This window comes from Phragmites australis, chromosome 4, assembly GCF_958298935.1.
Source record: "Phragmites australis chromosome 4, lpPhrAust1.1, whole genome shotgun sequence".
Classification (NCBI taxonomy): Eukaryota; Viridiplantae; Streptophyta; class Magnoliopsida; order Poales; family Poaceae; genus Phragmites; species Phragmites australis.
In genome coordinates this window covers 4539027-4680471 of record NC_084924.1, presented here as the reverse complement: position 1 = coordinate 4680471, position 141445 = coordinate 4539027, and the positions used below count along the sequence as shown (strand labels likewise).

General features: G+C 43.8%; 14 protein-coding genes and 1 pseudogene across 22 annotated transcripts; 6 read left to right on the top strand and 9 right to left on the bottom strand.

Moving 5' to 3' along the window:
- Positions 1 to 10867: 10867 nt before the first annotated feature.
- On the bottom strand, positions 10868 to 12418 carry LOC133915348 (protein PHLOEM PROTEIN 2-LIKE A10-like). The gene has a single exon (XM_062358479.1). It carries the CDS (start codon positions 12241 to 12243, stop codon positions 11125 to 11127), a length of 1119 nt encoding a protein of 372 aa, XP_062214463.1. The 5' UTR covers positions 12244 to 12418; the 3' UTR covers positions 10868 to 11124.
- Positions 12419 to 13778: 1360 nt separating this feature from the next.
- LOC133915347 (uncharacterized) lies at positions 13779 to 14566 on the bottom strand. Its single transcript, XM_062358477.1, has one exon. The coding sequence runs from the start codon at positions 14325 to 14327 to the stop codon at positions 13869 to 13871; it is 459 nt and encodes a 152-aa protein (XP_062214461.1). The 5' UTR covers positions 14328 to 14566; the 3' UTR covers positions 13779 to 13868.
- A 12982-nt stretch (positions 14567 to 27548) lies between these two features.
- Positions 27549 to 28409, top strand: LOC133915346 (probable calcium-binding protein CML41). The gene has a single exon (XM_062358476.1). It carries the CDS (start codon positions 27621 to 27623, stop codon positions 28176 to 28178), a length of 558 nt encoding a protein of 185 aa, XP_062214460.1. The 5' UTR covers positions 27549 to 27620; the 3' UTR covers positions 28179 to 28409.
- A 117-nt stretch (positions 28410 to 28526) lies between these two features.
- LOC133915344 (BTB/POZ domain-containing protein At3g50780-like) lies at positions 28527 to 32440 on the bottom strand. 8 transcript variants are annotated; one of them, XM_062358469.1, is made up of 5 exons: positions 32161 to 32440; positions 31841 to 32019; positions 31694 to 31741; positions 30716 to 31406; positions 28527 to 29810 (listed from the first exon to the last, which is right to left on the bottom strand). In XM_062358469.1, the coding sequence occupies exons 4-5, from the start codon at positions 31340 to 31342 to the stop codon at positions 28863 to 28865; spliced, it is 1575 nt and encodes a 524-aa protein (XP_062214453.1). In that variant the 5' UTR covers positions 31343 to 31406; positions 31694 to 31741; positions 31841 to 32019; positions 32161 to 32440; the 3' UTR covers positions 28527 to 28862. The 8 variants fall into 8 exon arrangements, with proteins under 8 accessions (XP_062214453.1, XP_062214458.1, XP_062214456.1 ...); XM_062358474.1 differs by lacking the exon at positions 31694 to 31741 and having other exon boundaries at positions 31958 to 32019; XM_062358472.1 differs by lacking the exon at positions 31694 to 31741 and having other exon boundaries at positions 31958 to 32015.
- Positions 32441 to 41389: 8949 nt separating this feature from the next.
- On the top strand, positions 41390 to 43576 carry LOC133915343 (small ribosomal subunit protein uS9c-like). Its single transcript, XM_062358466.1, has 2 exons — positions 41390 to 41833; positions 43143 to 43576. Exons 1-2 carry the CDS (start codon positions 41459 to 41461, stop codon positions 43428 to 43430), a joined length of 663 nt encoding a protein of 220 aa, XP_062214450.1. The 5' UTR covers positions 41390 to 41458; the 3' UTR covers positions 43431 to 43576.
- Positions 43577 to 65179: 21603 nt separating this feature from the next.
- On the top strand, positions 65180 to 69475 carry LOC133915342 (uncharacterized). Its single transcript, XM_062358465.1, has 12 exons — positions 65180 to 65577; positions 65696 to 65822; positions 65915 to 65984; positions 66101 to 66184; positions 66535 to 66651; positions 66732 to 67178; positions 67417 to 67823; positions 67922 to 68021; positions 68111 to 68170; positions 68251 to 68337; positions 68452 to 68589; positions 68939 to 69475. Exons 2-12 carry the CDS (start codon positions 65731 to 65733, stop codon positions 69260 to 69262), a joined length of 1926 nt encoding a protein of 641 aa, XP_062214449.1. The 5' UTR covers positions 65180 to 65577; positions 65696 to 65730; the 3' UTR covers positions 69263 to 69475.
- A 1883-nt stretch (positions 69476 to 71358) lies between these two features.
- On the bottom strand, positions 71359 to 72585 carry LOC133914102 (uncharacterized). Its single transcript, XM_062357258.1, has one exon. It carries the CDS (start codon positions 72494 to 72496, stop codon positions 71954 to 71956), a length of 543 nt encoding a protein of 180 aa, XP_062213242.1. The 5' UTR covers positions 72497 to 72585; the 3' UTR covers positions 71359 to 71953.
- Positions 72586 to 78031: 5446 nt separating this feature from the next.
- Positions 78032 to 79544, bottom strand: LOC133914101 (CASP-like protein 5C1). 2 transcript variants are annotated; one of them, XM_062357257.1, is made up of 3 exons: positions 78991 to 79497; positions 78695 to 78827; positions 78032 to 78584 (listed from the first exon to the last, which is right to left on the bottom strand). In XM_062357257.1, exons 1-3 carry the CDS (start codon positions 79125 to 79127, stop codon positions 78390 to 78392), a joined length of 465 nt encoding a protein of 154 aa, XP_062213241.1. In that variant the 5' UTR covers positions 79128 to 79497; the 3' UTR covers positions 78032 to 78389. The 2 variants fall into 2 exon arrangements, with proteins under 2 accessions (XP_062213241.1, XP_062213240.1); XM_062357256.1 differs by having other exon boundaries at positions 78442 to 78827; positions 78991 to 79544.
- Positions 79545 to 80665: 1121 nt separating this feature from the next.
- LOC133915341 (cold-regulated 413 plasma membrane protein 1-like) lies at positions 80666 to 83200 on the bottom strand. The gene is made up of 4 exons (XM_062358464.1): positions 82863 to 83200; positions 81957 to 82064; positions 81463 to 81533; positions 80666 to 81252 (listed from the first exon to the last, which is right to left on the bottom strand). Exons 1-4 carry the CDS (start codon positions 83063 to 83065, stop codon positions 80999 to 81001), a joined length of 636 nt encoding a protein of 211 aa, XP_062214448.1. The 5' UTR covers positions 83066 to 83200; the 3' UTR covers positions 80666 to 80998.
- A 13661-nt stretch (positions 83201 to 96861) lies between these two features.
- LOC133915340 (uncharacterized) lies at positions 96862 to 98041 on the top strand. The gene has a single exon (XM_062358462.1). It carries the CDS (start codon positions 96993 to 96995, stop codon positions 97908 to 97910), a length of 918 nt encoding a protein of 305 aa, XP_062214446.1. The 5' UTR covers positions 96862 to 96992; the 3' UTR covers positions 97911 to 98041.
- Positions 98042 to 98197: 156 nt separating this feature from the next.
- LOC133915339 (BTB/POZ domain-containing protein At5g66560-like) lies at positions 98198 to 100813 on the bottom strand. The gene is made up of 4 exons (XM_062358461.1): positions 100537 to 100813; positions 100372 to 100442; positions 98857 to 100176; positions 98198 to 98761 (listed from the first exon to the last, which is right to left on the bottom strand). Exons 1-4 carry the CDS (start codon positions 100607 to 100609, stop codon positions 98228 to 98230), a joined length of 1998 nt encoding a protein of 665 aa, XP_062214445.1. The 5' UTR covers positions 100610 to 100813; the 3' UTR covers positions 98198 to 98227.
- A 9403-nt stretch (positions 100814 to 110216) lies between these two features.
- LOC133914031 (thioredoxin-like protein HCF164, chloroplastic) lies at positions 110217 to 115026 on the top strand. Its single transcript, XM_062357191.1, has 5 exons — positions 110217 to 110387; positions 110792 to 111010; positions 111507 to 111610; positions 113675 to 114020; positions 114899 to 115026. The coding sequence occupies exons 1-4, from the start codon at positions 110217 to 110219 to the stop codon at positions 113955 to 113957; spliced, it is 777 nt and encodes a 258-aa protein (XP_062213175.1). The 3' UTR covers positions 113958 to 114020; positions 114899 to 115026.
- A 1732-nt stretch (positions 115027 to 116758) lies between these two features.
- LOC133915336 (allene oxide synthase 1, chloroplastic-like) lies at positions 116759 to 118958 on the top strand. Its single transcript, XM_062358459.1, has one exon. It carries the CDS (start codon positions 117106 to 117108, stop codon positions 118630 to 118632), a length of 1527 nt encoding a protein of 508 aa, XP_062214443.1. The 5' UTR covers positions 116759 to 117105; the 3' UTR covers positions 118633 to 118958.
- Positions 118959 to 121745: 2787 nt separating this feature from the next.
- On the bottom strand, positions 121746 to 128921 carry LOC133915338 (uncharacterized; annotated as a pseudogene).
- Positions 128922 to 129077: 156 nt separating this feature from the next.
- LOC133915337 (uncharacterized) lies at positions 129078 to 129587 on the bottom strand. Its single transcript, XM_062358460.1, has one exon. The coding sequence runs from the start codon at positions 129481 to 129483 to the stop codon at positions 129253 to 129255; it is 231 nt and encodes a 76-aa protein (XP_062214444.1). The 5' UTR covers positions 129484 to 129587; the 3' UTR covers positions 129078 to 129252.
- Between the last annotated feature and the right edge of the window lie 11858 nt (positions 129588 to 141445).

Sequence of the window (141445 nt, the reverse complement as noted above, 5' to 3'; positions counted from 1 at the left end):
TCATCCTGATTTCTTTTTATCAAGGATTAGGATACAAAGATCACGCTTCTTAGAGGAAAATGTCAAAAAGAGTTTTATCCTCTTCCTTCTGCATCACCACCATCAAACCAAGCGTTTGGAATAAGCAAGTTGTCCTTTGGTAGGTGGCATAGTCACGTAGGTCATCCTGCATTGCCTATTGTTGAGAAGGTCATTACAAACTATAGTCTTCCTTGTTCGAATGAGTCCAATAAAGAGTATGTGTGTGATGCTTGCCAACAAGTAAAAAGTCATCAATTGCCATATCCAAGATCCTCCAGTATATCCAGTCATCCCTTAGAACTTGTGTTCTCTGATGTTTGGGGTCCCGCACTTGATTCTATAGGGAGATACAAATATTATGCGAGTTTTATTGATAATTTCAGCAAGTTCACATGGATTTACCTTCTAAAGTTTAAATCTGAGGTTTTTCAGAAATTCCATGAGTTTTAGAGTTTGGCTGAGAGACTCTTTAACAGAAAGATTATTTACATGCAAACGGATTGGAGTAGCGAATATGAAAAAATTCATCCTTTCTTCACTAAAATCAGCATATCACATCAAGTTTCATGTCTGTATGCCCATCAACAGAATGGGTCAGCAGAAAGAAAACATAGGCACATTGTAGATTTTGACATGTCTCTTCTTGCTCGTGCATCTATGCCGCTTAAATTCTGGGATGAAGCCTTTCTTGCTGCTACTTTTCTAATCAATCACACACCCAGCAAAGTTCTCAATTTTTCTACACCCTTAGAGTGGTTGTTTAATATCAAACCCAACTACTCGTCCTTGCGAGTTTTTGGGTGTGCTTGTTGGCCTAACCTCCATCCTTACAATACTCGCAAGCTTCAATTCCGCTCCAAAGAGTGTACCTTTCTTGGATATAGCAACCTTCATAAAGGATTCAAATGTCTTTATATGGACACCGGAAGAAATTATATCTCAAGAGATGTTGTTTTTGATGAGAATGTTTTCCCTTCTCCAAGTTACATCCTAATGATGGTGCACGGTTGCAATCCGAGATTCATCTTCTTCCTTCTGTTCTTCTAAATCCAAGTGCGACTAGTTTTGGGGGTGAATTTGTAGATGGTCAAAAGACTAATAGTCTTGAGCCAAATGCTTTTGTCGAGAATGATTTCAGTTTACAGGAAGAAGATGTGGGTACCCACAGTGGAAATCCTCCTGGTGAGGAACATCAAGGTGTACGCGGAGAATTCAGTTCTATGTGCAGAGAGTCCAGTGCACGCGGAGAGTCTGGTGCTACGCGCGGAGACTCCGGTACTGATGATCCTGATGTGGGTGTCAGTGAACTGGTCGATGCCACCAGAAGCCTGGTGTGTGGAGGTGATAACGTGTAGACATCGCTTGAACCATTGAGCACTACGCAAGCCCAGATCCGCCGACATCAACTAGGGAGAGATCGCCTACAGATTCTGCACTAGGAGATCGGCCATGAACGCGACTTCAAGGTGGAATGTGTAAACCAAAGGTATATACAGATGGCACTATTTGTTATGGATATTTTGCATCTATTTGTGAACCTAACAGTTTTGAAGAAGCCTTTAGTGATAAAAATTGGAAGCATGCTATGGATGTTGAATATGATGCTTTGATTAAGAATAAAACATGACACTTAGTTCAGAAATGTGATAGATTGTAAATGGGTGTATAAAATCAAACACAAGTCTGATGGGAGTCTAGACAGATACAAAGCTCGTTTAGTAGCTAAAGGGTTTAAACAAAGATATGATAGATTATGAAGATATCTTTAGTCCAGTTGTTAAATTAGCCAACATCAGAATTATTTTATCCATTGCAATATCAAGAGGGTGGTGTCTGCGGCAATTAGATGTACAAAATGCTTTTCTTCATGGATATTTATAAGAAGAGGTTTATATGCGTCAACCACCCGGTTATGAAGATAAAACCATGCCGAATTCTGTGTGCAAACTCGATAAAGCTTTATATGGATTAAAGTAGGCTCCAAGAGCATGGTATTCACGCTTGAGTACAAAATTATATGATTTGGGGTTTAACTCTTCAAAGGCAGATACTTCTTTGTTTTACTTTAATAAGAGTGATGTGATTATATTTGTACTGGTATATGTTGATGACATTATAGTTGCAAGTTCAATACAAGCTGCTACATAGGCGCTATTGCGAAATCTAGAGCAAGATTTTGCACTCAAAGATCTGGGAGAACTTCATTATTTCTTAGGGATAGAGGTGAATAAGGTACGTGATGGTGTTATTCTCACTCAAGATAAATATGCTTCGGATTTATTAAAAAGAGTGGGTATGTCAGTCTGTTAGCACTCCATTATCAACAAGTGAGAAATTGTCAGCCTTTGAGGGAGATCCTTTGGGTGAAAATGATGCTACACAATATAGAAGCATTGTTGGTGCTCTTCAATATTTGACTCTTACTAGGCCTGATATTGCTTTTCCGGTTAATAAGGTGTGTCATTTTTTGCATGCAGCTTCAGTAGCACATTGGGTGGCAATTAAAAGGATTTTATGATATTTGAAACAATCTACTAAGATTAGGCTTAAGATCAGCAGATCAAAGTCTTTGCTTGTCAATGCATTCTCAGATGCAGATTGAGCTGGATGTTTAGATGACAGAAGATCCGTAGGTAGTTTTGCTATCTTTCTAGGGTCTAATCTTATATCATAGAGTGCACGTAAACAAGCAATAGTATCAAGGTCAAGTACTGAAACTGAATACAAAGCCATTGCCAATGCTACTACTGAGATAATGTGGATTCAAGCTCTGCTACAAGAGTTGGGTATTCAATGTCCAAGAACAACAAAATTATGGTGTGACAACATAGGAGCTAAGTATCTTTCTACTAATCCCGTGTTTCATACTCGTACTAAACACGTTGAAGTTGATTATCATTTTATTCAGGAACAAGTGTGGAGAAGGTTATTGGAGATTGGTTTTGTTCCTTCTGAAGATCAAATTGCAGATGGGTTCACCAAGCCACTTCCCATAAGAAAGCTAGAGAATTTTAAACACGGTCTTAACCTAGCACGGTTATGATTGAGGAGGGCTATTAGAGGTATAGTTAGGGTTGTTTCCATTGTCAAGAAAACTCATGCATATCTCCTTGTTTTAGGAAATCTTGTCTATAATGTAGCTTGTCGGTCAAGGAGATAATCTTCTCTGTAATCCACCATTGGGGATTTTCCAGTGCTGTATAAACACATAGGCACGCACGAAAATGGTAAGTTGCTTCCACCATATCTTCCGCACCTCTGATTTGTTTCAAAATCCTATGAAGGAAGTGATTCTATAAAGTAAATAAATTGAGGGAAGCTATTTTTTCAGCTCTCAGCATCTAGTTCATTTCAGGAATCACTCCCACAGAATTATCCAGGGAGTTGTAAACTATAAACTGCTGTTTAATAGAGCTCCCACTGATTTCACTCTGAGGGTTAGTCTATGAGCTCTACCAAACATACGCTATATACTGTTTAGATGGTTTTATGATCTTTTTGAAACAGTAACATGCTTAGTTCAAACCTAGTTTGCTAATTAACATAGATCGTCTTTCAGACATGTCACCATTTATAACTTGCCTTGCCTGCTTCCCAGCGCCTGCATGCGCCACTGCCTCTACATGCCTTCACTATTGTGTGCACCGCTGCGCACCACAGCAGCCCTGGCCACTCGCACCGGCACTACCTACTAGCGCACGCCATCGCTGGCTCGTCACCCGCCTGGCCGCGTACACCCTGTCCTCGCCGAATCGTCGAGCGGTCGGGGAATTAGGGATTCGACGATTGGGGATTCACCATTTAGGCATTCACAAGTGGCGATTCACGACATTATATATATATATATAAGTTTGGTTAGTCTGAATATATATATATATATATATATATATGGATCTTCGGTTTTTTAAGGTAAATCTAAAAACTGCACGTGCACGCTTTAGTTTTATAACCTGCACATCTATTTTGCTCCTGAAAGTATACATAATTACTTGTGAGTTTGAATCAATTTGTTTTTTAAAATTTTGATTGCAACAAAATTTCTCTCATTTTTTATTGAAAATATGCAGCAACTAGATTGATATTGTCTTAAAATTGTTCTAGTTTGTTCACAAAATTTGTTGAACATCTGATCTAAATTGCCTTAACATGATTCTTAAATTGCTCATGTATCCATTCTAATTTACTTACAATTTTTCATAAAGTTTCTTACATAACTGCATTTAAAAGCAAACAAATAGATGGATTTTTATCAAATATTTTCTCTGTTTTTTGCCGCATATTAAAATAGGCCACATATAAGTGTTGTAAGTCCAGATGAAAAAAATTCAAAAATAAATAAAATGCTCATGTTCACATATTTTTTTATAAAAATAAGTGTACTCATAAGTCTAAAACATGCTCATGTAGTTTTTAGACTTGTCGTTTTTCTAATCATCACTGCATGCATTACATGTAATGCATCTTGCTATGCAAATGTGGGACAATTTTCTTTATCTAAAATGGATGCGTGCATGTAAGGCCATGTAACCAAAATCGAGCTATATATTCCTAATAATATATATACAGTATTATCCACACTTTTGATTGGCCTATGCCCATCTAAAACAAAGAAAGGTATAAGCCTAGAGAGTTTCCCTCTTTCTTTACGTTGAACTGTTTCAAGTGAAATTTCTGTCAAAAATCTAAAATTAGACAACATATCTAAGTGTATTTACCGAAATAGATAATATGTAGTTGTATTTATTAATTTAGCATCCGTATTCAGCACACAGTGTAAAAAAGCTATTTTTATATACGGTGTGCCGAATACAGGTAATAGTGTCGTATTCAGCACATCGTGTGCCGAAAAATATTTTTTCAGTACACGGTTATGTCGCGTCTGCTTTTTCGATACACGGTCATGTTGGTACGAAAAAGTATTTTTGGGCACACGGTGTGCCGAATACAGCACTGTTGTCCGTATTCGGCACACCGTGTGCTAAAAATGGTTTTTCGGTATATGGTATAAAAAATTCATTTTCGATATACTGTACGTCAAATATAGATGCTAAATTAATAAATACGACTACATATTATCTATTTTAATAAATATGTTCATATATGTTGTCTAATTTTAGATTTTTGCCGGAATTTCTTCGTTCCAACCAGACGCTATTGCCTTCTCTAGTAGCGTGGGATCAGCTACGGTATACGGCATGCTGCCAATGCCAACGCAACAAGCAAAAAAAACACCAAAGGAAAAAAACCACCAGAAATTCTTTTCATACGATTGTGCCGTAGAAAGTTCCTCCATTAGCTGCAAATTAAACTGCCGTCGATTCAGTATAAATCAAAAGTGAACATGCGACCAAGTGAGAACATGCTGTCGGCAGTACACTACGCAATATATCGCGCCATATAAATAACATAAAGTATTTGTGCAATGTACCTCAAGGATCAGCACGCCCGCATTCAAAAAAAGCTAGTATACTACTGTAGAGCCGTCCATGCACACCACGACAACATGATCTCTACAACTATATATACGTACAGCGATCATGAGGCCCATGACGACATCTACTACGGGGCCATTTAGCTAGTGCGCATCAGAAGTTCAGAACAATATACAAATCAACCACATACGCTGCAGTCTAGCTAGTGCTTGCATGAGATCGGAAAAACAAGGCATTCTTTCCAATCCATCGAATGAATGGAAACCCTTTTGCTTTCGATCGCCAACGTTTTCTCAGTCCCCAGCTCGATCATTTTGGTCTTCACCTGACCTGTCGGCGAAACCACCCTGGACAGATGGCTCAATGCGGGCGCACAGATCACAACTGTTTCAGTGATGGTCGAGTCGAAGCTCGCCACATGGACGTACGACGGATCAGGGACCCGAAGGGGTTGGTTAAGCGTACTGATTGAAAGGAATAATGGAGACAGCATATCTAGAAAGAACTAATAATGAACTAATTTAAGTGCGTAATTCTTACAAAAAGATGCAAATTATGTGATTCGAGCAATGGCTGCAGGTGCGCTTTGGAATTATTATGGGTCTTTAACGTCTGGCTTTGAGCATAAACGGGCTGTCTTTCGATCACTTTTAGTTAGTCAAGAATCCAGATGTGATGGCTGTCACCTTGATCGTACCATGGAGTGACAAGCAGATGTGCACATTCTTTTCCCTCTGCGTATCTCACCTGTAGAAAATTACATGAGTGCATATAATTGGAAAAAAATGCAAATACCCCATACAAGCAAAATAGTTGCATTTATCATCCACAAGTCTAATCCCGGTGAAAAATATTCTAACTTGATGTCATATCAACATGTATGCGCAAAGTCATTCTTTTTTTTTCTTCGGTAGACCGAAATGCTAGTTGCTCCACTGAGAAAGTGCTTCTAATTCAAACAAACCAACAGCCAAAGCAGCCTGCTGAAAGTGCTTCTAATCAATGTTCATAACCAATTTTTCACACGACATTAATCTTATCTGGTACAATTTTTATTGCACCATTTTGTGTTCGCAAACACAAAGAGTTGACCCTGCCACTATCCTCAGTCACCAGACTCCAGGAAGCAGCATACACAACTATTTAATTTCTGGATAAGAATTCCAGCGCGAAACAAAGAAGTCCAGACCAAATTCCACATTCCACACCCTCTTTTCCAAACAAATTCCATCAGTTAACAGGAAAGCCCTCTCTCGCACAAAGGCACGGCTGGATGGAACATGGATCGTGGATGGAAGCTTACACATGGGGTGTTCCCTCCCCTCGGACGCAAAGAGAGCTTTGGACAAGGAGCAGAAAAGATGAGTTTTTTTAACATGCAACGTCGGATAGGTGGGCCGCGGCTTGATTCGAACCATCGGCAAAAGCAAAGATTTGAGAGCGGATCTCGTGCGCGCGGCTTTAGTTCTTAGGTTTTTTGCTTTCTCTCTCGTCACCTAGCCTACCTTTTCCTCGGCCTCTCACGGATGGATCAGCCGATCGGGCGAGCGCGATAAGTAAGCGCGCGAGTGCTCGTCTGCGAAAGGTGGCGCGCGGAGGTTGCCGACGTGCAGTGGCAGATGGCCATGTGGCGGAGGCGGATTTGCCGGCCGCTGCGGCGGGAGTCTATCCGTGCTCGTTGTGGGGCGGCCAAGCGGATCACGGCAATGCATCGTGCCGGATCACCGGGTGTCACGATCGAGGAAGCAGCACGGGTGCTCGCGGGGGGCGCCTCTTTTACTCCGGCGACGACGTGTGTCTGCTCTCTGCACCGTGTCCTCCTCGGGCTGGCCGCTCGTTGGGACGAAGTTTCTCAAAGATGGCACTGGTGCGCAACAGCGATTAGAGGATGAGTGAGCGAGGCAGCTTTGATCGGAGCAAGAGCCCTGGTGTCTAGTGCTGGACAACAGGATGGCACAGGCTTTTTTTACATGTCTTTCTACCACGCGGTCTTTTGGAGATTAGGGTCGAACTCTCGCTGACTTCCTCGCCAAAGGAGTTTTGCCACTGGGCCAAGCCCGTCCATAGCACAGTCTTTTAAAGGGGAGTTGATCTCAGGTTTATTACAAAAGCTTTACCGAGTCACGCGTAACCAGAACACACTTGCATACTCGGGCTGCCACTTTTCCAGAACAGACACGGTCAGAAGCTCAACCTCGCAGAACACCCGGCAACCCAGCGCTCTCCATGCGTGTTCTATCTTGGAAAACATATGCCTGAAAACTGGATTTTCTATCGTGTTCTTCTTGCGGTAAGAAGAGGCCTGACGTTTGTGAGGACCGGGGCAATTGCTTTCTGGGAGGCCCATGCACACCCTGAAAGTATCTTGAAATGGATGGCTTAGAATTAAGCATGGCCCGTGAGCTGGTCCAAGGCTTCTTTACCTTGCCCCCACCTGAACCACCGAATCGGTTTGGCCCATCTCCACAGATATAATGGAGCCCGCCGGATGGTCTCGGCACCTTTTATCTTCGGTGAAGCCTGACCACCTGTAATTTTTACATTTTGACTCTTTTAAAAATATATTTACAAACAAACCTCTAAATAAATAATTTATGAAAATAAATAATTTTGTACCGCGATATGACATTTGACAATATGGTTAAATAGTATGATGTTGTGACAATTGTTAGCTACTGCATGACATTTTTGCAAGTATAACACAGAAGATTATACATGATAACTACTATTACATTAATTATCATAACGACACGCTATTTAGCATCTGCATGAATAGCCATGAGGCTGCAAAGAGGGTCTATTTTAAACATGGTTTCTCAAGGGTTCTTATGTAGAAAATGTTTTTAAATTGAACAAATTTCTAAAAATTCCACGCCTGACCACCGTCCTTTCGGCTACAAGGTCTGCTTCCTTCTCATGTTTTCTGCACCCACATTACGTATCGTGTCCCGTCTCCTATACTGTTGTACATTACGCCACCTGCGTACAATATCCATGCGCTTCGGTTTGTGCGCGAGCGGGCGAGTGAACAGTAAGCCGACAAGGGAGTCTGTCCCAAACCGAAAAAGAATCACCACCAACCCATCCTCCCTGAATTATGATAATCTAAAGACTCCTCCTCCTCTGAAGATGTTACAAACAGCTTGGAGAACCAAAAGCTGGTTGAAAATCACCGATGATGACTCCACCAGATGATGACTCCACCAGTAAACTATTTTTTATAGACGTCTCCTCACTGCACGATCTACTTTAAAAACCTTTTAGATACGAAATGAAAATCAAACTTTTAGACTCCCCCCCCCCCCCATAAAATTTTACCACTAAATTACAAATCCATCTGCCCCCACCAGTAAACCTAACCACCAACTCATACAAAAATTATAAAAGACCTAACCAACCTACCAAATCTATAACTCCTACTAGACACATATCTTCATCAAGCGCCAATCCCCAGTTCCCCCTCCCCCCCCCCCCCCCCCCCCCCCCCACTCTAGCACCCCGAGAGGCGGCCGGAGGCAAGAGACCGGGGGAATCGACATCCGATGAAAATCACCGTTACGGTCACCTCTCTGGTACTGTAGACGGCGAAGAGTCGAGAGGAAGCGGTGCGCGGGGGCAACTGACAGCCGAGCTGCCGTGCGTGGACAGTGGAGGCGAGGTACGGAGATGGGCCGGCGCGGGTTCCAGTCCAGGAGAATCCGTCGGTTGCTTCCTTCCGCTTCCGCGTGCAGTTGCCGTGGGCGGACCCAGATCTCGAGCTGCAGCAGACGGGCCAGCAAAAACACTGGATGGCTTGACCAGCTACGCTACTGTTTGAGCCCGACGAGCCAAAGCTGGGCGAGGCGCACCACAGCCTCTACATTTTTCAGAGTTTGGAGCGGAGCAAACTCTTGACCAGGGAATTCTGGAAATGAAATGGAACGCAAAATTGACATAGTTCACTTTACGTTAAAATACTGTTAACAATCGATACGTCGAAGCGAATCACAACTTCACATGAAGAAATTACTCTGAAATGATGTGTTATCAGCAGTCAGCCAGGCGCGGCAAAGACACAGCTCTGTAGCAATTTGGTCTGGACTTGCACTTGCTTTGCTCCGTAAGTTCAAATCTTGCTCAGCATAAACATTGCGCAAGAAACGTTCTTGTATTCTTGACCCCTAAAATATGTTTTGAAGACATCCGATTACAACTTGAAGCAATACTCCCGCCTTTTACAAAAGTGATAAGATTAAACATGGTGAAAGCAAAGCTGACGAGTACTTAACCGTCACATACTGCAACCGTCTGATCACAGAGGCAACATAAAAATCCCAGATTTTGCGGAGGAAACAGGAAATATCAATGACCAGGGATAACTTTGCTATACACTTGGGCAGCTCGGAGAAGATGTACAAAGAGGCCTGAGCTAACTTTACTGAATTATACAGAAACGGAATACATTTTGTTTCTTTCAAAGGGAACAGTTTATACAAGAAAGTAAGATGCCCTAAACAATGAAACAGGCACATGATCCAACATCAGGAAGCGAAAATCCATATGAACACAACATATGTTGGATTAAGCAAGGTCAGCATTCACAAACCAAAAGGAAGTCTCAGGATTAGAGCTCAAGCTAAGATGGATGAACTCAGCTCCAATAAATTACTCTAATCTTTGCAACACACTTGCAGAACAACACGAGAAAGTCACCAAAGTACAGATTGTAAGATCACATCATACATATGATATAGTGCTTTAGGAATGATTATGATTTATAATGTCTAAAAAATCCCAGCTTTTGCAGAGAGAACAGGAAAGATCCATGACCAGGTGTAAACATGCTATACAATATACACTAAAAAGGGCTGTCTCGGAGAAGATATACAAAGAGGCTTCAGCCAACATTGTTGAATTACACAAAGTACATTTTTATTTTGTTTCGTGGCCTTATGAATACCTATAGAGTTGTAACAGACATGAATCTACACCAGGTTGTGAAAATCCGTATTAATAAGAAGAGATAATAGTAACATATGTTTAGCTCAAGTGACAATAAGATGGAGGAACCCAGCTCCAATAAATTACTCCAATCTCTGGAATACACATGTATAACAACACCAACCAAGTCACCACAGCAGAGTCTAGATTGGAATGTCGCGTCATATATATGATGATTTAGGTATGGCTGATTTGTGAATGTCTCAAAATCAAGATCAAGATGAATAGCAGGTTACCATCCCATTGATCAGCAATGCATGACACTACTGAATAAACCAAAATTTGAGACGTTGCATGATTCAATAATGCTGTGAGAGAGGTAAGCTCTGCTTCACATCAGACAACAAGAGATACAAAAGCACACAGTTTGGTTGAGCAACCGGAAATCCATGATACCAGTGATGTTGCACTGATAAAAAGGAAGTCTTAAAGCATACATCACAACTAAATATCAATTAACCCCGCAAATATGGTCGCCAACAGGTAGTACAACAGGTCAACCATTCTCTCACTACAGCTGTGCAGAACAATCTCAAACATACGATACAGCAGAACCTTGCAACACAACTTATCTTCTTTCCATTCTTTTTCATATTTGGATTTACAATTTCAGTATTATTACCTAGAGTTTAATACAAACAATGTGCTAAATTATGCAAACCAAACAATCCCCAAACTGTCATGCACACCCTCAAGCTGTTACCAAGAGCCTAGTCCCATTTAACACATGCAAACACAATGTAATACATATCGTGGCGATAACCATAGACTTATCGCTCATATACCTTACAACGCGCAGCCCACTGTCAACCACGGTGCCCCCGCCCTTCCTTGCCCCATCTTGCAACTTCCAAAGAATAAATTCCAAAAATGACCTCACTGTCTCAAATGTTACCCTCCCAGTGACATCAAGCACGAACTTCCTGTTGCTAGGAACTTCCAGCGTGCTCGACACTGTCTCCACCCACCCTTCCCCAACTCCAACATTGCTATTGCCACTGCCACTGCCACTGCTATACAATTTATCATTGGTACTGGACATGACATGGTGAGTGGTCTTCACCAAAGTCTCGACAGCCCCATTGCACACCGAAACAAGCAATCCCTTGACCTTAGCATCGTGTTTCGGATTGGTGAGCCCTTCGAAGAGCTGCTCGTAGGTGTTGATGTGGATGGTCTTGTCAATGAACTCCCTCACGGCGGTGCCCACGAAGACCTCAACCCAGTTGCTAATCGCCTTCCGGCACCTCCCAGTCGCAACCACGTTGACCCACATCGTGGAGGAGGCCTCCCCCGGAGGCGACGGAACGGAGTAGAAGGCGAGCACGAGATGGCGGGCGAAGCTCCCGGCGACGGCGGACGCAAGGCGCTCGCCGGAGTCGGAGAAGAGCTTGTCCACCAGGCGATCGGAGAGGGCCACGCTACCGCCGGATCCGGGGCCGGAGTTTGAGGATCCTACGCCGCGGAGTATCCCCGCGGTGACGGCCTCGGATAGGGCGGAGACGGTGGCGGAGACCTCGGGGGAGGCGGCGAGCTTGGCGAGCTGCGTGACGCTGCGGGGGAGCTCGTCCGAGTCGGACCGGACGAAATCGGCGAGGTCGGAGGCCACCAGCGCCGCGGCGTCCGCGGACGAGGCGGCGGCGTCGGCGAAGGCCGCGACCGCGGCGGCCAGGCGGACGAGGCGGCGGCGGCGGGCGGCGACCGCGGGGTGGTGGTAGATCTTGTACGCGCCGATGACCGTCGCTGCGCCGGCCGCCACGAGGAGGAGCCAGCGGCGGCGGCGGCGGGAGAAGGCGACGAGGCGGTCCATCCGCGGCGGTCTCGTCTCACCGGGGATAGGGTTAGTTGATTGGTCGGATCGGATGGGGGGCGGGCCGGGTTACTTTTTTGTGGGGGCGCGCAGCTGCACCGCAGATAATGGTGATGGGGCCCGCGGCTGTTGTGCTTCGTCGCCTCGTCGGGTGTGAACTGTGAAGCCCGGGCGGATAAGTCCAGGACTCCACGTAGTGGGTGTGTGTGTCACGTTTTCTAGGCCACGTCTTTTATCCGTGTTTAAACTGGATCCAAATACAGCGGATGCGAATCTTTTTAATCCAAGAGCTTGACTTGGTTAATCGGATAGGATAATTATCCTGCCGCACGCACGTTACAAGAAAAAAGTGGCACTTATTTAGCCCGATACACCCCGATAAGCAGCTATCCTTGTCTAGCAGTTACATTGCCACTATGATAGCACCTAACTTTACAAATATTTATACTTTTATAAAATAGATGAGCTATGATAAATTCAAATAATTTTTATCATATGTCTTACACAATCAAATAATTCAAAATCAAAATTAATCACCTATCTCATATACTCTCTTATAATATAGAAAGTCATAATCAATTAACCGATTAATAATCAACATATTTCTTACGTGCTGTCCTTGATCTTCTTTTTTTTATTACATTATATTCTTTTTTCTTCTATCACTCTATTTTACGTGGATTCGATTATACTACATATAAATATCTCTTTGTTATTATATATTCTTTTATTTTTTTAATTGTTATATACTGAATTGATTTTACATGTGTAAAACACTCGTACAATTATAGTAAAATCAAATGAATTGAAATTCCGGCTGAGCTCTTGGATTTGCAATGGGACGGGTAAGGCGCACTAGGACGGGTAAGACGGCTGCCATATGCTCTCCTATTGTTCGCCGAAGATTAACCAGGACCTTAAAGTGTGACTCCACGATCATATCTGGGTTATCCAATCAACAATTAGTCATACTTTATCTCTGCATGCATAAGCTTCTGCCATCAACGTGTTGGGGAGGGGAGCGATAGATACCATCGGAGCGATAGCGCCTGGAACCAGCAGTGCCCCGTTCGGCATCTATACATGAAATGCTCCACCATGCCTCGTCGCGTTTCTTCACTCGTCTACTCTGAGTACCTTCTTCGAGGTCGTTAGGTCTTTCCGCCGGGACCTTCACACGCGTCGGCCGCCCGGGCGTGCCAAACTCCATGCTTATGCGATCCCATGACTCATTGTTCAGTTGCTGCCGCCGCCGCCGCCGCCGCCTCCGTCGGAGAGGAACAGCAATGCGGCTTCAAGGAGTGGTGCCGGTGCGAACCAGCCTCGTCCCGGTTGCATCGAGTGGGGCTGCTGAAACCTCACTAGTTCGATGTTCCGATTTTTAGATTTTTTTTTTCTCACGCCAGATTGAATCGCCAAGATCTGTCTTTTTAAGTGGGATTTGGCAGCGGTCGACCTGTCCAATGTATTTGAGAGCAAAATATGCAAAAAAAAAAAAAAGAGAGAGAGAGAGAGAGATCGAGTTGAGACGCTAGTGCATGAATTGCGAATATATTCAACTTTTTTTAGTATTGACACGATCACACACACTGGCACAGACGGCCTGGCCGCAACCAGCAGCTCGATCAGCCATACGCCGCCACGTTCAGGTGACCGCGGGCCCTCAGCCCCGCGGCCCCGCCGACGCAGCTCTGGCTCCTCGGGTACAGCGCGCCGGCGCCATCGCCGAACTCGCACGGCGCGTCCTCGTCGATCCGCGCCATGGAAAGCGCGGCCATGCTCTGGCTCCTGGCCACGGCCTGCAGCTCCCGCTCCCGCTCCCGCTGGTCGACGCGCTTCTGCGACGCGGCGCGCACGAGGTCGCGGAGGTCGTCCCCTGAGCCGCCGCCCGCGCTCCAGTCGGAGCCGGCGACGCTGTGGCTCCTGGACAGCGACGCCGGCACGAACACCGGGTACCCGAACGCCGCTTCGGCGGGCACGTAGCGCGCGCACCCCGTCAGCCCCCGCACGTACAGGTCCCGCGCCCGGCCCAGCGCCCGCGCCGGCGCCCTCCACAGCCACCGCAGCTTGCTCCCTCGGCTCATCCCCTCGAAACACTCGTGAAAGAACAGCAAAAGATAGCGGCCCGACTAACACTGATGGCAAATGATTGCTTGGAGAATCGAGCTTTCTTGCAAAGAAAATGATGGAGCGGTTTGGAGTATTTGCGCTTCTGGTGCGCGCCTCCTTTATATTGTTAGTGGAATCGGGGCATCGGGGACCCGCCGCCCGCGCGCACCGCGGTTGGGTAGCTGGTCAGGGAGAAAACTGAAGACGTCGGCGCTGGAAACTGCGGGTTTCGGCAAAGCTGTGTGCTCCTGCCGCACACCGGCCTCATGTCATGTGTTCCCGTTGCCACTTCGGCGCTGCCGCTATCGTCTCGGCGTTGGTGTTTTCTGGCCTTCTAGATGGAGTCAGACTGTGCCGTGGCGCGTGCAGTGGAGTGCACTCCATCGTGCTGACTCTGAAATGACTCGATTTCCCCCTTCATGTTTTTGACGTGTACGTGGCTGGAGATACGAAATTGCTGTTCTGTGCGCGCTGGCTCGCTCCGTAGCACGCGCGCTGCACTTCCACCTGTCCCCCGGTAGGCTCCACTCACGTGGGTTTTGGCTTCGCACGCCCACTGCACGCCTCGCGCCGGTGTGTGAGTGGAGAAAGTGAGTCTTTTTTTTTTCTTTTTAAATAGATATAAGTTTCGTTAAAAAAGTTACCGATAAAAGTTTGTTTAAAAAAGTTATTGATAATAAATTTGTTAGAAAAGTGGTTCGATATAAATTTTTCAAAAAAAATATTTGTTATAAGTTTTGTTACAAAACTTGTTGATATAAATTACTGATATAATTTTTGTAATAAATGTTATTGATATAAGTTTGTTAAAGAGTTATTTAATATAAGTCATTAATAAAATTAAGGTTTGCTAAATAAGTTATTAGGAGATTAAAAAGTGCACGACACCTGAGAAAATCTTGATCAGCGTGTGAGGGCTTAGGAGTCCACTCGCGCACGATCCTTATCTGAGCGAGAATCCGCGCACACGTGCTAGCCACATTCCCGCCTTGGGCCACTCCACATAGCACCGGTCCATAGACCATAGCTGCACCGAGCCATCTGGGCCCCGCCCTTACGCCTTTTGAGCCAACCACCAGCCACTGCTCAGTTGGACCCGAGCTTGCCTCTAGTGCACACTGACAATCGGCTGGGCCTCCGCCCGCCTGGGCCACAGCCGTGCCATGGTCTCTCGCCTCGGGCTTGTCTGACTTCTCAGTAACTTTTTCTAGGTAAATTTTTCTCAAAATTTTTTATCGGTAATTTTTTCTCGATAATGTTTTTAAAAAAATTTCTCGGTAACTTTTTCTTGATAATAGTTTGCCAAAACATTTCTATCAAATTTTTTAGCTTAAAGTTTTCAGCTGTCGACATACCTTTCTTGGTAACTTTTTGTGCCAAAAATTTCATAACTAATGGATTTTTTGAAAAAAAAAATTCTCGGTGTGACGAACTGGAAGCTTACTTGAGTCAGAAAAACGAAATCAGCCTAAAGGAATCGGGGCGCGCGCGAATTGTAGCAGGCTCCCTGGAGATAGCTACGATTTCACGTAATAATAAGTAGCTGGGAATTTCAACAGTTGATGTGCACATGCTCAGTTGGCAATGGGTCCAGCCGTATTTTGCAATACATTTTCCTTTTCAGTCGTGCATATACGATGCAGCTGGTCGTGCGCCGACTTGAAGTAAAAGGAATTAATTATTTCTGGCAAGAATAAGAAGATATTGAAACATGTGTTCATGGTAGCAGCGATTCCGCTAGACCAAAAGCAATGGTAGCGCTGATAATTCCTGTTCCAAGTTTAGCCGACAATATACAAAGAGGAATCTGATGAACCCTATTTTCAAAAGAACAAAACAACGTCGGATCGGATAAGCACCGCTCATCTGGGGTAGCAGGATGGAGACTGGGAGAGAAACATTGATCGATAATGCAATTCAAGCCCGGAGCGCGTGCGCGATTCTCTGAAAGCATTTGGAGCGACGTCGATGGCTCCGAAGTTCCAGTTTCCAAAGCGCAAGCTAGCGGCTGCGAAAAAGCACTTGAGCGAGTACAGCTGAAACAGCGGCCAAAGAGGCGAAGGGAGCTGCCACCGTTCCGACGTCCACGCCGCCGTGTTTCGCTTCGAGAAGATCCACCGCGCCACGGAGAACCGACGTGGAAGAGGCATCTGCCAAGGTAAACTTGGATACGATAATCCCAATCTATCACGACCAAACTTCGAGAGGATCCGTATCCTCTGACTTTTCTGCTATAGGTATTCGATGAACAAATCTTCTACTTTAGATCTTCTGCCTACCTTAAAATTGGTTTGACAAATTGGTTTGATCACAAACTAAATATCATCCTTTTGACCCTAATTTAACACGAATCCAACTTTAATCATGACTAATATTTGATAAGGCTCTCTAAGTCTGAAACCAAACAGGCCTTAATTCTTCTTGAGGCCGGAGCCTACTAAACACTGAGCACAACCTGCCTGGCCTTTTTAATCATCTCCTCCACCTGCAGTGTTTATGCTTGCTTCTTTACATGCTTTTCCAGTACTGCATGCAGGAATCCAAACATTTTGTAAGCTACAACAATTGGAGATGCTGTAGCTTTATCATTGAAAACCATATCATTATTTCTGGTCTTCCACAGCGACCAGCGGCAACCTGAGCAAACCATTTTTCTTAGCTCCCGGCACGCCCATGCAGAGGACCAGATAATCATCACAACTCATTGCCCAGTTCAACGCCTCTTTCACAGCACTCCACAAAAACACAGCCATACGGCATGTAAACATGATGCGGTTAGCATCTTAATTCTATCCCACCACACAATTTACCATGTACCCCATCTGACCAGTTCCTTTTCACCAATTGGACTTCAGATTGAATCTTATCACGGAATAAGAAAAACGATTGTGGCCATAAGGATTTTGCTTGAAGTCGAGCTAGATTCACAAATTAAGTGAAACCTCATCGTAAAAAAAGTAAAAATAAAATAAAGAAAAGGTGAAACCAAGCATGCATAATGGCAGCCTCCTTTTCTATATTTGTTTCTTTACCGTACGTTCCTTTCAATTTCTTTCCTTGCCATACCTTTGGTATTTATACCAATTTCAAGGGTACCTTTCCTTGACGTATTCACCCTGCTTCGCTCATAGTCCTTAAACATTTCCAACTCCCGTAATATTTTGAAAAAAAAATCTTTATTTGCCATTGGAAGATAATGTAATTTTCTATTTATCATCCTATGAAATGAATTTTCTTATTATCATTGTTTCTAATTTTATTCGTTTCTCGCCTCTGTCATCCATTTGAGTCGTAGAAAAGACACATTTGTCCTTGGGGAGGGGATGATAGTCTCGGACACATATGTTAAACACATTATTTCCTGCCACACATTAAACAACTTGCTTTTTCGCATGGTACAAAAATATAAAACTTGCAACCAAGAAATATATTCATAGGTGACAATTATATACATAAACCGTATTTAATATACCATATTTTTTTAGTTGGAAAGTATTGTGATTATTAAACTAAATCGTATTAAAAATAGTCACGATACTAATATATCCATTGCAGACCAGTCACCTTGTTCTACTACTTTGGTATTCACCATACCTAATCATAATCACAGTGTAAACATGCAGCTCCCCTAATGATATGCAAACAATATGACTTTAGAAATTCATGTCTTGTGATCTACTCATCCAAATTCAACATTCAAAAACCCTATAAAAGCATAAAGAACTTGTCTACAACTCTCTAGCATATCATATTCTAAGATTCAGTTTTGTCTATAACTTTCTAGTACATTATATTCTAAGATTCGGCATCTAAAGAGGCCTAAACTTTGATTAGCTACTGGCGGCCGCACCCGAGGCTGCCGTCCTCCTCTCCAAGAGTAAATGTGTCTTTTTTATGAATCAAATAGACAATAATGGCGAGAAAGGAATGAAACTTAGAAGCAGTAGCAAATAAGTAAGTTCATTTCATAGGATGGTAAATCAGAAATTACCTTATCTTTTGATGGGAAATAAGAATTTTTCTCAAATATTTCAAACTGGTGCATGGATTTTTCCTTAGCGTCCCTATTAATTCTTACCCACTCTAGGAACAACTTCTCCATTTATAAACGGTTCTCATGAACACAAGATACATGGTATCCAAAAGACATAGAGATAAGCTCGGATGTTTATGTCACGTTCCCCGTCGCTCGAGCTCGCCGGTGGGCAACATGAGGCTAGAATCTCAATCTGGAGAGGCAGGGACAAGATGAGAGCACGGGAGGAGCCGTGAGAGAGAAGAGGATTTATGAGTTCGTTAGATTGTGGAAGATTTTGTTCGACTAGCTCAATTACAGCTCACGGCTTATATGTCCGTCGCAGCCCACACACCACCTCTAAAGGCCGGACTGATCTCCCGCCTGGTCTTGGTGCCATTCACACCCGAGCGAAGACGGACGCCGGGTCGTGACAATCCCCGCCCCTTAGAGTGTAGCTTGACCCCAAGATGGAGCGGCAATAAACGGCGACACATGTCTTGCTCATCTTCCTAGGTGGCCATCTCAGCAGGAAGCCCGCTCCACTAAGTGAGAACGCGGCGAGCCGTAAAAGCCGTGCGAGGCACCAGAGAGAGCTCCAGGATGTGCACGGGGACAATAATCCGAAAGGGGTCAGTAGAAACTATAGAGAGGTCAGTGCTCACCTCAGTATGTGGTGGCACATGGTGCTTCAGTTGCAATACATGGATCACCGGGTTGATTTGACTGTGCGCATGAAGATCAAGTTTGTATGCAATGGCACCCACGAGCTGAAGAACAATATATGGACCATAAAAATGGAAGGACATCTTGTGATTGCCACGGGAAGCAACAGACGACTGCACAAATGGTTGAAGCTTGAGATAAACCTTGTCGCCCTCCTGAAATTAAGGATATGTGCATTTAGCATCACGTGGTTTTTCATCATTTGCTACACCTGCAACAACTGCTGCTGAATCAACCGAGAGAGAAGGTTGCACTCTTCTAGCCAAGATTCCAAATCTGGAACTGCATAATCTTCTAGGCTGGTGACACCGAAATGATGCAAATGGTGTACGCCCCAACGCATAGTGGTACGAAGTACTGTACCAATACTCCACCAACGGCAACCACTTACTCCAATTGCGTGGATAGGAATGGACAATACAACGCCAAAATGTTTCAAGACACTGATTCAATTGCTCTGTCTGCCCATCGATCTGGGGATGGTAAGAGGATCTCATGAGCACATGTGTGTTAGTGAGCCGAAAGAGTTCCTGCCATAGCTTGCTAGTGAACACCTTATCACGGTATGAAATGATAGCTTGTGGGAGGCCAGGCAGCTTGTAGATGTTGTCCATGTAGAATTGAGAAATGTAAGGTCGTATATGGGTGAGAAATATGGATGAAATGCTCGTATTTGTAAACTTGTCAATGACGACCAAAATGACTGTAAACGAGCCAGAATTGGGCAATCCTTCAATAAAATCCAAACTGACCGTGTGCCAAGCTTGGGAGGGCACTGGAAGTGGTTGGAGAAGACCATGCAACTAGACATGTTCAACCTTGGCCTGCTAGCAGACTGAACATGGCTGAACATATTGTCGGACAGAGGCTTTGAGCGTCGGCCAAACCAACAACGATTTGATGAGGTGGTAGGTGGTACGAAAAAATAAATGGCCACCAATACTACTATTGTGAAGTGCCTGGAGAATATGTTGTTGTGCTAAGTTGTTATGCCCCACCCAAACTCGCCCTTTAAACCAGAGCAGTCCATCAGACAGTGAGAAACCCTTATCGTTGGAGCCTGAGATGGCAAGTTTAGTAAGCAATCGTTGGCACTCAACGCCCTCACTATATCCAGAAAATCAACTTCTCAATCCAGGTAGGAGTGCTAGAAGAGATAGGAAATACCGACAGGTGGATTGGATGACAGGACAGAGCATCAAAAACCACGTTAGTGATGCCTTGTTTATACTGAATGCGAAAGTTCAGATCCATGAGCTTCAACATGGCCTTCGGCTGCAGGCTGGTAGAAGCACGCTGCTTAGTAAGAAAAAGCAAGCTGCAGTGATCGGTTTTAATGGTGAACTCCTTGGAGTGAAGATACAGTCACCATTTATCGACAGCCAACAGAACCGCCATGCACTCCTTCTCAAATGTGGACAGAGCACGATCCTTAGCACAGAACGATTGACTAAGGAAAGAAACTGGGCGACCATCTATGTCAAAACTGCCCCGATGCCTAAATCACTGGCATCGGTTTCACTCACAAAGGATTTGTTGAAATCGTGAACAGCCAAAACTGGAGCCTGAAGCAATGCTTGTTTGAGCAGGTGAATGGCTTCGTCAGCGTCAGGAGTCCATTGAAAGGGTATATTATTTTTTCAACAAATGACTCAGTGGTCTACTAATCATGCTATGATGACGAATAAAGTGGTGATAATAGTCGGTAAGCCCCAGAAAAATGTGAGGATGTTTGATAGAAGAGGGAGTGGGCCAATCAGCCACTACTGCAAACCTTGGAGGGATCGGTGGCTACCTCGTGAGCAAAAATGCAGTGTCCTAGATATTCAATAGACGAGCGTGCGAAAGCACACTTAGACGACTTGGGCAGAAATTCATGCTTGCACAGAATGACAAATACTTGGCGCAAGTGAGCAATATGCTCAGAAAATGACTTAATGTGTATGAGGATGTCATCCATGAACACCAATACGAGCCGCCGAAGGAGAGGAGCAAATATGTGATGCATAATACCTTGAAACGTAGCTGGTGCATTTATTAACCCAAACGGCATGACCACAAACTCATAGAGACCATTGTGAGTGCAGAATGCCATCTTGAACTCGTCACCTGATGCAATTCGTATTCAAATGAAAACCTAAACTGAAGTACAGTTTGGTGAAGATCAATGCACCGGCAAGCTCATCTAGTAATTCATCGACTATGTGCATAAGATGCTTATTCTTCATCGTGATAGCATTAAGATGATGATAATCCACGCAGAAACGCCATGAGCCATCCTTTTTCTTAACGAGAAGCACTGACGACGCAAATGGGCTTAAGCTCGATCTGATTACGCCTTGATGAAGCATGGTCTAACGTTGTCGTTCGATCTTCGATTTCTGGTGATGCGCATAGTGATAGAGCCGCATATTAAATAGCTATGCCCCAGGCAGTAGAGGAATTTGATGATCGAAGGGCCACTGGGGTGGAAGGGAAGACGGGCTCTGAAATAAATCTGTGAACCCACTGATTAGTGACTATAGATGATCCAACAACTCTGCAATCATAGTGTCAGACACTGAGCAGACCACGCCACATGGAATATGCTCAACGTAGTGTGCTAGGGCGTTGCATCGTATCAATCCCTCAAGCTTTGAGGCACTGATTGTCGGGCAGTTGGTAGAATCATCACGAATTCCCTGCAGAGTAACACGATGACCCTTGTGCGTGAAGCACGTACGCTTCAATTTAAAGTGGATCCACATGAGGTTGTTATCTTCTAGCCAATCAGCCCCCAGAATCATGTTGAAGCATTGCAGAGGTAGGACTTTGATGTCCTGCGAGAAACAATGGCCCTGGATAAATCACAACAGTTGTGGAATCATCCGATTGCAGGTCATAAGGCCTCCGTCAATTGCAGAAAACTTTTCTGCAAGAATTGAACGATTAGATAAGCCAAGACGTCCAGCCAAACTTTCACTGACAAATGTGCCAACACTGCCCAAATAAACCAACACTAGAACCTCTTGTTTGCCAATATAACTGCGAAATTGCATGGTTTTCCTTGGTCGCCTGGCAGGTACAGCATGATCATCCAATGCCAAAACCACTTCCGAAGGACCATCATTCTCGACACTCAGAGGCTCAGACTGAATATCATAAATCTGTAGAATATCCTAAATCTCCTCCATGACATGCAATGGCACCTGATCTGAGCACTTATGCACCTTGCTCCACTTTTCACTGCAGGTATAACAAAGACCATTTTCCCAACAATAAGATTTTAGCGATTCAAGCGTCTCGTTAGCAGACTTATCAGGAGGCTGTCTCTCGTCCTTCGGAGTAGAAGATTTGATGCGCTCACTAGTAGAGAAAACCTGGCTACCAATGCCATAAAACTCCTTGTTGACATTCTTCTTCTTATGGGATTCTAGCTCCTCTTGCAACAAAGACAATGATGCAGCAGTATTGACATCCTTGGGATGATGAATAGTAATAGCAGAGCAAATATCTTCCTTCAAACCGCCCAGAGAACGAGTAACGAATACATGTCATCATAGGTGGTGTTGTATAGAAGAATGTTGTGAGACAATTGTTCAAATTTCTCATAATACTACGACACCGAACCTATCTAACGCAAACCATCCAACTGACGTAGACTCGATTGATATTGATCCTTGTCGAATCATGCACAAACCTTCTAACACATCTCCTCCCAATCGGTGACACAACCTCTATGCTCTAATGTTTGAAGCCACGACACTGCAGCTCCAGTGAAATTCAGTGCAGCAAATCGGGTTTTTAAATTGTCACTAACCACAAACACCTCAAAATACATTTCACACCTATCATGCCATAGGCGAGGATTCACGCCATCAAATTTCGGAAACTCCAACTTGGGAGCAGGTCCAGAACGCCCACTTGCCCCCATTCGATCATCAGAAAACCCTAGCAAATGAGGACTTGCGGAATTGGACACACATGTGACCAAGAATGGTTTCGGGGTCACAAGGATCTCGGAACCATCATCCCAATCCATCGGTTTGATGTGGTGCCCACTGGGCCACTCCGAGGTCAACGCAGATGAGTGTAACAGCCCAAATTCTTAAAATCAAGAAAATAAAAAACTTTTCCAAAGAAAATAAAGGGGATTTGCAAAACTAAATAAAATTCCTAAGTGTGTATGTGTGCTTTTTATGCACGTATATATGCATAAATACATATATACATTGAGGGCTATTTTCTTATAAAAGAATATATATATTTGATTGTTTGATGATTGTTGATTGACTGTTTATGCGAGCCAATATAAGGTATAACGAGAAGAGTATATGTTGTACAAGTATATGTAGATGTGTATACTAGTATATGTGTGAGAGAATAGAAATAGAAAAGGAAAAAGGGAAAGCTTTTAGAGTAAAAGGGTTGAAACCCTCTAATCTAGCCAACCAGTTCAACCCATCTCTCCCTCTCCTCTCCTATTTTTCTCTGGGCCGCAGCCCAACCTGTTAGCCGATCGCATCGTAGCCCAGCTTCTCTCGCCCCCCTCTCTTCCGCTGACCACCCGGGCCCGCTCGTTGGCGTCGTCCCTCACCTCCAGCCAAGCCTCGTACACCCTCGAAACTGAGTCGGCCACCACGCAAGACAGCCCAAGTCCGAACGGAATATAGTGGAGAAGCTTCCGAAGGATCGACTAAGAGATAAACCCCAAGTCCCGCAAAAGTGTCGCTCCCTATCTTCAACCGAATCACGTTTAAACAAGGAGTCCGAGCCAAGCTTGCAGCACCGCCACTGTGACCGAGTCAACTCGATGCGCCACTACGCGAATCCAGCCCGAGCCCGAGTTGTCGTCGCACTAGCATGATCCCCCAATCGAGCCACCCCTAAAAATAGAGGTTGGGGCATCCTATTTTTCCCGCACCCCAACATAAACCCTAGCTGACCGCCGCTGCTGCCATTGCTGAGCTCCAATCGAGCTCATCGATCTCGCTGCCAAGGTCACGCCAATGTCCAGGTGCTCGTCCACACCTTCACCGTGACCTCCTAAGTGTGCCACGCTATCGACTTTGCCTCCTAATCGCCGAAGTAGCACCGACGATGAGTCCTGAGCTCCGCTGTTGTTATACACCGTCGCCAGCTCATCTCACCATTTCTCTGACATCACCGAAGCTTTAGGTAGGATCTCCACCCTCTTGTGATGCTTGTTCGAGGAATTTGATCAACCCACATTCAAAGGCAAGTGTTCTTGATCATTTTGACCCCATTGTAGGACAATGTAGCTTTTATTTTTCTAGATGCATGCTTGTTTAATATGGAATCCCATGGTTAGAGTTTTACTAAATTTTGTTTGACATTCCTTGTCGTTGTTGATGAGTTATGGGAAATAAAGGGTAGATGTGCTAGTGCTGTTATGGTAGGGGTAAAGATTAATCTACACTAATGTTTATACAATAAGAATTTGGGTATGGTAATCTTGTAGTAACATGGTATAGGGATCTCAACTGGATGGTTAGTTTGTGGTGGAGCTGCACAACAGGTCTGTGGTTGTTCCTGTGGGGGATCATAAGGACCGGTTTGTGAAGCCTGTTACCTGGCATAACAGCGCAAACACGAGGCTTATATGGGTACGGCCTAGCCAAATAATTAGTTATTCTACATATTCTGTACACACCAGTGGATGGTTAAGTGGCACAAGAGTGGGCTTCTGTAGTGGATGAAATCCCTGTTAGCGGCGAAACCTTAGTGGGTGCATATAGATTTAGAGGCGCTTTGTAAAACAAAACGGGAATCACGACTCGTGGGTAAAGTATGCAAACTCTGCAGAGTGTAAAACTGATCGATCAGTCGTGCTCACAGTTAAGAGCAGGCTTGAACTTCTTCATAATTAGTGGAGATCTTGAATGGTTAGTTTTGGGTAGTCAAGTGGTGGGACCTCGATGAGTCGGTAACTGAATATAGGATGTCTAGTGAGTCTGTTAGTCGGATGAAATCCGATGAGTTATCTCCTTTGATGTTAGAGTCATAACCTAGTAAATAGGTTGCTATGTCTTTTAAGTCCTAGATTAGTTTGGCATAGTTATAGTCAGCCCGAGTCAAGCTTTTCATTGTCTTAAAGCCTGCATGTCATATTTTTTCACACCTGCTGATTACTCTATGTACTCACGCTTACCTTCTTCTAACTTCTTGATGCTGCTCAGAAGGTGAAGTTTTTAAAGACCTTCTGGATGATGGAGCTGAGTTTTAGGCGAAGGAAGACGTCGACCTGAAGGCCATGTCATAGGCTGACGCTCCCTCGGACAACGCCTGTAGATGGATGAAAGTCCTGTTACCGCTGGAAGCTATCTTAGTATTTTCTTTTAGACCTTTAGTATTTTCTTTTTAGACCCTTAGTATTTTCTTTTAAACTTGTGGGTCCTTTTGTAACAAATATTATCATTATTTAATAACATAGTTATGTTATCACTGATGATATCACTGCATGTATAGAAATTTGATCCTACATACATGTGGAATACATCTGATTTGTTATCTTGAAAACCGGATGTGACACATAAATATTGAAATTGCTTTACTGTTACAGAATTATGGTTTGCTTTCTGTGGCACTAGATATGGGCATTGCAAGATGGAAGTACAGTGGTTGTTGGAGGGAAGACAAATCGAGCCAAGCTTGAATTTTCTGAAGAGATGAACCGGTTACTTGATAAAGTACCAGAGCTGATCAGTGCCAATGAGAATGTAGTAGAAAGCAAATCGACTGCCACGTGAAAATATTTCTTTTGGTCAAGATTGCTGAATATGCAGATGCTCGGTTCAGGTGAACGGAAGTTCGAATTCACATAACAGAGCGCATTCGTGAATAGAAAATCAGACTATCTTTTCAGTAGAAAATAGTTCATGCTGCATTTGGACTCTTTGTACAACGTCGAATCAGAAGTTCACTACAGAAACTTTAGGCTGGTAAAGCCTTCAGTTGTTCTTGCAATGAAACTAAACTAATGTAACTATAAGAGTCAATAAAGCTTCTTTTATATAAAAAAGAAACTAAATTGATAGCTTCTTGTATCACTATACTTTAGAACAAAGTGATAAATTGTGACCTTGGTTCTGTAACTGAATTTTTGGGGAGCATGTTTCAAGGAAATCATACAAAGTCATTCAAAATCACAATAGATGCTTGCTTTTTATTGAGATCTGTGTGGGGGCAAATTCCTCCTTTGGAAGGATATAGATGCCATTCCATTCATGTCATTATTATTGTGGTCGGTGTGGTGAACTTGGGGTTTCAACTGCTTGTCAGTCTGTAGGTCCATCAAATTGGTATATTAACAACATTTTTTTCACAATGGTCAAAATAAGGATGAACATAAACTATCGAGAAAGATGCTTCTGTTGGTCATCTTCGATGCCCGAACCCAATGATGAGTTTCAGGTGGATCACTTATCAATAAATGTGCATCTACCGCCATGTGGTGATGCCACACAAGCATGTGCCATGGGCAATCCCTAAGTTCTAGTAGTTGATAACTTCCGTGAGAGATACATGGAAGCTCTGCAATTAAAAACTGTTTGCTCGTTCTTGAGTGGTATCAAAATTTCAGATTTCCTTTGCTCCCCATAATAAAGTGGTAAGATGTCTCTTGAAATCTCAGTATCTCGACAGGAAATCTGAACTTGATATTTGAAGAAAGCAAGATCAAGAACAATCGTATTCTGGGAAAAAAGAGATCAAGAACAAATCATTAGGGCTCAATGATCTCAAATGCTAGTAGTTTCAGATTCCTTCTCCCACTGAAAGTGTAAGGACATGTCCTGTCTAGCTGCATCACTTGTCTTGTCATCAGCCTCTGAAGGCCTGCAAATCAAACACTGAATTTTTCAGTGGAGTCTGACCCATCACTCGTCAGGTCAAGGGCCTCCCATACTGTCACGGATTCCGAGATATCGTTGTTCGGTGGGCGGCGGCGCGCGGATCGTGAGCATGTGATCACGTTGTCTGATGGGAGTTAGATAATGCCAAGCTGACAGTATCTGAGGTGAGGGGTTAGACATCTAAAATTATATTCTCTTTAATTTATTTTTTTTTAATTTTTTTCTCGTTCTCATTCTCTTTATTTTTTCTCATTTTCGATAACTTTCTTTCGAACGAAATCGTGAAGAGAAAGAAGAGATAATCCCGTTCTGAAAGGAATAGATTGAGAATTTCTTTAGGATTAGAAATGTAAAAGAAAACCGTTGAAATACTGAAGGGAAAAAAATTCTATCGTGAAGAGAATCCAGACACAAAAAAAACTTTGGAGATGATCTTAAGTAGTTGCGACGCAGGCCCAACCAACTTCTCATTGTGACCGGTCAAACCCCACACAAAGATTCATGGCATTGGCAGCTTCTTCTTCTTCGCATCACAGCAGCTGAGCTGAGCACCTATAAAAGGAGGTCGCTGCACTTGGCTCTTGCATAGCTGCACTGCACCAGCGAAGTGAAACAAGTGTACAGGTCTATAACTTCCTGGTTCTTGCAAGAGTTGTGAGCTGCGAGAAGCAGCAATGGCGAAGCGACTGTCGCGCAAACGGAGCTTCAGGCTCGGCCTGCCGTTCTTCTGCGGGCAGTCCGACGCGGCGAGCCCCGGCGCAGCCGTCACGCGGTCCTCCTCGTCGTCGTTTGGCAGGGGGTCCGGGTCCGGGTCCGGGTCCGGGTCCAGCTCCAGCAGAAGGCAGTGCGAGCTGCAGAGGATCTTCCAGCACTTCGACCGGGACAACGACGGCAAGATCTCCGGCGCCGAGCTGCGCGCGTTCTTCGTGTCCATGGGCGACGACATGCCGTCGTGGGGACCGGGAGACGGCGACGGGTACATGCTGGACTTCGCCGGGTTCGTGGCGCTGATGGAGCGGGAGGGCGGCCAGGAGGAGGACCTGCGGAGGGCGTTCGAGGTGTTCAACGCCGTGGAGTCCGCCGGCAGGATCACGGCCAGGGGGCTGCAGAGGGTGCTCGCCCAGCTCGGCGACCAGCGGTCCGTCGCCGACTGCGAGGCCATGATACGGGCCTACGACGTCGACGGCGACGGCGGCCTCGACTTCCACGAGTTCCAGAGGATGATGAGCTAGCTGGTGAGAGCTTGCTCAGAGCCCTTGCTAATTGAAGGGTTGTTCATAAGTCTGCATCCAGATGAGACAATGCAGGTTGTTACAAGGCAAGAAAGCTCTCCACTTTGGATGGTCTCCTGATGCGTCTGAGAGGTTCTGCTTGCCCGAAGCAATTTGCTATCTCATCTTGTGTTGTTTGGTGTGTCACGCCAGTGTATCATTAAAGTTTCAATTGATCTCCGCTTTTCTTTAGTGCTTCCCTTCGTTCGGAATTATGATTTTTCGGAAACTTCACCTGCAGAAGGTACAAAAAAGGACGTGATTGACTCGCACTACGTAGGCATATTTCACTGTGATGTAGCGTTTGAATTCAAAATTCAAATAGGTCTTGGTTTCTTAAGTGGAAATGAAGCAGAAGAATAACATCATACTGACACAACAAAGAAGCTGCATCGTAGCTTAACGTTTGGAGTATGTCAATAGGTAAGCATTTCAAGCAACATTCAAACATGGAAATCATTCTCCCCGGAATTTACAAAGACACATCTCAGCAAAATCTTTACAATTGCATCAAGCATTGAGTTTCTGCACATTAGTACATTGGTCGTAATGTTGCACAACGTTGTAAGAAATTACCACTCTATTATCTGAGAAATATACTAGATTAGATAACACGGCTATTTTCTTGCGCAACCAAATGAGATCTCAACTCCGACCCGATTGCGATCTACTCCCTTGTTGCTCAGCATAAGGCCTTATGAAAGTCCTCCTCCACCACACCTCAAAGGCCTTCTGGAGATTGGGGCAGCTGTCCCCAACCTTCAAGAAGCTCCCGAGCCACGAGAGCAGTATCATCTGCTGATCCTCCAGCGGGAGCGTCAAGATAGTCCGCCCGATCCCTTCCTCCACCACTTTACGGTCAAACGACCTGCAACCGTGCTGCAACCAGTTATAATCATCCATGAGAGGCTGCAACCAGACATCCAAGAGAAGTCGCCGTGTGTCCTTTGCAGGAAGCATCTCTCCTTTCCCAATTGCTACGAAGAGCCTCGCCGTGACGCAGCTGACAAGGTGGCGCGACTTGACTGGTAACTTGGAGTGCAACCCAGCCAGCTCACGTTGGTTAGCCCACATGACTGCTAACGCATCAGCAGCATTCCTGTCAGATAAAATCTCAGCTAACCAAAGGAGATTGTCTGCTTCTAGAGCAATTTGTCGGAAAACCGGCTCTTTAATACCCAGAGATTGCTCGGCAAAATCACTGTCAGATGCTTGTTGAAACAAGGCCAACAAGGACTCCAGGCAGTTCTGGCATGATCTGTAGAGAGTTTCAGCACATAAGTCAGAAGATCCACTGGTACGGCTAGTGCTATTCTCCTTCAGAAGTTTCAGCACCAAGGACTTCATCTCACGCCGCCCTCTGTCCTCGTTGCTTTTCAAAACTAATTCAATGATGTGTGAGAATGTGTCATTTGGTGGGATCGTTAAATCAGAAGCTACCCTCTTCAGTACAGGGCTAACGCCGTAATTATCACTCTGCAGATTCCGAACAGATGAGACCACATTCTCCTCTTCTTCCCCAACCCAAGGGACCGCTTCCAAGTAATCTAAGCATGACATGACGCATGTTCGGAAACCTAATGATTCTGCAACCTGCACAGCATAAAAACTAAATTACGAAGGGAACAATAGAACATAAGTAGAAGAAATGGAGCATTTGTTCTGAATCAGATTGGTTGGTCCTAATTAAGGTACCACGTTAGCAAGGTATGGCCAAGGTCCATGTAGTCATGGGCCTGATTGGTGCATTCCTGCCATTTGCTCCATAAAGCGATAACATAATACATGACAGCCTGCCTAGCTTGAGATTGTCTCAACCCCCAACAACTGGTATGTGCAAGATATATAGGACGATGCAGTCTTTGTCAGCTTCTATATATTAAGTGACATGTTGTAGTATTATGGGTATAGTAGACAATATCCCTTTGATGTAACAGCATGATCCGGACAAGCAGGTACCACTCAGTTGCACCGAACAATGGCTTCTTTTTTATATTTAAGGACAATTAATTTATTACTGGTGGTCGCTCATAGTCATGCTGCTGTAAGGCAAATACTGCCTCCAGTAAAAATAAAAATGACCTTTTGACTTATAAATGTCAATATTTAATGCTACTTTGATCACTAAATTCCGAGGTGACACTTTTCTTTCACAGGAGGGATTATTTTCCTTGGGTAGATTTTCCAATTTAACATTAACTTTGATTTAAGTAGATTGTACATAAGAGAAGCTGCTAGATAGTAATTTTTTGGAATTTAGGAAAGGTTATCTAAAAACTAATATCGTAAGTATAGTTCAATTATTTTTCATTTAAAAATAGTATAGTTCAATTATCAACATTCTTTTCTCATAAAAGAGCAATACTTGGCATTTTTCCTGTTTTTGTATTTACATTTCTATACTAGCTTGCTGACCTAAAAAGGGCAGATCTACAAACTATACCAATATTTAGTCAGCAGTAAGTTAAAAACAGAATTAAAAATTTACAAGAGCAAACCTTCAAGATTCGAAGAACACGTGGAACACTTTGCTTGATCAGCCTCTGCTTGACATCACTGCAGTACATCAACCCAACAGTCTCAACATAAATCTCCACATCCTCACAATCAGGCACCTCTATACTCGACACTGGGGATTGCCTCGAGAGCTTATCAGCAAAGAAGGTACTATTTTCAGCTAGGATGTTCTTGTGGACACTCATCTTTACCGCAACCCCATCCTTGCCATACAGCACAACCTTCAAGTCACTCATCTCAAGCTGGCCAAATCCAACAGATATCTTATGTTGCTTTGGTGGCCTTTCATTCACTGCCTTTGGTGGATTAGTTGTGGCATTGTCTGCTGATAAGCACCTTTGTTCCTCCAAAATGATTTTAGACTTTGTCGGGGTCGAATGTGTTCTTCTCTCTGATGAGATTGTTGGTGCCCTCTGAATCGACGAGGCCTTTGACGCAGGAGGGGAGGCACCCCCTTTGGGTTTTGCCTGCTGGTTTTGGTTCTTCACCGTCTTCTGGAGCACGGCCTGGGACGGGCAGCACCAGAATCCTTCTGGGATTACAGCAATGGGGACATTCCTGATATTTGTTGTTCGGGCGTCGAGATTTCCAACCTTCAACTCTGTCATGCTGCCTTAGGAAGCTTATGATCAGCTCTGATACTAGCTACAATAGCAGCACTTGTTCATAGACCTGAGCAGTAATGCACAAGAGTTAACTTGATGAAACTGAAGTTGCAATTAGGAATCAAGAAAGCCACATCGAGAATATATTGCTCACAAAGCAACTAAGGAAAGATCAAGTTTACATTATCTTCTGGCTGTGAGCAGTGAGCAAAACCCCTAGAATATGCCATTCGTAATTTTCACATAATGATGTTTTTCCCCATTTAACAAAGTAGTAAGAATTTCAGAGCCATCTTTGAAATCAAGAAAATTGCTAAACGTAGCAGAAAGTACTAAGCAAATTCAGAACTAAACCTATCTTGGGATCAAACGCGAGCAACTAGACCAAAAGTCCCAGTTCCTCTGCAACAAAAAAAAAACCATCTAAAAATTCGGTAACTAACGGGTCAAAGAACACAAGCAGGGCTAAAAGGGAGAGACAACCAAGAAGGTCACACATACCAATCTAAAACAATCCTCGCCTCGCTCTTCAGGATCCAAAACCAGAACAAAATTGCCTCAAAATTTCAGGCCGACACGAGAATTGCGAAAATCACCAAGAGGCCAGAGCCCAAATACCTCCCCTCCCCCGCCACAGCCCAGCGGCAGCCGTAATAAGGACGAGCCCCTGCAGAATCTACCTAGCCAGGCATGAGTGACAGGAACCTCACATCATTTCTTTCCCCAAAGCCAGAGAAAAAAGAAGGGAAAGACAGAGGCAGGAAAAAGCAATGGAAGGAAAAGAGAACAAAGGGAGAGCAACATCTTCTTTTGAGCTTTACCAGATGAGTGGTGTCCCCCTTTAACCATCTATGATGCCACACCTGCCATCATGGTCCTCCCTACCTCTCTCTGAATTTCTTCTAGGATTCCATTCCTTTTTCTACGTGTCCCTCTTCTATCTTCTCTACCCTTTTATCCCTGTGTGCTCTCTGCTCCTTGTGTTTGCAGCTGTACCAGCTCAAGGCAGTACTGCCACTGTAGTGGCTGCTTTGTGTGCTTCAGAGTCTTCAGACACCTCACTCGATAGTATTCTAACCAGGCAGGCATGACATGAGATTCTGCTAGTATCTTGCAGTTTTACACCTCTGTCTCCATCGGTTCTTGGGAGGAGCTCTCTTCTACCTAACGCATAGCGCGGGGCCCACGGTCAGTGTCACATTTCGCCTGTCTCGTCCGATTAGGCCTGCGATTTAACTGCACTCCTCGATGTTTACCGCTCTCGGGTACTGCCATTGTTTTGTTTTTACCAGCCTCGGCAGTACTGTTACTACTGCTGCTGCTTTCCTCGCTGGAAGGGTAATCTATCTTGGCATTTGGTCTGCGTGGTTTGCCCCTAAAGCCCTTTGATCACGTGCATGCTTCGATGTGCAGTTTGCCAGTACTAGCAATGGTGGATTATGCACTTGGGTTTTACTGAATGTTACTAGTAAGTGAAATGAGTTCTACTGCAACCCACATGCACGTTTCTCAACTGAGAATGCAGGCCAGATGTACATGGAGATATACTTAGTATCTGGATTAAAAAAATTAATAAAAATTTTATTAACTCTCATATTACATCAAACTGATATAATCGAATAATATAATACACACATCCCAAAATAACAAAAATAGAAAAAGAAACTAGGTACATAAGAAAACAAATTAGATAAAGAGCACCTAACCACTAGTTCCAATCGCATACACAGCCGTTATCCTCTCTCGAGACTCCGGTTGCTAAGCACATATCAAATATGAAACTAGTGTGTACATATATAGGTAACCTATAAAAAGATGAAAAAATTCTTTTATAAAAAATAACATTATTTTTACATAGCCATAACGATCGACATAGAGCTACCGCTCCAACCAAAATATAAGCTTTTGTTTACTTAAGGCCGTGGAGCTAATTTCCCATTATGTGGGATATATTATGGGCGGATAAAGATTTAAAGCTACTTGAATGATAAATCATGTGGAACGGACAAATTGGCATTCAAAGAAGAGTTGACTAATTATCTCATTTATGTGACAAAAGATGCACTTATGACTGGCTTGTCATTTTCTCTTTATTAAATTATCTTTAGTCAGGAGAATTCCTTGCCGTGGGTATCAAAGGAAATTTTGATTTTAGTTTCCATAATTATTTATTTATGTTTGGCATGTTAAAATGCTTAGGGCGCGATACAAGGAATGCACTGAGAATTTACCATTTTGGTTCAGATTCTAGTTAAATTAATCCCACTCATGTGATAAATTGATGTAATATAGCCTCAGCAGAGGCCATTCGATGCAATCAACTTTGAGCCAATAAGATTCCACCATAATGACACATTCATCTGTGATGTTTGCAAAACTTGGGCTACAGTTTTGTGCTTGTGATGCGCTATATTATACAGACTGAGGTATTAGTCCCGAAATGGTGAAAATCCTAGCCATATATCCTATCATAATCTGATTTTTGAGCTATTTGTTATAACGAATGCTCCGAAGCGGAACAAATATCACTCCACGATCATCATCATAGCCTAGAAGTGTGAATCTCCTGATTTTTATTGGACATATGATAGTGTTTTAGACCTCAAATATTTATTTCTTAATAAATCTTGCCATATGCTAGGTTGCACTAGGGATACCCCAAGCCCTAGGACAGTGATAGATCCGGGGGCATCCTACTTAGATGACTTAGTGACAATTTTGATATCCTGAATATCTTCGATGGGATTTTTTTTATCAAATTCCATCTTTAAAATAAGACAGATAAATTCATATGGAATTGAGTCTCATAGCAGTTTATGGACATGTAAAGCAAGATTCGTAAGAGCATCTCCAAGAGTCTCTTAATTCTAATCTTAATAGTTAAATTTAGAAAATCTCATCCCAAGTCCTAGCTTTAACAACTTTCTATTCTTACCCCCAATATTTACCAACCCCTAAAATCCTCCATCTCGCTAGCTAAATATGGAGAACGCCCCCTCGCTCTCAAAATCAGCCAACCGCCCCAGGCCCACCCGCTCGCCCCGCCCGCCGGGAGCTCGGCTCCGGCTCCCTGTGCTCTAGCTCTGCCTACTCCAGCCGTCGCCTACTATGCCGTCATCACGCGCAAGTAGTACTTTTGTTATCAATGCAATCGCACCGTCCTCCTTGCGATGGCCGCCATCATCGCTGGGGCCTGGGGAGCTCTCCTGCCCCGACTGCCACGATGACTTCCTGGAGGAGGTGGTCGTTCACGAGCGATGCTGCATGGAGCATCTCAAGCGTGGCCACGCGCAGCACGTTGAGGAGCTCACAGGCGGAGACGCAAAGCACCAGGGACGCGCGCTTGGCGACGCCCGGGAGGACGGCGTGGCGCATGGCGGAGTGGATGCTCTCTGGCGGGCGCATGGGCATCGTGGCGTCGAGCTCGGACTCCACCTCGACGATCAGGGAGGTCTAATAGCGGCGCAAGTCAAAGGAAGAGGACACCACAAGCATGGCGAAGGAGGGCAGGACGAGGAGCAAGCGGTGGGATTTGGAGCCATTGGAGGGGACTTCGAGAGGGGGAGGGAGAGGAAGAGGGAGAAGAGAGCCATAGCGATGGAGGATTTGGGAGGATTGAATTTCGAATGTGGTTCTGCAACAGACTCATCACGCTCTACCTCACATGTGGCGAGCGCATGGCCGGCAAGTTCACCAAGGCGATGGCTTTGTTTCGGGAGAGATAGCGGGCGGGGGTACGCCCAGACGACGCAACGTTCGTGGCTATCCTAGGTGCATGCCATCGACGAGAACCCAACTGAGCGCACAGTGCAATATGACAGCTAGGGTTCACTTGTCGATGATACAAGAGAGGAAAGAGGCTCTGGTTTGTTGAAATATAGAGAATAGGGTATTAAGAGTCTGCTAGAGAGAAAAAAAATTAGGGAATGAATTTTATTAAGAAGACTCACTATATAAAGATATAGGATGTGAATTTTAAAGAGTCTCTTAAAGATGTTTTAGTCTTTTGAAATATAAAAATAGAGTATTGAGAGTCTGCTAAAGAGAAAAAAGATTTAGACAGTGAATTTTATTAGTAAGATTCTCTTTATAAAGATATAAGGAGTGGATTTTAAAGAATGTATTAAAGGTGCTTTAACATCGATGGAAACCGGGAGACTACTAAGGACAGACACGCCCGTTCAAACAATCTATCACTGTCCTAGGGCTCAGGGGTGTCCCTAGTGCAATCTGCAAAGCACTACGAAAGTTAAGGGCGTTTTGAGTAAAGGCCACCCTTCTTGCTAATTAAGTACACTTGGAGTGTGACTGCTCCAGAAGTAAAGAGCTGGAAAATACGGGGGGCAATGTTGTCATCACAAGGCAGGGTTTGAATCTAATCTGCCTTGAGAACTGTGGGGACGTAATCCTAGTACGTTGCGTATGGGGCAGCAGGAGGAGGACAGGACATTGGCACGGCAAGGGTCAGCAGGAAATCCAAAAAAATGCTGGCGATTGGTGAACGGTGCTGAGCACGGAGCAGACAGCCACGCGACGCTACTGTACTGGTAGTAGTAGTACTAGTTGTGTGGGGAACATCCTATAAAAAAAAAGTTGCGCTTAGAACTGTAGATACCAAACAAAACCCAAATGCCCATATCGCTAATGGCACTGGCTGCTTTCGCTGCATCTGCAGAATCAGTAGCGTTTGGCGTTTGCTCTCGCATCCTCGAGCATATTTGCATGGAATTCAAGGTGATTTGGTTTGCAAGCATGTCCAAATTAACTGTTTGTTTAGGGGAGCTCTAGCTCCATAAATTTTCGGAGATATAGATATATGAATTTTTAAAGCTAGGTATCTATAGCTGTAAAATTTTATTAAATTGAAATTGAAGATACATCGAGAATCTGAATGAGACAACTTTTTTCTTTTAAACTAAAGATAGATACTTAAAAAATTATATTAGCCTATAAACTCCAAATCTCGTCATACCAAATAGAACCCAATTCTTACTAAATTTGAGGAGTTCAAGTCAGGTGAGAACATGAGTACGGTTGGCACGTCAAGAGGTGGTGTTTGGTAACAAGGAAAAGAAAACTGTTTACGCAAGAAAAAACAAGGAAAAGAAAACTGTTTACGCAAGAAAAAACAAGGAAAAGAAAACTGTTTACGCAAGAAAAAACAAGGAAAAGAAAACTGTCACATGCTCCAACCGATGCGTTTGTGTTTGACCATAATTTTGCGCACCTCGGTTCAAAATCAAGCACGGCATCCTCGCGCAGTGGCCGGCTTCTTCGCGGCATCGCAAAGCCAAAACTATTTTGCATGAATCGGCGTGCGGCCATGGCTTATTGTGAAGCATCACCGCCGATTCTCTCATTTTTTGCTTTTCCTTTCGTAATTGAACGGCAGAAGATGCTGCCTGAATCGTTGCTTTCTGTTCAACCCTTTTGACCCCTTTGACCCCTTTGATCGTATTTACGGCCAAGGATCATGAGAACGGAATCTAGGCACACTGACCGCCATTGTTCTTCGATTTGAACTTTTGGTTTCAAGTTTTAAACCCGGTTCCAGCCCAACTGGCTACTTGGGCTTTGGTTGGCGCCATTATTAATTTGCCTTTCGCTTTCGCTTTTCAAAAAACCCATCAATTGATTAAGTGGAAAGATTGCTTTCCACTTAATTAATAGCTGGAAAGGAGAAAAATAAGAGGTTAGCTATGGGTGGAAGATTGCTGATGTGTTTCAACCTTTAGCCCCTTTTGGTTCACATGAATTTCACAGGAAAATGTAGGGTTCTGGTTCTTATAGGATTTGGCACCGTAGAGTCATTTGGTTCGCAAGAAAGTTGGAGGAAGAATTTCTTTGCAACTGATTTTATAGGAAAAACATGGGAAAGAAAACATCCACTCCAACCTCGTTTTTCCGTACCTCACGTAGGATAGGTAAATCATGAGCCAAATCATAGAGATCACATATGGACGAATTGGAAGCACAAGCACTGTAGCATGCGGTTATTCGTTCATGTTCATCTCTAAAATTCCTATGTTTTTCGGTGGCTCATCCAAACAGCTACTTCAACAAAATCCATATGTTTTCCATTCCTATGTTTTGCACATGTATTTATATCATATTCTTGTGTATTTTTCTATTCATGCGGTTTTGCAATCCTGTGTTTCAAAGGAGCTCTTATTTTATATCTAGACTAGATAAAAAAAAAAAGAAATCAGGAGAGGAAAACCAGATAATCTTAGAAGTGTTTGATTTAAGAAATGAGTAGATAAACCTAACACACATGTTTCATTCCAAGAAGGGAATGAGTTGCCTATTGCGCTTGGTCTACTACGCCTTGTAATTTCGGTCCATTTGTGGTCATTCTTCTATTGAAATTGACTCACAAAGCTTTTGCGTGTTTGAAAAAAAAAATGAAATGAGCTGCTGTATCACCACCTTGTCCAGTATAACCCTGTGTAGTGTAGGGCAAACATAAGGCCCTCACACTATTGTAGCATGAGTTTGTCTACTGGAAGAAAAAAAAGCACACCCAGTTTGTTGCTTGCTGATCAAAATTGTTCACTCTGTCCCGTTTTGGTTGGAGCTATCACACCCGGAGCAGGGTGGCTACTGGGCACTGGCTGGCCTGCCGCGAGGGACCCGGCCTGGCGCGTACGAGCGACCAGGGCGCCGGTGCGGGTCCGTGGGCACACGCATGATTTCGCCGCGCGCCCGTGTGCTCCTGTCCTTCGTCACCGCATGCCGCTCTCTTTGGAATCTCGGGTCTCTCGCGAGTAGAACTGGGATTTTTTTTCGGCCGGCCCAAGGATGACACACTCAGTTCAAGCACAGCACGGCACGATTCATGGGCCGTGCCGGCCTTGATACGAGGCGCGATAGATGGTCTGGCCCGGCACAAAAAGATAAACCATGTCTAGACCAGCCTGATAAAAAATGGCCCGAGACACAAGGCCACATGATGGTCGTATGTGTACAGACTGCAAACCATTGAAAGGTCAAGGACATACAGAGCGTAAGCTTTCAAGCACACAAGGAGTCAGAGACCAGAGACAAACGAACGAAGCTGAAGCTGACATGCATCTGGCCATGCACGCGCACGCCGGCTGCTGCTGCTGCTGCTAGCCGAGCACGAGGAAACTATGCAGACACTATCCGCTCCATTTTATGAATTATATTCCTTTTACCCCTGTGCTCACAGTCCAGTTTGGATTGGACTTCTCCTGGCACTTGCACCAGAGCTGTCGGTGGCTCGGTGCCATCACTCGTCACCGTTTGGTTTGCTGATACACTACGCCAAACGCCCAAACGCACTGCCCCAAGAGAATCCAAGAGTAATGGTTCTCAGCCTCTCACGGAGCACTAGCGTGAGGCAGATTTCTTCTTCCCAAAATCAAATGGCTGGCCTACCTATCGCGGTATCGCCTGCTCGCCGCCAGTTCCCTAAGCAACGTCGGCGTCCACCTCCGCATGAGCTCGAACCACCTCCGCCTCGCCACCTCTTTCCCTTCCCCAGTAGCCGCCACCTTCGCCACCACCACTACCCGCTGCAGAAGCCATGCCTCGAGAGCCTGGACAAGCAGCTCGAGCGCCACCTCAGACCTCGTGGGTTTCTGCTTGTTTGGATCCCGTTTAATACGCCTGTGAAAAATCCTGCTGCAACTCGCTTTTCCCATTTCTTCCAGTTTTGGTCTGTGCTACCGCTACCTACTTGATTTTTGGCCTCGAGTGTTTTCCAGTTGGACGTTTGGCTCTGTATTTTAGTGTTCTTACGTCTACCGGTTCAATTTTTGCTCCTCAAGGATCTTGCTTCACGCGTTATTTTCTGTGCGTTGGTTGCTCGAATCTATTATTCGTTTGTATGCTTCTGTAATAAGCATGGCTATCGACTTGCTTTGAACCGTTTTCCTCGCCTAGTGGTGAGTACTGGCGCCAAGGAGACGAGATCTCTGGCACGTACGTCTCGCTTCGTTCATCTTTCCGTCCCATCGCGTGTGCGGCTCCTGTTTGTGCTTTGATGAGCGATGAAGACGATGACCACGCGCAACTGCTCGATGGTTCTTACGTCGATCCGTGTCTTGGCTCCGTGCTAATCCGGCACGATGAGGCCCGTCGTGCCGTTTCTAGGCCTAGCTGAAGGCGACTTGTGCCAGCGCACGACACGAACAGCTCCTAGTGCCGTCCTGCGACGGCCTAAAGTCACAGCTCTACTCGCGAGCACAGTTGCATGCGCAGCACCACACACACGTGACACAACGCTTACTTGTTCCTCCCTTGGCGGTGGCTCGTCACGCGTGTAAAAACAATGGAAAGGTACCTTGGCGACAGACGCGCTACCTAGCTCCTCCCACAAGTCCACAATCAGATCTACGACAAAAACAACCTAATATCATGGGCTAGTCTGCTAGCGATCCATGTATTTCAATTGTTAGACTAAAAAAGGTTACATAGAATGTTATATATGACAAATCATAAAAAATTAAAATTTAACCGGTATGATTCGTACTCGGTGGACACAAGATGGATCACCTTTGACACAAGCATGTAAAATGTGGCCTTTTGTGTCAAACGTAATGGATTATCCGTTAATATTGAGCATGCATCTCATCTCAAAGTTTAACCCATCGATCCTGACAAGAGCGTGCCATTTTTTCTCTCCGACCGACACAGGGAAGTGTACCTTAGGAACTTGCTGAATGGTTCTGTGCATACAATTAAATAGCGAATATTCAATACATCATTACGAATCCATTGTCGTTAGTCCGGTTAGGATACTGGCTTTCACCCAGGCGACCCGGTTCAAATCCCGGCAATGGAACACATTTTTTTCATCTTTTATGATCGGGGCCGTTCCCGGTCTTGCTTCTTCTGCCAAAGAGCCCACTGGTTCCACGGCCCCAACTTAAGGCCTGCAAAAAATCGAAGTGCCAAATGCCCAATTGTAACTGGAGCGTGTAGGTGTCTTCCCTGCGTTTCCTCATTTTCACAAGAACTTTTTCCCTGCTTGTCCTTTTTGCGTCAGAAATAAGATACTATCGTACATTGCTTACCATCGCCCAGCATCTCTGGTTTATTCAGCCTGGGGAGGCAATTGTGTTCATAAAGAATAAAAGGAGTAAATAAACTCAGCATTCCTGACAACCCGAGTGTGGATAATTCACTTTTTATCAAACAATTTTAAGTTTCTACTAGGCCATTGCTTACTGGTGCTGGCAAATACTAGACTTTGTATGTTCTCATCAGAGATTTATCACGAGCCGTAGTAAAACACTAGATAATTACTCCTCCAGTTGTAAATACACTTTGTTTTAGAAAAAGTTTAGTCAAACTTTTAAAACTTTAACTTAAAAATAGCTTTCAAAATATTTAATTTGAAAACTTTAAAATTTTATGTGTAGATTTATTTTGAAAAAACTTTCATAATATCATAAATTCAATGAATTTTATAAATATATTTTAATAAAAAATAGTGGTTAAAATTATGCATTAGAGATTATATCTTATCTAAAATAATATATATTTATGACCAGAATAAGTATCATTTGTCTTGCCATTCAGACGGCATAGTTGCACTTGGCAGTGTGTTATTCTTCTTTTTTTTTTGAGACGGCTTGGCAGTGTGTTCACAGATAAAGATTGGAGTTTACCTTTGAGTTCTTTTGAATCTCTCAAAGCTAGAAACCACGTATATGTTGCACACACGTAATATTAATAATATTATAATGGTAATAAAGAATTTATGGAAAAAATAATATTACACTAAATTGATATAGCTTTCCAAATTAGTGTGTATATTAATTGAGGTTTTCAAATTAGCTGCTAATTAATTTGATGAGCAGAAAAGGAAAGAAACGGGAAAGAAAGAAAAAGAGACTAGAATCATTTTATCATGTAAGATATATAGTGTATATATTTGTATCTATTCTGACTGTTTAATTATTTTATAGGAGTATAGATGTAACGAGAGGATATGATCCTTAATCAATCGTGAAGCTTGATTTCTGATCTAACGCCGGAAACTGGCCGACAGTGTTGGTTACTGGCTCAGCGTTAGTTTATCCCCCTCGCCGTGGCCCTCCCTATCCACAGGCCACGGCGCCCGCTCGCCCCATCAGCCCACGCCGAAGCATGGCGCTCTTCGTCTCCTCCCTCGCCGCCGCCTTCTCCCACCTCTGCCTCCCCCCCACCTCCACCTCCAAGCCCCACCCGTCCCCTCTCCTCCGCCTCCACTCCACCTCCACCTCCGGCCGCGCCGCTCGCCTCGCGCTCCGCGCCTCCGCGGCCGAGCCGGAACTGCCCGCGGAGGAGGTGGTAGCCGTGGAGGAGGAGGCGGAGGAGGATGCGCTGTCGGGGTTGGCGCTGCGGAAGTACGTGAAGCAGCGGCTGCCGGGGGGATTCGCGGCGCAGCGGATCACTGCCACGGGCCGTCGCAAGACGGCCATCGCCCGCGTCGTGCTCCAGGAGGGCACCGGCAGGGTCTTCATTAACTTCCGGGACGCCAAGGTGCTCATCCCACCGACTCAATCCGAGAAATGCACTCGCTGATTTAACTATTGTCGCACCATTTTGTTGTTTGGTCCGCGTCGCAATCTGTAGCATCATCCCTGCAAATGGTTAACACCGTTGAATTTCAGGAGATTGGCTAATGAGCAGTTCCGTTGTTTAGCCTAGACTGTGCCGCAGAAATGATTGTTACTAGTTTCTGTCAATGAGCCTTGTTGCTTATGGAGTATGGTGCCATTTTGTACTACTTCTAGTAGTACTAACTAAAACTGAAGCTTGGATGCCAGGTGCTAGCAATCTGAAAGAAATGTGAAATAAGAAGTATAAACGTGGCCGATAACCTCAAATGGCAAGCAGGAGAGGAATTGTTGCAAAATGTTTTTGGTTAGAACGAGATAAGTGGCTAGTGCATTTGTAGTCTAACTTCCTCTACAAGGAGGATTACCTCGCAAGGTTAATATACTTAGCAACTTGATTTTCAATCTGTCTTACAAGCATCTATGTGGCTCCGTACATTGTATTGATTGTCTTTGTTGGTTTGGTTAGATTCAAAGGCAACTGTTTTTCAGCCTGCTGGTCATTACTCGATCGGAATCTGATTTCTAGTTTGTCAGTGCTTAGGACGTTGGCATTATTCTTCGTTGAAAATGTTGGAATGCCATTGTTCATTTGCTTGGGGTTAAAATCTGAGTCCATCATGGCATGAATACAACGTCTGTGCGAACTCAGTACTGTTAATCTGATCCTTTCCATGAATGGATTGAGAAATGCCCAGTACTGAATTCCGTCAGTTTCATACAGTTGCCACCTTCCAGTCATAATATTGGGGCCGTTTGGCACGGATCCAGATCCTGGATTTTTTGGAGCTGGTTATATTCAGCTTCAAGAAATCTAGGATCTGGAACCATGGGTGGATTGAGAGTATTTGGTTGAATCATCTGATTTTTATTTTGGACAAAAAATAAATATTTAAACCACTTTATTTTATTATACAAACTCCAGATCCAGCGTGGATTTCGGATTTAGAGCTGTGCCAAACGGAGCCATTATCTGCAATAACTTGGATAAGATGATCTAAATTATGGTGTCATTTATATAACTTTGTAAATGCCTCAAGGCTTAAAGACCATTGAAACAGCCACGAGGTTCATTTCCAGCCACTTTCTCACTGGGCGGATTCATACAACATACCTATTTAGTGTGAACTGAAAGCACAACTTCATTCAACTCAACTGTTGTAGTTGAAAATGTTTGTGCGGATCACATTTATTTGATTAACTGTACTTAGTGAAATTTTCAAAATATGCAGGAGTATTTGCAGGGAAATCCAATGTGGATGGAGTACTGCAAGGTCCCCTTGGCGACTCTAGGGTTCGAGAAAAACTACGACGTCTTTGTCAAAGTTCACGGGGGTGGTCTCTCAGGCCAGGCCCAGGCGATTTGCCTCGGCGTCGCCCGTGCATTGGTGAAGATCAGCAATGCCAACAGAGTTCCTCTGAGGTCAGAAGGTTTGCTGACGAGAGACACCCGTATCGTTGAAAGGAAGAAGGCTGGTCTTAAGAAGGCACGCAAGCGCCCCCAGTTCTCGAAGCGTTGAGGAGGATGCTTACTTCTTGTTACAGTTGTTTCAATGCCATCTTTCTCCACTGAGAACGCCTTTTTGTGTCATTTCCTGTGCAAATTCTGTAATGGACGCCACATATCTGTAGTATTCTCTTCCTAAAAGTAAATTTCTTGAAATCAGTCTCCAACTTTGGTGAGTTTGGTCAGGTATAAATTTAGCACAAATTTATCAAATTTGGAAAGGTGGTTTTGGGAGTCAAGCCCTTAGGATTTAGTACAAATTTGAACTAAACCCTAAAATTTCCTAGAGCATTCCTCCTCTTCCAAACATGCCCTAAATTGCACTTGACATCACGTAAGTCAACTCGAGTTGCACAAAACATCAGGTCCAAGCAATCTTCAGGGTGATATGGTGTCCTTTGGTTCAATTTTTTTTCTCTGGAAAACTGAAGTACGGTATCTGTTGGATCGTGACCCACTCGTGATATTAATCACTGGGGGTATATGCTAATTCTGATGTTGTTGCGATATAAACTAGTGCAAACCGGTTGGTCCGAAGCAAACCCCGACCGAGCCGAATCGAACACGAAAATTCCGCTAGGCCATGTGAGCTTATCAAGAGGAATGGACAGGCACCGCGCGTGCGTGGACGTGCGGAGTTGCATTTCGCGAGCCCAACCCAAGGCCTAGCCCACCACCAAAGCCGAGTCAACCCTTCCGTCCCCAGCTCCGGCCATGTCGTCGTCGCTGATCCATGGCTTCTCCATCTCCGTATCCGACGACGAGGAGGCCACGGCACCGGGAAAGTGCGCGTGCGCGTCCGCCGCAAACGCCCCCGCGCTCCCGTCTCCGCGTTCGCCCGCCGCCGCAACCTCCTCTTCCGCGCCGCGCGGCTGGGCGCGCCGCTCCTCCTCGCCGTCTCCCTCGGTCCCTCCTCCTCTATGAGTCCTACCGCCTTACCCCTTCCCGCTCCTCCTCGCCGCATCCGCCGGCCGCTGGCGACCTCAGCCGTCTTTCCCGCGCTGCGCGCGCTGCTGATGGCGCCAGGAATTACACCCACGACGGGTCCTTAAACACCTGGTTCTTGTGGGTAGCACCGCGTCTTAGTTTATTCCTTTATTATTAGGATACGGATGTGCCGACCTGCTTATCTCCATTGTAGTTTTATATTGAGATATTCTCTTTGGTTTTAGTACGCATGAGACTGTGATTTGTTATTCCTGGTTCTTACTGCATAGTATCCGCTTGCTATCTGTAATTATCTTTAGTTACTATTTTTTATTTTTCTTAACATATTTTTTTAAAGATTCTGTTTTAATTTCACATACTTCACAATATTTAAAGTCATCTATTATTTTTCTCTCCTCTAAGAGCTTGTTCTTCAAAATTCTCCTCGATGTGAGCAAGATTTCTCTTCATATCAGCTTCATCTCCACCTCACTTATTTCTTTTATCTCTGTATACCACAGTAATAAGAGCTAGTTACTATCTACAACTACTAAAGTTACCCTTAATATAATACTGGTACCTTGAAGATCTCAACATAAATAATAGGAAGTAGATCATAAACATTTGCCTCAATGGCTAGGGTAGTTCAACTTAGTCACATATAGATGTGAGCAATGGTTTTGGAGTGATGGTATCAGACATATGTAAGCTAAGAAATTAAGTTGAAATATGTTTTGATTTGTATGCGATGAGAGATATATAAGAATTTAATTTAGTTTGATGATTTATGGGATTGTATTAGCATGTCTATATATTGTATTTATGATCATTACTAATCAAAATTGCAGAGAAAAATGGAGTTATCATTTTTGTCTGAGTCCAGGAAAAATATACTCACTTGATGGTCTGGTGTGTAGGGAGTTGACCACACCGGATGGTTCAATGTTCAAAAAAGTTCACGCCAGAGCATTTTAGTTCAGAGGCAAAAACTGATGTGTTCACCGAATGATCCGATGTTCAAGCAAAATACACATCGAACTATTTTCCAAGAGTTGTGCAAAATAAAGTGCCTGGAGCTCTACTGCACACAGGATGGTCCAATGTTTGCAGATATTTACACCGGATGTTGCAAAATAGGATGTATGGAGCTGTTGCACTCACTAGATGATATGGTGATGGGCTTTGTACACACTAGAGGTTTCATTGGAATGTTTTCTAGCAGATTTTCAGTAGAGGAAATATTGCACGCATCGAATGGTCCGGTGATTAATGACTGTTTACACCGGAATATCCAGTGTTCATATTTTTTCTGAGATGAGCACTACAACTGAGGATTTTGATTTTAACTAATCTATAATAGAGTTGGAGATACGTGTTTTGCCTGTCATATGCAGGTGATGAATGCAACTTAACAGTTGACAGCAAGATGATTGGGGCTAAGCGACGTGTTTGGTGTTGGACAATCAAGGAGGCTGAGTGGAGTCAAGATTGGAAGCGGGAGAGACTTGTCGGCAGTCTAGATCGTAAGACAGAATACAAGTATTGATATTGTGAGGCTTGCTCAAGGTGTAAGAAAGTGGTGGTGAGTTACGCTTTGAGAAGCGTGCAAGGTGGTTTCGCGGTTTGATTTCAAAATCGTGAGAAGGAGGAGTGCACATGGCATCATCACAAAGCTTGCGTCGAGATGAAGCTAAATCAAAAAGGTGCCATGGCCGTCCGATGGACAAGGAAAAAGATGAACGCAAATACTTTCTGTGTTATGTAGGAGTGTATTGTAAGAGATGGATATTTTGGGACCAATCTAGAAGGATATTTTGGGAACAATCTAGAAAATTTAGGGAGTCAAGGAACCTAGGCTATAAAGAGAGAGGGGGCTAGTTGAGCCCTTTGAGCCAGCCATTTGAGTAGTGTGTTAGGGTTTTAGAGAAGAGAAAGAGGAAAGCTTAGCCTTTATGTTAGGTGATAATTTTTTTAAGCAAAAATACTGTATAATCCATCAAAAATAGAGCATTCATCTGCTCCTAATAAAGTTGTTGGGTTTCTACTGTGCTTGTGTTTATCTTCTTCTAGTTTTCCTTTATTAGCACCTTTGCTTTGTTTGCAAGTTCTTAGGTGTTTATGGTGATTTTGTTTTTGTCTTTGAGCTGAAATTTTTCATCTTATTAAAGTTGTTCTTCTTGTTACTAGAGGGATGAAAATCACATATAAGTTGGTTTTTGTCGGTGTATCAGGAACCAGGGATCCCTGAGTACCGAGGCCAGGCCAGCCGTCCGCCACGTGTCACCATCCCGCGAGGTCCCTCCTGCGAGATGAGGAAAATCTAAGTTCCGGGAGAAAGTGCTCGGGGCCACAGCCTCTGGTCCCCGAGCACCCCAGTTCCCCGATGACCCGCAGAGTCCAAGTACCGGGAAGAAAGTGCTCGGAGAGGTTCCCGGTCGCCCCCGAGCACCCCAGTCCCTCGATGATCAGAAGAGCTAAGTTCCGGGAGAGAGCGCTCGGGGGGCTGCGTGCGGCAGCCCTCGAGCCCTCGGTTCCCCAAGGGTCAGTGCAAAAGTGCTCGGAAGAGAGTGCCCGGGGTTGCACGTGGCAGCCCCCGAGCACTTGATTCCCCGAAGGTCAGTGCAAAAGCGCTCGGGAGAGAGTGCTCGGGGCTGCACGTGGCAGCCCCCGAGCACTCGGTTCCCCGAAGGTTCGTGCAAAAGCGCTCAGGAGAGAGTGCTCGGGGCTGCACGTGGCAGCCCCCAAGCACCCGGTTCCCTGAAGGTTCGTGCGAAAGTGCCTGGGAGAGAGTGCACGGGGAGGTGAACAGTACCCCCCGAGCACTCGGTGCCCCGACGACCCAGAAGGGCCCCCGAGTAGCCCGTCGACGAGGTGTCAACCAGTCAGAGGTCCGAGGCCGCATTTAATGGGCGTGCGCGGACTGACATCCTGATATCCCCAACTGCTCCCGCCGCAGTGTCAATCCCTGCCATGCTTTGGCAGAGAGGCGTGGGGCCATTAATTGCACGGGTCCCGTCCCGTATCATCCGGTGTATCTCGGGATAACGTTGCCAGGATCAAGGTGTTCCGCCTGCTACCCTGCCGTGACAGAGGAACAAGACAGGGTGGGCGCACCGTGTGCCTCTGTGGCTGCTCGGTGGGCTCTCTCAACGACGCCCGGCGCCAGGGCGTCCACAGTGACGAGTGACCGGACGCGCGCCGCGTTTTTCCACCGCCCCTGTCACTTCGCCCAGAGGAAATGATGATGCCTTTCTCAGTCGTGGCGTCTGGGAACTTGTGCCCCTTCTTTCCCGTTCGGGGTATGTCGTGGCCGGCGAGTGCATAAAAGGATGGACGCACCGGAGGAGAAAGAAGGACGAAGTTAATAGAAGAAGAGAGTCAACCAAACCAACAGACAAAGTCATCACAAGCAAGCCTGAGCAGAGCTCCGGTCGAAGAACAAGGAGCCTCAAGCTCTTAGCTAGACAATACACTCTTGTAACCAGATATATTCCTTGAGGGATCCCCCTTAGGGAAAATTATTGCATCCATACAGGAGTAGGGTATTACGCCCCTGTGCGGTCCGAACCTGTCTAAACTCTGGTGCATTTACTTCCCTTTGCACTAGGTCGATCATCCCCACCACCGGCCGTTGCAATTATTTCCACGTCCATTTATTTCTCCGACGAACTTATTGAAGATCATCCCCCCGGCCGAATCTCTAAAAAGGGGTCTCTCGGGATCCCTGCGACAGGAGTTAATCCTCCGACAGTTTTAAACCATCATCCTCTAAATCCATCAACTTAGAGATTTTCTTCATCAAGTTGCAAGATTTAGGGAGCGATGATACTTGATTGGTTTCACATGAAAACTAGTGTTTAGATCCATCTAGTGGAGCCATGGTCTTTTCATGATCAATATGATTTTCTCTTGCTTTTCTAGGTTTATTGCTTCTGCTCTTTGTTTTGAGGTGTGTTAGGTGAGAAAATAAGAAAAAGGCATCTAAGAATTTGGTGAGCCGTCAATTCACCCCTCTCTAGTTATCGTTCTTAGTCTTACAATTGATATCAGAGCTGAATTTGATCATGAAGTTTATCTAGCTCTAAGTATGATTTTAGTAATTAATGATAATACCTATGAATTAACAATTGTGTTGAGAATTATTAGCATGTTATTTCATAGGTGATGCATGATAGATTGAGCATAGTTTCATTGAGAAATATCATGTGACCAAGATAGATGCATCGAAACAAATGAACTCTAAGTGATGCTCATGAGATGAAGGAGAAGCTCAAAAAGATTGACAATAAAGAGTGAAGGCCAAGTCACTTGTGAAGATAAAGTGACTTAAGATGTAAAGTTATCGATTATATTTTATGGACTAACTCATGCGCTTTGAGCTTGAAAGTGAGTTAGGGTTAGGTTTCATAAAAAGGAATGAGTTGAATTAACATATTCAATATGCTAAGCTGGAAGAATAAGATTAAAACTAACTTAGTAGACAACTTATATGTTTGATGCTTGCGGTTCATACCTTGGTTGTGAAATAATGACTCGTGTGCTTGATTTATATGAAGCTATTAAGAGAGCTTCATTGAGGTTTCGGAGATCGAATGATGATCAAAATGACAAAGTGAAGAGATTGAAGATGCATGATACAATGTGTTTGTCTATGACAAGACGGCGAAGGGCAAGTGATGCTCGGCTACAATGGACCATTTGGTTGTGAAGGGTAAGCAAAGAGCTTGGTATCGAAGGACAAATACGATGGTGAAGGGTAAGTGGAGGCTTTGCGATAATGGACCATGTGAAGCCATAAGAAGCTATGAGTGATTCACATCAACCACGTAAAGAATACAAGAAGATATGAAGTGAAGAGCAAAAAATAGACTTCATATGTTGAAGGACATCAAGTGGCTTAAAGATATAAAAGAGGTTAAACTTCATGAATTGATGAATATCAAGCCAAAATCCAAAGTGGATATTGCTCAAGAGAAATGTATAACTAGAATATATTTTCTAGTTTTGCTGGTCTCAAGGAGTTTGGTGAGAGACCAGATTATGGTATCAATAGTTGTACTATCAAAAGCGGCTGCCAAAAGCATTACTTGATTATTATGTCGAGTGCTCAAACCATGTGTTTAGTGCAGGATGTGTTTATATTGAGAGTTCTTTTTAGGAGTTTAGGATATCTAAAATATGTTTTAGATTTAACCTTTTGAGTTGCCAAGCCTTAGTGATGTTTGGTATGTTCCATGTGGTTCCTAATTTAATCTTAGGGGATTAAGCTTTGAAAAATTAGAGGAAGTGTCCGAATCGGTTTTTGAGTATTCCTACCTTTTATCAAATGTGTTTAAGATCATAAATTTAGTAGGGATATGTAGTCATCTGAATAAGCTTTTCATAGAGTTTGAAATCAATAAAATCGGACATCGGGATCAAAAGTTATCGCTATTTTTTAGAGTGTCAGCTGTGTTGAACTTAGAAGTTTCAATTTTGGACCGAAGGTTCTGGGTTAGTCAGTAGTTCTGAGTCCAACTCGGAAGGAAGCTCTTGGTTTTGGTTATCTCTTGAAATCGGAAGTTCCGATTTTGTATCGGAAGTTCCGGGTTAGGCCAGAATGCCTGTAACGACTAGTTTTTCAGAGTGGGGGTATAAATACCCCTTTGTCTCCTGGCGTGGGAGCAATGCTTCAAAGTGGTTTTTGCTGCTTTTGTTGTGCTTATGAGAGGCGTTAGAACTTTGTGTTCCACCTTTGAGTATTAACCCCCTCTCTATATCAAGAATTTATGAGAATCAAGTTTTTGTGGCTTAGTGAGGATAGAGTGAGGTGTGTGGAGCTTGGGTTGCTGCACGTGTCGCATTAGTTATGTGCGTTTGAGAACTCTGAGTTGATCATACGCGAGTTCGGAAGTTTTGTTAGTTTTAGAGACCATCATCTCCTAAACGGCTCGGTGGTGGATTACCGACAATCGCCTCAAGTGAAGATTGTGATGAGGCTCGGATGTGGTTACGAAACTCGCCATCTTCAAACTAGAGGAAGAGTTGGCCATAGTGAAAATAAGTAGTGCATATGTGCAACCTCGTGAGAAAAAAGGTTAAAAAATTCCTGACTCAAGTGTGTCCAAGCTTTCTCAATGAAGACGTAGGATATCAGTGGATATCCGAACTTTAGTAACAAATCATTTATCTTCATATTTCCTTACTCTTGTACATTATTTTGATATTCATGCTTGTATGCTTATTTATATGCGCATTGAGTTAATTTCAAGATATTCAAATCTGTTTTTTTAGATGATCGGAATTTTTGATGAATAGTACCGGAACTTCTTACGAACGGTAACAACAGACCATCAGATGTCTAGTGTGAACTTCTGATGAACAGTAATATTAGAACTTTCGATTAGAGTTTTTTTACATATCTTGCTAGATTTGAATAATCTTTATCACATTCTAGCATTGTAACTTTCACACTTATTTAGGGTGATTGTGCATTAGTTGAGCCTAACATATTTAGGTTTTTTAATTATGAAAAATATGTAGTTTATTTTCGTTGTAAGTTTAGGCTAAATAGTAAAAGGGGTTAAATTTTTGTTAAAACACCTATTTAACTACTCTAGGCGACATCATTGTCCTTTAATTAGTATCAGAGCTAAGTCTACCTTTTAGGGATTTACCACTTAGAAAGTAAAGAATGCATATAGAATCACTTCTATTATATGGCTTAAATTATTTTGAGTGGAGTACTCGTATTCTTACTATTTTTAAGACTATGGGTCCTTAAATAAAACGAGTTGTAGATATGAGCATTTGTCCTCCTAATGATACATATCATTTGATAAGGAAGAGAAATACATACATCTCATTACTCAAGCTACTAATATTTTATTTAATACTTTGAGCGAAGATGTATTTGACACAATCATGCCATTTGAGGACGCTCATCTCATTTGGACAACGCTTAAACAAAGATACGATAAGCCCAAATGGGATGAAGAGATTTCTCTTCCAGAGATGTCATTTGGAGAGAGCTCTACTTCATCATCACATCATGAAGAGCACTAAATGATTTTTTGCTTTGTCCAAGAGGATATCACTTTGTCATCTGTCTCACCAATTGACAAATCCAAGAAAAGTAATAAAATGGTGAGTGTGATGAGTAAGTGTCCAATTCTCTCTTTGGACTTTAACAACACTTGCAATGAAATTTGTATATCTACTTATGTTGTTAACCTTTGCATATCATCTAGTGTAAAAATAATAATTTATCATGATGATATGGTTAATTGTCTTCATTATAATGCATCTATTTCCATTAGTATTTGTGAGACTAATATTTTGAATGAAATATAAACTTACTTGAGAAAACGCTTATGTAGAAAGACCTCAAGAAAAAAAATCAAGAAGAGAGATTCACCTAGAAGAAGATCAAGGACAAACAAGATGCGTTATACATATCGCTAATATGGATATTATAATATCAATTATCATCAACTTAGAAGTGAAACATCCACGTCTCTAAAATGCTCATCCCCTCACTCCAATGCTCCATTATGCCTTATGGCAAAAAGTAAAAAAAAAAGAGAGCGGTAAGTAAGGTTGATAATGATAATGCTAGTAACAGTGATGAGCTTAAGTTTGATCTTTTGAAGAAAAAAAAAGAATATGCTTAAAATGATCAAACTCATTAGCATACTAGAAGGCCAAAAGAAAAACCATGAGAGGCAAGAGGACTACCTCATAGAGAAAATTAAAAAGCTTAAGGTCTTAAATAGGAAGCATGAAAAACTTATAGAGTACTATAGTTTTTTATCCTATCTTTATGAGAATGTTAAAATTAAACATGCCTCTCTAATTGACTATTTTCTTTGTGAAAGATTTTATTTAACTTATATTAGTAAAATTTATTTCTTCAAGGAAACTTGTCCTTTTGAAGTTTATAGAAGATTACTATCTCGATGCTTGAATTATTTTCTATATATTTGCTTGCGATATAGGTGAAACCTCTTGTCTAGGAGGCAAGATAAGCTTCTGAATCTACTCTTCAGGCAGCCAATCTGCTAGTGCATAATATCAACCTGCTTGACTAGAAGCCATCTTTTTCTCTCTTGGTTCATAATCAGTGTGTAGAGGATGCTGACGTAGTGACTATAGTTTCGGAGAGCAGTAATCGAAGGTTCATGGCAAGTAGTGTAGCGAAGGAGATGTCCATGGCGTTATAATCGACGACAGGTTGTGTCGATGTTGTCTCAGACAGATGCAGCTTGAGCTTGCCATTCGAATTTCAGTAGGTTCCATGACAAGGCCGTTCATTTCAGGAGTGTTGTTTGTGCAGGTAGAAGTGCCGTTGGAGAGTCCGTTCGATTGTTTTTCTCAGGCGTGGCTTTCCTCAGCTCAAATGTGCTAGCTCCGCAGAGTTACTCCATATCATTCGGAGCAATTATTTGCCGCTCGAAGCGTGTACCTAACTCTTCATCAGAAACGTCTCTCTGCCCGACACACGCAAAAGCGAGGCACTGTGCGCCCGTGGCCGTGTATCTGCTCCCCTCATTTACTCCTCCCGTCCTACGCCGATTGGTTGTCGTTTCTCCCGTGAAACTGAGGCCCTTGGCGAGGAAAAGGCAACTCTACTAGCGTTGCAAATAATCGATATCCATCCATTCATCTGATTATTTTATCAACGTCTTCGGTATGAATCTTAGATCATTTTTAATCGTATTTTCTTTATTTTGTTCTTTCTGATTTTTTTTCTCGTTTTTATTATCTTTATTTTCTCTCATCTTCAACGGCTTCTCTTTGATAGAATTGTGAAGGGAAAGTAAAGATAATTTCGTTCTGAAGGAATTGATCTTGAAAATCCTTTTGTGACAGAAACTGTGAGGAGGAATCGTTAGAACACTGAAGAGAACGAAAATCATTTCACGACCGGATTTTCATCCCCGAAGGAAACGGTTGGGCGGAGTCTTAATATAAATAAAACGATCGGATAGCTTATGCATGCGCAGTAAAATTTTCTGTTCCTCGCTTGCGCCGACGCAGAGGATGGACGCATTCACTGCAATCCGAATTAACCCGCGTGCGCCCTGGACGGAGCACGGTAGGTAACCCATAAATTCCGCCTGCGAAGGACTGGAAACTGCAGGCAGTGGCCTGCGTTCCCGAGCGAAGAGCTCTGCGTCGCTGAAGACGTTTGCTACAGCACAACGAGCATCGTCTGCAGAGCAGGGGCGACGACACTTCTCGTCAGCTGTAGTACAGAGAAGATCGACGTGCCCGTTCGCGGACCAGGAGGCACGTCAAAATCTTAGGCTGATAACACGACTCCGTCCGTCGACTTTGTTCTCAAGTCTGCTTGCGATCGAGCTGCAACACTGGATTAGTGGCTTCGACATCCCCATCTATCTATCGGCTAGGCAGCTGCTGGCTCAAGGGAGAAAGCCACACGCCGAATTCAATGCCCACTTTGGAAAGTTCTCTGGTACAGTGCCGAGTGCCACTGCGCTACGAATCCAAGGCTTCACAATCCGAACTCCGCGCACGCGCGCAACGCACGTCCGAACTCGTAAGAATCGCGCCGACTTCGTTCCCTTGGTTCTTTTTTCTGCAATTTTAAAGTGGATTGTATAAAATTATAAGTATTGTATTATTTATAATATAAAACTATAAATATTATGATTAGTAACATAAAACTACAAGTATTGTGTATTAATTTAACACAAAATCTGATTTTAATTGGATTTAAAAAAAGTTGTCTTATATTTCTCAAAAAATCATAGAATTTTTTATACATGTTCCATAATACATGTGCAATCCATTTTAATTGGATTCACTAAAAAATCATGTGTAAAATTTAAACTAAAATTATCCAAGAAAAGCTATTTTTATAAACCCTAACAATTGTTAGTATCTCAAATAAAATCCCAAAAATCTGAAAAAATTCACTAATATTCATATTATATAATATAATAATTTCTAAAATTATTTCTGTCTCTATGTTATATGATGAAAAATAATTTCCTTTGTAATACTCTATTTATATACTTACAAAAAAACTTACTTTTGCACCATATAATCTAGGACTGAAAATAATTTAATAAATTATTTCATCATATAAGAAGAATATTAGTGAATTTTCTTAGATTTTTGAGATTTTATTTGAGACCCTTATACTCCCTCTGTTTACAAATATAAGTCGTTTTAGGCTCTCAACTATTCTCTAAATATAAGTTATTCTCGAACTTCTATGTATTTTTTCTCTTTTATTCCCGTCTTACTTTTGTTTAATAAATGCTACCACTCTCACAATTGAATATGTTATCTTTTTCAATGCAGAATAAATAAAGGGTAACAAGGTCATTTGATCTACTTTCTTAATCCTTGTGCATAAGTCTAAAACGACCTACATTTACAATTGGATACATTTACAATTGGAGGGAGTAATTATTAGGAGTTATAAAAATAGCCTATTTAGAGAATTTTAGTTTAAATTATACACATGTTTTTTAGATTAATCTAATTAAAATATGTTACACATTGATTATGATATACATATAAAAAGTTCTATGATTTTTAGATAAACATAAGACCATTTTCTGAATGAATTTATTTAAAATCAGGTTTTATGTGAAATTGATGCACAATACTTATAGTTTTGTATTATTAGTCATAATAATTATAGTTTTATATTACAAATAATATAATACTTATAGTTTTGTGCAATTCACTCGCAATTTTATCTAGCTTTTCTCTTTGGATTTCTTCTCTCCTCGTGTTACTTTCATGGCTTTCTCCCCGTGTCTAAGACTCTGTTTGTTTTTTTATTCTGTTTATGAATTCTAGCCTCAAAAGTAAAAGCGAAAATAAATTGTTATAATACAAAAGCCAATTCTCATAATCCACAAGTAAATTATACTGCAAAATTTTATAATCTACTATTTAATAGGAATAGACTTTCACGGATTCTACATATTAAACTAAATTATCATAATATAAAGTTAAAATAAATATACTAAAAAATAAGTAAAGATTACTTAGCGGCACGCATGCATGGGCGGGCCTAGCATGTATGGGCTTTATTCAAATTCTTGTTTTCAATGGACTTTAGTAAATTTAGGTTTTTTCTAAAACTATAAAGACCCAATTACTTACGTCTCCGCTCAATTTTTGGTGTGGCTAGGCCCTGCACGTACCTAGCACTGACCGGTTGTGCTTTTACGCGCGCGCCGGGAGACGCGACACGGGATTCCCGGCCGGTGCGCAAGAGACGTTCTGCTACTGTTCCTGACTTCCTGGCGCGAGTTTACGAGCGTATCTGCTGCCTGATAGAGCTTGGGGTCGTCGCTGGTTGACTAGTGCTGCTTTGGTGCTCTGCTCGCTTTAAAGTAAGCAAGTGTTCTTGTTGGTAATTGTGACGGGCTTGGATTTTTTCTGTCAAGACTCTGGTTTTCTTCGCCGGATATTCCTCTTCGGACTGAGATCCTATTATTTTACTCATTTGTGAAGTTAGAGACTTGGATCCTCTGATTTTACTCATTTATTAAGTCAGAGATTTCGAGCGGATCTTAGCTATTGGATTAAAGATAAACAGTTCAGATCTGGTACTACAGTATTTGATAAACAGTGAAATCGCGGTACAGTACTGGTAAACAGTACATGTGCTACAGTATCGAATGTAAAATACTGTTCAACAAGATTCAATTTATTGTGCACCTTTAACTTCACACTGCTGAAGTTAGAGGACCTCAATCCATTCTTCTTCTGCCATGTCCTTTCTTTCTTTACCAGCTGACGCGGTAGAAACGATGAGCAAAGGAAGGCATTTTATGCAAGAGTCCCGTAAGAATCTTTATTTTTGGAAGGCATTGTTTGTTAGCTGGAGCATTGATCGTGAGGCTTCAAACCTGGCAAACTCCGTGATGGCATTGTTGACCTAAAACGATCCTCAGCTACTCCCTGCTCAGCAACTGCAAGGCTGCAACTAAAGTCCGACCCAAAGGCAAAGAAAGAAACAAAAACTATTATCGCTGTGGTGAGCTGGTGAATATCAGAAGTCAATACTACTACTAGTCCACTATTATCACTCGCCTGGTGAATGGTGATTACAAGCACATCGGATTCGCCTGCTTTTTGACCTTGCAATAAAGAACACAAGTGCGGCAGGGCTCGCAGGCCTAGGGGAGCAGCAGATATTGGGGTTGGAGAGACCACTAAAATCAGACGGGCGGATGGATGGGGATAGATTTGATAGGAAGGATCGGACGGGGCATGCCCCTCGCACATGCATCTTCCGGGGCTCTAGAAGATCCCTGCAGGAAGCAAATGCATTTGCAGGGCAAAGGTGCTCCATGTGACATTTGATACTGGAAATCATTGAATCAAGATTCCAACTTCCAAGCTCCATCACAAACTGCTGAGTTGTATGTCAGTCTCTCAATCTTGTTCTATCTCGAGGAATGAAAGACATATTTTATTTTGTAAAAAGTTATCAAAATATTTAATTTATTTCAAAAAGTTATCAGAGGTAATTTTTGATTGTTTTTAATTCTTTTATAACGTATTATCAATTGTTATAAAATCAATATTATATTTAAAGTACTTTTAAATACTAATTTACAGAAAAAGTTTTTACAGTAAATATGTATATAATTTGACTAATTATTAATTAAAACTTATAAGGTCTGATTTTTTTAAATTAAAATAAGACTTGCGTTCTTAAACGGATGGAGTAGTATGGTGCTAAGCAAATCAATATTCTTTTCTCCATCGTCTTTGCTAATTACCAGCGTCACCCAAAAACATGTAGTAACAATTTCCAGAGACAGGAAAATGTTTCGATTCATGCATGAATTGTACTGTTGCCCGTGAAATTTGCTTTAAAAGCCAGTACATTCCTACGTTCCAAATGGATCATTCGAAGACGGCATTCCATGTGTCACCAAAAAGTGACCCCGTCGTAATCGATGATACTGGATGGTGTTTTTCAACTCGACCACCTCTGCGAGGGTACTGTCCAGTTACTGTGCCTCAGATTGCACTTGGACGAAGAACGTGGCTGTGTCCAGGTTGATCGGCCTGACCGAGCAGGAATAGTAACATGAATGCCTTACTCAGGTTTTTGGTGTTGTGCGGTGCGCGATTAATCATGTGCTGCGCCGGGGGTAATCGATCAATCATGGTCATGGATTGACATGGACTAGCCATTGGTGCCTTGTGAAAAGATGGCAGAGCCCAAGGTGGGAGCAGATCAGCAGAGGCTGTAAGTATACAGTACACTCACACTGCGACTGCGAGGCTGACCTCCGAGAAGCTGGAGGCCGTCCTCCATGGCTGTGATTAGGGAGACCGGCAGACTGCCAGACTTTGTCACCATATAAATTATGGCAGTTTTTGTTAGGGACCGCTAGCTAGCTCCCAGTTGGCAAACTTCGACCGGGTCTAGTTAACTGTTTATGGTTTGCTATGAGATTCATGCACCAGAGATCGGCCATAGCTCACATGCCGTGTTCCATGCTTGAGTAATTTGGCGATATGTAAATATTTATTTAGAATAGGGATACTGAGTAATTAACTGTAAGTACGAAAGGGAAAGACATAAGACTTTATATAGGTTCAGATCTATTTAGAATAATACGTTATAATTTGCATTGATTAGTTTTAGAAGAAAATAATTACAATTGAGCATGTCTGGTTCTAATCCTAACATCTCGACACGTCATCTCTTGTTCTAAATTCTAAAGGTATAGTTAGATGAATCTAATTGATGCTCAAATTTGATCTGAATCTTAATAGGTTGTTTCTATTTTTCTATCCAACTAGATTTGCTTCATATTGCATATATGTCTTCTGACTTTCAGCCTTGCTTCCCTTTGTGTCTTCTCTCCTTGGATGTAGCCCTCCCCTTTTTGAATAATAGGGTTAAGGAGATGTATTGTATTCAGAGTTTCTAAATATAATATTTTCATATTGTACTACTTTCGAATATCTGGAAGACTTCTTGCTTAATATAGGGATGATTTTAGTGTAGTACACGATGAACTATATGGAATATCGATACATACCTTATTCACCTCGGGGTGGTTATAAAACCTACAGATAAAAGACACAAATGATAGCGCTCTATCTTCATGATATACTGTATTTCTAGTAAATATTTAATTATTAAATACTCATCAATGTGCAATTAATCATGTCATCAACCCTTTGCATGCTGGATCAGTAATTAGGCCACTCCCAATACTAGTTTATTACACATTAATTAGATATCCATCTCAGCAAAAAGAAGATATCTTAATCAATTTAAAAAGAAGAGAGACGGAACTTATTTCTTATGAAAGAAATTAGCTCTTTGAGCAATCTTAGATGATTGTGAGATAATAACTTATTTAGAAGATCTTAAGAAATAAGCAACACATACATACGTTAACAGCTTATTTCTTAACATCAAATTTTTACTTTCTCTCTTCTTTTAGACATCACATAACAAACAAAACATTAGAAGTGCCCTTATACATGCATCCACCGCAGCAAAACAAGAATCACAATCTGCACGTGTGAGTTAAGGACCACAATACAGTGAACAAACCACAAATATAGAGGAGTTGATATTAAAGTTAGAATGCAACGAGCCGAGTTGAAATGCAATGTGTCGAGATGAAAAGAAAGTACACGACTCACAGCTCGCAAGTGAAGCACGTTGTGACTTCCCACCAACTTTTCAAAAGTACAGTCTTGGAAGTTCTCCCCTAAATTCAAACGTTGAGCACTACTAAAAAAGACATAAGAGTATCGGTTAAAAAACAGTTTCAGTGCTGATTTTTTAATCAACACTCTTTATTTGATATTGATAGCCAGTGACTATTAGTGCCACATCTGTAACCGATCCTAAAAGTTCTTTTAAATGTCGGTTCATACCTCCAACCGGCATTGAAAAAGGTTTCTAAGACAAAAAATAAATGAGCCTACTCAGCTACTGAAAAAATTCTCATGCAAATTCTCTGCAAAAGTTTAAATCATATTTGCCCAATGTCAATCAAAAGAGAATCATAGGGAAGATTTATAATAACTCATATACATTTGATCAAACCTCATCATAATGTTACTTTGAAGGAAGCTAAAAAAATTGCAGAAGCTACATACACTACATGGAAACTATCACACACAACATATGCAATCTCGCACAAGGGGAAAAAGTTAATCCATCTGTTGTCTCCACCCTTCACGCATTATCAGAAGTCGAACTCTTCGCATCTCCAGATCTTACCTATTTGAGACAAGAAATCTAGACCTAGAAAGACAAAAAGAAAAGACTAAAATATTAGGATTATTGGGATATTATTGATCAGTTGATCAATGAAAAAAAGAAGATAGTGAACATCCATACCTAGAAAAAAAACTTGAAGGGTTTGAAATCAAGAGTACATCTATATATATGATAAATGGATGTGCCTCGGACAGTTATGTACCCTGAAAAATAGCAAACATATGAAGGGCTCAGTTTAGGAATAAAATAATTAAGGTATATTCAAATCAATTCTTGTTACCTGGACGAACAGATGGATCACGACGTCCGTCGTGCAGGCCGGTGCAGCGGGTGTGAGAAGCGAAGGTTTCTTGTGATTCAGGGCAGGACGACAGTTGCGGCCGCCCGACATCAGTCGCAATGACAGCAGCTCAAACTTGATTGACTGTAGCTAGAAAGTGACGGAAAGGAAAGAGTCTGCTTGTGGTTGTGGAGGAAAGAAAAGAGATAAGGGAGAGAGAGGAGGAGGAGTAGGACGGCAGAGAGAGAGAAGGAGAGAGAGGAGGTGGTGGGGAACGAGAGAGAGGGGGGGGGGGAGAGACTCCGGCGCCGTGTGGATAAGAGCCGAGAAAACTATTCGGAGCCGGACGTTTTCTCGAGCCAAAGTTAGATTCGATTAAAATTTTGGGTCCAGACGATCTATCAGTGCCGGTTGTGATTAGAACCGGCACTTATAGTCCATCTAGTGAGCCAAAACTGAATTCAATCAAAATTTTAGGTCCGAACTAGCTTCAGCGCCAGTTCGTGGCTAGAACTAGCACTGATACCGACTATTAGTGTCGGTTTGTGTTACAAACCAGCACTGATGTATCAGTGCCGGTTCTTAATAGCTCAATTAATGTCCATGTGCGGGAGGTTAAGAACCGACACTGATATATCTTCAGTAACGATTTTTGCATAACCAGTATTGATGGGGTGCTATTTATGACATGTTCTATAGTAGCGAGGGGGAACATTTCAAAAGGTATTTTCAACTTTCAAGCTTAACAATACACCATAAGCTGCTCGAGTAGCCAGCTGACTCTAAAAAACATCAACGCTGACTCTAAGAAAACATCAGAAATGACCCGTCTATACACTGTGCACAGTGGCAATATATGTTGCCATATCATGGACATAAATACTTCGATGCACAATATATTATCATTTTTGACCGATCTAATTTAAATGCACCAATTTTGATTAGTAAGAATGGGCACCATAAATCAGTAGGAAAGCGTTAACAAGTCATTATCATTACTATAAAAAAAGTCATCATTACTGGTTCAAAAACGATATCATTGCTCGTTTTAGAACCGTCAGTGATAGAGTTATCACTGTCGATTAGTGTTATAAATTAGCAGTGATATTTGACAGCGAAAGGGAGGCATGAATGACTTTTTCTGTGTTAGTGTGTAAAAAAAAAAGCTCATATGAGACTTCTTATCTCTCACGATTTCTTTGGAATCATGTGAAAAAATTATTTCCCACTGTCCTAGTTGAAAGCCGTGTGAGAAAGGCTATATGGATCGAATCGTAAGAGATAGAAAGTATCTCCCATAGTTCTAAGCAAGAACAATTAGAGATAATATCACACACGATTCCAATCATGAACTGCTAGGGATAATATTTTCACAATTAATATTCGTAATTTTATGTTTGTAACTTGTTTTTGAAAATTTATAACTTTTTCATACCAAGTTAAATGGAGACAATTTTTATATAGAAATTATAGCTCTCGATGAGATCTATAACTTTGTAGTTGATAAATTTTTATTTGAAATCATCTAAATATCCAAATCTGGTTTATAATCAATTTGGCATCCATAACTTCGGGCTCGACTCCTTTAGTCATGGTTCACTCATGGGAGTACCCAAAACTCCTAAACTACATGATAAATGATAAAACTAGCAATACTTTGGTGAAATAACAATATATGCAATGTTTAAGTACTAAAAATGATTAACATATTGTATATATGAAACATCAAACCTTTTCTTTGACTTTCATGTGGGTAAATTTAGTTCTAAGTTGGATAAAACATGAAATAATACAAACATATTGCTTTGATAAAGGATCAGATCTAACGCTAGTAATTACATGGTGAAATGATAAAGGATCAGCTCTAACGTTCAGTTGGTTCATGATAAGCTGTGGGAAACAAGTATCGGTTTATTTGTAGTGAGATATTCAAAAATTCATAATATATTCATCCAAAGTTATATGAAAAAACTTTATACGAAAGTTGTAGATCTCGATAAAATGTACAACTTTATAGTTAATAACCTTTTTATTTGAAACCATCTAAATGCCCAAATAATTAAGAAAGAATAGGGGAACAATGGTCAAGGAATAAATATCCTATTATAATTAGCAATGTGTGTTAGGTGAGTTGGTTATTCGAGTTCATGTGGAGTCAAAGAGGTCACAATTTTGAGTCCTTGGAATATATAATTATTATTATATATTCTATAAATATCGTATATCTATAAGGGGTATATGGTGATCCTGCATATCTTACTAGATCCGATACCATTTGTAACCACCACGAAAAAATATATCAAGCCTAGTCAGGTAGAATCATTAACACCAATCGAATATCCACGGCAGAAGCAACCATCATCCGACCAGAGCTTTAACAGTTGGAATATGAAGAAATCCGCTTAGTTTCTTAGGATTAGATCGATACACTCTATGTTGTAAACTCTAATCCTGAGATTAATCAAAGCAAGAAATGATTTGAATTTCCTAAATACAGTAATACAGTTCGTGCTTTCAGTGAGATTTACTATTAACACAAACTTCAAGCAAGCAAGTTCATAGCAATTAGCAAGAATTGGATGTGGACTTAGAGCCTTCATTTACCTTATACTTAGGGGTACTCCAATTTGATTGATGAGATTAATTGATAACTTAATAGAACTTCCAACATAGTCACGATGTGATGTGTAACATGATTGGACGAAATTAATGGTTAATTCACTAGGTGTTTCTAAATTAATCTTTTTGAATGTGTAATGTCATTGGAGCAACGCATGCTATTTGATCTAGACGGATAGATGGCTGAGATGCTCCTATATACTACAACTCGTGTTTTTTTTATATCAATATAGATTAAACTAAACGGACGAGCCAATATTTTTTGCCTTCATGAACACATGATTCCATGCCGACAGTCCACAGCCGTCACTCCACACACGATCACCAAAAAACCCAGCCTTTGCGCCCTTTCCGCTGGCCACTTTTCCACTGCGGCTACACCTGCCTGACCTACCTTGGCCACGCCTCCCAAGTCCCAACCCGACGCTGCCGCCGCTCCAAACGGAGCACCGAACCAACCCGCACGCCTCGCCCAACAACGGCTCGCCGCCACGGAGTAGGAGAAATCCCTTGTGACAAGCGAGCGGCTCCTTGCAGCAGAGGACAAGTGCTCGCCTTCCCCGTCGCCTGCTTTTGATGGTGAGATCAGGAGGCGGGTTAGGGCTTAAGACGAGTGAGAGAGGACGAGAGGAAGCACCCAACGGGGACGGGGGGCTGCGGCCTCCTTTACCCCCTTGCTTTCGTCCCTTTTGAGGCCCCCCCCCCCCCCATCTTTTCTTCCATTCTTTTGGGTCCGTGCTTGTGCCCCTAAAAGGCTTGAACATTCTTTTGCACAAACGCAGCCTTGTCTCTAATGACTGTTTGTCTTTGGGTAGGCTAGAGATCTACCATTTTCTTTGTTCTAGATTACTACTAATCTTTTCTGTTGGTACTTCTGTGCTCTGGTTTTCCCTCTGTAGTGGTGATCATGGGCGAAGTTAGAGTTTAAAAGACCTGAGTACACAGGTCAATATATTTGAACTTAGATTGTGCACATGTTTGAAACTAGATGATGCAAAAGAGGTGAAATGAATCACTAATAACTGAGATTTTTTTTTTCTTAGATGCAAGTGCACTCAGGTGGATTACTATAGCTTTGCTCCTGGTTTGCATTATGGATCATGCTATATATTTTCGAGGCTTGTCTGAAACTCAGCAATTTCATTGCATCTATGTACTAGTTTCCAATGAAACACCGCTGTTGCGTGCAATTGTATGAAAATGGGGATATTGAATTCATGCACTTACCCTACTGAAAACGTAAATTGTGGTTGGGTTGTCTAATGAGTTACTCATGCAATATCTACACGGTTGAGACAACTGATCACCCTCACAAATTTCAGTTTTTCTACGTTAGTTCTATTAGTCTTTATCTTCTACAAATGTAGTTTCGAATCTTCTGATGCTGCATTAAGTTTCGTGTAGGTCTGGAAACCCTGAAAATTACATTCTGCTTATACTCCTAATGTCATGCATATTCCACAGATAAGTGATAGCAAATGCACAGACTTACTAGTTATGGATCTTCTCTACATAATTTGCTGGCAGACAATGCCATAAAACAAGCTCATCTGAATGGGGACACTACAGTACAGAGATTTGAAGAGCTAATGTCAGATAGATCTAGAAACCTACCTGCAGCATTAACAACTCCAAAGTACAGTACTGCAGTGTCTACCACACCAGTATCAACCACCAAGATTATGCAAGTTCACACACAATCTCAAAACGGAATACATATAGTAATATACTAATGCTTTTGGCGTTTTTGTCATCGTTTGGTGTGCACATCAGTCATCACTTATCAACTGCTGCTGAAATATCTTACACAAGTTTGGTAGACAACGTGCTTGTGGCGTACAAGTATGTTTGATGTTTTGTCAGTTTGGTAACACAGGGGTTGGCTCTATTAGGAGATCGAGGTAGTAGGCATTGCACTAATCTATTCCCATAATCTCACTCCCACCACATGCCTGTCTCATAACCCTAGAGCTGTTACCGTATCAAAGTTGGGGTAGAAAGCTTATTCCGGGCACAAATTATCAAGCTGGTTTAAAAGTTGCCCTTTCCCTAGTTTCTCTAGCTGCGAAAACAAAGAAACCGGGAGGAACAAGATTTTCAGACCTGGGGGGCATGCAAAAAGGTGAAGTGCTTAACCTATTTTATCTATCCATCACAGAAAGGAACCGAGGGTGCCAGGGAAGGGAAAAAGTCGTGTGTGGCGTTTTCACGAGATGTCACAGTCAACGGCCTTTTTGCAGGCTCGCCACTAGGGTCCACTTGATTTGCTATATATATATATATATATATATATATATATATATATATATATATATATATATATATATATAGGACACCTATTCTATACTCCTAGGAGTATGTACTCCCACATGCAATATACACCTAGGAGTACATACACCCAGTAGTACATACTAGTTTTCCTATATATATATATATATATATGAGATTGTATATATATACACAAGAAATTTAAATCTATTTATGTATTCTTGTATAAAAGTTTATTTGGTTATTTGTATATGGATGTAATCTGCATGCGTAATTCTGGTCATTCAGGCTAAACAGATACAGATTGTATAAGCTACAGTATCAATAGAATCTACTCGTCAGATAACAAGATTATTACATCTATTTATACAAACAACCAAACACTTCCACCAATTCACTGCATTCGCTTGTATAGCCGAACAAACATTTTTCTTTATAGCTATACGCCCAGGCCTATTTTCACTTAGTCAGAATATACAGTGTACGCTCCCAGCAACCAAACACTGTCTAACGTGTCATTGGGGGAGCTTGTGCTGTATATATACATACACACACTCAGTGGGGGTGGCTGGCTGGCTGCAGAGCAGATAGAGAGAGACCTAGCTTTCCCTCTCCAAATGGCTGATTAGTTCTTGACCTGAAGAGTGAAAGGGGTTGGGGTTTGGTAGATGGTGATGGTTGCTGTGCACGGTGCTGGTTTCGCTGGAGCATAGCGTGACTTCAGAAGACACCATTTCTTTATTCTTGGATCATTTGGAGGTTCTTGCCTGATTTTGGCTTCTTCTCTCCTGCTTCTGAGTTCTGAACTCTGAGCACCAACGAATCTCTGTAAGTTCTTTCCTGTTCATATATCTGCTCTTCGTCGTCTTCTTTCTCCCCTGTGAGTACAAACGCGCCTGCTATTTGATGTCTTGTTGCTTAGAGTGGTTTGGTTTGCTTTTTGCAGTCTGTTCTTGATTGGTTCTCGAGTTGCGCTGAGGAATGGAGGTGGAGGCACTGGAGAAGGGGCACAGAGCTTTTGCCAAGGCAGTGAAGCTTCTCAGTTCTTCAGAACGGCTCAAGCGATCCAAGAGGTTGGTGCCAGCAGGATTTTTACTTTTGCAAAGTTCTTTGGTTCCGTTGGCAAGAATGCTCAAAATGTGATTTCGTGGATTCTGAATGGCAGTTATTTTGAGGATATATATGCTAAAGATGCTTTGCGCTCTTCAGACAAAACATTTGTTCTACCTAAGACGGTAATTTTTCCTCTCTCCTCTGTGCAATATTAACACTGTCATCTGCAGTGAATGCGAGGTTTCACGGCAGAGTTCCTGTAATTTTGAGTAATTTTTGTTTAATCTTTTCTTCCCAGGATGATGTAAAAGCTAAGATGAAAAGTGATATCAAATTAGAAGTGCAACCTGGGAGGGGAGCACAAAGCACCTTGAGAAAAGAGGTAAGGCTAGGGCGCTAGGCTAACTCCTTTCGGTATAGTCTAATGCAGATAAGAAATTGTATTCCATTTGTATAAGCTTTTGAAAAGGAACAGTTGTTTTTTTTGCCTTTTGTTGGCTTCACAATGGACAGCACTAAACCATTTCCATGACATTGGTACTTTACTAAATGCCGCAACGTATTTTTTTCATCGATTAATTCCCGACCAAACTCTTTGCTCACCTGAACTTGGTTGAAAATGTTCAAATAATGAGCCAGAAAAGGCGAAATCCCAATTTTGTTTTCAAGCTGCTGCCTTTTCTTTTCAGCTGAATTCTCTATAGTGTAGACTCTCATAGTCACCTGATACAGATTCTGCAACTAGAGAAGCACCTCAAGGATCAGCAGGTTGTGCGTGGCGCCCTGGAAAAAGCCTTGGGGCCTGACGCTGCTCCAGTTAATCCGTCACCTGAGAATCCAATGCCAAAGGTGACTCCTTTGTGCAAGAGCTTTTCTTAATTTGCCTTCTCCCCAGTACTCAATAGATTAATTATTTTGATTTTTTTCAGGCCGCAAATGAACTGATACGGGAGATTGCCGCATTGGAGCTAGAGGTCAAGAACATGGAGCAGTATCTCCTTATGCTGTACCGGAAAGCGTTTGAGCAGCAAGCACCAGCATTTTCGCCTCCTGATCGCCGGGAAGCATCAAATCCGTCTGTGAGCTCGCGGTCTGGGCAGCTCAGTGAATCGGCCATGGCTAAGAAGCCTTGCAGGAGTAGAGAGGATGCAGCACTCAGGTCCAGCTACCCGCCGCCCCATAAGAAGTGGAATGATCCGTTGACAGATTGCTGTACATCTGCTTGCGCTGATAGAGCCGTTGATTCTGATGTCCTCCGCTGCCAGTCTGCGCTGTCGTACCGCGGAGTTTGTTCATCCAAGATATTGCCTTCAGAGGATGATAGTCTTGCGAGGGCTCTTCGCTCGTGCCATTCACAACCTCTTTCATTCCTAGAGGTAATGATGATTCGCTCCATGATGAATGACATTATGGCACTGTTAGTTATACCATCTGCTAAATTAGTTCATCATCTCAGCATGCCATGACATCGATGTCGCAAAAAGGAAAAAAATTTACATCTTTTAGGATATATACGATGCAATGTGCTTATGAGAATCGTGACAGGAAAACGATGGCTTAAGTAGCCACTATCTGAAGCTGTAGATTTTAAGTGCCTTTTTATGTTTTGAGCAGGAAGGAGAGACTTGTGCATCAGGAATGATAAGCTTGGCGGGGTATCTGGGGACTAATGTAGCTGACCACATCCCCGAAACTCCGAATAACTTGTCAGAGGAGATGGTGAGATGCATGGCCGGGATATACTGCAAACTTGCAGATCCTCCCTTGGTTCACCACGGCTCCTCTTCTTCGCCGACGTCGTCATTCTCCTCAACAAGTGCAATCTCTCCACAGTATGTGGAGGACGTGTGGAGTCCCAACTACAAGCGAGAGACTACTCTGGACTCCCGTTTGATAAACCCGTTCCATGTTGAGGGTTTGAAGGAGTTCAGTGGACCGTACAATACAATGGTTGAGGTTCCATTGATCAGCCGTGATAATCGGAGGCTGAAAGAAGTTGAGGACATGCTCCAGACTTACAAGTGAGTTGTATGCAGGATTCTACTCTTTCATGGATGGAATTGTTTAGTTTGTCAATTCAATGGTGTGATGCACTCTTCTAATTTTTTTGATTTTTCAGGTTGATTTTGTACCGGTTGGAAACCGTTGATCTGAGGAGAATGACAAATGAAGAAAAGCTAGCATTCTGGGTCAACATACACAACGCCCTGCTAATGCATGTATGTATTTTCTCAGTCTCTCTTGACATAGTTCGATACAATTTTTTAGCACTTCGTTCTGATGGGGTCTCATTGTACTACTTCCACAGGCTTATCTGAAGAATGGCGTCCCGCAGAACAATCTGAAGAAGACATCACTGCTTGTTAAGGTAAAGTGAAAAATGCGTCCTCTGAAGAGTACTTGTTCAGGCCAAGTTTCTCCTTTCCCTGACATATGTTTCTACCACAGGCCTTCTGCAAAATCGCTGGACGCAACATCAACGTAGCTGTGATCCAGAGCATGGTTCTTGGATGCAACACACATTGTCCCGGACAGGTACAGCAAACATGCATGATTAGGTCAAAAACCCAGCTAAAAGTGCGGTGCTCGTACTTTGCTGATTATATGTCACAAGCATGCTAATTTCATCTGTTGGTCCTTTTAATGCAGTGGCTACGGACTCTGCTTTACCCAAGGATCAAAAGCAAAGTGAGCAAAGCGGGGCACGAGTGGCGAGCCTTTGCCGTTGCACAATCAGAGCCTCTTATACGCTTTGCTCTTTGTTCAGGGAGCCATTCTGATCCCGCGGTAAGCAACAGCTTCCGCAGATCGTTGTCTTAATCTCTTTTCAAACTAAGCAAATGCCTACTTTTCTGAAATCATGCTCATGCCATATCGATTCTTGGCAAGCCTTTAAGCACAAATATGGCATGAAAAGCTGCATGTGACCTTAGAAATTATGAGATGTTTATGAATCATGAGATGCAAGCTTTTCACTGATTGGGAATTTTGTTAGGAATCTTTAATCTGCCATCATGCTTGGAATCTCGCCTGTTGCATCAAAGCACTTGTACCATAATTACTAGATGTGCCAAACCAAGCCTCTTTACGAACGTACAATCATCATCTCCTTTTTCTCTGCTTTGGTTGCATGCAGGTGAGGGTGTACACTCCGAAGAGGCTGTTCCACCAGCTGGAGGCCGCCAAGGAGGAGTTCATCCGGGCGACGGCCGGCGTCTGGAAAGAGCAGAAGCTGCTGCTCCCGAAGCTCGTCGAGGCGTACGCCAAGGAAGTGAAGCTCTCGCCGCAGGGCCTCGTCGACATGGTCCAGCGCTACCTCCCGGAGAGCATGAGGATGGCCGTGCAGAGGTGCCAGCAGCAGGGTGGCAGGTCGTCGAGCAAGGTCGTGGAGTGGGTGCCGTACAACCCGAGCTTCCGTTACCTGCTGGCCCGGGACCTCGCGTTTCATCACCTCAACTGACTGCCATCGCTCTTCTCCAGTAGTACCGATCATGCGATGATGGGCTGAAGTAGTTAGTAGTAGATGCGTGTATCATAGGGTTGTATGAAGTAGAGAAAGATGTGCAGGTTTCGTGTGGTAATATCGGTTGCGACGTGTGTGTAAAGAGGTGATTTTGTAGATGAACAGGAAATAAGGGAAGAAATGAAAGAAAACATGCTAAGATTTGTGACTCGTACATCGCGTCGATTGCGCTTTTTCTCGTCGTTCTGGAGAGCAATATTAGCTAGATTAATTAGATTCATGCCATTGTAAATATTATGGTTTTGAAATATGACATTACAAATTCAGTATTTGTAAATACTTTATTACAAATCTTTTAAAATTATATACATATCATTACCATTATAAATCAGGCTTGTCTGATAATAGCATGATTCAATTTTAGGAGATTTATAATAGTATAAATTTAAATTTTAAGAGATTCGAAAATAATATGGATCCAATTTTCAGAAGATTTGGTATGGATCTAATTTCAAAAAAATTATAATAGCATATTTTCAAATACCGAATTCATAATGATATATTTTAAAACCGTAATATTTACCATAGCATGAATAATTAACACTCCAGTGCTGCTTATGGCACTGAAAAGTGTCATGCATCGAAGAGAATTTTCGAGATCTCAAAGAATGATGGTTCTCCGTATGGGCCTCTTTTGTCAGAAAGGCCCATAGCTGATTCAAAACTTGACGTCGGATTGGGCCGGAGTACCTCTTTGATCTTGGAGCACTGGCGGCCCTCACGAGGACTGTCGCACAAGTGGGCTGAAGCAAAACACCCAGCCGTTCCGGTAGCCTCCAACCGATTTCTTATGTCTATATTTTTATTTTCGAAATATGCAAATATATGCGCCCGTCTTAAAAAATTACACATCTATACTTCTCTCGTTCATCCAATAGGTTATATGTCTACATGGCTCGCTAGCATAGACAGAGCTCAGTACATGTCACCCGTTTAATGGACGACAAGTACCTATCGCCTATTAAAAGTGTGTAGACACTACTGCATATTTTTCGAGTCAAATTACTTTGAGAAATTTAAGTTATACAAAGAGGACGATAGAAGCTGATATTTTTATCCGTAAAGATAAATGTCTAAGATTAATAAAAAGTTCATATTACATGGTTTTAAATATTACAATACTGAGGATACAATATGAATTCTACTATGTGGAACATTGATATTTCCCCTTCTCTCGATGTCTGAGAGCTGTTCATGTCGCCTCTTTACAGTGACACGAGTACATATCTGTACATTTTAAAAATTAACTTATATTTGCAAATTTCAAAAATAAAAAATAGAAATAAAAAATACACCTCCACTCTCCAACCAGCTCCAGCCACAAGAAGTAGAGTACGAGTGTAGCACACATCTGTGATCTGCGGAATTTCTTCCTCTAAAAGAAAACTGTGGAATTTCTTTAGAAATCTCCCGTTGCAAATTGGCTTATCTCCCGTTGCAAATTGGCTTTCTTCCTTTATTGGTGCTTCTGTTGATCCAAAAAAGAGAAAGGCGATTGACCAGTACATGGCCATCAAATGTACATTTCAACTTATATATACAGAAGAGCATGTGGCATATATGATTATGCTTTTCAGGAGAATATATGCATATTTTTCTGGAGAGACTATTGTCCATATGGAGACAACCACGCAGCAGAGGGAATCGGGAGGCTAAACACGCAAGATGTGCTTAAGTAAGCACATATGTTATTGTAGTTGAGAAAAAAATTAAGTTTTTTTTTTTCATAAGCGTCTCCTCTAAGTATCTTATTGTACATGTTTAGATGGAGAAAAATATGTTTAGTTAAGCACAACTACTAATATTAGTAGCAATAAGATAGTTAATCATATTTAAGCACATGAGGTCTTTGTTTGTATTAAAAATTAAAATTTTAAGCACATGTAATTTTTGTTTGCATTGAAAATTACATTTTTTATATAGATGTTTAAGACTATTCTCTTTCTTTAAACACATAGTCATAAGCACATACTAGTATTATTCATGCCCTTATGCAACAATGTGATGGTTGGTGGCACACAAATTATATGCGCAGATTCAAGAATGTGAAACGTTGCCTCTAATAAATGTCATCAAATCATATTTAGGCCATCTTATCGATTATTCGATTGCATCTTGGTCGGTGTTTTAGCTTGAGTTTTTTTCCCTGTAAAAAACTTGAGTATTTTTAATGTATGGCACAACAATCGATTTAGTATATATTAGCCACTTATCTTGTAGGGAGCACCTGAAGAAAATACTGGCAAGAAGCTGCTCGTGGTGTCATGCTGCATGTTTATGCCATTCATAAGCGTTCGATTTATTGGAAGCTGCACACGACAGAGCTGAACACAAGCACCAATATAGCAGCTGAGTTCCAAACTGTGACTGAACACACTGCACAAGGATTCCCCATATATTTACACTTGCATCTAATCTAATCTACCTACGTACTCCCATGCTTTTGCCGCCAAAAACGCGACCACATTTGCTACGTACGCACACCACGACTCAAAATCTATTCCAGCTCAAACACTTCACCGCTCCATCGCCGGCGCGTCCACATCGTCCGGTCGGACTCCGGTGAGGGACCCGTGGCCAGAGAGACAGCGCAACGATGTCTCGAGATTGGCGGCGTGGCGGTGCGCTCTACTCGCTCTCCGGGATGGCGGTCAGGTCGGGGGAGAACCTCGTCGCCTTCCCGCCGCGGTACGCGACCCTCCGCTTCTGCACCACTGCCGGCTTCGCCGCGACAGGCAACACCACGTCCGCCGCCGCGTACTCCTCCTCGGGGAGCGGGAAGACTAGTGGCGCCACCGCGCCGCGACGACGGCGGCGGCAGGGGGAGGATGGCGCGGCGGAGGCAGCCGCCTTGACGAGGGCCGCGCTGGCCTTGACGGCGAGCGCAGCCACCTCCTCGCCGGTGAGGCGGCGGCGCTGCATCTCGGCGCGGAGCACGAAGTAGATCTGCCCCGGCCGCAGCTCCTCGCCGGCGCCAACCGCCACGACGGAGCCCTCGAAACCCATCACGTCGGCGTCGCAGAGGAACCACGGCCCCTCGCCGGTCGCCTCCTCCAGTGCCAGAGCGGCCGTGGCCGGCGGCGAGTACTCCCGGAGCTCGCCGCTGGGGAGCAGCACCCTCGCCGTCGCAACACCCTCGTCCGCAGCGTCGCAAGACACGCAGATGCCCATTGTGCAGTAGGATTCTGAACTTTTTCTGCTTGCGCTGCGATCTTTGTGTATGCTGCCGTGCTGCTTCGATCAAGGTGAGGCGTGTTGTGCTGGAGATGGCGATGGGGACGAAGACTCGGAGAGCCAGCTATATATAGCGGAGGAGGGAGACGAAGCCGGGCGGCAGATGGTGAATGTAGCCAGGAGTGGAGGCAGCACAGGCTGGAGGTTTGCTACGAGGCCAGCAATTAGCCGACTGGGCGAGGTTTCCGTGCCAAAGAGAGCGTCAAAAGAGTACTAGTAGTGTTAAATATCTCGTAACGTTAAATATAATACTGGCTCTAATGATGCTCTAATGTTATATGGAATCTTTGCACCTCCTATGCGAGTGAAGAAAAAGGCCGGAACGATATCTATTTTCTGAAAAAATGTGAGTGAAGAAAAAGACACGAGAGAGCCTCGTATCATCTTACTCCCTCTATTTTTCGATATTTATCATTTTTATCAAACACGTATACCAAGATATATCACAAATAGTATAAATTTTAAATATGAAATAATAAAAATACCCTTAAAAATTAGCTAAAATATTCTAGAACCTACCATAAATAAATGAATAATAGATATTTTGTAGGGATAAAATTGGAAGCTATGTCTCAAAAAATGTGAAGTGACAAATATTTGAAAACAAATAAAATAGTCAAAAGTGACAAGTATTGAAAAACGGAGGAAGTAAATATTTGATTACCGAGTGTAAAACTATGTGAGAACCTGCGTACCAAGATTTTGGTTTAAAAGTTAAAAACTCCTAGATTTGTAAGCTCAAACTTAGAATTTCTATTTTAAAAAACATATTTTAATAGAAAGCTGCAAGTCTTCAACCCCCTCCCCCTCCCTTTAATTGGAAGCTACTAAGTAGTCCTACGTATTGATCAAAAGTTTTTTCACGTCGACGTTGAAATTTTATTCTTCCGAATCTGAATGCAAGTTTTGCACTGCTTTAATTTGAAAAACAATTTATCCTAAACTCGTTTGAAATACTGTTCACATCTAATGGTGAGGTGCATCGTGATTATGACTAAACGGGAAGAGAGAATGGAACATCATGCTAATTAAATACTCTATCCATTTCACAATATTTTTCTATAACCTGCGGTGCATACTAAGTAGTAGATTCAAGAAAAGACCAATGAGAAAAGACAATCCATCTCCTATTAAACTACATGATACAACTATTTTCCTTCCTTCAAAGTATTTAATTAGAGGTAAAGAGTAGAAATATTGCAATAATTACATTATTTATTTCCTTAGTGGAAACCATTTTTAAATGGATACTCACAGTTCATAGACAAACTAGTGAAACAGAAAGAGTAAAGTGTTGCAGGTGATATTAGTTAGTAATATTATAATTTTTTATAATCATCCCATTGTTTTTTTAATCAATCGGTACATGATTTGTCTGTTATATTAATTAGAGATGGCCAACAAGATGGGCAATGGCCGAAGGAAAGGAAAAAAACTGAAAAGGGAAACACAAAACTAGTGCATGCTGAACTACTCTACTCTCTTCCGATTAGGCGGCCAAGGGATCGCACGCTAGCAAAATCCCACAGGGCTGTCTCATCTCTGATTTTTTGGACTACCCCACCAGCTGGTTGCTCCGTGCGATGGAACGTCCTGGCATTACACTCTTTTTAAATTTCTCAACGTATAAGATCTATCTCTAACAATTTTACTTTAGGATCCAGAATCTCTTCACGACGGGATTTTTTTCACTTCAGCGCTCTAACGGTTTCCCTTCTCGGTTTCCGTTACGAAGAGATTCTCAAAGTCATTCTCTCCAGGACAGTATTATCTCATTTCACTTCGTGATTTCTCTCGAAAAGAAATTGTTGGAGATGAGAGTAAATAAAGAGAATAAGAATGTGAAACAAAATAATGAAGAGAATAAAATGAATAAAATATAGTTAAAGATGGCCTAGACCTAGCCCATCGGGACACGGATCCTCTACATTAATAACGATTAATGCAGAGAATTACTGTTTACACAGTAATACAAGTCTGCTGCTACAGTCATCTGCATTAATTAATCACTGTTTAGTGAGGATACTGTAGCTACAGTATTGGATTATACTGTGCCGAGGATATGTACTGTAGCAACCCGGTACTGTAGCAGTTGATGCCGTCCATCCACCTCCAAATCAACTGCTGTTGAGTGCTCCTAATGCACTCCACTGTAGCTCTCTGCAGTTGGCAACTGCAGAGGATCCGTGTCCAGCCCATCGCTGGCCTGCTACATCTTTGCTAGGTGCAGTGGGCGGTGCATGCGGTTTCGTTTCTAGGCATGGATTCTCGTGACCACGTCATCGTCCGTTACACATGAAATGAACGGGACGTTGCAGCTAGTGCCATGCATAGATCGAGTTACTCCATTAGCACGCCCTATAGCGCCACAGGACCCTGCTTCACCTTTTACAAATAACGGAGGGCACTGCAGTGCATGCGGCCACAGTTCACCCAAAAGAATCAGGCATGCAGTCGCGCACGGACGACCAGGCCGCGATCAATCCTGCAGAGACAACACGTACCCTACCAGCCAGCCCACCAGCGCGCGGGGGCGGGATGCGAGCGTGGCGCCGTGCACGCGCGCGATGGGTTGTTCGCCCCAGCCCCCTACCGGGCGTCCGCCACGTCCCAGCCTCCCAGGTCCCAACTCACGTTGGCGCACGGGGCGTGGAGGCACGGAGGCAGCACGCACATGCCGCCCAGCGCCCGGGTGCGCGCGTTGCTCGGCCAGTGGGGAGCCGCCTCCGCTGCACGACGGGCCACATGGTCCGCCCGGGGCCAATGATTCCCAGGTTGTTCCGCCACCAAACCCGACCAACCAGACGCCGGGTCGCGTGGCCTGTCGCGCGCCGTGCCCGTCCCGCCCGTTGCCAGTGCATTCCCACGCCATGGCTTTAGCTTCCTCGAACGTTCGTTCGCTCGGCTCCGGGGGCGGGGGCGGGGGCGGGCGCGCGCGCGGGCCGCGGACCGCGTAGATCCTGCACGGGCGTCAGGGGGGATCTCTCCGATCCTGGGCGGTCAGTCTGCCGCAGATCTCGGCGTGGCCAGATGCCTTCTCGCGGCTATTTGACTCGATTTTCCATCCAGCAGCCCGCATTGGCTGGCCTGTGTGTCCGTGCGCTGCAGTGCAAGCGTTGAGTTGCAGCGGCATACCTCCACCGCTGTTGGAAATAGAATTCTGCGCGAACGTCCTGGGAAGCTGCAGGGGGCGATTTGGATCATGTTCAGGGTTTGAAATATCATCGGTAACCGTTCGTTTATCGTGTTTACTGAACGATTCGATCCGAATCGTATTCATAATCCCAGCGGTTACCGATCAAACTTAAATTTAAAATTCAAAAAACTTAAATATTTGACAAAATTCGACCGGTTTCTACCAAATTCTATTAAATTACTGTGCAGTTACCGCTGCTGAGCGATTTTCGAAGGTAAAACACATTTGTAAACCTCAATCGCAGCAACCAAATATCTAGAGACTGAGGTCTGTATCGGACAACCTCTCTGCAATTCCTCATATGTTAGGGATCCCCTGCACTAATAACGAATTAATGCTAATGCAGAGGATAACTGTTTATACAATAAAATAAGTCTGTTGTTACAGTACTATGCATTACCTAAGCACTATTTGCTATAGCAATAGTAATCTAATTTACTATGCAGATGTTCTGATATTGTAGCAACACTGTGACAAAAATCAATGGCTAGATCTGATTCACCTATCATGAAATTAATAGCTCATATTGTTGAACCGTCTCTATCCTTTGACACCTGAATGGTTGAACCGCCTCTATCCTCATCTTCGATGGCTACTATTGTTGTATCCACCACCATTGTCCATCGCCTTTTAACCTCTCTTTCTTTCCCCCACCAACCTCGGCTCCTTTGAATCTGGTCCCCCCTCGTAACAGATCTAAAGTCTTAATGAACTATAACACAAAATTACCTTACTGGAGAAGAAAGAAGAGTGGCTAGAGCACGTATATTTAGGAAAGTTTCTAAGTATATGTAACTAAAAAATAATGAGGTCATCCGTTTAATTAGCAGATCTGATATGATAAATTAATCAATAAATTTCAATTTAGAAAACACGGTTTTTGGGCGACATCGAACATCATCATTAGGAAGCATGGTACTAGCACAGACTCGGTAGTTATATTCCAGCAAACAGAATGTGGCATGATGAATCCAATCCCGCGCATAGATTTGCATGCATCGAATTGTCCAAGATGCAGACAGTCTCGGTCCCATGGTGTCCCAGTCAGGAGCTAGCACCAACAACGCCAAGGTGCAGCAACGCAAGTGTTGCAACATGCATGCAACCACCTGTTTTGGTGCAACCGATTTATAATTCCCTGAAGAGTGGAGCGAAGACGCCATCACAACACACAGGCTGGAAAGCTGGCCAACGAATGCAATGAGAGGGAGAGAGAATCCAGCGCGACCACTCAGAAAGGAGAACCACGTGTTCCATTCCTTCTGCCCTTGTCGCAATCCACGGCATGCTCAGATGCGTTGCATTGCTGTTGCAACTTGCAAGGGCTCGAGCCGACAGGAATTTTGTGGCCCTTGGGTTAGGTGTCACAGCACCAGCATGGGCCAATGATATGACTTGTGTTTTTTTTAATCAAGAACGATGTAAACATGTAGTGTAAAACAATGTTGGGATTTCTTAAGCCTGCTTTAAGATTGTGATCTCAGGGGCAATATAAACTTAGGTTTAAGTATACATCACGCTTTGTAAAATGGTGATGATAAAGAATTATGAAACTGCCATTACGGATCCTTTGCTCTGTTTAATTGGTCAAACCCAGGCCCACCGCACCTCACCAGTAAGGGGCATTTTTTATTTTTTTATTTTTTAAAACCAAAATTTGCAAATATATATACTCATTTTGAAATTTTGCAATTCTATACTCATATCACCCATTGGAAAGACTCATAGATTTGTAATTTTTAGATTTAAAAATATAAAAATAAAAATTCACCAGTAAGAAGGGCTCTCGCTAATGAAAAATTTAATTATATGTTCTAAAGTTGATCAATCTTTGATAATATGACGAATGTTGATTATTTTTTTATCATATGTCTCACACAGACTAATTGTTAACAACACATCTCTTACTCAATACAAAATATTATTATAAACTAATCTATGTAGGATATATGATAAAAACATGATCAATTTTAAATATATTATCAAAAGTTGATACACTTTGAGACATATAATTAATTTTCCCTAACCTAATAGCCCATCCAAGTGATTGTGCTAGATGAGCCGCTTAAGCCGAGAAAGCCCAGCAGGCCGAAATAGAAATGCGCAGCTCGGGGCTTGCGAGAGGGTCCAAAGGCACTCCTCGCTTTCCCGTCGGACCAGTCGTTGCCATTTTTCACATAAACGAATCAGCCACCATTCACTGTTGACCTTAATTACTGTATTTCCTCTCCGAGAAGAAATCGATCATTCGATCTGCTGTACTAAAATCTATGCTGTTCATTCGTCAAACTATTGCTGTTTCTTTGTGCACAAAATCTCCAGATGTTAGAACCATTACAATACTAACTAGAGATTATGCCGAAACAATGTAATAAAATACTGGGCTTTGTGCATCACACAATGCAGAGGCCATTACATTTTTTTCCATTATAAAAAAAAACTAGCTAGAGATGAAATTCAACGGGACGAGCCAATTCAGAAACAGCTCCTGACTGACTGAATTGACTCATGTGCAATTCATGCTCTAATTGGTCAAACACTAAAGGTGCCTGAAGCAGCATAAGCCCTCCAAATTATGTATACTCTACCGAAAAACAATCTCTGACTGGAGGCACTTTCTGGGACCAGCAGTGATCACCGGGAGGCGATGAACCAGAGGTTGAAGAACGCAGAAGCGGCCGTCAGGAACCAGGATAAGAACGCCATCATAGCAGACAACTGGTACCGCCCGCAGAACCTTGGGGAACATTGGTTTCCATGGAACTGGAGGAGGAGGTCGATGACTGCGGCGCTCGAGCAGGCGGCTGCAAACGAGAGTATCGACAGGACCTGGAAGATTTGCGGGGAAAATGCTCCTTAATAATTACTGACATGCTGCTACGCACTAGAGAGGGTAAAAATACAGAGCCTGCATGGCACGAGTAACCGGGTGTGCATACCCAGTCTCCCACAACAACGATGACCATGACGCCCGGCACCCGAAGATGGCATCCTACGAGTATGGAGTACACGTCGATCATGGCCAGTGTGCAGCTCCAGGGGATCAGCAAACCCATGATTGTGACCATGAAGCTGTCAATTATATTGTTTCAGAGAATTTAGCATAAAACCGTAACTCGCCGGTTAAATTAGCACCTCAATCTACCAATCTTTACACGTTTAGTTACCTGATCGCAGCGCTGTAACTGAACGATAGTAGCACGAAAACAAAACAGAAAGAGGAGGCAACGCGTACCAGAAGGCGGTGTAGCTGAAGAAATCGACGCCGACGGATATGAACAGCAGGGACGCCGACGAGAAGACGGCCTGCCCGACGCGGAGGCCGAGGCTGCCGCCGCTGCCGACGGCGCCCGCCGTAGCTCTGTTCTCCATCCGTGGACCACGCCCCTCACACGCCGCCCGCTCAACCCATATGAGCGCGCACGCCACACGCAATACACCTCTCTCCTCTCCGGGCCTCCGGCACCAACAGCTCTTGGGGCCTCAAGGCTGTGCGCTCTCCGTAGGTTATTGAGATGCAACGGGGAAATGGAACGGAATCGTGCGGGAAAAGCAGGGGACAAGGTGAAAAGGCCGGGGCTTTTGGGATGGATGGATGGATGGATACGGGGCCACCGGCACCGGCACCGGCAGGGGGGGACGTTGATTCCCCTGCTGCGTCGTCTTCTTTCTTCGCTCGTCATGGCTACTGCTTTGACTTTGCGTCCCTGGCTCATCCCATCGCTTTCTCAAGCTGAACACTTAAACTGGTGCAAGAAGAGGTGTCAGTTTAAGCTAGACACGTAATGTAAAGGCATGCGACAATACCATGCTCAGTGATCGCAACGGATGGACGTTGGATCATTCAACCAGGAACTGAAGCTGCTCGAGGACTCGATGAGTTATAAATTTTAAATTATGGCACGTCACTGGACACGATTCAGTTGCAATAGGCCTGGAAAGCGCGGGGATAGCAGCCGGGCGAGGAGGAATGTGCGTGCCCGGCCACCTTGAGTGTTCGACCGCGACGAGTGAAGGGCAGCTGAAGCTTTGAAACAACGAACGCCAGGAAGCCAGGTGGAAACGACTAAAGTGAATGCCGGCAGCGGCGCATCCAAGGGAGAGGTGTGTAGCTGGGTGGGCTAAGCCTAACGCTGTAATCAGATCGGATAGGACGAATATAACATATTATGTATTTTATTTTATATTTTTTTAAGTTAAAGTTGATTATGGATAGTACCGGATAATTATTTCATCATCATGTATCATGTTATATATTTTTTCTTGGAATCAGAATAGGAGCGGATAGTGTTGTAAGTTTTCGATTAGGATAGATGAAAAAATTTCTCTTTATTTGGTGCAATTAAAATGAGCACAGAGAGTTATCTTTAAGATATGAAATAAGAGCATTCAATATTATCTCTCTACAAACTTGTACCAATCTACCTATATATTATTATGTTTTTAAATAAAATCACAATAAATTTTCTCGTAACACCTAACATTTAGATACTTTGAACGGATATCAGTCATCGTGTATCTATTTTTTTTCTCGGATCTGGAATTGGATACGGATAATATCAAATAGTATCGAATAGTCATTATTGTATCATATATTTACTTCGTAAGCATTTGATCAGTCAGGCGGGCAAAAAATATTTGTTTTGTTTTCACCCCTACTCAAACCCCCTTCAATTTTTGCGTAGAGAAAAGGATAAGAAACAAGAGTAAGAACATCCTATTCATAGCCTGATCCATCACTCGATGCCGGAAGCCTGGAACCTTATCGGCTCAAAAAGTTCATCCACAATTTGGTCTGCGAAACCCGGAACGTTCTCAAGTCCGGTTGATGTTTCGCTAATTGTCACATGAAGATATTAAAGTACACAGCTACTGCTAAAAGGCCAACTTCATGTAAGATCACATGTGAATTCAGAAACAACAACGGAGGATAGATAAGTTGGTAAACATCCTTTCAGAAACCTGATAGCATAACAGATGCAGTGATGCACCATACTAACATGAGAACATGGCCAGCGTCTCAATTTACATCAAGCCACAGAGACGATTTTATTGGCGGTTATGTACTCAAAAGAACGAAGCGCTGACATCAAACTACAACAAACAGGATAACGAAACTGTCCTCGAAAAGAGAAACAAGTTCAACTCGAACAAACATAACACATCCCTTCCAGATGACACAAAATCACCATGGAACAATGAACGGGACTGGATAGCATAGCGACGGACCGAAGCAGTAATGTCTACAGGAATTTCAGCACCAGGGCCCAAACAGGGTAGATAAAGAGCAGGAGGATGCCGATGCTGTTCGACACGCCATTGCCCTTCCTGAAGGCATTCCTGAATCCACCTGACGCCCTGATGTGTTCTTGAAGCAGGTAGCATCCAATTCCGAGGCATATGAAGATGCCAACCGCATCGCCCCTGAAGGTGTCCGCAAAGATGCTGGGGGCAACCACTGTGAGAAGAATGATTGAACCAGGCAGCTCTAACCAATCTGGTGTACATGATGAATAGTTGTTATGAGTTCCATGTAAAATTCTAGTCACCCTGTCTAGTTGAAAACATATCTTGATAGCACAAAATGAGCTGGGCGATACTCTTTAGGGCACATGGATTAAAAAAGGGGGAATGTAACGAATATCCAAGGATTTTGCTACGATGCAGTAAAGCATAATAAGAAAAGAAAAAGATTGTGAAATGATACCAGGGAAGTGGCGTGGAAAGAAGAGCCGCAGAACAACCACAATAATGGCAATCCATTTCCCCACCTCTCCTCTGAAATTCAAATGTTTCAAGATAAGCAATTTTACTTTGATATATCCATGCATAACATCATCATAGATCAACGGAGAACATTCTCTCATGAAAGTGCTTTGGGCTATCACAATCAGCAAGCTTCGAATCAACAGGTAACAAATATGAAAGGTCTGCATTACTTAATCCACAAATAAAGAGTTTTTCAATTTTGTACTCATCCAAATCAACATTCTCCAGGTTCTAAAAAAACGACATTCTATAAGGTCTAAAGTATGGCAACATGCAATTATCAGCACTTTGATCCTACAAGTTTGTACCACATCATTCGCATTATGATAATCCATTGTGACAGGAACAGTCTCATGGTAGTCGGCAGATAACAAAATGCATCTAAACTATGTATGATGGATCGGTAATGCAGTAGGGTGTCTGCGCCTTTACCTTATCAGAGAAAACAGCACATGGGGCAGGGTGAAGAAAATGTAAGGGACCAAGAGGCCCGTTAGCATGTTGGTTTTCCAGTTTGTGCGGTCCAGTACCAAGAGGTACCTGTATTAGAAGAGAACAGAGTGTCAAGTCAATAAATAATGGAGTGCCAAATGCCTTAAACGAGTACTACCAATCCTAGGTGAAACTAGCATATAAATTCCTTTACTCATGTATACAAAGCTGGAACTGAAAACAAAAAGAGTAACAGATGGCTCAGTAAGAGAGTAGTAGTGCTGACTGTAAGGGATCCAAGTACCACAAAAACCCGGTTCGCAGCAATTCAACACTCTTTTTCTACGGCTTATCACTCTATTGTTGCGATTCAGTACAGCGAACACAACACACAAATGACAAAAAAATTGCACCTGCGGATACTTAGGCTGTACTTAATACCGACAGCTTAACAATGCACATGAATTCCGTGAGAAGCACTAGGTTCATAACCTTCTGGCTTCTGCTCATACGTCAAAACGATGTTTACTAGTGAAGACTCAAGACATGAGTACCACCAACACACAATCCCCTACCAATTTTTTCTTCTATTCCAGGTTCTTCACGAACCAACTGCGTCCGGCTACACATGTAGCATCTCATCTCTCATGAGTACCTGACAGTACAGTACTACAATTACACGGTATCATCTCCAGACTAGCCCTAATTCTCTCTCGATTCTACCAAAACGGACGCATCCTGTATGATGCTACATCCCGCATCCCTTGACTTGACTCGCAACAGCAAGAGCATCCGGACCCCAAAAAAGGCGGGATCAGAGATCCTACTTCAAAAGCAATGCGTCCGCCCACCCTAATTTTTCGAGAGAAAAATAGAGAAAGGGGCCTCGGGATACTGAGTACTGACACGGCGGCGAGGAAGGCGAGCCACTTGAGGAAGGAGGTGCCGACTACGAGTCCGCCGCCGAGGACGAGCACGTGGTTGGCGAGCTTCCGCGCGGCGGCGCCCAGCTCCTGCAGGTCCGAGTCGATCAGCGCCCGCGCCGCCTCCGACGCGCCGCCCGCCGGGTCCGTCTTCATCGCCAGGTACGACGTTAACCTCTTCCCCATCCCCGTTCGCTGATCACCGACGCCGCCCAGGGTAAGCGAGACCCCGCGGAAGATCCTCTCTCTCCCTCGATCGCCTGCTCCCCGCAGGGTTGGGTAGGTTTGTGTGTTCGATCTGTGGGGACTGTTTGCTGGTCTGGATATGTACAGCTAGCTGGACTCGCGGGCCCGTTTGGTCCGGACGAGATTCCAGGCCAGCAGGGTAACGCGTAGGGGACACGTGGGGCTCCCCTCAGGGCAGGCCGGCGCTGCGTCACATCACATCACTTGCATTGCATGCACGCCTGCATTATTCTAGCATAACAAATCCGTAGTAGTAGCTCTGAACTTCCCATGGCGTCCCACTAGCCAATTCAATATGTATTGCAGTATTGTGTTAATCGGGTAAAAATACGAATTTGTATAATATATATGAACCTATTTATTGAAATAGGTAATATTTTTCTGTATTCACGAATCTAGCATCTATATTCAACACATGATGTGCCAAAAATCACCTGTATTTGGCACACCGTACGTCGAATACATGGAACCGTGTGTATTCGACATATAGTGTGCCGAAATACGCCTTTTTTACACCGTGTGCCGTCACCTCACGTATTCGACACTTGTCTTCATGTCATGTTATGTTTTATTTTTTCTTTTTCGCTTTCACTTTTTTCCTTTATTCATGCAATCAGCGACATGCATGGGGATTTAGTTCTAGATCGGCTGCTATAAAATAGCAGCTGCGCATTTATTCGAGCAGAGCAGAGCGAGCATGAGTAGAGCAACTGAGAGCAGAATGAGTTGACTACGTGAGTAGAGCAGCATGTGAGCGCGAGGATGAATTCGTATTTTTGCCGTGTTACTTGAAATTTTGCCTTCTGTTATTGATTAGCCTCACAGTCTTCCTTCCTAATCGTAGAGGTTGTGCATCTTAATTACACTTGCTTATTATTTAAAGGTGACAAATCTGATCCTATGTGTTTTTTTATAGATGTGGATGCCAGTAGTTTACTGTAGTCAGCTCAAAATGAAAAGTATTTAAGCAGAGTAGCTGACGTCTCGGTCTCATCCACGTGCACCACACAACTAGGGGTGGATTACGGGAAGAAAAAAAATCTCGGGAGAAGTGCTCCACGTCCCTCCTCCTGCATCACGCCTTCAGATTCAAGACACGTGTGCTGGTCCCTCTCATTTCCAAGCAGGAAGCCAGTGAGCCATGTAATTTTTTTTCCCATTGCGGCGCCATCCAGCTAAGTGCTGTCTAGCCGTAGGCATCTGCGAGCGAAGCCGGGCGTGCTCAGCGCTATGGAGCCACAGGTATCCGGGAGCGAAGCCTCGTGCAACTTACCTTGGGTGCGAGATCGAAGTGCTGCCCCTGCCGATACTAGGTTTTATTGTCCATGCGGCGGTTGTGATGACCGAAGCGCCACCCCTGCTAAGTCGGCAACCGCCGATGAGATCGCTGCCATCAATTGTCCCCACCGAGCAGACCGGCGGCTCCCAGATTGTCGAAGCCACCACCGATGATGAGATGATATTCGGGCTGCCATCAAACGTCCTCACCTTGCACATCGGTACTACAGAGATCACCAAGGCTGCAACCGTTAATAATATGACGCTAGGGATGACGGGATGCCATCAACCGTCACCGTCGAGTAGGCCACCGCCATTAAAATCGGGTGCATGTGCCGTTCATCTTCACTGATCCCTACACTAACCCAAGCATAGTGGACATCATCGTCAATCCTCACAGTCAAATCGATCGTCGATGCTTTGATAGTCTCGGTGGCCATGCATGCGTTGGCGATCTCAATGTCAAATACACATTGTGATTCTTCGATCACGGTTGCTCATTTGATCCAAGAAGGATATACACGTTTTTTACTTGAAGTTTAAGATGCCAGAGCGTGGTCCGCTACTAGAAATTACATTCTAATGAAGTACTAAATCATGTAACATTTAAGGAGTACGCATTCTTCAGTGAATTTTGATGGAACCTTGAAATTGTAATTGTTCATTTGCACTATTTTTATGACTAACAATACATACGTTTCATGAATAAACTAGTGCTCTTTTCAATTGTGATACGCGCATAAAGTTCAATGATATCAGGAAAGCCATATTCATCCTAACTGAATTTTTACAATTTTAATTCATGAATCTTTACAACACATGTACACCATGCCTCCTCCTGGGGCTGCAGTGGATGATTCGCTTCACAACTGAATATACAAATTCTTCCCCCAGAGAGTCAGTCCAAATTGATATCCAACTGCATTTTTTCCTCTAGACTCCAACAGAGTTTGGCGTAAAACCAACAGAAAAGTGACATATTTTGTTTTCGGAAAAGAAAATTCAAGCGAAGTGCACCTATTAGTAGGTGAAACCAGTGAATATGACAACATTGACAGTAATATGGAATGAGATACACAAGTTTATTCAAATTTAATTGTCTGCTAATGTTACATCTGAAGATATTTTGGATCAACGAGACAACATGCCGATCAAAACCTACTCTCTCTTTTCTAAAAGAAAAAAAAACAGAAATCACATCCTTTGAACCTAGCTACAGAGTCACACGGTCAACTGAGCCATGCAAGAAAGCCATATTCATGCTAACTGATTTTTTACAATTGTGATCCATAAATCTTTACAGTGCATGTACACAAAACTTCCTATGATCTTTCCCTTTGTCTTCTATTGATCACACCCAAGTGCCTACTGAAGATGAGGATCCAATTGATCAAATTCAAGTTTCTGTTGACCCCAATTTCCAGAAGCAGCAGTCCCCTTCTCCACGTGATAATCTGATGTCTCTAGCACGGTTTGTAGTGTATGGGACATTCATACATATCACGACTACCAATTATCACTTTTCGCGCTTCTTTTTCTTTCTTGCACGAACATTGTTTGTGCATCGCGCCGTACAAGCGACATTTCATATGTTGTTATCAATGTATTCACTTCCCGTACTATCGTCTTACAAGACACCCTATGTAATCTCCAGATGGGTGGACAACCATAGCTACAATCATACGGTAGATGTTCATACGTTATTGCTAATATATTTACTTCCCGTACCATCACCATACGAGACATACCAGGCACATGTCTCGCACTGGTTGAGCCTCCGATATTTACCGCCACCGAGATGCGTTCCTTACCTTTTTCGTAGATACAATAAGATCCACACGACATCACAATGCGGAAATAAACAACTTAAATACCACAAACAACCATTCGTTACGCTTAGGGGTATAGTATAGTAAATTTATACATATTAACAAGAGGAGGCAAAAAAGAAATTTTAGTTGGTTGCTTTGTGATGTTGACACCTTTTACTAACCCACGTATTATGTGTTTTTAGGCTACTTCATTAAATCAAACTATGATACCACGCTGTGAGGAATCGTTTAAATAGTATTCTAATTAATCATCAGGGCAATTATTTGCTTAATCATGACTATGATGATTAAATGGAATACTATCTCGATAGTCCGGGTACGTGTTTTATACTTAAGATTGGAACTCATGTCTTTCCAACATAAGCATCACAACAAAGCTTAAAAAAGAGCGAGTAATTAAATTATATTACAAGTTATTAAGCATTCAACCATTTACAACAATTTACATCAAAAGGGGGCTAAGAGGATAAAGAACAAATTACTTTCTAACCAAACTAGAAACTACACAACGGAAGATTAACACCTATCAACACTAAAACCTAGGTGAAGTTATATGCCCTTAGGCTCCACCCAAAAGCTAGGTCATGGACTACACTGACATGACAGTTGACTGGGTTAAAGGAGTGGGGTTGGTGCAGAGGTGGTGTCGATGTGGCAGCCAACATGGATGTGCACGCGTCAGCATGAGAGCAGATGGTCACCAGGGCGGAGCTAGGGTGTCCACGGTAGGGCTTGCTGGAGAGCTCGCTGCCATTGGCTCCCAGCCTCGGATTGGTCCAAAACCCGATCCAGGAGGACCAGCATGGCACAATGGAGCCGGTGGTGGGGATTTTGATGGTGGGCGGTGGCGGTGACCAGAACAGTGCCAATAGCTCACCAGAGTTAGGAATGGCAACGACTGATAGGAAAAAAACATGGAGAGATGGTTTGGGTTGGATTTTTGGGTGTCGGGAGTGAGCCTGGGTGATGGGGAGGTAGTCCCGCGATTGGTTTGGATGGGGGAGGACCGCTGGTGGCAAGCGACGGGGACAGAGCTCAACGGCCATGGCGGCTAGGGATAGAGGGGGAGTGAAAGTGCATCTAGCCCCTATGTGTGGTTTTAGTAATTAATGACAATACCTATGGACTAACAATGGTGTTGAGTTTGTTAGTAGGTTGTTCCATAGGTGATGCATGGATGAGAGATATGCATAAGCTCTAAGTGAATGGGGAGAATGAAAATGCATCAAGATGAATGAGCTCTAGGTGATGCTCGGGTAAGTGATGACAATGCCTATGGACTAACAATCATATTAAGAATTGCTATTAGGTTATTCCATAGGAGATGCATAAATGATGAAGCATGGATTCTTTGAGAAATACCATGAGTTTAAATAATTGCATCAAAAGTCATTGAGATTTTAGTTATACTTATAAGAAGAAGAAGAAGCTCAATAAGATTAGCAATAAGCTTGAATGCTAAGTTACTTGTGGAGATCAAGTAACTAAAGGTATGCTTGTCAATAGAGTTTTATAGACTAACTCGTGTGCTATGTGTTTAAGAATAAGTGAGGTTAGATTCTATATGAAGATTGATAATATGCATAAAGGCTCATAAGTTACTTGTGGAGATCAAGTAACTTAAGGTATAAATGTTGTCATTTAGGTTTTATGGACTAACACATGTGCTTTGTGAGTGAGTTGGGGTTAGGATTCATAAGAAGGCATAAGTTGAATTGAAATCATATATGCTAAGAGTGAAGAACAAGAGTGAACTCCATATTTGATAAAATGAATTCCTTGAAGATGTCGAATACAAAGTGATTTTCTATGGTAAGACGGTGAAGCGCAAGCAAGACTCGGCTGTGATGGACCCGTGGTGAAGGGCAAGCAAATGGCTTGGCGCCAAAGGACCAATGCGGTGGTGAAGACCGAGTGAAGGCTTTGCGCCGATGGACCGTGCGAGTCCATGGGAAGCTATGGATGATTCACATCAATCATATAAAGAATCAAGTGAAGAATATGTGGAAGTTGGCAACTCTCAATGTTTGAAAGAAAAGAGCGGTACTTGAAAGTTTTCAAATGCTCAAAGTGTTTCAAACGAGTTTTATCTTTGAATTTGAGTATAGGTGTGTCGCACTATTAAGAGGGATGCAACGTGAGATAATTGTCGTGTCTCAGTGATCAAGAGTTTCTAACCAAACCCATGTGAGAGTTCTTTTTAGAAATCCCGGTGTGGAAAGTGTGGAAGTGTCCGAATTAGGTTTTGGAGTGTTCCTAATTTGATCATATGTGTTTTAGGTCATGAATTCAGCTGGGATGTGTAACCCTCTGAATAAGCTTTTCATAGAGTCCAAAATTGTTGAAATCGGACTCTGGGATCAAAAGTTATCGTTGTTTTTCAGAGGTCAGCTGTGCTGAACCCGGATACTCCGGTGAAGGCCGGAGGCTCTTGGTTTGGGCTGTTCCAGTTGATCCCGATACTCCGGTGTACTCCAGAGACTCCGGGTAAGACCAGAAAAGTTGAGTAACGGCTAATTTTTTGAAGTGGGCTATTTATACCCCACTCACCTCATCCTTTGGGGCGGCTGCAATGGCACGAAAAGAACATCCTCTAGAGCCAAAAGAACTCATTCCCACTCCAATCTAGTGTGTGATTTGAGAAGAAAAGAGAGTTGGGTTGTGAGATTGGAAGATTGAGTGCATGTAAGCTAAAATCCAATCTTGAGCACTTGAGTTCTCGACAAGAAGTTCTTGAAGCGTTCGTTACTCTTGGAGGTGAAGCCTCCTAGCTGGCTAGGTGTCGCCGGTGAGCTCTCGTGCTTGTGGTGAGCCGCGGGAAAGTTTGTGAAGGCCGATCTCACCTCCGGAAGGGAAGAGATCAAGTTAGTGGAAGCCAAGCTCAAGTGTGACCAAGCTTGGAGAGGAAAGCGGTTGAAAGAGACTTGGCTCATTGGAGCTTCCTCAACGGAGATGTAGGATTCACAGTGGTGAATTCGAACTTCGGGAAACAAATCTTTGTGTCTCCTCTCTTGTTTCCTTACTTTTAAGTTCTTGCTCAAATCTTTGTGCATATTCCTCGATCTACTTGTTTGTGTGTATTTGAGTATAGGTTCTCCGTGGATCTACTTGAAATTATCTCCGGGAACACACGACATCATTTGGTTTGAGCTAGAACTCTCTACCCATCCTTTTTATTCAGTTTCGGACTCTGTTCTGTATAGAAACCGGACTTCACCGAAGTTTCCGGACCTGTACAACCCGGAGACTCCGGCCTCCACCGGAGTATCCGGATAAACAGTAATTTCAGGCATATGAACAGTGTTTTCCACCTTTTTCAATTTAAGTCTTATTGCATATCTTTCGCTAGATTTGAGTACTTCTTGTCACCCTAGGATTGTAAACTTTCACACTTATTTAGGGTGATTGTGCACTAGTTGAGCCTAACATATTTAGGTTTTTCACTTGTGAAAAATTCGTTAAGTTTAGGCCAACGGTAAAAGGGGACGAATTTTTGTAAAACGCCTATTCACCCCCCCCCCCTCTAGGTGACATCATTGTCCTTTCAGGGAGGGGTTAGGAAGATGGGCGATGGAGGTGGAGGGTGGTCGGGTGAAGCTCTCTGCAAGGCCTAATTTGTCGGTAGTGGCTCCAGGGAATGGATCGACAGCGGGTGCCGTCATCGATGGAGGGGGAGGAAACATAGGAAGGAAGAGAGGAGAGGGGGAAGAGCTTGCCTTGGTGAGTTCAATGAGTAGCGGTGAGGTGAGGGAGCGAGCGGCCAGCTTTGATAGGCGGTCGGGGGAGTGATAGTGCTGGTGGTAGGGTCCAATGGCGGAGCTCCACATGTGGTACGGTGTGATGGCTTATCAACGGCAACAGGAAGCGGTGATGTAGCGGCTTTGGACGCTTGTGGTTTGAGCGAACAAGCTAGCACGACAGCCGAGGTGGTGGCGGCCTTTTTCCATGCGCGTGTGCCCGTGCTGGCGAGGTTCTCGGATGCTGTCATCACGCACAATGCCAAAGGAAGAGGAGCGGCAAAGCGGCGGTATAGATGGTGACTTTTTCATTGGTATGGGGCAAAGGTTAGGCAGGTGGCAGAGGTTAGGTGGGTGGCGTTGTCGTGGCTCAGCGGCGGGGTCCAATGGCGGGCGTGCTCGGGCGCTAACGCACTGTGGGAGTGAGAGGAAGAAGAAGGGGAGAGGGCGACAGGCCGACTGGTGCGAGGAGCTGGGCAACGGGAAAAGAGAGAGAAAGAAAGGAAGAGAGTGGGCCGGGCTGCGAGGGAAGAAAAATGAGGGAAAAGGGGAGAAAGAGATGGGCCACGGGAAATGGGCCGAGCGAAAGGAAAAGGTTTGAAATTTTGAAATTGATTTTTGGCTTCAATTTTTTCTAAAATTTGGGATGTTGCATAGTAATAATCCAACTATCACTGTCGGCTCATGCCTTGAACCGACAATGATAATCCATCTTTATGTGTAAAAATACTTTAATAGGAACTATTTAGCATATCGATCTATCTCAAGTTTGATCTCAATCTAAGACAGATACCCCATGCCGAAATGTTCGTGTTAGAATATTTTAAAACTAGGTGAAAACCGCAGTGACAAATAGGCATGTAAAAATACTCCACAAGGAACTATTTAGCATATGGATCTATCTCAAGTTTGATCTCAATCTGAGACAGATACCCCATACCAAAATGTTCGTGTTAGAATATTTTAAAACTTGGCGAAAACCACAGTGACAAATAGACATGTGTCGACGATATGGGAACCGGGGGTTCCTAAGTTCCGAGACCAGGACAGCGCAGTGCCACATGGCGCCATCCCTCGGGGACCATCTCCCCGAGGGCTCGAGAAAAGCCAGATCTGGGAGAGGGTGCTCGGGGCCAAAAACAGTTGGTCCCCGAGTACCCAGAGTTCCCCAAGGGCCCAAGAAAAGCCAGATCCGGGAGAGGGTGCTCGGGGCTAAGAACAGTTGCTCCCCGAGTACCCAGAGTTCCCCGAGGACCCGAGAAGAGACAGATCCGGGAGGGGGTGTTCGGGGCCAAGAACAGTTGGTCCCCGAGTACCCAGAGTTCTCCGAGGACCCGAGAAGCCCCTTGCCGGTGGACCCCGCAAGAGCTCCACGGTGAGGTGTCAATCGGTGGGAGACCCGATGCTGCATTTAAGGGGGAGCGTGGCCGGTCACATCCAACCACACTCCCACGCCTTTCGTACTGAGTACGTCAGTCCCTGCCACCGCTTGGCAGGGAGGCGTGGGCACAATTAATGCGACATGTCCCATTGCACGTCCCCCGCGGGGCCCATAAAGAAAGACGACTTGAAGATATCATCGATGGGCTTGAGGCGTATCGCCTGTCGCCCTACCGCGTCAGACCATGTCAAATCTACTCTGACCGGACGAACATGTGGGGATACTCAGTGGCTGGCTGGTGGGCCCCCCTGCACCTGCTAAAGTTGGGGCGTAAAGACCGACGGGACCGTCCAAGAGACGCATTTTCAACCCCTGTAACATCAAACAGTAGACCAATGATGGTTGTTTTCCATTTATGGTTTACGGGAACTTGTGCCCCCGTTCTGGGCACGCCGAGCCTCCCCCCCCCCGTAGGATAAAAGGGGGGAGCACTTTGTAGAAAGGGAAGTGAGAAGTTCAGACGAAGCTGAGGCTAATCGAAGCTCACCTTCACACAAGTTCAAAGAGACCGGCACTTGAAAACCGAAGCTCAAGACTTGATAGATAGACAAAAAACCTTGTAACACAGAAATCCAGAGAAATGCATTCCAAGAGCACTAATAACACCAGACACACAGGAGTAGGGTATTACGCCTCCGTGCGGCCCGAACCTGTCTAAATCTCTTGTGCATTTACTTCTACTAGCCGACGATCATTCGTCCCGCCTAAGTCCCATACATTCGCATTAACCCCACGTACGAAGTAGATCCAGAATCAGCCTCCCGGTCGAATCTCAAAGGGGGTCCCTCAGGATCCCCGCTTGCGGTATTCATCCACCGACAACATGTGTGTTGCAAAACTGATCTACCAACAGCTCTTCAGCTTGAGGTCAAATCCCCATACGTCGAAGAGCTCATGATAAAGCAGCCTTGCACCATCTATTTTAGATCTTGCTCTATCCAAAGTTATCAAACTCCAATGATAATAGTAAATTTAAATGAATGGAAGAAACACAATCATCTTGAAGTGATTTTCTGCCACTTGTTTAGATCAAATTATTGAGACAATATTGAACACTCAACTTATTGCCACTCGTTTAGTATTGAACACTCAACTTATTGCCACTCGTTTAGATGGGAAGACAAAGACAGGGAGATGGGGAGTTGGGGTGGTGTAGTCGCGATCGGTGATGGGCTCAGGAGATGGGAGATGAGCTCGAGAGATGTGGAAACGGGGCGATAGGCTTGGGAAATAGGGTGATGAGGCGATGGGCTCGAGAGATGGGGAGACACGGCGGTAGGGAGATGGGGTGATGGGATGGTGCAGCCGCATGATCGGTGACACAATCGGGAGATGGGGAGACAGGACCGGGCGACCGCGAGGTCGGTGACAGACTCGGGAGATGGGAAGACGGGGAGACGGGTTGGCGCGGTCGCGGTTGGCATGGCCGTGAGGTCAGTGATGGGCTTGGGAGATGGAGAGAAGGGGAAGAAGGGCCTAAGGGGTCACGACGGTCGAAGTGGCAACAATGACCATCGCACCACGTTGACCATCACTACCCGTCAGGATCGATATTCTAGAGAGTGAAGTGAGATTGGGAGCAGAGTGAGAGAGGGCCAATATATTTGTAGAAGGATCATCACTTCCAGTTCATAATAGCTCAATTATTGATCTGTCAATGAGCTTATGAGCCTGCAGCGATAATCCTTATCCCTGTCCGTTCGTATTCCAAACTGACAATGAAGTACCACTGCCGGTTCCTAGCTAAAACTGACAATAATAGTGGCTATCATTGTCGGTTTAGTTTATGAACCGGTAGTGATACCGTATCACTTGTCGATTATTACCGAACCGGCAATGAAAGGGGCAAGGATGACACTTTCTGTAGTAGTGAGGTGAGATTAACAACCTTGATAATGTTTAATCATGTTCTAATATATCTAAAATGATAGCCCATGACAATATAACAAAAAATTACCAATGTGGGTTAATAAATGCAAAGAAACATAGATGTTTCAACACAACATAATTTTTGCCAATATTATGCTTGGATTATAGATTGGATGGCAAGTTGAGCTTGGCCAAACATGATAATATAATTGTACCATTGAACCCAGAATTTGAGATTGCTATATCTGAAAGTGCATCTAGCCCCTAAGTATGATTTTGGTAATTAATGACAATACCTATAAACTAACAATGTTGTTGAGAATTCTTAGTAGGTTTTTCCTTAGGTGATACATGGAGAAGAGATATATATCAAGATGAATGAGCTCTAGGTGATGTTTGGTTAAGTTAATAACAATACATATAAACTAACAATGTTGTTGAGAATTATTAGTAGGTTATTTCATAGGAGATGTATAAGTGATAAGATATGGATTAATTGAGGATTGTCATGAAGATCAAATATATGCATCAAGATAAATGAGATCTAGGTGATGCTCATGAGAAGAAGAAGAAGCTCAAGAAGGTTGATAATAAGCATGAAGACCAAGTCACTTATAGAGATTAATTGACTTAAGTATAAAGTTGTCAATAAAGTTTTATGGACTAACCTATATGCTTTGTGCTTGAGAGTGAGTTGGGGTTAGGATCTATAAGAATGGATGAGTTGAATTTAGATATCCAATATTCCAAAAATGAATAATAAAGTTTGGACTTCATATATCACAAAGTGAATTCGTTGAAGATGCTGGATACAAAGTAGTTTTCTATGATAAGACAGTGAAAGGTAAGCAATACTCGGCTGCGATGGGCCATCTGGTGGTGAAGGGTAAGCAAAGAGCTTAGCGTCGAAGTATCAATACGGTTGTGAAGGCTTTGCGTCAATGGACCGTGCGAGGCTATAGGAAGCTATGAGTGATTCGTATCAATCACATGAAGAATCAAGAAGAGATGGAGTGAAGTTTGTAAGAAAGTTGGCAACCCTCAAGATTTGAAAGAAAAAAAAAACGGTACTTGAAGGTATTCAAAGGCTCAAAGTGGTTCAAACTAGTTTTATATCTGAATTTGAGTATAGGTGTGCCGCATTATCAAGAGGGATGCATCGTAGAATAATTTGATGTGTCTCAGTGCACAAGAGTATCTAACCAATCCAAACGTGAGAGACATAAAACACCCACGAACATCGGGAACATGTTTTCAACTTGTGTTTGTGTTGAGAGTTTGCTTTAGAAGTCCGGTGCCAAAAGTGTGGAAGTGCCCGAATTTGGTTTCAGAGTGTTCATAATTTTGATCAAATATTTTTGAGATCATAGAGTTCAAAATCGTTGAAATCGGACATCGGGATCAAAAGTTATCGTCATTTTTTAATGGTCAATTGTGCTGATTTCGGAAGTTCTGGATTAGCCGAAAGTTCTGGATGACATTTGGTTTGGGGGGTTCTCTGTTATGGTTTGAAGTTTCAATCCGGAAGTTCCAGATTGAATTCGGAAGTTTCGGATTCTTTGGTCAGTTTGAAGGTTTCGAACTTGGGGTTGGTCTAACTCGTGTAATCCGAAAGTTTCGGATTATACTGTATGTTGGCTTTAATGGTTAGTATTTGTGGGTTGGGTATAAATACCCCCTCACCCCCTCTTTGTTGTGTTGCTGGTGCTCCCATAAAAATACTTAAAGCTAAAACCATTAAAACTCTCCTCACTCTATTCTAGTGTGAGATTTGAGAAGAGAAGTGAGTTAAGGTGAGAAATTGAAAGTTTGAGAGCAAGTGAGCATAACTCCCATCTTGAGCACTCGAGTTCATTGGCAAGAAGTTCATCGTCGCATTTGTTACTCTTGGAGCTTAGAGCTTTTAGGTGGCTAGACGTCCCCGGTGAATATTTAAGATTGTGGTGTGCCACAAAAAGTTTATGAATGCTTTAATTTTGCATCTGCAAGGGAAAAATCAAGAGTAAAAATTTGTGCTCAAGTATGATTGAACTTGGTGAGAAAAATGGTTAAAAGAGATTAAACTTAAGTGTGTTTGAGCCCCACAACAGAAATGTAACAACCTCAAGTGGAGGTGTCTGAACTTCAGAAATCTCTTTTTTTTTTTTTTACTTGCTGTTGAGTTCTTGCTCACTATTTATATAAATTTGCTCGTCTACTTGTTCATGTAAAATTAACTATTAACTGTAAGTGTTCAGTGAACCTACTTAGAATTTTCATTTGGAATATACGATTTCATTTAGTTTGTAGAACTCATTAGGTGTTATTTAATTTCAATTTCATGTTCTAAACCCGAAAATTCCAGATTAATTCTATATTCTGTATAATCCGCTATAAAGTTTTAATTTTTTTTAACCTCTATACACCCTCTCTAAATGATATCTGTGTTCTTTCAATTTCTATCGAGTCTAATGAGCGGATCGCTAGAACCTCACAAGCATGCTGGCTAAGAAAACAAGCTAGGGAGAACTGAGAAGACTCAGCTTAATTGGTTTATTTAAAAAGCCAGCCAGCTCGCGAGATCCGAGCTTTTTTTATCAGCCCTACGCGCAACCTAACATATAAGCTCATTTTGTACACTCGTACGTACTTAACAAACCACCGTGGCCATCTTGAACGCATGAGCCTAAATATCGCTGTCGTCATTAATTAACACATACCAATAGTAATGCAGGAGACACTAACAGGGAACCATCAGAAACCTGAAAGCCAGTAACAGATTACCCATCCTCATCCTAATCACCTTCTCCCCATCACAGCCAACCTTTGAGACTTTTTTCTCTCTTTTTGAGATGCCCCGGGGCCGAATGGCCCGGCCGGGATGCGTCACCGTCGGCAGCGCCGTCCGTTTTGCACACGTCGTGGTGCCGGGAACGCCATCACATCTCCGTTGCCGATGGCACATTCGGCCATTTGACGTAGCGTAGGGCCATCGTCCAACAGCTTCTTGATTATGCAAGTGTACATTATTTGACTTGGTAACATCCGCAAACAGATCAGCGTTGCATGTCTGCATGTCTTAACGCTTATGGAGAAACGACAGTCAATTTGATACCTGGCTGGTTGATGTTAGGTCATGTAGCTTAGGGAATTTTAAATTTGGTTAAAAGATGTTTGGAATGATCCTGCTTGTGACACGTAGGTGACCATATCATCAAGCGATATGATTCAACCACACCTAGCATATAACTTGGATGTTGTTTAGAGTTACACGGTTTGCTCTTTTGAACAAGGAGGGGGTAGCACACTGAAGGGCCTCCATCTCTATGGGTTAACAGTTACCGGTGTTCATGACGATGACTAGATGCTAGTCGAGGCTTAATGTTTAGTTTAGTCTAGGGCTTGTTATCCAATCTAGACACATCTAGACAACGATGAGACGTTGGTCATAAGGATGAACATTGACAATTACCAAGTTAATTATGGACTTGTTGGGTGTTGCTTGGGCCAACCTTTCACGCGTAAGGATGTCCATTATTATAGACAAGACTCGGCCCAACAGAAGACTAGCATCGCTGCATCGGTCTGTTGTGTTGAGATAGGCCTACCAGCACAAGACTCGCACGGCGGCACCCGTCATCGTCCTCTTCCGGTTGCGGTCGCCTCCTCCACGACGAAAGATATCTGAGCGCTTCCCAGTTCCCCACTCACTCCTCACACCACCGACAAACATGGTCGTCTCCCCGAGACTCGCAGCACCGGCCGCTGCGTTTCGCACCTCCCCTTTCCCCACCACCGCACGTATCCGCGGCTGCGGCCTAATCCGAGGTGGCTTCCTCGCACCGACCGCCACGACGACCCACCCCGGCCGCGACCGTCGCCGCCCGCTGCTCCGCTTCGCACATCCCGGGGCCGCAGCCTCGGTCACGAGAATCTCCGGTTACCATACCGATCACGACGAGCTCCAGAGGTTGTGCGGAGAACCCAACCCGGAGGCCACCGTTAGCCTGCTCGACGAAATGCTCCAGCGAGACGGCACCGCCGCCGGCGCGTCGGTCGACCTCGGGCCGGAAGAACAAGCCTTGCTGCTACAGTACTGCGCCGAGAAGCGCTCGCTGGCCGCGCTCAGGCGAGTGCACCGCCTGCTCTCTTCCAGGACCGGACAGGTGCTCGCCGCGCCTATCTCACACAGGATCGCCACACTGTTCCTCAAGCTCGGCGCCCGCAGCGACGCGCGGCGCGCCCTCGAGGGGCCGTCAAGGCGGCCGGCGCCGTCGGGGAAGGGGAAGCAGGACGCTGCGGTTCTTGCGAAGCGGCGTGAGGCGTACGAGAAGGTGCGGGAGCTGCACGAGCAGATACGCGCGGCGGGGTACGTGCCGGACACACGCCACGTGCTGCACGACATCGACGAGGACGCCAAGGCCCGCGCGCTCATGTACCACAGCGAGCGCCTGGCCATCGCGTTCGGGCTGGTGAGCACGCCGCCCGGCACGCCACTCCGCGTCATGAAGAACCTCCGCATCTGCGGGGACTGCCACAACGCCGTCAAGCTCATCGCCAAGGTCACCGGCCGCGAGATCGTCGTCAGGGACAACAAGCGGTTCCACCATTTCAAGGACGGCGTGTGTTCCTGCGGAGACTACTGGTGAGGTGCCTTCTCCACAGCTGCAATTGACACGCATTCCTCCATTGCCGTAGCTGAAGTTCTTGACAAAGTTTGTGAATTGTTATACTTGTAACTTGCAAGCGACAAGACAACGATGAAACGAATTGTGGTTCATGCGTTGGCCAGCAAGATGATACACAGGTACAATTGGTGCACTGCCACTAAGCAATTCAATGATCGAACATGGAAAAAAACACAATCCCGCGCAGGGAAAACTCTCATTTTTTCTTCACAAATCGAAGTAAAGAATGAAGAGAACAGAACAAGGACGTTGAAGCTATGGTGTGCAGCGGCGAGAACTCAGGGGCTCTGCTCAATGCGTGGCCGGCGAGGCCGTCCCACCACCGTACGCTGCTGTGACTGGCAGACATGCGCTGGAAACTTGCACCCAAATCGCTTCGTCACCATCGAACCCCACCTCCCCTCCGCTGATGGTGCTCCTCTGTCCACCGCTGCCCTGCCTCGCCGGTCCATCTTCTCGATGGCTTTCCTCATGCTGGTGCACTCGCGCTCGAGCTCCTGCACCCGGCTCCGCATGCTGTCCATGTCCAGCCGCAGCATCTGGTTACCCCGTGCCGACACGCGCCACGTTCCGCCACCGTCGCTGTCACCGCCTTCCTCCCCTGACCCTGCCGCTCCGCCTTCATTAGCCATGATCGTCCGTGCGATGGCTCGGCGCAGCTGGAGCTGCTCGAAGAATAGCACCTGCACGACCGTCCGCAGCGGCAGCCGTTCGTTCTGCGCCGCGTGCGTGCACGCCTCTAGCGTCAGCTTGCGCCCGTCCACCACGCCGCTCACCTTCTCCTTCTCCTCTTCCCTCAGCCCCGGATGAGCCTGCACAGAGAACAGACGAAGGAGCACTCATCTGCACCGGCATTGCACTTCAACTCTGCAAACGAGATTATCACAATAACTCACTGCTCCAGTACCTTGAGGTAGATGTCGACAGCACGGTAGAGGCCGTCGTCGTACACGCGGGCGCTGTCCGGCAATGCCCAAGCGAGGTCGCAGAACTTGTCAGGCTTCAGGTTGGCATCTGTCGCGATCTCGCCCAAGTACGCATCCATCAGCCTCCCCACAGCCACCATGGCTCGTCTGGTAGCCTCTCTGCCAGGCGTCTCTGCCTCGCTGCCCTCCTCATTGCACTCGTCGGCGTCCCGGCCTTCCAGGAAGAACCGCACAATGCGCTCGACGCAGTCCACGTCGTAGAGCGTCTCCACGAGGTACGAGTAGCTCGGGATGAGCAGGTCGTCGACGGCCGCGTCGGGCAGCCGCGCGGCAATGCGCCGCTCGAGCATGTCGCGGGAAGCCTCTGATGCGTGGAGGATGTTCGCCGTACGCAGGAGGCCGAAGAGGACGCGCGCTGTGGTGGCGCCCACGGCTGTGCCGGCGTGGGCAGTGCTCTTGATGGTTTCCTCCGGGAGGTTGGCGATGACGGTCTCAAGAAGCGCCTTCTGCTTGCCATCCGACGACGGCGGAGCAGCTGCGGCGGCGGCGGCGGCGCCACCGCCGCCAACATGCCGCCCGGAGCGTGACAACCCGGGGATGGACCGCTTGGCGTACGCAATGAGAGCCCCTTCAATGACCTCGGAAGCGACGCCCCGCTCCTTCATGGCGGCAATGACACGGGTGAACGTGGCCAAGGACAGGGCGGAGAGGTCGTCGAACCAGGTGGCCCCGGCGCCAGCGCTGTTCTTGCGGCGCTGGCGGTCGCCCGCCCTGGCGTCGTCGGCAATTGGCCAGCCGAAGAGCGCGGTGGGCGTGGACGCGGCGACCTTGGCGGCAACGGCTTCCACGCAGCGCGACACGAGGCCGAGGTCGTCGGCGAGGGGGAGGAGGCCCTCGCAGGACTTGAGGGCGCGGATGGCGTCCCTGGGGTTCCTCAGGACGGTCTGGGATATGAACCGGTCGGCGCGGGAGATGAGGTTGTCTTCGGAGTGGTCGTCGGACATGCCGAGGTGCTCGGCGGCGCAGCGCAGCGGCGCGGCGGTGGTCGGCGTGAGGTCGAGCTTGACGCCGTAGCAGAACTTGGCTGCCAACTCGAACGCCTCCGCGCCGCCGGGGAACTCCGGCAGGCGGATGCGGTGGACGTCCGCCTCCTTATCCTCCTCCAGAACCACTTCTTCCTCTCTGATCTCCCCTGCATCCTCTTCTTGCTCTTCTTCACCTCCTTCTCTCGACTTGGCCTCGCGTGATTCATTGTTCATGATGAGGTCGTGAAGCTTCTTGCTTCTCGACATTAGCGGGAACTACAAAAAAGGAAACGCCTTTAGCAAAGTTTTGGGATCAATGAATGCAGAATTTTTCACACTTCACACAGCTTGAGACTAAGAAATGGACCGCACTGACTCACGATAGAGATGTTGACAAGATTAGCAGATGGAGACCAAACAGTGATTGAAAAAAAATGGAAAATTGAAGGATTGGAGACAAGATTCACCAACTTTGTGGAGATGGAAGGTCATGTCGCCCACCTCGATCACTACATCGCTAGGCAATCCTGTGGTGCAGAACCTGACGAACACAGACGCGCAGATCAGAGATCACAGAACAACAAATCACTCAGAGCCACATGAACTGATAAAGGGACATAAGAACAATTTCTTTCCATGCTTGGCCTTTGGAGGTAGCCGGCTGCTGCTCCCGAGCCACCTCCCGTGTGCTCTTCTTCCTCCCCTGCATCGAATGATCCTCTCAGAGAAGTAGACAGCAGCAATAGTGAGGTATTTCTTGGAAGGAAGACTGATGTGGGAATCAGAGAAGGGAGGCTCGCAATAATGGTGTACTGTGCTGCTGTTTTGTTTAGGTGGGGGAGTGAAGGATTCCAAGTGGGGAAGACTAAGACAAGATGGCGTTTTTGGTTTTTGAATGCCATTCTGCTTGCCTCAAAAGCACGTATCCTCCATTAGCCCTTTGTTTATCCAACCATCCGTACTTGCTTTCTATTTACTTTAACTACTGTTTTGGTACAATTAGCGAGATGGCTCGCAGACTAACTCGCTGTAATATTTTATCATAATAAATTTTAATTAAAAATAAGTATTTTTAATTTTTTATAAGGTTAGTGTCATTTAATTACAAAACATATAAAATTAAAAAAAGATATAAAAAATTATGTTGGTGGAAAAGAAAACTATTTATACTCTAAACTTATACCCGAATCATATACATGCATTAGTTTGATTTGTATATGTTTAGATCAACTGCAAAATCATGTATCAAGTATAGACAATTCAATCAAAATCATAATAGTTTTGACTTGCTTGATGTCTGCTTGATGCGACGACTTTAGGCTATATCGTGCTTCTTAATATATTATCTTAGTAGGATTTGTGATTTTTTTTCATTTGTTTTCATTATGTATTTTAGCTATTGTTTAATTGTATTTTACATGAACTCTTTATTTAGTTATTTGATTTTTATTATAATTTGATTTTTTAAGACTATATTTGATATGGATCCTTATTTTTCCTATTATAACCCCAAATTTCAATTATTATCAATTTTATTTTATTTGGACTCTTTATTTAGATAGTTTGCTTGCCAAATCATATGGAAATCGAAATGCTAATTTTTCATAATTTTTAATTTCGAATTTAGCTATTTATTAATCGTATTGTTATGGATTTTTAGGTTTAATCTGAACCATTATATGTCTATAATAATGAGTGATCTATATTCTTTTCTTTTTTTTTCGATTAATATGGTAATTTTATAGCCATGATAGTGAATATGTGACCAGGGTTCACGTTACCGACCGGAGGTCGGTTACCGAAAAACCGCGGTAACCGCGATTACCGGTCAAAAATTCAAAAAAAAATCGGAGAAAATTCATTCGGCAAATTTTGAATTTTTACGAAAAAAATCGTGTTTTTGCCCTCTCGGTAACCGAGCGGTTTGGATCAGTTACCGAGCGGTTTGGGTCGGTTACCGAGCGATTTTCTCGCATTTTTGATTTGATCGGTTACCGAGCGGTTTGGATCGGTAACCGCTCGGTTTTCTCGATTTATCGAGCGGTTTTATCGAATTTCAGCGCAGTTCAACAAAAAACCTAAAAAAGAGTTTAATCTTGTAAAATCAATAACTAATTTATCTGAGCTTCAAATCAAGTGAAACAAATTTTGTTGGCTTCCTTGTAACATGATCTACATGATAAAAGTATTTATACTCATAAAAAAGTTCAAAATTTTCTGTGAGAAATTTTATTTGTTAAACCAAGGTAAATGCATAGTTTATTCTTTGCTAATCCAAAAATCATGAAACTAATTTTTTTAGTATTCTTACATGATCCTATATCTTTTAAAAATACATGAACTCATGAATTAGTTATTGTAACATGCATGATTGTGTAAATGTGTTGCGACTAGATTAATTCATAACTGACCCATCACACCTCAAAAATTAGTGAAACCACTTTCATTAGCTTATTTATATTATTATTTACGTAGAAAAAATAATAGTAGACATGAAAAAGTTAATTACAGTGCTGTTTCTTAACATATTCGCTTTATGCTTGTGAACTTTGTAAAAATCATAGAGAATTTAATAAAACTCTAAATAAAGTGAAATCAATTTTAAATATTCTCTTAAAATACGTTTTATACAAGAAAAATATGTGTTTGCATGTTACACTTTTTCTTAACGTGAGTTAATAATTGAGCCGCACGCTTCAATTTTTTTCATTTTTTTTCAAACTTTCTCCCTATAGAATATGATGCAAACGACATTATTTTTGAAAATTTTTTTCACAGAAGATCTTAGAATTGTGTCTAGTTTTTTTCAAGATTTTTTTTATTTTTTATTATTTTTTTCGTATTTTTTAAATTCAAATTTCGGTTACCGTTCGGTTTTTGAAACCGGACCGGACCGGACCGGAAAGGTCGGTAACCGCGATTTTTGGGCGGTTACCGACGGTTTTTTAACCCTGCATGTGACTCCTTTTAACACTTAAATAATTGTATAATAGACCTTTCACGGTAAGATTGTCTCTAATGATCATATTTATGTACTGCCATAAAACTAGCCATGGTAGCTACCGAACCATCCATGTGTTTGGTGTCTCTTGGGCAAACCAAATCCATGAAATTGTTTCAAAGATCTCACACCAAATTCGTATGAGCGAATATCACAAAACTACACCTTTTCTGATTAAACTATCATAAATCTATACTTTCATATAACCACACTTTTTATGTATCATAGAACCACATCATTTTTTTTATTTCTATTTCACACAACTACACTTTCTTCTCAACAAATTTTCATAAAACTACACTTTGACGATTATAGACCCACACGACATACTCACTCTCTCCATGAGTATGCCATGTGTGTCCAGGCAGTTCAGCCAAACAAAAATTTGGTTTTGTTAATTTTTTTTAAAAAAGTGCAGTCTATGAAATGGAAAAAAATTGGTTATGTGATAATTTACCTAAAGGATGTGTGGTTTTGTGAAATAAAACAAAAAAATGCAGTTTTGTGATAGTTTATCAAAAGAAAATGCAGTTTGGTGATGTTTGCTTAATTCCCATTCAAAGCACGCTAATTTCACCACTCAGCTAGTACTACCGATACCTGATTCTAGTAACGACATTTGAGTATTAAAATGATTCAGACCCTGTCTCGGTAGCGTCAACACAAAAGCATCGTTATTTTAACCCAGCTCAACGCGAATCCGGTTGATTAAGTACCAAGAACGAGAAGAATGAAAGAATCTCGTGGGACTGTTCTTTTCCTTTTATGCACTACCCCAAAAAAATTCACTCCTTGAAACCATCATCCATACCATATGATCCAGGCATCCTTTTTTGTCAGCTCAAGGCCAACAAGTGCTCTGAAGTTTAAACTTTGAACACCCGCTGCTGCTTGCTGTGCCTGCTCGGACAATGATAAATGACTGAGGCGTGATGCGGTCATCAATGCCGGAGGTGGCAGTGCACTGCCACTGTGTGACTGTTCTCTTTCATGGTGCACATGGTGCCGCGCATGAGAGAGAGAGATGCATGCAGGAAGAGATAGATCACAACTGCACGAAGCAATAGCTCTGGAAGGTGAGCCCCAAATCCGCCTGCTCCCTCCCGCCTGCAAAAAGAGGCGGCTGCTGTGTCGCCACCTCGCACTCGTGCCAGTGGTGGCATGTCAGAGTAGTGCGTGGGCGTGCCCTGCGTTCGCTGGAGATGGTCCTGGCAATGCCATGGCAAGGAGGACATACAAAAGGCACGGAGGCAGTGCCAAAGGTCGGCACTGCGACAACCTTAACTTTGACTGGTACTGAAAATAGTTTTCAGGTGTGTGTGTGTGTTACTGTGCAGGCTTGTCATGCACGAGTCATCAGGTTTGTACAACAGATCTGTACATCATTCTGGCTGGATCATGGGCATGTTGGATTTGGCTGTTGTTTTCTACTTCTACAAACATTGGCTCAACATGTTACAGAAATCCAGGTTAGTCTAGTTGTTTTAACCAGATGCAAAAGCAGGCAAGAGACATTCAGTAAAGCCTATGGAGATAACTTGCTTCAATTTTTTAAAAAGTTTTCAAGGCATTGGAGTATGAGAGAAAGGCCAAGGCCCAAGGGCATGCTTGGTTCATGACCATACCTTGCCACATTTTCTTACATCACAAGTTATGCAACTTTGACCATCTTAGATAACTGTTTGGTTCATAACCGTAGTTGTGGCAAGATTTCATCTACTATTGTTTAAGCCTCATACGTCAGACACAAAAAAAATGTGGCATCAAATTTAATCACCAAACCTTATGCGAGTTTGGCAAAAATCTGTGACAAATGTTGGCATCCTTAGACTATCAACTCTAGAACAAGCTCATTGTTGTTTTTCTTTTTTTCTTGCACAAATGCTTATACCTTTGGAGCTTTGATGGCTTCAAGCCCGGCGAAGGTGGCTTCTGTGTTCCATCTGAATGACCGTGAGTCAGGTGACCTTCAGGACCGACGGGTGTTTGCCATCATCAGCTTACAACCCACAATGCACTGCTGGATCTGTTTCTTTTGTCCATGTTCGATCATCTCCGGTCTTTCCTGAAAAATGGGTAAGCAACGGGACATTAGTAATTGCTGTTTTGGCAGATATCAATGCAGATGCTGGCAATCTTTGCTGCGTAGGATATGGGGTGCTCGCAACTAGTGGTGCATCAGCTTTGTCAAACCTTTGTTGGCCATTTCATGCGTTCCGGTCCTACTCCAAGAACTGCCTTTACCTGATCTTCATGCAATGAGTGTACATGCTTTGGTACAACTCGAGCAATCTTTGCATTCAGAAGAGGATAGCACTTCTTTGGTTTTAGCCTTTAGGCAGTTTTTCTGTCTTTGCTCTTGCGAATTTTTTTGCTCCTCTGGGTCCTACCTAAGCATCATGTTAGTCTTGCTTTGATGGGGAGGATTCCACTAGGACTTAGTAAAAAGGGAGAATTTGCGCTCAAATTTACACATGTATTGATGTTCATCTGAAAGAACATACAGGGACCGCTCTAATTTTTCAGATACTGTCGAACAGTATGAGAAGAACACAAACAGAAGAATCAAAAGAATTAGTCTTATGCCGGCAGAAAGTGGAGGTGAAAAATTCCTGTATAGAAAGTTACAGAGGTAACAGTACACAGCAAGGAACAAAGCCGAAAAGTTTAAACAAAACCATCTACATTCCGTTCAACATTATTAGTTCTTCCTCTGCAAGGATCACGATTAGAAAATTGCTGTAGGATCACATGGCGCACAAGAACTGTCTGCATTACTGGGAATATCAGGACTAATAGCGCCATGTATGACGTATCACGGTAAGAGATTCAGAAACTGTCAAGATCTAAGCATCTAGCAAATGTGGCCCCTCACCCCTCACAAGTCACAAGACCCAAATTCTCCTAACAAATAAATAAGTACACCCAGCCACTGCCCATTACGGTCGAGTATTTAGTATGTCTCAAAATTGATCAACCTTTCATAATATGTAGGACGATATATGATCAACGGATAATTAACTTCGGATATATTATAAAATATTAATCAACTTTAAGACATATAATCAAAATTTTCACATTTATTTCCTTTTGTTTCTGCAAGCTCGTTGTCAGGACCAAACATGGTGATGGGAACAAGAGAAATAGTAGGGCAAGCAAAGACAAGGCAGCCCAGCTTGGCACGCAAGCATGGCAACGGACGATCAGCAGGCGACAGAATGATCGTGCGTGCCATCGCAAACGCTGGCACTTTCCGCTTGCCTCGGCTCGGCTGCCTATGAGCGAGCGAGCGGAGCGAGGTGCGTGCGCACGCGGTGGCGACCATACGTGCGCCGCTACCCAGTTTGGCCCGAGCTTTGCATCCACGAGACACGAACGAACCCCCAGCCGAGAGAGGCCGGCGAAGGAAGTGGAAGAGCCAGGAGTGCTTACCTGGCCTCGCGCGGGCGAGCTCCTCTCCTCTCTCGCTCCGGCCGTGCCGAAGTCGCGGGGCGCGCGGCTAATCTGATTTGGGGGAAAGCGGGCGGTTTTCGGTGAAAAAACACAAGGAATTTTTCACTGGTTCGCGGGAGAGCAGATTGATGTTTTTCCACAGCTAGAAGTGAATTCGTTTATTTGTCATTCTGTCTAATACTCATTGACTCAGATGATTTGACATTTTATTAACATAAGAAGTAACATAATTAATGGTCAATTTTTTATGACAAATCATTAATTTATTCGGGCCTGTGTGGACCGTTGGAGGAGCAGGTACGGCCGTACGGCTGGCCTATTGGGCCGTACATCTCAGCCTTGCTTATTCGGCCTATTGGATCTCCTGGGCTCGGTGGTATGAGCTGGCTGGGCTGGGCCGGATATCTCAGCTTTGTATATTGGGCTTTTCTTCGTCTTTGTACGCCGTTTGCCGAGCCCAGGAGTGACCGAACCCCGTCCGCCGCACGATTATGGGCGGCGTACCCACATCAGCTTCTTCTCCTCCGCCGGGCTTTGACCTGGCCGTGGGCTCGTGGACTTGTTCGGCTCGCCGTCTCCCTCCAGAGCCAGAGCTGTAAGACAGCGAGTTTTTTTTTATATATTTTATTATTAAAAATTTAAATAAATAGATTTTTCGTAGGAGAAATTGTAAAACTAGACACCTGCAGTTCCCTCATGGGCCTGCAACCCTCTGAAGAGGCGGTTAGGGCAGTATATAGATATATGTTGTGAACGTGGCCTGCCACTTGTTTTGTTAGCTGAGGCGTACCTGAAAGATCAAACTGAGGTGAATTCTGCTCAAGCAGTAGCAGGACCAAGTGAGGCAGTGGAAGATGAATCAGAGGCGGTTAATGTCGGGTCCAGAGAGGATGTTGGTGATATTCCAGAGCTGCAACCGATGGGTGTAGCTGATGAAGGGGAGCACATCCCTAGCATCATTGAAGATATGGATTTGGAGGATGAAGAGTTGGAGGAAGGCCTTGCCGATGGGGATTCATCTGACGAGGAGGGTAATGCTCCAGTTCCTGCAGAGTGGAGGGATCATGAATTTTCAAAGCTGGTGGTTAGCGAGGCTGATCGGACACCGTGGCAGTACCATGAGAACGAGGTGTCACATGGTGCTATGTACCCTACAAAAGAGTCAGTTATTGATGCAGTGAAATTCTGGTTGTTATATCTTCAGAGGCAATTCAAGGTTGTTAAATCCAGTAAAAGGGAGTACGATATGAAGTGTTTGGTGCCGCAATGCCCTTGGCGGGTTCATGCATTCAGAGGGAAATGGGTAGACTACTGGCAGTGCTCAATAGTTAAGGAACATAATTGTCATATTGAGGAAATAGAGTTCACCCACCGGAACCTGTCATCTGCTTTCATTGCAAATGTTATGTACGGGGAGATTGTGGACAACCTAAGGTATGAGCCACGATCAATAATCCGTGCTATTGAGTAAATGTTCCAGTACACAATAAACTATACGAAGGCATGGAGGGCGAAACAAAAGGCTATTGAGATGAGGTTCGGAACATATGAAGATTCATATCACAATCTACCTCGTCAATTAGCCATAATTTATGGAAGAAACCTAGGCAGCTACTATGATATCAAGCATTACCCCTCTACTGATGTGGAGTACAATGAAAAAAGAGTGTTGCAGCGTGCTTTCTTTGCATTTGCTGCAACTATCAAAGTATTTCGATATTACCGACCCATCATATGCCTAGATGGAACATTCCTAACTGGGAAGTACAAATGGCAGATATTGTCTGCAATTGGGGTCGATGGTAACAACCAAGTCCTGCCACTAGGGTTTGTTTTCGTGGAGAGTGAGAACGGGGACAGCTGGTATTGGTTCCTAGAGCAGGTTAAACATACAATTGTTCTTGACCAACCAGATGTGTGTCTCATTCATGATAGACATGCAGGATTGTTGCAAGCTTTGCTGGATATGCAACATGGTAGCGTTCGACGGGGTGTAGCAGCACAGTGGCCCGACCTCAAAAGCAGGTGGTGCATGTGCCATATGGGTGCGAACTTCTATAGATAGTTTAAAAACAAAGAGTTAATGAATCTTTTCAAGAAGTTATGCAGTCAAAACCAGCAACGAAAGTTCAATGCACTATAGGCAAGATTTGATGAACTAACTCTAAAACAAACTGCAGAGGCTGCACCTAACGGTGATGAACCAATAGCTCTCGGACATCTTCCAACCGATACTCCGCAGATTGTAAGGAGATCAGGCTCATCTATTCGGAGCTTCTCACAGTGGATACGTAATGAGCCAAATAAAAAATAGACTCTGTTGTACAATAGTGGTGGTGCAATGTATAGAGTAATGACTACAAATCTTGCAGATGTTTATAACTGGGTCATGCGAGATATGAGGTCCCTACCACTAGTTAGAATTGTAGAAGGCATTTTGCAAGTCCACAGGTACATATGCAAAATTATAGTTTTTGTAACCTTCGTTTGACTGTGACTTACATTTACCGTGGTTCAAATGCAGGTACACACGAAAAGGCCAGCCAGCTGGCAATCTCTGGGCAGAGCGCTTGGCCCCTTACGTGGCAACATGGGCTATAGGATGTCGTGGAGGAGGCTCGTCCCCACACCGAGCGGAACTTCAACGAGTACCTACGGTGGTACGTTCCACGTACACGCACACGTGTCACCTACACCCCAGAGGGTGTCCGGTCCCACATTGCGTCGACAACGGAGGCATACCCGGTGCATTCGGACGAGGACGCCGCATTAGCGGTAAGTTGTTTTTTGAAGTCAGTAGTCCATACTCAACGAACAAAACCGTATACTGTAATTGTTTACTTTTGTTAGTATCCGCAGGCAGATATCATTTATGATGTACATAGGGATACAACTGGTGCCATGGACCGCCTCCGGCAAGGGCAGCACCTCAATGCGTCGGATGTTGCGAGCTTCATCAAGCGAGTTTTCGACAAGACAACGCACGCCTTAAAGCTAACCTCCTGCCGATGTACCACAGATGTAGCAGGGCGCCTCCCAGGTCCAGTGGTGTCCACGCCGAGTCGTCTCGGTGGTCAGACATGCACCGTCGTTCATCCGTGTCGGCACCCACACGACCCTTTTTACCACGTCATAGAGGCTCGGAGCAACTTGGTACGAATTTTACTTTTGAATAATATTGAACAATATTATTTACTTACTACTACATTGATTATTAAACTTTCATTAGATTCACCTACACAAGTCTCGATGCAGTCTCGTAGATCGAGCCCTGTGCGTCCACCCTCAGGTACTGGCGGCAGGTCCCGATGTCCTCCGAAAGGGAAAATATCCTAGATGCACTCAGTAGAGAGTATCTAATGTAACCCGACATACTTTCCCTCCCTAAGGCATGTTATGATTAGGATCGGCGCACTAATAAGTAGATCTTAGTACGAACCGTACATGCCACATTTGTTTCCTCATCGTGTCGTCGCGGTTACAGTGTATTGTAATGTTTTCACCCTATGTTTAATACTATGTTTGTCGTTGTTCGCACCCCATACTCACGTAAAATACTGCGAGTGCTAATTACTGATTTTTTATTCTCCGACTATTACATAACCTACTCCAAATTTAAATTCTAAATTTTCTTAAAGCCTTTCCTTTTTATTTCTTGAATTACACAAAAAATTATATTTTTAGGGGAAAAAAGGCCCTAACCGCCCCCTGATGCCCTAACTACCCTCTCAGAGGGCTGCAGCCCCCTGAGAGGGCTGCAGGCGACTAGTTTTGCAATTTCTTCTGCGGGAAATCTATTTATTTAAATTTTTAATCAAAAAATATAAAAATAAAAAAACTCGTAAGACAGTGGTGGAAAAAGATGGCCAACGTGGTGGCCTCGAGGTGTTCCGGCCTCCTCCTCCCGTCGAACCTCGCGGGAGTCCGCCGTCGCTCGCCACCGCCCTCTTCCCAAAGCCTCCGTCCGCGGTGGGGCCCGCGCCGACCGAGGACCCTCGCCTGCGTCGCGCCTCCCGACTCAGCCACACGGCAGGTCTTCGTAGCCCTACGAGGTTCTATAGTTCCCTGTTGCTTTTTTAGGCCAAGTGAAGCCCCTAGATATTTGTTCTATTAGAACTTGCAACTTGTATAGTTGTATTGGTACTAGGATGTCTTTGTGGGTTTGAGTCTCTACGGGTTTGTATGTAAAATTACTTTCATAAATCATAAATTTATTGGATTTTATAAATATATTTTAGTAGAAAATAGTAGTCAAAGGTAAATATTAGAAACTGTGTTATGTCTAAAACGTAAGTATTTTTGACCAGAGGGAGTACTTGAATAAATTTGGGCTCCGGTGGCATATATTTGTTTGCTTCATGCTTTTCAAGTTAACAAGATCAAGGTTATATTTCAATTTGGGATGTGAATGGAATAGTGTTTCCTTTGCATCCACAGGATGAGCAGAATGTCAAAGCTGAGTCGACCGAACAAGAGGCTCAGACAAGTAGTGCGCCCGAGGATGCTGGACTTACAGCTCTTCCAAATAAGGATCTCAACAGAAGGGTAGCATTACTCTCGATTCTTGGGGCAGTGGCTCTCTTTGCGTCGCAGAGGCTCGATCTTGGTCAGGCTTCTCTCAAAGATCTTTCAGCCAATGCGGTGCCTTATGAAGAGGTCAGCACTTCTTGGCCTTGATATATAATGTTCTGAGTACTAGGAGCAACCAAAAAAGGCCGCACTGCAATGTTATGTGCTTGCGATCGTTTTTCAGAAATGCTATGTACTTGAGATGAATTAGTGCAACGATGCATTATTTACTTTATTTGGTTAATTTGTCGGTACTTATGAATTGCAGTGCTTAAATGCCATCCTTTGTAGTTTCTGTTCATGATATTCAAAATAACAACCGCCTTGAAAGAAATAATTTCAATAGACAAAATTGTTCATTTTACATGCCTGTAATTGCATCCATGCATCTTTGGTTGCTGCAAGCGGTATTGGTACCTTTTTGTTTAATACAAAAAACATCTATTTCCTGCCGTGATGTTACTAACATTCGCCAGATTAGTTTGATCAATTTTGTGCATTATGTATTGATTGTATTTCCTTTGAAGATGTTTTCATCTACTGTAAATGCTTATGAAACTTAACCTGATAAATGCATCTGCAGGCTCTTTCAAATGGTAAGCCCACTGTTGTTGAGTTTTATGCAGACTGGTGTGAAGTTTGTCGAGAATTAGCTCCAGATATCTACAAAGTTGAGCAACAATACAAGTAAACTATTTTGACATCTACTTCTGCACCTTGACCTTTTCCGTTGGAAATAATAATTACGGCTCGTTTCCTTTATTGAAGAATCAGTAGTAGTCTATGCTTTATTACATATTCTATTAGGCTTGTTCCGTTGAATTTAACCTTGTAAAAAAAAACTTGACCTATGGCATCTCATTTAAAGGTCGAGAAAAGATACCGAAGGATGGCCACCTAGGGGCATCTCTGAAAGCAACTTCATGGCCGGTTAGGATCATGCTAAAAGTGACACACAGTGAGACACATTTTTTTATGAGAATCAGGGTTCGAGTCATGGTTGGTAGCTAGCACCAACTACAGGGTGACTTACCACCGTGATACTAGCATGTTCTCTGAATTTGACCTTGTAGCTGGACTTCCATGGGAATCTGTTGTGTGTGCACATGTTATTCCACAATTGATCATTCAAAGCATACTCAAGTGGGTAGCTTAATTATTGCAATTTCTTCTGATAATATCAATTGGTTAAAAAGCGAGTATAGAAGTTCCGTTTACAAAAGGTTTCCTCAAGTTTCCATTTCAAAAGGCATTATATCCAACAACCAAGATACTGTTGTCACTTTTGGGATTTTTCTGTTGAAAATTGTCTTTGGGCCTTTTCCCTGCCTCTTCTCTCTCTCTCTGCTGGTCCACACTCCAATTCGGCCCATGGCCCGCCGGCGTCATATATCTCCAGAGAGGGCTCTGCCCTAGGGGAGAAGGACCCTGTGCTCTCCCTGGAGAGTGCGGCGGCGGCAGCTTCAGTTGGGATTTTCCGATTCTCCTGCTGTCTCTTCCCTCTGAGGCGTGCGAGATGAGGAGAAGGGAGTGGATTGAGGCCGATTTTTGTGGGAGGTCAGTGCTCATCCGTTTATGGGAGCGAGGTGAGTCTCTCGTATATATTTTGGGGGCTGATTTCCTCTCAAATGTGTGGGAGAAAAGAGATAGAAAAGAGGAAAAGGAAGTGACTTGCATCTCTCTGTTCTTGGGTTGGCTGTTGCTTGCTGGACCGAGTGCTGCGCGCTCGGTGGTGACGGCCGACGGTGTTCCTCCTGTTGGAATCCGGAGCTACATCGCTTAGGCTCGCCAGCTCGTGCCGATTGCAGAGTTGTTGGCTTTGTATCTCCGATCTCCTTCACGTCGCCGGCAACGGCGGGTGCTAGGTTTTCTGGGACAGCGGCGTTCGAGCCGTGCCTAGCCTCTCTTAATTTCGATTTTGGTCGAATTTCACTGTGAGTATCCTCTTCTCCTTCTTCTAGTCAGTACTATGCTCTGTGATGATTGCGAATGATCTGAGATTGGGCTATTAGCTGAGTACTATAGTGTTTAGGCTTGAGTTGCACTGGACATGTAAGCTGTTCGGCTCTGAATGTTATCCTGTTCTGAATTTCATATATGTTCAGATAGCGTTCTTACTGTTCAGTGGCTGTGGTTTCCTTGCTTCAGTTCTGAACTCGTGATCTCATATGTTCAGAGAAGGCTTAAGTCACTGAATTTTGGTCATTGTATATACATGTTAATTTCTGAATACATGTGAGAATAACATTGACTTAGACATTTAGTTTTCAGACCCTCTGTTACTCATTTTTCACTGTCCAGTGCTAGAATTGTTGATCTGTCCAAGCTTCAAATACTACTTGAGATCTTAGTAATAGCCCAATCATTGATGAGATCATTAGAACAATTAGGGGGCAAGACTTATAAGTCTTGAGGCCAATTGTTTGACTTAAATCTGAGAGCAATCAAGTTTTTCTTTTCATATGTGTTGTCATCCTTTGGAGTACTTGCTCATATGCTATATTCTGAAATCAGGCTGTTTAAGATACACATGATAGGTATTTATACTGTCCTTTTTCAGATATACTTTTGTTCTACCATGTGTATAGGTGGCTCTCTTTTCAGTTATTGTATTTATATGATTGGAATTATATACATGCTCATTTTATGGCATTTATGTCAACAGATACAACTGTTGACTGCAATAATCTTTGAGTGTGTTGTCTTTATTTCTCGCCAAAGCTATTTACATACCTTGAGCATTGCTTTCAGGGACCGTGTCAATTTTGTCATGTTGAATGTCGACAATACAAAGTGGGAACAAGAGCTTGATGAGTTTGGAGTAGAAGGCATCCCTCATTTTGCCTTTCTGGATAGGGAAGGAAATGAGGACGGCAATGTAGTTGGGAGACTTCCAAAACATTATTTTCTTGAGAACGTGGTTGCTCTTGCTTCTGGTGATCCCAGCATACCTCATGCACGAGTTGTCGGTCAGTTCTCAAGTGCAGAATCTAGGAAAGTTCATCAAGTTGCTGATCCCAGAAGTCATGGCTAGTAAATAGTTGGCTGTGGCTAGCAGCCTAGCAGTTTCAGTTATATTGTCAAGACCAGTTGACACGTAAATCTTTCTTTCTCTTGAACAAGTCACTAACTTGAGCAACGGCATGTTTGTTGAGAAGAGAACTGGACGACAGTTCATGACAATACCTTAAGTACACAGTGTCATTGCAATTTGTGGAATAAATAATGAGCTCTTTTACGGTGGTCCATACTACCTATAGGTAGGAGGTAGTATAAATTTAATCTGACCGTCCATATGATTGGATATTTCTGTAATTGCGACAGTAGTATTAATATTTACCTATCATACTATTGAAGTGCACTGCAATCTTTTTTTTATATCTAATTCCTAAATAATCGTTCAACTAAATAATCAACATTCAGGCCAATCTAAATATTAAACATATGAATTTACATGATATAAATAACATGCTATTTCTTTTTTTTCCAAAATACCCTTATACTACATATACTCCTCTCATATACTACTCATACTACCTCTAAATAACGGGTAGTATTCTAACTAATCTAGACCATCCGATCCAAAAAATAGATGGCTCAAATTTATCTGAGACCACCGTAAAATTTGTCTAAATAATAGTACCTCTCAGAAAAATGCCTCAGTAGTGTACCTGTTCAGGCCTGTTCAAGCAATAGCTCTTCAGCAAGGTAAAGTAGCTTACAATAAGTCCACAACCTGTTGGTTTCTTTTAATTTGAACTAAATCCTAGAAACTCCTAGACCAGTCCTCCTCTTCCAAACATGCCCTGAAATGGCTTGTGACAAGGAATAAAAAAACACTGAACCCTGTATGAAGGCTAGGTCCTCAAAACAAGTTAATACAAAGAAGTGAAACTGCTCATTTGACATTATTTCAGATAACCAGATTTTTCCCTGACCTGTATAGAATACTAAAGGCTGATCTGGTTCCTGCAGGAGGCGATTCTAGGCTGTATATGCACAATCAGTCTTGGAATCAACTATCAAGCATGCGGGTGTTGGCAAGAGCTGGTAGATTGCATAAACCCCAGAAGAAAAGGCTATAGCAATCGTGTATATGGATGCGCCTGTGGATTCCGGGATCCATCTTCACGTTGATTTGTCAGTGATACGGGAATCGTTGCCGCTCTGCATGGATCCTGTACTGCGAATGCAGTGATAGTACGTTAGTACAACCGCGACTCCGCGAGCATGTATGTATTACATATCTACTTGTTACAGTAGGATAACTGTATTGTGAAAGGAGCTTTACTCGAATTCTCTACCCGTGTAACACATGCTTGTGCTACTTTCAGTCGAAAAGGAGAAATAGCGTTGATACGTCTTAATCGACCATATTCTCCGTTCCATCATGTCCAGGCCATATCTTTTTGTACAATCAAGTTGTTTACCACTTTGTTGTCCTAGTACTGCTGCGTCTTTGTAATGTCTGCCTGAGCTAGTTGCCTCTGAATCATCTCACGAAAGATTGCAGTCATATACTATGACAGGCTCAGATTTTCCATGTAGAAAGAAGGGGAACAGATGGCTAACTAGTATTCTATTTGGCTAGTCGTGACTCGTGCGAGGGAACGACTACATGCTCGTGGTGGAACGCTGACCATGCGCTCTGGTCAGCCTCGTGTGAAACTGCGAGCTCGCACGAACGCGGCGTGGACGCGACCTCGCTGCTGAAATGGGGCGCTTCTCCACCTCGCTGAAACCGTGCGCGGTGGCGGTGGCGCATCTCCGGTGCCCCACCGGAAAAAAGGCAGAGGCAGGCATGCGTCGCCCACTCGGCCCTGGCGCATGGTACGCGAGCTGATCGAGCCTAATGTATCAGGCAGCATAAAAAACATGGGTGATCATGGATTTATTATCATCGGGCTCGGGCCCGGTACTTGACCGGAAGTCAGGAGTATAGTGATTGCGCGAGGTCCACCTGCAAAACGTGATCGCTCACCGGCCGGACACAAGCAGGGGCAGATCCGTACGGTGGTCTTGGTAGGCGCAGGACTATCTTAATTTAGCTCAAAGTTTATAATATTATATCAAATTTTATTATCTTCTATTAAATTTTATATTTTTTTATCGAATTTATAGTTTTAAAAATTTAAATGCCTAGAAAAAATTCGGAGTCCGCTAATGAACACAAGAATATTATTGAGATCTGAACTCCATCGCCGCACCCGCCAACGACAGAAGAACAACCCCGGCTCAAATCATTTCGCCGCTGACGAACGCTCAACTCGGTAGCCGCGATCGAGACGTCTTATTCCTCCACGGTGCTGCCTGCCGCGCCGTGGCGCCGTTCATGCTGCGACCAGCACCGCGCGCCCATGGCATTCGGAACTGTACCGAGGCCCGGAGTCCCCGACGCTGATTCGTACAGTGCCTCTCTCGCACGTCGACACGACACGGCGGCGCTTACCATTTACGTAGCGGTTTCTGCCTGTTCAGTGCAGCCATTTCTCGTGCATGACGCACGAGTGTACCGGCACTAGTGTTCCTGCTCACCAAACTGCCACTCAAGTAAAGTGGTCGAATCGTCGCTCGTCAGGCCGTTCGGACGGTGTAATGATACGAATCAATCACCTTTTTTTATGAGCAAAAAGTACAGCACGTTCAGGAGCCCATTTCACCACGTGCATTGCCGCCGCCCCCGCCGGCTGGGCCCGGCGTCTGTGAACGACGCGGCCACCACCGGCCGCCGCGAGCGGCCCAGCGCTGCGCCGAAAAAGGCCGACGTTTCCCACTTGCCCCACGCGCAGGCGCAGCGCAGCTGCCTACTTATTAAAACGTCCTCACGCTGAAGCACACGCTTTATTATAGTACCACATGACCGGATAATCTGCACTAATGATGAATTAATATAGGATCACTGTAGTGTATAGTAAAATGAGTCAGGTGCTACAATGACAGTATTACCTAATCACTGTTTACTGTAACAATAATAATTTGGTTTACTGCACAGACGTTCTGGTACTGTAGTATATTACTGTAGTAGTACTGTGACGCTGCATGTAATATATCCCTCGTGAAATCAACGGTTCAGTTGAGGATCCCGATCCCACCCATACGGCACTCACAGCTGGCTAGCTCACGTCGTGGACTTGCTGCCGGAGCAGTCAGTAGTCGTTACCGGACCGCACACAGACCAAGAGATGGCCACGGCGACTTACCTCTCCTTCTCGGCGCTGCCGTCGTGCGCCAGGAGGGCGAGGCAGACGAGCGCGGTCGCGTCGGCGACGGACCGGCACGAGGTGGTGTCCCCGAAGCGGCGGCTGCCGCTGCGGAAGGTGCCGGGCGACTACGGCCCGCCGGTGGTGGGCGCGCTCCGGGACCGGCTCGAGTACTTCTACGGGCCCGGCGGCCGCGACGGCTTCTTCACGTCCCGCGTCCGCGCGCACCAGTCCACGGTGGTGCGGCTCAACATGCCGCCGGGCCCCTTCGTGGCGCGGGACCCGCGCGTGGTGGCGCTCCTCGACGCCGCCTCCTTCCCCGTGCTCTTCGACACCTCGCTGGTCGACAAGACCGACCTCTTCACCGGCACCTTCATGCCCTCCACCGATCTCACCGGCGGCTACCGCGTGCTCTCCTACCTCGACCCCGCCGAGCCCAGCCACGCGCCGCTCAAGACTCTCCTCTTCTACCTCCTCTCCCACCGCCGCCAGCACGTGATCCCCAAGTTCCGCGACGTGTACGGCGACCTCTTCGGCCTCATGGAGAATGAGCTCTCCAGGGTCGGCAAGGCCGACTTTGGCCACTACAACGACGCTGCCGCCTTCTCCTTCCTCTGCCAGGCGCTCCTCGGCCGCGATCCCGCCGACTCCGCGCTGCTTGGCGACGGGCCCAAGCTGATCGTCAAGTGGGTGCTGTTCCAGCTCAGCCCGCTGCTCAACCTCGGCCTGCCCAAACTCGTCGAGGACTCCCTGCTCCACTCGTTCCGGCTCCCGCCAGCGCTGGTCAAGAAGGACTACGACCGCCTTGCCGGCTTCTTCCGGGACGCGGCCAGGGCGGTTGTCGACGAGGGTGAGCGCCTCGGCATTGCGAGGGAGGAGGCCATGCACAACATCCTCTTCGCCATGTGCTTCAACTCCTTCGGCGGCATGAAGATCCTGTTCCCGTCGCTCGTCAAGTGGCTGGGCCGCGCCGGCGCCCGGACGCACGGGCAGCTGGCCACGGAGGTTCGCAACGCCGTGCGGGAGAACGGCGGCGACGTCACCATGAGGGCGCTCGCGGAGATGCCGCTGGTGAAGTCGGCCGTGTACGAGGCGCTGCGCATTGAGCCGCCTGTGCCGATGCAGTACGGGCGCGCCAAGCGGGACATGGTGGTAGAGAGCCACGACTACGGGTACGAGGTGCGCGAGGGGGAGATGCTCTTCGGCTACCAGCCCATGGCCACCAAGGACGCGCGCGTCTTCGCGCGACCCGAGGAGTACGTGCCCGACAGGTTCCTCGGCGAGGACGGCGCGCACCTGCTGCGGCACGTCGTCTGGTCCAACGGGCCCGAGACGGCGTCGCCCACGCTGCAGGACAAGCAGTGCGCCGGCAAGGACTTCGTCGTGCTCATCGCGCGCCTCCTCGTCGCCGAGCTCTTCCTCCGCTACGACTCCTTCGACGTCCAGGTCGGCACCTCCGCGCTCGGGTCGTCGGTGACCATCACCTCGCTCAAGAAGGCCACCTTCTGAATTCTGATCGACCGCCGGTCAAAGTCCCCAGAGCCCGGCCACATGCCCACATGTTTTCTCTATAATATACTGTGCTTCGTCTCTCTTTCTTTCTAGTGTTGTACCGTGTGATCCACTGGTATGGAGGTGTAACAAATTTTCTTTTCTTGGTAAAAATGAGTGAGTTTTTTTCCCAGGGACCTCTGGTGTCCTGAGATTTTAGGTGAGAAATGCTAGTGAGCTAAGGGATACATGCACGTACTGTTCAAGTTGCCGATCCATGATGGACCCAACGATGTACCATGTTCATGTGCTGCTATCGATTCGATGGATGCGATTGCAAATTATTGGGACTAACTTGATGCCAAACCTACCTACACTTCATTATCTTTGGGCCTGTGGAGTAAACTAGTTATTGTGAGGCAAGTTGGTTTCCAAAAGAAGTTTGGTTTGAACTCATACCTTGCTGCTTGCCATTCTAAATAGTACTCCTGTTTTGCAATTGCTGACCTATAGACCCTTGGTTTCTTTTTCTGCCGATTTCTCCTTCTGATTATGCATTGATAGCGATAGTTTAAAGAGGAAACTGGATGAGCAGGCTAGAAGTGATCGAACCGACAATGCCCAAGGCTCAACTTCCGTGTACTCGTCCGATCAGATTTCTGTAGGTCATGCGATGGCACAGCTTTCCTCGAACGGGCTCGGCAGCTTGCCGATCAGCACGACCAGCCACTCAAAATAGGAACAACCATCCACAGCCCAGTCACGGAACAGCGAAAAGAAATGAAGGACTGAAGCTTCTAGTCACAAGCATATGTATAAAGAGCCTGAAAGATATCATCATTTCATACCAAAGCTTTCAGACGCCAATCAAAATGGGCAGGCAAACAGGCATCACCTACGCTACTTGCCTTGCCTAACAGTCCCACCTTTTAGTGGCTACTTTTTCGTAAAGGGCGTACGCACTAGCAAAGACACTTTCACCACATCAAAATCAACCAAGCCAAAAGCGCAAAACGGCAGTTGCAGTGGCTGCTGCCGATAAGAAAAATCCCAACTTGAAGCTTGGAATTCCATAGTCGGATTAGATATTGCACATGGTAAGCTACAAACGTAAGAACCCATATCAGAGCTGAATTGAAAAAGATTTGACTCTGCAGCCACAGCTATCAGTTACAAAAATATTACGGTTGCTGAATTCGCAGGGTTCAAGTACCACGGTGCCTCCAGTTCCACAGGGAAAGAGTTTTTTTATCACTTGACCATAAACACCTCCAACTCACCTTCCTGGATACTTCTGGTACACAACCTCGTGTCGAAGTTCAACATCCTCAATTATAAATTCAGCATTTTCCATGTTAGCAACTTCACCTAATAATGAGAAGAACTTTATAAACCAAGAAATGGTCACAAACAGTAGTGATTGAAATCAGGACCGACACACTTTAGCTCAACAAACAGTAATATGTGGGAGGCAACACTAAACTCTACTGGCTGATAAAGGATCTCTAGCTGAAATCAGGGTCGGCAACACTAAACCGGTTGCGAACAGCATGGAGCTCGGTGTTTAGACTTCAAGGTGGGAGTCCGACCGACCGGGGCTCGATCCCCGTCTCACACCTGCCCCGTTAAAGGGCATCCAATGAAGGCCCCAGGTAAGGGGCCCCGGTTGTAAAAAAAAATCAGGGCAGCAGTCTGACACACTTTTTTCAGCCAATTAGCTATATCCACTTTCTAGTTAATTGAACTAGCATACCTATACTATACTGAAGTATGAAGTATCCAACTACTGTACAAGTCAAAAACATTCAATTGGTGAGTTTACTAGCACCACTTTCCCAGAATTCTTTCATGACCATTCTAAGATTTTCTACTGTAGGCGTCAGTTATGCAAAAGGCATAAAAGATATGAGATCACATAAGATTGCACCATAGACCAGCATCTTGATGCTAGATCCAACTGCTGCTTTGTTTAATATCGAATAATGGGCCACATGGAATAATGTGCTACTGGACCACTCCAACCGCATTATTAATTCTGGTAACATGTAACTGTAGTATTATAACAAACAAGGCCTTGAAAACCATTAACAACATGGACAAGAGGTAGACGGTTGATAATAGCTGCTAGGTGGCTGATGCTGGTTAGGACTTATTATCAAATTTGCGCATCCCAATAGTGTAAGACTTTGTATCCAAGGCCATTGGTAGCTGTTAATCTTCCATGAAGTTGTCGCGTTCCAGCATAATTCAGAAATTTTGTAAAATTTTAACCATTTTGTGCCAATACTACTCTGTTATTCTGAAATTTAGTGCTTCCAGGAAAAGGATGACAGCTAAACTCGGCCAGAGGACTAGTAAAAAAAGAGAACTTTCATAGTAGGAGTATTATTTTTAAAAAGAAGACCCAAATGATTTCTAGTTATAGATAGCAATGTTGCAAAAGAAAAAGAAGAATGTTTTAGTAGATCCTATGATGTCGAATATATAAGTTTAAATTTTCTTTTCTAACATCAAAGATCATTGCAAGCTAAAATTACTGAACGTAAATGAGCGATAGTTTAAATTTGTAGCCAATGATAACAAGGTTAGACATTATCAGATATAGAACCCCCTTTCTAATAGCCTATTTGTTTAGGCTTCTACTTTTGGCTTTTAGCTGAAAAGCTGATTTTGGCTTTTCTGAAAAGCTATTTTTGGATTTTAGCTGTTGGCCTTTACAACAAAATTTTAACTTCTCAGCACACCAAAAACCAAAAAAATTCTTCTCAACTAGCTTCTCAACTTCTAGTTCATTTCATCAGAAGCAGGCTTTTGACTTCTTCGAAAGTCACTTTTCAGTAATCCCATTTGTTTGGGCTTCTGGATTTTAAGAAGCAGAAGCCAACAGGAACCCAAACAAATAGGCTCTAAATACAAAATTGACTTATCATATCAGTACTCAATACTAGAAAATAGACATATCAGGAGGTGGTCCATAAACTGATTTCAATGACAAGGGAATAGTCCATCCATTTGACCCATTTCCTGTAAGTTCACAGAAAGATCCATTAAGAGGGCAACCCAAAACATTTGTTATGATGACATCATATCCAAAACCAACATTCCTAAAAGAATTGAAACTAAGAGAGCAATTTAAAGAATTTAACAGTTTGAAAATAGATGAATAAATAGGAATACACTTTTTGTATTTCTAGTGGGTTCCATCAAGAACAATAAAAGGGAATAAATGTTCAAGCGATATAGAAATGTCCCATGAAATTTCTCAGGGCCATGACCTAGAAGTTTACATACTGCCTCAGCTAACTGGAAGGATTCTGGAATGTTGTCGCCTTCTGAGCAGTAGCACAGTACGCAAGAAACTTCAAACCTTTAGCCTATCACAAATAAAGAGAGATTAAAACAGTGACTCCAACTCTCGAAGTCATAAAATCATTTGAAGCTGAAATAAAATCAGATACCTTGCAGGCAGAGAATAGTGCTGCAAATGGCAAGCTCACATAGTAATCATTTATTGTCTCATCAGTATCACCTCTTCTGAAAGATCACCACCCTCAACAAGGCTAGCAAGACAATTCCACGGTTGTTGAGATGGATCATATTCCTCAAGCTTCTTCCACCCCAATTTCTCGTATTCGGGATCAGAACCATCCGCGTTAGAACTTGAAAGGTTATACACCTGCATGTCACTAAATTATAAAACAAGGTTAATTAACGAGTTCAATCTTGAAAGAGAAGCAATCCTAAAAGATCTATTGCAGTTAGACATTTCAGTTACCTGGATGCATCAATTAACCTCCTCTTGCCAGAATCTAAACTTGAAAGAATAACAATATGGTCCTTTCCAATGCTGCTTATGAAATCAGCAACATTTTTTGCAAATGAAACCATCACCCCCTGTATTGGAAATGGAAAATTAGCAAAGTCTTGAAATACTCCTCTCCGTTCTCAAATAGATGACATTTAGAGATGCGTGTAGTCAAACTTTAGAAACTTGGACTGCTAATATACACAAAAATATTAAAATTCGTCACATGGAAATGATACTAGTAGATATGTAATGAAAAATACTTTCAAATGATTATGTCTTCAATAACTTTGGATAGCAAATACTAAGAAAAAGCAATGGTCAAAGGAATGCATTGCAGACCGAACCGATGTCCTAAATGACCCTAAATGACAAGTAAAAAGGAACAGAGGTAGTAGTCAGCAATTACAGGTACCAAGACCGCAAGACTTCATCACAATTCCAAACAAACTAAGGAAAGCTTCAATGATACATATAAGGCTAGAGTACCGAGGTTTCCCCAATATTTTAAAAAGAAAATGGATAAACATAACGATTCTAAATTTATTTTAAATTATTTCAGTGATACAGATTAGCAAATTTTCCATGTACCTTCCGATTCACAAGATTAAAAATTCCAAACATGATGCTTCCCAAAGGAACCTAAATTCATAAATTTCAATAAATTACATTATTTCAATGATACATATTAGCAAATGTTCCATGTACCTTTCGGTTCACAAGGACAAAAAAATCCAAACATGGTGTTTCTAAAAGGAACCTAAATTCATAATTTCAATAAAGAAAAGGACGTTTGCAATGTTCCATACTTTGGCCATGGTCCCACAACCATATGTATACACAGAGTTCCAATGGTTCATTATCTATCGATCTAAGTTCAATTGGAAGTATAAGATTCCTTGTTTATGTTGCTTTCTTTGACAAAGTCATGGTATGAGGCAACAAAGCAAAATATGATTATTTTCTTCATGTAATTGAACAAAGCAAGACAGAACAAAGTTCTCAAATACAGTGACATTCAGCAAAGATCTCGAGTTACTACAGTATGTTGATCTTAGCCAAGATCAACATAAACAAGGAAAAAAGAAAGACGGTCAGTCTGAATTGCGTATCAACATTTCACACACTGATTTGTATGTGTGTTTATATCTTAAGGTATAAATTATCTAACAATACAAAAAGATCTTTCTCGTTCGGCTAGACCTTAGAGCATCTCAAAGAGAACAACTATCACACACACTATCTCGGTTTTTGGCTAGAACTGCAAAAAAACGGTCTCCAACAGAAACGCTATCGCCCCCGCTATTTTGGTGCACGCTCCATCCCCGTCCTCTCGCATGCCACATTTGGCGAGTGCCTCCCCCACACCATCCCCCAACTACCGCTTCGCTTGGAGCGCTCCCGCCACCACCCTGACTAACCAGGACCAGGACAGAGCGGCGGCGCCCCCGACCGTTTCCGATCCATTTTCCTCTCACCAGTCTTTTCCTCCCTCCCCGTCCTCCCAGATCTGGTCGACGGCGACGCGTGGGTGGGGAGGCTTGGAGGTGAGTCGTAGATTGGGCAGAAGACCCTGCTGCCGCTTGGAGCCGGCGGCCTCGTGAGCCATCGCCGGGCCGGTCTGGTGAACTGCTGTGGTGCTGGCCCCTTTGGAGTCCCTGTGCCGCCACCCATGGATTCGGTGGGCCAACGAGGTATGTCGTCGCCGCCGTCATGCGTTGATCCGTGTGTTCCCCTTCTTCTACTCCTTCAGAGTGATCTAGTGGTGTGTTCCCCTTCTTCCGCTCCTTCGCTGTGAGTTGCTGGCATCATGGCCGCGCAGGCATCAAGCCATACTATGTAGTAAGTTCCGGCATGTCGTTTTGACACGCGTGTATGCTGCCGTCGTGCGTTCTTTTGTTTGGCCGCGTTCTGGTGTGCGCGTGAGCCGCTGCCATCGAGCCGCAGTTGGTTCTTTTGATCTCTGATAAGCTTCGACCGACGCTTGCGCCGTGGCTGTGTGAGATATGTTCCGACGTGCATATGTTGGCTTGTGTCGTGGCCATTGGAGCTAGTTTGGTGCAGGTACACGCTGTCGTTGAGGTTGGTTGAGATATGCTCCGCCGGCTGGGTGTCGGAGAGCCGTTGGCATGCCGGCTGAGCTTCTGAGCGCCATCGTGCACGAGTACCTCCGGGCGTTTGATCCGTCCGTCGTGCCCGTGTTTGAGCCAACCGTGGTCACTGTTGATTTGTGCTCCCATGCGTGTTGTGACGCGTGAGTTGATCCGGCTAGGTTCCATCGATTTGTTGGTCGTCATCTCAAATCTGCTTGCGCTCCAATGTTCATTGTGAGCAGCTGTGTGTTCTTTGGCCAGGGCCCTGCGTTGATCCGTTGATGTTGACCGAAAGGGTTGTGGCCGGTGGTTCATCGTTACAAAAAAAAAAGAACTAAAATATAGGAGAGTGGAATATGGCTAGTCTGTTGGAGTGGGAAGAGATATGGTGGGGAATCTTTTTGGATGTCCATCCATATAGAGATATGAAGAGTGTAATTTGGCTAGTCTACTGGAGATGCTCTTAGCGAGCTGATTCATCAAACAGTCAATGCCCACAGCACAAAGGCCTGCAGTAGAAGCAACACACTGACTAACATATTTCATCAAACAGTTGGTGCGCAGAGGCTGAGGACTAACAGTACATGCAGGAGAGCAATACCACTGACACAATTTATCAAACAGGTGGCGGGCATAGCACAGGGGAGTCAATTGGAATAGATCACCAAACCTTCGAGGGCAAGCGCGAGGTCGCCGATGGCGTTGGGGCCGAAGGCGTCGGGGCCGGCGCAGGGCAGCACGGAGGGCTCGTTGAGGTAGGCCACCCGCCTCGCCCTCGCCGAGGATATCAGCAGGTCGACGGCGAGCTGCCCCACGTTGCCGATCGAGAGCGCCGGCTGCGACCGAGAAATCGGAAGACCAATCGTATTCGTTAGGTGTCTGGGAAAGTTACTAAAAACTCGATTCCAGCAGTAATCATCAGTTGGAGCTCGCGGCGTTAGGGTTTCGAACCATGATGAGCGTGGGGCAGGAAGGCGAGAACGACTCCCCCTCGACTACGGCGAACTCCATTGCGGCGGGCGGCAGCGCAGGATGTCTCGGGCTCAGCGACTGCCGGTCGAAAGCTCTCTCTGCCTTGAGCGAGAAGATGAATCAGACGAGACAGTCGCCCTCACAATGGGGATAGCCACCGTCCACCGATAGTTCAAAAAAAATAAAGATGTAAAATAAAAAAACTGCGTTCCATTAATCTTAAAATTCAAAACACTATCAAAATAGTCATCAGATTTTTTGAAAAAAAATATATCGTAGAGAATGCTATAATCTATCTTTCTAAACAATTCAACTCAAACAATTATTTTTACATTAAAAACAAAAAAGACCAATTATATTGTACTAGTATATACATATTATATTTTTGTCTGAATTTTTTTTAAGCTGGATCATAGTATTCTCTACAACATATATATTTTTTAAAATTTTTCATAACTATTTTAATAATATTTTGAATTTAGAGAGCCATAGAACAAAATGTTTTTTTTAACATGTTGTCTGTTGAAACAGTGACATCTTTATTTTTTTTACTTATCGTCCGATGGAAGGGCTGGGTGAAAGTAGCCTATTTATACATTTTTTAAAACAGGCACCTAGCTTTACTATTTTTTATTTTTAATATATATATATAGCAGAGAGATCTATTTCATTTCGGTCTTTTCTGGATATATTGGGCCGTGAAATATTATCTTACAGGGCTGGCAAAATTGACTCGAAATAAATATTTGGGCTGGACTGAGCCTGCCAAAATTGAACCATAACCATCTGCGAAAAACAAAAACAGCGGCCCATACTTTTCTCAATAAAAGGCCATCTTTCTTTGAGACCATCAATAAAAGCCCATCTAATTTGGCGTTTTTATGCTTTAGCCTGTAAATTCATGCCGCTTTTCAAAATGGCCATCTAAGTGGTAAGTTTTCTTAGATAATGGAGTAAACCATATCTCAAGCTCTACGTCTAAAGATGTAAGTAGCCGATACTTATTACAGTTTGAGCCATAGACTGTGATGAAATACGTCTAACAAATAGCAGCATCGATTGTTGGTTGCGTAAGTATTTTGCTCATATATACATTGACAGAGCAGGGACACATTCACAGCAGGACGGAGGGGTCAGAGCCCCTTAACCGCCTCCACCCCAGTAGCGCATCTGGAAGACCCCAAGGCCCCTCCCCTCCTAATTTCTGACATAAAAGAGGAAGAAAAAGAGAAAAAAAAGATGGATGAGGAAAAAGAAGAGTCCTCTATTTGATGATCTGAAGATTTTTTTTAATTTTAGCCTATTTAAAATTAATATTTTATTAACAACATTGGGAAGCTAAAATTTAAGATACTAGTTTCTTTGGTCACGCCAAAGGTATGAGCATGATCCCTACCTGTGTCACGTCAATCTTTTTGGCGTGATCAATGCGTTATGCTGGCACGGCGTTGTGACAGCCAGCCAACGTGGTAGGTTTGAGTCACGTTAGGAGTCTTGGCGTGGCCGACTGTCATACCAAGCCCTTTGGCGTGATTGAGGTGTATACATCACGTATACCCTCCAGCCTCGCTGCCATATGGGACGGCGTTCCTTCGGTCTTGACCGACCCAGAACCTTGGGTTGATACGGAAACTCCAGACAGCACGGAGCCCTTCCAGCCTCTACATGGCGAAGACCTCACTGCACCAGAAGAGGTCGCGACCGAGGTCACGGCCAAGCAGGCCGTCTTCCAGTGATTCTGGGCGGTTGAACCCCGGAATGTTCCCGCCTGGACTTGGTCCCAGGGTATCTCCTTCGACAACTCCTGGGATGCCCCGGGCGAGCCAACACCTTCGGAGAATCTGTACACCCATCGTCCTCCTCGCCCCCCCCCCTCCGCAAAGGAAGGTTCCAAAGAGGCGCAATACTCCGGAGTGCGTAGACCCTACCAACGCCTCCGATGCAACCCTCGAGACGCCAACCGAACGCAGGGAACCCCAAGTCCACCTCGTCTGGGGAGGCGTAGTCGGAGCCACTCCGTCTCCGAAAATTAGTCCACCCATTTATCTGTTATTTATGGAGGATTTGGTGGAGGAGAAACCCAACAAACAAACTTATCGTATGAGTTTAGATACTGAATAAACTATTTCACATTCAAAATCTTGAGGTCATACATCTCGGGCTCATCAATCTATTGGAAAAAGAAACACATATCCCACTCCTGCAAATTAATGAAACACAATATCAGCAAAAGTAATGAGATATACTTCTACCCTAACCCAAAACAAATATACACTCATACGATAATCTTTGCACAGGTAGTAAATGCGGCCATCAGTATCTTTATGTAACGATTGAAGGACCCTGACAGGTTTACCATAGTCACAAGGAGAGCGGGAGGAACAGAGGCATCCTTGCAACTAACATCGGGATACTTTTTACCGATGTATGCCCACTTTTACTTACGTCACAAATTGAAAGTTATACCATACAACTGCACGAATATCAAATCATTACTATTTCAACGGGCACCAATAATTTATACATTCAACACTACCAAATCCTACACACTATATTAGGAACGGTCAATTTCGCAGCACCACATACAAGAGTGAAATGGTCTCCATACAAGAATAATAAAAATGCTACATTACACATTAAACAACAACAAGCAAATAATAGTTAATCTTACCAAATTTTAATTTTTCACATCGCATAATCTCCAAACCCTAGGTACCAAAAATGAACTAAGAGTACAGGGAAAATCGAAATTGAATGGATGGAATGGAGTATTTACTTTCAATGAGTATTCTATAATGAAATATCCTTTGATTTGGGTCCGAAATTGCTGAATTTGTTGAAAGATTTAGAGGAGAGAGAAGACATAAGAAAGCAAGTCTCGTAGAGGAAGAGCAGCGAGCAGGAGAAAAGGGTCGGCACGACCCTTTGTATACAACTCAATCACGCCAAAGAACTTGACGTTACAGCCCGTCACGCCAAATCTACTAACATGACTCAGGCTGTTACATCGGCTGGCTATTGCGGCGCCATGCTAATGTGGTGCATTGATCACGCTAAATTGGTTGGTATGACACAAGTGGGAAGTCGCACAAATACTATCGGTGTGACCAAAAGAGTTAGCTTCTAAAAATTTAGTTTTCTCACGTACTGTTAATAAAATATTAGTTTTAAATAGGCCAAAGTAAAAAAATCCTCTGACGGATGAATCAAATTTCTACATAGATTCGATCTAGCAAGTCTGAATACTTCGATGGCTTGGGAATTTTGTGCAGCAACCGCAGAACAAGCTACCCATCCTCCAAGCAGAAACGCCACAAGAAAGAAATTGAGGGTCCAAGAATCGAGTCGATCGTAGCTCTAGATTAGACGCGTTGGCCATTGCCATTGGTCGTCAAGCATCTTGTTCTTTCTACTATGAGCCCCAGCCGGCTTTCTTAACTTATTGGCATGGCAGGGGCAAGTACCAACAACTATTGTCATAGGGGGTAAACAAGAAACGAATTCCCCAAATCCCCAAGACAACCAAAAGCAGTCCAATCACAAGAAAGAGGTATCTTAATCACACAGTGCCGAAATCAGAACCGACCGAGATATTAACCAAAAAAATTATTCACTTCAGAGTTCAGAGTTCAGAGACATGAACCCATATGATAGCAATTTATACGACTACCCGCAGTGTTACAGACTTACAAAATACACTTCCTGTATGTACCGTGCACCTACCCTGCTCTGTACGCACGTACTAACACCAGCTTTCCGGTCTGCCCGTCACGCTGGGGCGAAGCGGTCCATCAGCATGCACACCACGGCCTCGGAGTCGGAGAGCACGCCGCTGTTCCTCCTCTTCTCCTGGGCACCACTCTTCTCCCTGCTCTCAACCGCACCAATGCCATCATCACCCTGATGGCGCTGGCCGGCTTCAGCACCGGCGGCCTGCGCCACCTCCGGCCGGCCAAACTTGGCGAACTCCCCCAACCAGCCACCAACAACCCCAGCCATTACTGTTCTGACTCCCCTTGGCTCCCCTCTACGCACTCAAAAAGAAGGTTCTTGAGCTAGTTGTTTCTCCACTTGGCTGCTTTATTGGCCACGCCGCGCTGGGTTCTACTTATACACTTCCGGAGTCCGGGCGAGGCACCGCGGTACTCCACGGGCCACGGGAGCGGGGAACCGGGGCGGAAACTACGTGCGAGGTGCGCGAGCGGGGCTGAATAGTCGACGAAAGCTAAGTGGTTTCGGCGCCATGCGGCGGCAGCCGAGCCGGACGCCTGGTATCGTCGTCGCTGTCCGTTCCAGGGCCACGCCTTCGCCCATGTGGCGCACGGCACGGCACGGCGCGGCGTGGCGCAGGCCATCGTGTGGTGGTCCGTGGCTGCCGAGGGATCCGCGCGGGGATGGGTATACCCGTACCAACCATGCCGCGGGCGGGCCAAGGGATATTTCCGATTCCGCGCGCGGATTCGGATCGGCGACCGATGCTGCGCGCGCGGCGGCGGGGAGGGACCTGCCAGTTGGGTGCACAGCAACGCAACGGGTTGAAGCCATCGCCGTCCGCGCTCCGTGTCTGCGTCTGCAGCACCGTGCGTACGTCTCGGTCCGTTGCGCCGGCGGGACGTGGGAACGAGTATTTGATTCGGGGAATCAGATGGCAGCTGCAGGAGTGGTCCTACCCAGGGAATTCACGTTCATTTTACATTTTTTTTCTTCATCGTGAAAATACCAAAATTCATATTTTTTCGTCATGTGCTCTGTGGCTCCCGCGTATCAGTGAAAGAAAATTCGACACACCTATACCCAACCTAGAGAAATAGAAGAATGGGTTAATTAAATATTTCATTCCCCTTTAAAATTCCTAAAATTTATTAATTTTTGCTAAAATTTCAATCCATGATCCTACCAGTGTTCCTTGAAAAAAAAAGTCCAGAGAAAATGTTGATGTTGTGTGTTGAAGCAATAGTTTATCTTACCTAAGCAAGTACAGCGGGAGTTTCTTCTAGGAGACTCAAATTTGAAGATGAAATTTGAGAGGAATGAACACTACAAATATACTGATAGTAAAAATATGGACCGGATTAGGGGGAGTATCACAGGAAAACTTTATGATTATGCTCCTCCGTGCTGTGTCGAGCGTGCCCTTTTCTGACCTCTTCTTTACAGGTGACTACGACCCCCTATTTATAAGGTAGTATGTAACTTAGTATACAAATTATCACGATGTACAAATATCTAGTACCTAACCGAATTACTGGACCTTATTCTGGATAACTATCTTTTACCCTACATAGAATATAAATATCTACCGTGGTAACTATTTTGGTACTTGCGCCATGATAGGTGAATTGGTTGCCAAATAAGGCCCAGCGCCACTCTGCCGAGGGTGTCAGGAAGATTTGCATCGTGTTGAGGTGTCAGGATAAGCATCACTTGCACCGGTATTTATCATCGTCACCTCGCGTCAGGTCGGCTGTAGAGGGGGTGTCATTTCTTCCCTGATACTATCTTCAGAGGCCGGTTACGCCTTTAGACTTCGGAAGGCTGTATGGGCACCGGAGAGGCGACCCGAAGGGATCCGCAGCCTCCGGGAATAAGGCCTCATGTTAAGTCCAGAGACCGAAAGTTCCGCAGCCTCCGGGAATAAGGCCTCATGTTAAGTTCGGAGGCCGAAAGTTCTGAGAGTAATTACTGTAGCTTTGAGTCTTCGGAAGACCACGTATGAGCCAGAGAGGTGATCCGAAGGGATTCGTAGCCTCCAGAGACAGAGTCTGCTGCCGAGTTCAAAGGCAAAAACTCTAGAGTGATCTTTAATAAATCACCAACTATTATTCTCAGACTGATCTATTTTATCTCGATACTGTGCTAGTTGAGCTCGTGGTATATATGTGACCCATGGTTGCTACTATATATATATGTCACATCTGAGTTTTGATATGCGTCAATCAGGAAAGGTAGCACAATGACGTCTCCTTTGAAAGCTAGGAAGTAAAATATCTCTGTGCAAAGGTCGAGATATTTCACAAGTATCTGAGATGAAATATCTCGTTTAGCCGAGTGGCGGTGACGAGTTACAGCTTCCCGCTTCCAATTGAATCCTCTCAATCTTGTTCCTTCATGAAAACGAACTCGATTTGAGACATTAGGCCTTTGTACCAGTGACTTTCAGAAAAAGTACAGCCTTGATGTTTCAGTACAAGAAAACACACACATGGTGGCCATATAACGTACATGCCTACTTGCAACTTCAATAATCATTTCGTTCAAAAACCACCTCACTAATCAGTACATATGTTCAATAAATCTACTGGCCAAAGCAACGACTAGGACGGACAAGAAAGTGTCTTCCTGGAAGAGCACCGGCGCGCTAGCAGCAGCCTGCTTCTCGGCAGCGCTCATAACCAGGACACCATCAGGCGTTCCAATTCCATCCAATGGCTAGCGGCGCTGCTACTGCCATCACATTCAGATCGAGCCGTGCGTGTGCGTCCTTGCTGCGCGCTCGCGCCGAGCGAGACCACCGACCTGAACGCCTGCACACCCCTGGTCCGAACCGTCCTCTCCCGCTCCAGCGTCCAAATACCTATCAGGCTTGACATCGCAGCAGGAGAACAACAACAGCAAAGGTGAATGCAAGAACGGAGCGATTTTTGCGAGGGAGGTAACACGAATATTGAGCCATTTGTAGAGGTATTTGCACGCGCAGAATACTCCATTGAGTTCGTGGGAATAAGGGAACTAGTTTTTACAATTCACAATCCACTTACGTGTCTATAGGCTACCGATCAGCAGGGAGTAGCAGAAGTCGGCATAATTTAATGTGTATTTGTTTCAGTTGAGGATTGTGAAAAGTAGATCATAGATGTTGGATTGTAAAATGTTGAATTGTGAATTGTAAAAACTATTAAAAGATAGATTACTAGATTGTTAAAATTTATGGACTAAATTGTTATAATCCAGCTTTTACAATTTAACTGTTTGTTTCAGCTTACAAATTATGATTATAATCTAGCTTTCACAATCCAACTATTTATTTTAGCTTACAGATTATAACTATAATTCGACTTTTACAATTTAAAACAAACAGGACCTTAATCATTTATCTAAGACACGTGCTTCCACTCAATTTTTTAAAATAAAAAATGCAAAACTACACGTGTGTATGGAAAAACAAATGCAAAAAGAGACTTTTCACCTATTGGAAGGGCGACGTCAAATCATCTATTCCAACGGTGATAGGTTAAAAAAATAAAGATATCATCATTCCAACGGATAATAATTTAAAAAAAAATATTGTGTTTTACTGTTCTCAAAATTCAAAACACTATCGAAATAGCCATGAGTTTTTTGAAAAAATATATGTTGTAGAGAATACTATAATCTAGATCTAAAAAAATCAAAGAAAAATATGATCTGCACAGTAAGGAATTTTTTTTTTTGCTTTACAATGAAATTTATTTTTTGTTTTTCATTGTAAAAGTAATTCTTTAAGATCAAATTTTTTTCGAGACATAGATTATATTATCCTCTACAACATATTTTTTTTCAAAAAATTTTATGACTATTTTGATAGTGTTTAAAATTTTGAGAGCAATAAAACGTAGTATTTTTTATGTTTTAATCTGTCGTCTATTAAAAGGGTGATGTCTTTATTTTTTAAAACCTATCGTCCATTGGATAGGTGCTATATTACTATTGCTTTTCCAGACGTCAATAATAGCCTATTTTTGAAAAAATATCCAAACAGAAGTTTAGTTTTGCAATTCTTTCATTTTCGAAATTAAAAAAAAAACAAAAAAGCTCCTTCCATTCGATTGGCGGCCGCGGTAGGCAGTTTCACAGCCGGTGCCCAGTGTGGGTTTGATGGTGATCGCTACGGCCGTTCTTTTTTATTTATCTTTTTATAATCCATACAGTCAAATTTTTAAAAAATTGATCTATAATATGTTTAAAATTATCAAAATTTGTTACATAAAAATCATATGGATTTGTCTTAAAAAACTTTAATAAAAATATAATTTTATTACTATACAGTGATACAATGTTATAAAAATAGTTGTCAAGAGATATCTTGAAGACGTAAAAAATCAATAATGATAAATAAATAAATTAACGGAGGTAGTACGAGTCATGGACAATATTCTGCTGTTGCCATCACTTCTGCTACCGGAATTGGCTCTCATTGGAAGCTGACGTGGTGACGCCACTGCCACCCTGCGTGCGTTACAAGGGCTCCTAAATGATTGTCGTCTGATAGAGCAAGTGTGAGATCGATCAGACCACCACACGGGGAAAGCAGGCCCGTTATCTTTTTTTAGAGGGAAAGCAGGCCCGATTAGGAGGTGCGCGCGCAGAATTTTTTTTATCATTAATATTTAAATACTTAGACCTTTAATAGTAATATTTATATAAATAGATGTCTACCGCTATCTGAAAATGCTGCAGCCCTTTCAGAAAACAGTAACGATGATAACGTGACAGCAGAGGCTCCTACCACTTTCTGAGAGGGTGGTTAATCATTAACGCCCTCTCAATGATAGGATATGCCCTACCCTCGAGCGCCTGCCATGCAGCGTCTCTTACCGCCCTCTGAGAGGTCGGTTAGCCTTTTGCCGTCCTCTTAAGAGGCGGTTAACTCCACCGTTTGAAATTTTTTTAATTCAACTTTTGTATACTTCAATTTGAAATAGTGCATATTCATTCGATGAACAATGTTAGTTATGTAAAAAGTGGTCAAAACGGTATCGCGGAGTAGTTATTTTTTTAGAAATTTTGGATTGATGTAAATTTGTCGATATTTGTTTATTTATTTGATGTAAAATTGTATGGGTAATTTTTTAGTGACGTAATATTGGGAGGATACAAAATCTAATTTTTTGAACAATTGTAGTTGTGAAGCACTATTAGTATAAAACCCGACACGAAGATTACATACGCTGACAAATATTATATGGGACGTGAGGTTTGTTGTTGCTACGCGAATAGACCATAACCATGAAGACATGGCGATAAAAAATGTTGGTATGTATGGTATGACTAAAGACTAACCTAATAGCGTGTCGCTGCTAACCCTAACATGCCTTAGTGAATAAAAATATACCGGGTTATAGTAGATGTTCTCTACTGAGTACACCTAGGATATTTGCCATTTCTTAGGGCATCGGGGCCACCCATCTTAGCGTGAAGAGCCCTCTCTCGCTTTCTTGCCCTCTCTGCTTCACGTGCTTGAGCCACGGCGAGCTCCTTCACTGTCTTCCTCATGCGCTCCTCCTCTTGTCGCTTCAACCACAGTTCCTCCTACTGTTGCCTGTACTATCGGCATTTGTACACTTTCCTCCTCCACCGTATGCTCATGCCAATCCACCGCTTTTGGTCTTCATTTTGCTCTATGTTGAGCCATTCAATAAAGTTACAGATAGGTGTAGGAGACTTAACAAATAAAACAAGATGTGAGATTAATAAAATAGTGCATAAAATCATATGAAAAGTGCCACATGAGTGATCTATGTCACTATACCGGTGGACTCATACGGTCTATACTGAGGCTTGTCGTATTGGTAGTTGGCACATATGAAGAAGCGTAGACCATAAGTGTAGAAGATGTCCTGAGACTCGCGAAGTCTACAAGGGTCGTCACAGAAGCACATTGACGGTTCGACCCCCTAAGGATGAAAATCTTCCAATATTTCTTGGGTGGGCTTAGTGGAACTGAGAAAGACATTGCAGTTGAGAAAGCTGATAAAGGAGTGGTCTATCTATGGATGAGGATGGGGTTATTTATGGGCTTCGCTGGGGGCTGGAGCATATTATTTCCCGTGAAAGATGAAAAAGTTGTGGCATTGATGCTAGACAGAGATTCCTTGTGTCAGGATAGATGTGTTGTCATTTAATTTATGATTAAAGCTCTGTCGTGTGATCACTTTATGTCTACAGCCAGACTCACGACAAAGGTATTGTTATTTCATGATGAAAGCTGAGTCATGTGTTGTTATTTAATGTTTAAAGCTAAGTCATGTGGTCACTTCATATCTAAAGCCAAACTCACGACAGAGGTGCTGTCATTTCATGCTGAAAGCTCTGTTGTGCCTGGATAGTATGTTAATATAATAAACTTAGCATCACATTGCTTAGACATAAAGTTCACAAATTGTTTATAACATAGTACGTTAGTATAAGACTGTAACCATATACTCATCGAATTGAACCAATGAAATAGAAATGTAAACAAAAGAGATAGTTGTGCCTGGCATTTGCACAGTTCTTAGTTGATAGATATTGAATACCTAGATCATCTTAAGATGGCGGAGGAAAGTGATGATGCAAATTAGTGAGGCTCTGATACCACTTATAAGGACTGGTGATGTCCTACGAGGGTGTGAATTATGACACTTAAAACTATCCGGCTCAAAAAACTTCACAAGATAAATCTATATCAATTTCTATATAAATATGCTCTAGGTTTATCTAGTGTATCTAGTCTACCGTTCAAAAGGTTTGCAACCTACTTAGGAAGGTAAATTGCAAGTATGTAAATGCGTAAACGTAAATAAGATAGAGAGAGCAAACTCGATATAAGGGATTTTTATCCCATGATATCGATGGCATGAATATCTCTACTAATCCATATTGGAGCTCCACCAAGAATATGCTCCCGGTTGCTAAGACTGTTTTGGTCAGGACTTTTGAGCCACCAAACCATCAAGACAAAGTCTCACTACTAGTCTCTCTTATGGTCACTCGTCGTCATATTCACTACAGAGCTTGAGCCAACAAGGCAAAGGTCTCCGTATCCCTGTACAAGCTTCTTGCCGCCGCTGCATACCAAGTCAGAGGGTCAACAAGCAGTCACCAAGGCTCACGGTGCCGATGAGTCACTAAGACTCCAAGATGTCGGTGTATCACTTGGTACACTCTAGGATCACTCCTTGATCCACTCTCTAGGCAGTAACACATAGCGACAACTCTCTCTTGGCCTATTAGCACTAATTACTTTCTAATCTTGTGCTTAACTGTCTTGGATGATCAGTTTAAGCACTTTAGTAGTTTAGATGTTTTCATTATTGTATATGAGCTTCCTATGGACAACCACACACTCAAGTGACCAAGTTGAAGAGTATTTATAGCCTCAACCCCGCGGACTAGCCGTTGCCCCAACAACTCAACTTTATTGCATACACCGGATGATCCAGTGTAAACAGATTGCACTCACTGGAACATCCGGCATGTACACCTTTCAAAAACTAGCCATTAAAACTCCACTCAAAACCAATGTGAACACCGGATGTTCTGACGTGTTCACCAGCTTTATTACCGGACCATTCGGCATATATACTTGAGCCAAACTGTGTCACTCCTCTCTGTGCAAAATACTCCAGTGTTGCCTTACTTTATCGTCGGACCATTCGGCATGTTCAACCATACCAAACTAGACTTTGACATCTTCTTTGCAACAAATACTCCAGTGAAACCTTCAGCATGCATAGCTACAGTTGGATCATCCGACGTGTAGTTCTTCGGTCTTCAACAGTTGCAATCATTTCTGCAACAAATACTCCGGTGTGCACAACATCAAGCGTCGGACCATCCGACGTGTGTCTTCCTTGAACTTCAATTCTGGTATGCTTTAGTGTGTACATCTTCATATCGCCGGATCATCCAGCATATTCAAAACAACCAAACAAAATACTCCAGCATTCACAACTCTTCTGCGGCAGACCTTCCGGTATTGACAAACTTGCTGGAACCTGTCCAATTCAAGTGATCTTTGTCCGGACTACGGTGACTTCTTTATGTATTGCATCTATGAGATCTACTAACATATATTTTTGACAAACATACTAGTCTCATTCACTATATTATCATTAATCACCAAAATCACATATATGACCTGATAGTGCAATGTTTCCTATAATGGAGATAAATGATTTGTTACCGAAGTTCAAATATCCACTCCTATGTCTCCGTTGAGTAAGCTCGGTCACACTTGAGTCGGATCTCTTTCGACCATTTTCCTCATGAGGTTGCACACATGCACTCATCGTCTCCACTATGATCAACTCTTCCTCCACTCCAGATATGGTGAGTTCCGTAACCACTTCTGGACCTCCTCGCAATCTTTACTTGAGAAGATTGCTAATAATCCATCATCGAGCCATCTAGGAGACGGTAGTCTCCAAGAGTTACAAACTCAACTCGCGCATAATTATACCGAGTACTCAAACACACGAAATTAATGCACCAACCGTGGGCTACCAAAGCATCACACCACTCACACCTCTATGTCTCTCTCTACTCACTAAGCCACAAAGGCCTTGGATATCACAAAACAATCCTACAGAGAGAAAGAGAATACTCAAAGCTGGAACACCAAGTTCTAACACCTAACAATCCTTTGCATGTACTAGAAAAACACATTCAAACCTCTCCAAATACTTGTCCCAACATAAGGAGACAAATAGGTATTTATATCCCAACTCTAAAAACTTTCCATTGGACAAACTATGCACTGATCAGAACATCCGATCTCTAGATCTGAACATCCAATCCTTCAAATCCCAATGGCTAGATTTGGTAAAAACAACACATCAGAATATCCGATGTATAGATTAGAACATCCTATCTAAAACTAACTCCAAATATAGAACACCGAGTTTTTTAAAATCAGATGTTTCGAGGAACATCCGAAGTTCGGATCGAAATATCCAACCAGCACAACTGACACTCAGAAAAATAATGATAACTTTTGACTCTGATGTTCGATTTTGGTGATCTCAGACTTTACAGAAAGCTTATTTAGAGGGTTATACATCCCTACCAAATCCATGATCTTAACCACATTGAATCAAAACTAGGAACACTCCAAACTCCAAGTCGAATACTTTCATCCATTTTACAAAGCTTAAGCACTCAAGATTAAACTAGCTAGATACCATATGGAACAATATAAAACACCACTAAGGCTTAGCAACAACCACTTTCTGCCACTAAGACCGATAACAACAAAGGGTTAAATCTAAAACACCTTTTAGATACATCAGACTTGTAAAATGAGCTCTCAATACAAACCCATCCTGCACTAAGCACATAGTTTGAGCACTTGACACAACAATCGAGCAACATTTTAGGTAGCCCCTCTTAATAGTACATCTATCGATCCTATAACCCGGAACTCCTTGAAACTGGCAAAACTAGAAAACATATGCTAATTATATATTTGAAAGAAATCCCATTTAGACTTGACGAACACATCATCCAAGTCTCGATCATCTGTGATCCTTACTAGTCACAGATAGTTTTTTTAGAAAATCCACATGTGACCCTTACTACTCACCAACGGTTCACAGATATAGTTTTTCAGAAAATATGTCTGTGTGTATCTTTATTACAGGCGGAGTTGTAATTATCTGTAATAAGATCAATATCACAGGTAATTTTACAGAGATGAAACATATAACCGTCTATGATAAGATTTAAAAGTAGTGTTGGTTCTCTCCAAGAAAAACTATGAAGCTTGGCAGTTGTATGCCACATCACACGCCATGTCAAGGCTGCTTAAATGCTTCTATACAATGGGAGTATGGGGACTGCGTATGATCCGATACCTATCAAGTAGGTTTCAAAGCTACGGGAGTATAAATTAGTAAGTGAACAAGTTTAGGAACACTAGCTAATAAGATGCAAGCGCTACTTAATTTGTTCCGCAGTGGATTGCAGTCCTAATAACATATCCTACCTTCAGAAAGGAAAAAAGGGGTACAGATAGTTTTACCTTCCTTGATGAAAGTATGTATGGCAGTACGCCCAACAAGCCGGGGCCTGAAGAGCAAAACCTGGCAGAGCTAGGCAGCTAGCTCAGTCTAACAACGAACGATTCATGCCGTGCGTGTCCTGTTTCAAACATCCGACGAACAACTCTTGTCATGCACTCGGCTGCTACTCCGTGGACGTGCCTGTTGTTGCGTAACACATGACGACTCAACCCAGCCCAACAAAGCGCTCCGTGGCCGTGTCATACCTGCTGTCTCTTGCCTAGCTCGCTTTAGCCAGCTGACACCGGAGTTCGACTTCGACAGTGCCCCCTCCCCCCCCCCCCCCCCCCCCTCCAACAGAGAAACGTCAGGTACGTAACAGCAGCAGCAGCAGCGAAGAAATCATCATGGATGTCCGGGTCGTGTGGTCCGCCCGTCGACCCCGCAAACCCACGAGCCGGCAAATCGTAAGCTGAGCGAAACTCGCAATGATCGCACGGAGAAAGGCAGCGATTTCCCACCGAAGCGGCCGTGGAAACGCCGCGGGCCACGGTCGGACGAGCTGGGCCGGGACGGGGTGGCCAATCATGCGCGCCTCCCGCGGTGTGACTGCGCACATGTGCCGGGACTGCTCAGCGCGGCAGCTTTTTCTAGGGGCACCACGTCGCGATTGATCAGTGCCCAGCACCGACCACTGCGGCCACTGCGCCTTTGGAAGAAAGGAAGGGGGGATCACTTCACGCACAGAGCCCGGGGAGACCACACAAGGTTCCTAGGCAAGGTCCACACGGGCCATCGAGTACGTGCGGGCTGTGCGGCGGTGCAGCGCGAAGACATGGAGGGGAACGCAACATAATGCAGGCGGGTGTGTTGAGCTGGTGGTTACTTCCTTGTGAGTCTCGAAGCGCGCGCAACTGGGATCGTCTCTGGTTCTAGTTCACGATAGACTACACCATGATCACCGTGCATGCAGGAATGGTCCATCGACGGGATGCGTTCTGGTGATTTGGCTCGAGACTACTCTCTCGGCTCCCTGCTCAGCTATACTATGCAGAGTGAGTCTCGAATGAATCGATGGAACTCTCTGGTTTTGGTCTGGCTCCCACTAGCGACATAACCTGCCCTTCTGTACTGCAAGTGCTCAGCAGGCCAACACTTGCCATTGTCTCTTGGTGAATTAGACGTGCACGCCAGAGCCCCACGGCCATGCATGTAGCACGCACAATGAAGTTTTACCTAAGAGATGCCACGGTAGGCACGCAGACAGGGGGCGGACCCTCCCTATAAGCGTGGTGGGATGGCCGCTCCAGCTACCGGCCGTAGCAGTACCTCCAACCCCTCCTCTTTCGAACCCTGCCCCTATCTGTCCACAGCATCTAGGTGATGAGAAGCGAAAAAGAAACAGCATTGGGTGCTATCTGACTGAGGACGATAGAAATTGGCGAGCGGAACGAAAGGAGAAGGTGGTATGAGCTTAGTAGGTCGGAGCAAACAACTAGCAAAGGGAGCAATGGACTTAGAGCCCAGAAACTGAGCGCATGTGAGTCCAAAATTGATCCTCTTCCTGGATTCCTCTTGCTCTCTCACTCTCTCGCTTTTTGCCTGTCTCGTTCTCCAGGAGCTCGACTGCTTGATAAAAAGGGTGGGCAAGAAGAAAAACAAACAGTACAATTTGTCACTGTTTGATTGAAAAGTTTAGCAATTTAGTAGTTAGCAGTAATATGTTCGATATTTGGCTCAATTACTTAGTGTTGTGGTACATTGAGAAGTGGATTTTTAAAGGACACTTGATTGTGATAAAAACTAAGAAAAGATTTCAACTCATGACAGATGGTACATTGAGAAGTGGATTTTTAAAGGACACTTGATTGTGATAAAAACTAAGAAAAGATTTCAACTCATGACAGATCGGAAAATGAACTTGCTAATGAAATCTAGGTGCTTAATGCTTTACTTAGTGATGTGTATTTTTAATTATATGGTGCAAAAAATATTACTTATTCTCCATATTAAATATACCATCTTAAATCTTCTCCTATATCATTTATTTACCGTTTACACTCTAATTATGCGACTCGAGTTCATTCCAACTAAAATATTTAGCTGAGACCCATCGGCCCCGCGGTTCCCTGTAGTGCTTTTCAGTGGCGACTTTTGGTCTAAGCTAGGAATAATGCCATTTGCACCGGGCATGCATGCTGTTCGCATTAGCTAGCTAGGTC

Excerpts from the sequence above, each read along its gene's own strand:
- LOC133915348 (XM_062358479.1), bottom strand. The coding sequence starts at position 12,243 with ATGGACCGCCTCGTCGCCTTCTCCCGCCGCCGCCGCCGCTGGCTCCTC.
- LOC133915347 (XM_062358477.1), bottom strand. The coding sequence starts at position 14,327 with ATGAGCCGAGGGAGCAAGCTGCGGTGGCTGTGGAGGGCGCCGGCGCGG.
- LOC133915346 (XM_062358476.1), top strand. The coding sequence starts at position 27,621 with ATGGCGAAGCGACTGTCGCGCAAACGGAGCTTCAGGCTCGGCCTGCCG.
- LOC133915344 (XM_062358469.1), bottom strand. The coding sequence starts at position 31,342 with ATGACAGAGTTGAAGGTTGGAAATCTCGACGCCCGAACAACAAATATC. Across the intron at positions 29,811-30,715 it reads GTGTTCTTCGAATCTTGAAG|GTTGCAGAATCATTAGGTTT; the intron begins GTTTGCTCTTGT and ends TATGCTGTGCAG.
- LOC133915343 (XM_062358466.1), top strand. The coding sequence starts at position 41,459 with ATGGCGCTCTTCGTCTCCTCCCTCGCCGCCGCCTTCTCCCACCTCTGC. Across the intron at positions 41,834-43,142 it reads TTAACTTCCGGGACGCCAAG|GAGTATTTGCAGGGAAATCC; the intron begins GTGCTCATCCCA and ends CAAAATATGCAG.
- LOC133915342 (XM_062358465.1), top strand. The coding sequence starts at position 65,731 with ATGGAGGTGGAGGCACTGGAGAAGGGGCACAGAGCTTTTGCCAAGGCA. Across the intron at positions 66,652-66,731 it reads CTGAGAATCCAATGCCAAAG|GCCGCAAATGAACTGATACG; the intron begins GTGACTCCTTTG and ends GATTTTTTTCAG. Across the intron at positions 67,824-67,921 it reads GACATGCTCCAGACTTACAA|GTTGATTTTGTACCGGTTGG; the intron begins GTGAGTTGTATG and ends TTGATTTTTCAG.
- LOC133914102 (XM_062357258.1), bottom strand. The coding sequence starts at position 72,496 with ATGGGCATCTGCGTGTCTTGCGACGCTGCGGACGAGGGTGTTGCGACG.
- LOC133914101 (XM_062357256.1), bottom strand. The coding sequence starts at position 79,127 with ATGGAGAACAGAGCTACGGCGGGCGCCGTCGGCAGCGGCGGCAGCCTC. Across the intron at positions 78,828-78,990 it reads TTCAGCTACACCGCCTTCTG|CTTCATGGTCACAATCATGG; the intron begins GTACGCGTTGCC and ends TATAATTGACAG.
- LOC133915341 (XM_062358464.1), bottom strand. The coding sequence starts at position 83,065 with ATGGGGAAGAGGTTAACGTCGTACCTGGCGATGAAGACGGACCCGGCG. Across the intron at positions 82,065-82,862 it reads CTCGCCTTCCTCGCCGCCGT|GTACCTCTTGGTACTGGACC; the intron begins GTCAGTACTCAG and ends CTTCTAATACAG. Across the intron at positions 81,534-81,956 it reads GTGCTGTTTTCTCTGATAAG|AGGAGAGGTGGGGAAATGGA; the intron begins GTAAAGGCGCAG and ends TTTGAATTTCAG.
- LOC133915340 (XM_062358462.1), top strand. The coding sequence starts at position 96,993 with ATGGTCGTCTCCCCGAGACTCGCAGCACCGGCCGCTGCGTTTCGCACC.
- LOC133915339 (XM_062358461.1), bottom strand. The coding sequence starts at position 100,609 with ATGCAGGGGAGGAAGAAGAGCACACGGGAGGTGGCTCGGGAGCAGCAG. Across the intron at positions 100,443-100,536 it reads TACCTCCAAAGGCCAAGCAT|GGTTCTGCACCACAGGATTG; the intron begins GGAAAGAAATTG and ends CTGTGTTCGTCA. Across the intron at positions 100,177-100,371 it reads TGACCTTCCATCTCCACAAA|TTCCCGCTAATGTCGAGAAG; the intron begins GTTGGTGAATCT and ends CCTTTTTTGTAG.
- LOC133914031 (XM_062357191.1), top strand. The coding sequence starts at position 110,217 with ATGGCCAACGTGGTGGCCTCGAGGTGTTCCGGCCTCCTCCTCCCGTCG. Across the intron at positions 110,388-110,791 it reads CCGACTCAGCCACACGGCAG|GATGAGCAGAATGTCAAAGC; the intron begins GTCTTCGTAGCC and ends TTGCATCCACAG. Across the intron at positions 111,011-111,506 it reads ATGCGGTGCCTTATGAAGAG|GCTCTTTCAAATGGTAAGCC; the intron begins GTCAGCACTTCT and ends ATGCATCTGCAG.
- LOC133915336 (XM_062358459.1), top strand. The coding sequence starts at position 117,106 with ATGGCCACGGCGACTTACCTCTCCTTCTCGGCGCTGCCGTCGTGCGCC.
- LOC133915337 (XM_062358460.1), bottom strand. The coding sequence starts at position 129,483 with ATGGCTGGGGTTGTTGGTGGCTGGTTGGGGGAGTTCGCCAAGTTTGGC.